Source organism: Cheilinus undulatus, linkage group 18, assembly GCF_018320785.1.
Source record: "Cheilinus undulatus linkage group 18, ASM1832078v1, whole genome shotgun sequence".
NCBI lineage: Eukaryota > Metazoa > Chordata > Actinopteri > Labriformes > Labridae > Cheilinus > Cheilinus undulatus.
In genome coordinates this window covers 31,163,678-31,307,856 of record NC_054882.1, presented here as the reverse complement: position 1 = coordinate 31,307,856, position 144,179 = coordinate 31,163,678, and the positions used below count along the sequence as shown (strand labels likewise).

The window sequence follows — 144,179 nt, the reverse complement described above, 5'->3', positions numbered from 1 at the left end:
TTTACCCCTCTTTAGCTTTGTAAAGCGTAATCTGTCCAACTAGTAAGCAGTGAATGACACTTTTTCCTGAACATCTATTTGAACTGCTCTCCTGTTCTTTCAAGGGCCAAAATGAGCACATCTGTTCAGTTAAATAGGATAATTTTTTGTTAGATTGATAAAGATGCTTTGTATTTTTAAGTGTTAAGTTGATCCCTTTCTGTGACTTTTTAAAAAAGTTATCAGTGTATGACACATTGAAAGAAGACTTTAGTGAAAAAGAGAAACCAAACAATTGCAATTATTCCAAAATTTTAATTTAGCAAAATAGACATCTTGTACTGTTGGAACCATCATCCAGTTTCTTACATTTCATCACCACAGACATCAGATAAATAACTGTATTAGCTACTTGTAAAATCCATAAGAGATTTAGAATACCTGTGTACATTGCAGAAACAATTCAGATAAGACAGATGATAAAATATTAGCAGCATTTTCAGAAATATATACAATATGTACATGTTCTAGCACCAGCCATTACTATAAAATTTCATTTAAGGACCTCATGTGAGTTTCTTTGTTCATCGTGTTGATCCACACTGTTTATAGAGTCCTTCTCATTTGGTCCTCGACAGGCTATGTAGTGTGGAGCTAGTCGTAGGCAAAGGCTGGCAGAGTGTGCAGGGGCAAGGCATGCCTGGGAAGTGGCCGTAGGAGCTGGCCAGATGATGGTGGTCCTTAAGAAGTCCCTGGACTGGAGAATGAAAACCCAAGAAGCTGGCAGGTGGAGGTGAGTGCGTGGCTGGTGCTGCAGCAGAAGTTGAGAGATTCTGGATAGCTGAAGGGGTGCTGCTCACCAGAGAGTGCAGAGACTGGGCCAGAGGATGAAGAGGGAAATGTGGAGTAGAGGCAGCAGGGCTAATAGCAGGGAGGGCAGCAGAGCGGCTCTGGATGGCAGCACTGCCTCCGTAAACATCACCCACAAGCTTTTTCATCTCCTCCAAAGAGCTGGAGAGCATGAGGATGTAGTTGCGCGCTAACAGCAGGGTGGAGATTTTTGAAAGCTTGCGTACTGATGGTCCATGAGCGTAGGGCATCACCTCCCTCAGGCCATCCATTGCCTGGTTAAGATCATGCATTCTCTTCCTCTCCCGACTGTTGACTTTCAGTCTCAGGTCTTGAACCTCGTCCTTGCTGAGCTCAGACCTGGTCCTGGTCTTTTCACGTCCACTGCTGCTCATTCTGCCTTTGCTGCCCTCACTTTCTGCTATATTTTCTCTGCAGTAAGTCTGGAACAATCTGTTGGAGAAGAGGCCTCCGGGAGAGTCGTCCACCACCAGGTCAGGGGATGAGGAGCGGCTGCAGGTGGAGCCTGCGTCAGAATCCATTTTGTCAGAAAAGTGGAGCTTTGGAAATAAAAAAATCAACAGATGCTTCTTATGATTCTGCTCTCTAATTCCCTGAGTTTTTTCCTGTCTCCGACCAGTCTGTCCGCATGTATCAGTCTGTCTTAACTGTCACCTTCTGGGCCCACTGGGGTGTTTTTATACCACTGGCGCAACAAAGGAACAATACAGATGCATAATGAGACACTTGGAGCCCGAGCCAATTGCAGAAGGGACACACTCCAACCCCCCCAACACTCCTTTTTGCAGCCCCCACCTCACCTTCTCACACCCACGTTTAACACCCCTAACCCTGATGAACCCCTATACATTAACTAAAAGAGGGATAGACCCATGCTGGGACAAGACAGACCGTCAGGAGTTAACAAGGACTGTGGTAAAATTAAACATACCTACTCTCATGAATGTTTTAACACATAATTAGATCAAAAGTAAGGCTGCTTGATTTAATAACAGTCATTTTCTTACAGTTTGCAATAATGTAAATACAGTTAATCATCCTGATTTACGGCCAGTGCAATGAAATGCAAAGAGATCCCCTATTTTGAATAATTAATACAGGAAGTTCAAAATAAGAGGAAACATGGGAGCAGGAACTTGAATGGGGTGACTTTGACACATGTATATCTCACAACCCATGATTTTTTGCCTAAATGTCTTATTTTCAAACCATATCAACTACATAAAGAGGCAGTAAGTACGCTTTCCATATAAGGTTCTTGAATACCTAAAGAAAAGATTATTTGTGGACTTGTTATAATTATCAGGAGTTAAAACAAAAGGGTTGGGCTATATTAGACTTGGCTACCAAAATAGTCTGTGAAATCACGTCTCTATCACTGGAAGTGGGACTTTCAGACAGAGAGGAGGTAGTTCAATAGATGCCAAAAAGTAAGGACAGCATTGGCTTCCCATAATTCAATAGTAAAGCTCAAAGCATTTTCTCTTTATGTCAAGTCAAGTCAAACTATTTCTATAGCACATTTCATACACAAGGTAACACAATGTGCTTCACAATCACAGGCAGATTAAAAACAAAATCAAAGGTACAGAAGAGAAATGAAGGCAGAAAGTCAATTGAGTATGACACACCATCACACATTAGCCACACAGATTAAAGCATGCACACACACACCCACATCTTTATGTGACCTATTTAATACTCGTTTAATTTTTGGCAAAGTTAAAAATAACTTGAGACCTTCTTTTTACAGTTAATGCTCAAGACTGGTATTTGACAATGTATGATCTTTCTATTTAGCTTAGTGTAGCTAAGCTAGCTACGTAGTATGGATGTAATGGTATTGCCACATGAAGCATCCACCATTTATGTGCTCTAAGATCAATTTAGCGAGTGGAGCGCAAAGGATGATGGGTACGCAAGGCCTGATGGTAACTGTTGTTCCCACTTCCCTTCAATCTGCTCCTTAAAAAAAAAAAAAAACAAACACAAGACCTATCATTGGAAACCATTACATGATCACTCTCACAGTGATCACACAAAATCAACAGTACAATTACATCTCTAATTTTTAGTTAATGTGACTACGTATGCCAGTGTGGCTTATTAAGCTTAAGCTTTAGCAACATGGGCTTTAGCAACATGGGCTTTAGCAACGTGAGCTTTAGCAACGCAAGCTTTAGCAACATGAGCTTTAGCAACGCAAGCTTTAGCAGCATGAGCTTTAGCGACATGACCCTTAGCAATGTGAGCTTTAGCAACATGAGCTTTAGCAACGCAAGCTTTAGCAGCATGAGCTTTAGCGACATGACCCTTAGCAATGTGAGCTTTAGCAACATGAGCTTTAGCAACGTGAGCTTTAGCAGCATGAGCTTTAGCAACGTGAGCTTTAGCAACGTGAGCTTTAGCAACATGGGCTTTAGCAACATGGGCTTTAGCAACGTGAGCTTTAGCAACGTGGGCTTTAGCAACGTGAGCTTTAGCAACGTGAGCTTTAGCAACGTGAGCTTTAGCAACATAGGCTTTAGCAACATGGGCTTTAGCAACGTGAGCTTTAGCAACGCAAGCTTTAGCAACATGAGCTTTAGCAACGCAAGCTTTAGCAGCATGAGCTTTAGCGACATGACCCTTAGCAACGTGAGCTTTAGCAACATGAGCCTTAGCAACATGAGCTTTAGCAACATGGGCTTTAGCATAATGAGCTTTAGCAACATGGGCTTTAGAAATGTGAGCTTTAGCAACGTGAGCTTTAGCAACATAAGCTTTAGCAGCATGAGTTTTAGCAACATGAGCCTTAGCAGTGTGAGCTTTAGCAACATGGGCCTTAGCTACATGAGCTTTAACAACATGAGCTTTAGCAGCATGAGCTTTAGCAGCATGAGCTTAAGGAGCATGAGCTTTAGCAATTTGAGCTTTAGCAACGTGAGCTTTAGCAGCGTGAGCTTAAGAAAATGTGCCTAATCCTCATAGATACACAGCTAAAGTTAAGGTTGTTACATTTGCTATGTAGGAAATGTAGCTATGTAGCCACGTGAGCTTTAGCAAATGTAGCATAAGCTAACATTACAAATGTAGCTCTATTAGCTTCAGCTATATTAGCTTTGCTACCTACATTAAATGTACTTACGTAGCTAATGTAGCCTTGTTACCTTCAAGCCTGAAATAGACCCTGTCTCTTACAAACTGGAAAGTGGGCAGTGGAACTGCTCTGATTTACCAGAGAGGGAGCGAGTTGCTCCGCAGTATGTTTTGCAGGCAGATTGCAGTGCAGCTGTTGTATGTAGAAATTAGAAGTTAGCCCCATTAGCTCTGTAGATTGTTTTTATGTAGGACAAGCTTTATTCCCTGACAGCAGACTGTTTACTCCGCTTTACGAAACGTAAACTTGTAATTCTGTTTTGCCAGTCTGGTTTTAGACTTTTAACTTTTGGTACCCTAAACCTTACCCTAACCTTAACTGGAAGTATAATTCGATTTTATTCTGAAAGTTTTAGTGTGTATTTCTCTTCTGACAGAGGTGGCCGGCAAGGGGGATGTATCTGAGAGCTCTAGTCTGGCACCAGACTGCCTTGAATAAATCTGATTAACTTTTGGAGGATGGATTGGTGCAGAAACTTTTCACTTTGAGATAAAAATTGTTGTATTTAGTTCAGAACACGAACACTTAACGACTTCTATCTACCACATATTGTGATGTTAGTAACATTTATAGCCTGAGTAAATACACATTTGACTTCATATGTGTTTATTTTTTCCATTGTCAACATTTGTGTATGCTGCCCCAGAAATTTTTAATTTATTTAGCTATTATTTTTATTTATTCTTTCTTTTTTTTTTTACAATAATAATTCACAATACATATAAGGCCACCTCTTTGACCTTGATTTACACCATATCAATGAAAAAAAGTGGCAAAAGTAAAAAAACAAACAAACAAAAAAATATTAATAATAAAATTATGGGATGTCTACAAATAATGCTTCAGGTTTAAATTTTGAATTTCCAGGTATTTCAGCAAGTGCCCTATAAAGGATAAAACCTATTTTTGTTGGACTCCATAACATTTTAAATCCTTAAAAATATTCAACTGACCAAATTTTAGTAGTGTTGTTCTGTTACATGATTTAAATCAAAAAGTATTTTGATAATACTTTAGTGGATTGGATTTTTCCTCATTAAGCACTGTTTGCCTTAAAGCGCAAGTTTAGAAAAATGAATTCCTCTCTCATCAGGAGCAGTTAATATTCTCCATTTTGTTCTTGCATTGTTATTACATTGTCCCCATTATTTTTAAATTGCATTAATTCTTTTATTTCGATTAACTTAATTTAAGCCGACATTGCATCTTCCTGTATTCACTTTGAAAGCAAAAAAGAAAGCCTCTCAAACATATAGAGAACTACAGAAAAATAGGATTGGGAATCAAGAGGGGCCTTTGGACCCCCCACTGAAGCCCCATTGTGGGGACCCTATAGGGTGCTCTGGCTCAGCAAACATTCAGTGATATTATAATGGTGAAACCTTGAGAGCCAGGATCTGTCATTTATTTTGAGCATATGGATTTTCCCAATCGTTAGGCTCAGAGCCAACAGGATTGCTCGGCTCTTCTTTGCTAATTAGGTTTGAGTCTAATTAACTATGCTGGACACAAGTAGCTGTGTTAAATCATTTTCCTTTCATTCAGACATTTTAACGTCAGACTTTTCTATGTTCTTTGCAGTCACTAGATAGATAACAATCACTGATATTTTTAACTTTTCTTATAATTACAAATAGACCATACTCAATGATGACAAAAGAGGTTGCAACTACACAAACAGCTGATTTAGATTTGCTGTTCCTTGGCCAGGATAATATATTAAGACTGAAAAAATACTTGCTTTTTTTTGGACACAAATAATTTGAATCATCAACTAGATCAGGGTACAGCAACTAAAATCAGTGTAAAAGTGAAGGCACATTCACCAGCACGTATTTGGTGAATTGTTGGGGTTCTACACAAAGAAAACAAGTGCCATCAGTCCGTCTCCTCTTCCATTATTACATCTGAATGAACCAAACATATTCAATTCTCATTCTTATTTATATTCATGTGTTTACAAAGGCAACAGGCCACACAGAGAGGCATATTTGAGCTTTGTATTTTAAATGAAAGTGTAGCCACCTTCCAAGCTCCCACATAATCCTTCAGTTTTTAACCTTGCAACAGAGTGTTTGTCTCCCTTCTGTTGGAGCCACCATTCAGGACCCTTCATCCAATTCAAGAGCTCAAGACCCCCTTTCTGTTGTTCCACAGGGTGAACTAAAGAAAGAAAACCAAAGAAAACCAAAGAAAGTGCTCAGATGACCAGAAAATGAAGGCATTATCACAGGCATATGCTTGTAGTAGCAGAGGATCAAGCTAGATTAGACGTCTATAATAGCTCAAGGACTCACTAAGCTGAAGAGCAAACCAGTGCTGTGTACTATAAGGCTTCCTTCTCTCTATTCTGGTCATTGTTGGACAGGATCAGGGCCCAGATCATCTCAGTATTGACTGAATGTCAAAGCTCTGTTGTTTGATGTGGGATTGATTTGATTTTCTTCAACTATAAATCTAAATGTCCAAGAAGAAGATATAAAAATGTTTCACAACTGTCTGAATGGGCCAGCAAGTCTTTTTGAGAGTGGGGTGTATTGCCCTTTTTTATCTGTCGCCCTCGCAAACTGCTTGGTGATTTATTCATTTACACCGCCTGAAACAATTGCATTATCTACACCACAACAAAAAAACACAAAGGTGCTATGAAAATCCCCTGGATGTTTATGAGTCACTAAAGAGTCCAATAACTTTCCCCTTCATTTTTAAGCAGCCGCTGAGGGTCTCATGCTGTGGAGAGCTGCAGGGCAGAGAGAGTCGGGAGGGGGATCAAGGGCCGAGGGAGAGATGCTGATTATGTTGGGATAAAAGAAGTACAGGCCTTCTCCTCTAGAGCTGAATGGGGCCTGGTCAGCAGGCTGTCTCATACACTGGCCTGCTCCATGCTGACAAAACTTCATAAATTACCCCACAATTATGCCCTGGAGACGCCGAGGTAAGAAAGAAAGGCAAAAGGGCTGGCGAGAGTGAATGGAGACAGAGCAGAACTGGTTGCTGTGCAGACTGTCATCTAATGGAGAAGAGCCTGGGTCCAGATGTTGACTTTAAGTCGTCAGAACCAAAGTGATAGCAGCCTGCAGAGTACCAGAACTTCTATATGAAGAAAACTGGTTTCTTAAAGTCAGACTCATTAGTGTTTATAATGTTTACACATATTGGCAGACTTTTTGGCTTGAATCTACTTCTTTACACTGTATTCTACCGTGCCGCCCCTTTATCACATTTACAACTGTTTCGTATCATTTTGTTTTTTTAGTAAATGCACACTATGACTCATACATGTTAGGTTAAATAGCAGAAAGTAATCTAGTATTCATGCAATCAACTTAAAAGGCATTGTTGCATTGTGGAATTTTTCAGGGAGTCTGTAGTTGAAAAATTAAAAAAATAAAGAACTCAAATACTGAAGTCGTACAGAAGGACAGGTTTCAAATTTACAGTCCAAAAATCTGGTTATAAAAGGAGCATTCGTAAATCGTTAGGCCCATGCTGTAAAACCAGAAAAATGCAACTTCAGACACAAGTATTAAGAAAATCAAACAGCTTTTTTTTAAATAAAACCATGCCTCCATGCAGTGTCTATAAAAAGTATTCACCCCTTGATGTTTTACACTAGTACTGATTTTATATATCAGTCATAGTCAATTTAATTTGGCTTCACTGATTTTTTTTCTCTCTTTTTTTAAAGCCTCTTTACTCTCAAAGTGAAAACAGATTAACAAAAATATGTAATGTAAAAAAAGTGACTGCAAAAATATTAACCCCCTTCAAAGTGACCAACCTAATTCAACAGATGTCCAGCCAACTGGTGCTAGTAGTCTCACAGTTACTGAAATGGGAATCACTTGAGTGCAGTGAATGTGTCTCGAGTCATTGTAGTATAAAGACACCTGTGTCTGCAAGGTCCAGTCACTGGCTAATCAATATTTTTGGCTGCCATTACGCACAAGTATAAGTCAGGGGATGAATACAAAAGCATTTCCAAGGCACTGGACATCCCCCAAAGTTCAATTAAATTCTTTATGAAGAAATGGAAGGAACATAGCACATGTGTAAATCTGCCAAGATCAGGCCACCCTCACAAACTGAGCAACCATGCAAGAGGAGACCAGTGAGCGAGGCAACCAAGACTCTTGACTGTTCACAAGCCTAAGCAGCTGAGATTGGAGGGACTCTGCATACAACAACTGTTGGCTGGGTTCTTCACCAGTCAAAGTTTTATTGAAGAGTGGCAAAAGAAAGCCACTGTTGCAGAAAACTCATATAAAATCTCAACTAGAGTTTGGCAAAAGGCATGTGGGGGACTGGTCTGAAATGGTGCTTTTGGGACACCAGACAAGACACACATCCCCACTTTGAGGCATAGTGGTAGCAGCTTCATGTTGTGGGGATGCTTCTCAGAAGCCAGCCCTAAAAGGTTTGTAGACGTAGAGGGTAAAATAAATGCGGCAAAATGTTGGAAAATCCTGGAGGACAATCTTACTCTTTCTGCAAGAGAACTATGGCTTTGGAGAATCTTTATTTTCTAGCAAGACAACCACATGAATCATACAGTGAAAACTACAAAGAAATGGTTTAAAGACAACAAGGTGAATGCTCTGGAGTGGCTGAGTCAAAGCCAAGACCTCAACTGAACAGAGAATTTGTGGCTGGACTTTAGAAGAACTGTTCACACCTGATCCCCGTGCAACCTGACAGGGTTTGAGCAGTTTTGCAAAGAAGAATCAAGTATAATTGTAGTGCTCAGATGTGCAAGCCTGATTGAGACCTATCCACACAGACTCAAGCTGTGATTACAGCCAAAGATGATCAACTAAATACTGACTTGAAGGGGGTGAATATTTATGCTGTCACCTATCTTACATTTCATATTTTTTATCGAATTGGCATTCCTTGTAGAAATCTATTTTTAATTTGAAGTTAAAGAAGGTTTCTTTGTTAAAAAATGTTTCTCAAGAGTCAAATTATATTGACCATGACTGATTTATAAAATCAATTAAAGGGTATAACATTTAAGGGGGTGTATACTTTTTAAAGGCACTGTACGCAGAGTTATGGTTTCATGGATCTGTGTCTATCCCCACCTAAACTAAACAGATATTAAGGAAATTTACTCACAAACATAACAGCACTAACATTCATCACACAGTGCTCACAAGGCTTTTTAGAAAGATAGAAAATTTCAGAATACAATTATGTGAGATTTTCATCTATTAAAAACCATTAAGTACAATAAGAGTAAAATACCAGCACAAATATCAATCATAGGTCCAAACATTGCTGCTCTAAAGCTGAAACTGTACCAAATGAAGAGCTGCTAGGGAGTCGGCTGTTCTTGCCGAATGATATGAATCACTAAAGAGAGCCTGATTTCCTATCAATAATACACCAACACGCTTATCTCTTCAGCAATGTACTAGTCACACTTTGGAACAGTTGGCTGCCCACTGGTGCGTGGGGGTGGCTTTGTGTCGGTTTTCTGCACATTTCTGCCCCCCTCGTCCCCTTGTTATCCTGTCTGGTGGGACAGGGAACCTGCTTAGCCAATAATCCCCCTCCTTGAAGCCCAGGCATGACTCCTGCCTTTCATCGGGACCATTGTTTCACTCTGTTACCTCTGCATGTGCTCCTTCTCCACGGCAACACGTGCACCCCTCCCTCTCCCCTGTCCCATCTGCGTATAGGCCTGCCATGTGTTTATTCAAAAGAGTGCCAGTGGCCACACTTCTATATGTGGATAGTACATGATGTTGTCCTTTTGTGTAGGGTGAAGTCCTTTTCTGCTTACTGCTGACCCCAGGGTCAATGGGCACAATTACTTGAATGTCTGTGGCCAGTAGTTATCCTTATTGGACCATGACTGATGAGCTGATCAATGGTCTGAGCGTGTGTGCCGCCGACATGTGTTTGGTTTCTATACAGCTTTTGCAGCCTCATTGAACCAGATGTGTCTGTTTTTTAAATGATGGCCCTTTGAAGACACCAGACTAGTTAGTGACACACAATTGAGCTTTGGGTTTAAGCTTTATGTGGTAAAATGAACATTTGCATTTAAGTCAGAGGGCATCTAAATCACAATAAGTGAGGAAATTTGTGTTTGGTAGATTACTTCTTTGCTGTAACAATTTTTCTTCTTAAACTGTTGGAAAACCTGTTTATTTCCTTTATAAATGCTGCCACATTTGTGCATGCATTTGTTGGATGATAAGCATGAAAAAATGGCCAAATAATCTCTGCCAATGCCAAACAGCTTATTCTGCTGTTGCCTGATTGGCACCCGATTGTCAGCGACAAGTCCAGATTTTACCTCGAGAGTTTGGGAGCGTAGAGGATGGAATGACCTGCCAGCACTCTTCCCCCTAAGCCTTTGTGAGATCAGCTTGGATGTGTTGTTGGTGCCAGAGTGACTGGCACCACTACATTGGCTGATTTTTGACAAATGCTGGTTGAAGAATGGGATGCCATTTCACAGTAGTGTGTGACCAGGCTGGTGACCAGCATGAGGAGGTGCCAAGCTGTTGGGCTGAGTATGGTTCTTCCATATGCTACTGAGGCTCCAGTTTGTTAAACAGATAAATTAATAGTAAACAATCCACCAAACAAGAGTGAATGACAGAATAAACTGTTTGACATTGAGAAGATTTGGCAAGTTTTATATATCATAACTTATTTTTTATATCATAATTTGTTCTAGAGAAATACGAGTACCCTGGACCAGGGTTTTTTGCCCAAGGCACACCGAAGAGAAAGCCAAAATCTCAAGGCGCACCATAGCAATAACCATATCAAACAGCCTGTTTAAAACACATCACAGTAACTTCAGGTGTTGTACATAGTTGTAGTAAAATGCTAAGGTTGGACAAATTCTAACAGCTCGCTCAGACTATCTCACCCACACCATTTGAGAACCACTGCCATAAGCCCTTCAGAGTACTTAATGTTCAAGTTCATTATCAATTAAGAGACAATCAGGGAATTAGAAAACCCTGATACATGTTGCAGCTGTTGTTAGTGGTGATTCTGCCTTTTAAATATTTTAAGTTGCATATTTAATATCAATTCTTAAGCACTTATTTAGTAATGTTTTGAGTTTACCATGCAAATGCACTAATTAGTCCAAAGAACTTTCCAGAAATCAACAAGGTCATTTTCTGTTTATAGGTTCATTGTGGTGTTATGTTTCTTAAAAAAATTTACAGGTAAATTTTAAAGGTTGGGGATATAAGTGAAAGCTAAAACTCAACTCTCAGCGTCACATCATACGACAAGCGTCAAGTGCCGCCCCTAGCAAAAAGCAGCAGCAGCATGTCACCAGTCACCTGGGTCGGTGCTTGATACCAGAAGGGCTCACCTGCTCATCTCACCAGTGAGTGGAAAAAACCAACAAGAGCAGTGGCGTATCACTGATGACCAGGGCCTCCCACTTATTCTACACCTTGAATTAAAAATGGTGCTAAATTTCTTCTTCTGTGCTCTCAAACAGAGCCAAAAGCATTGCATCAAGGTGCATACCTGGATGCCACTGCTATGCCAGGTGCCTAGTAGTAGAGCACCTGGACTTTTTACATAGTGAATAGTGAGGGGAATTGTGTGGACAGGTGTTGTAAGGCACAGGTATGTTTTGTGCTTAACAGTCAGATTTAGATTGCGTCGCTCACTTCTGGTGGTAATTGTGGTAACAAATGGAATATTAAAAAATGCCTTAAGTTATCTGGTCTCTTCTGTGGTACTGAAGATGCAAAACTCCAAGATGGCGGTTTCCATAAAGGGGGCCTTCCTCACGTATAAATGAAAGGTCAATAAAAAAAAACAGTTTTATACATTTAGGTGATTATACACTAATTTAGTCAGGCCTATTTTACACATTATGTCTCATTTTTACAATTTTGTTGCTACTAGGCGAAATATTACAGACTGAGCCTTTAAGGATCAGAAAGTAAGGAAGAACTAACTCGAAAGCACTAATAGCACTAAAACAAAAGCTCTTGTAAAAGTACAACTCTAGTGACTGTTTGACAGTATATTTGGAGGGCAGTGAGCAGAAGGGGCCGGGGCCCAGCCTGGCCTTTAAAAGATTAATCCTGGACACACAAAGGTACAGGGGCTATTAGGCTGGGCAGGGGCGTGTGTAGGCCGCTCACTAGTTAAACATTGGCCATGCTGGATATCCCGTCATTGTCTAGTTAGGAGCTCTGTCAGGGCCCATGTTAGCAGTGCAGACACATATCTTGGCAACCAAAGTGAGCTGATACAAAGGCTGTCGGTGCCCAAAAGGCCCACAGAGAGATGTATGGATCCAGGGTGGGGTACTCGCCACTTGGGGGCCCTGGTTGTAAAATCCAAAGCAGGACATTTTTGAAAGCCACCCCCCCCCCCCCCCATCCTTTTTGTCAATGTTTCTGTGCTCTGACAATGATAAACGCGACACACAGTCTTCCAGAAGAACAAACAGATGCTGCCTCATTTCCCCAATGTGGGCGAGGGCAAGCATGAAGGAGGTGCCATCCCATTAGAGGCTGTGATCAATGCTGCTGAGGGTGAGGAAAAAGAAGGGAGGAGGCTTTTGACCAGTACAGAAGGCAGCTAACCAGGGACCCCCAACCAAGCAAGGACAGCTCTGCTGTTTTGTTTGGTCAAAAAAAAGTGTCATAAAATTCTCTCCTTAATTGGTGGTCCATAAAATTAGCATGTCCAAGCTGATTAGATTTCCTCTCTCCTCAGTTACTATTGTGTCTCTCAGTGACCCCATCTCTGCCATTCACTTTCAGTCCTTTCACAATTTTATTGGGCATCAGAGGGAGAGAAAACTCATGTAAGTTTGTGCCCTTTGCCCTCCACTTCTCCTCCCATTCTAGTTAACCAATTCTTTCTTTGAAGCAGCCGTCGTCTGCTCTGCCACAGATAAGTAAACTCATGATAATACACTGAATGTTATGTTAAACTGGCAGGAAGAGATGCCTGCCGTGTCAATTCCTAGAACAGAATTCATGAAAACTTGTTTATTTATGGTGCAGCACACATGGCTATTTGTCTTAAACCCCGGACAAAACCTCTACCATCTAAAAAACTATTTTAATATCTAAGAGGATGGGAAAGACAGATTTAAAAGGTTGTGTTCAACACACTAAGAGGAGCTATTCTGCCTTGCCAAAACTAGACTGCAAAAAACTTTCATTAGTTAAATGGACTCTAACAAAGATCTAGTCTCCAGAGTATAATCTGCGTGACAAGCAGCAGGGGGGACACATGAGTGTGGGGGCGAGGGGAGGCAGCCATTGATATTCGCATATGATGGGGAAAGTGTCAGTTAAAGAGTGGGAACCTATCCAAACATTGTCATGCAAAGGGCACAGGAGGGTTAAACCAGGTTCTACTCAGCCCCCTGACCCACACTCTCTTTGATACTGCAGCTTTCAGGACATGGGCCTCTGAGGGGATGTCGGTCTGCCCCAGTCTGGGATCAGAGCACCGCCACAGAGCTGGAGGACATGCCTTTGTCCTTAAAGAAAATGTACGTGGCTTTGGGTGGTGCTAGAGGACACATACAGAGAGCATGGGGAGAGAGGGAACAGATCTAAACAAACAGACCGCGTATGTAAAGATGTGTAGATCCTTTTTTTACTAGACCAAAAGAAAGATCAAAAACTAAAAAGCCAAAACAAAAAAACCTACCTGTTATTAAGAAAAACAGAAAACCCATTTTTGATAACGGAACGGATAATCTTGCATGTCATGCTCCAAAAATGAAAGAATGTTTATAATGTTTCAGTTCTCATCAGTGAGCCACATGCTCTATGTGAACAAAAATATTTGGCCGCATGACCTTTACACCAACAAAGACTGTAATGACACTGTAGTTTAACACATATGCTTTAATATGCAGTTGGTCCCACTTTTGCAGCTATACCAGGCCCCACTCTTCTTTGAAGGCTTTCCACAACACTTTGGAGGGTTTCTGTCGGAATTTGTTCCCGGTCATTCTGTAGAGCATTTATGAGGTCAGGCACTGATGTTGGATGGGAAGACCTGGCTCGCAAACTCTGTTTCAGTTCATCCCAAAGGTGCTCACTGGGGTTGAGGTCAGGGCTCTGTGTCAAGTTCCTCCACATTGAACTCATTGAACCTTGTCTTTATTGTCCTTGTTTTGTGCACTGGGGTGCAGTCATGTTCCACCAAACTTCACAGTTGGCACGATGCAGTCAGGCAGGTAGCATTTTCCTGACATCTGCCAAACCAAGACTTGCCCATCTGACTGCCAAACAGAGAATCGTGACTCATCACTCCACAGAACGTCTCCACTGCTCCACAGCCCAATGTCAGTGTGCTTTACACCACTCTATCCAATGCTTGGCATTAGACTTGGTGATTTGAGGCTCGAATGTAGCTGCTAGGCCATGGAAATCCAATCCATGAGCTCCTACCACACGTTTTTATACTTAAATTAATAACAGTGGAAGTTCAGAACTCTTCAGCTATGGAATCAGGGGAGTGTTGGTGACTTTTATGCACTGTACACTCTACAGTGAGGCTGCCTGGGTATCTATTTCTGCCATGTGATTAATGCTCATTATTTACCTAATTTAGAGTATGATCTGCTGTTATTGATCTTGCTGTCATGGGATATCCCTTTTTTGAGTCTGTATTGGTGTTTTTGTTGTTACTGAGTAATCTTACTAGTTTTTTATGTGTATTTTATTGGTAAAAGCCATTTTGTGATACTATAATAATGTGTTTTTACACATTGTTTGCTGTTGTGATTTTTTTTTAAATGTGCCTTTTTCTGAGCCTTTGTCTGGTGATGTGTCACATGGCATCTTATTCCAGCCTTACACCAGAGGACTTTGCAAAACTCTTGAAAGACACAAAAAGACTGACATCTGAGACCCTCTCACATCTAAAGACAATCTGTCAGCAAGCTGTGGAGTTTTTAGTCTCAGACTAAGATTTTACAAAGACTGTGGGTCACTAACTACAAGACTAGAATACCATTCCTTATAAGATTATTTCCCATCATGCATCTGTTGGAAATTCACAATCATTTTTGAGCAGGGAACAAGATGTAGAAGGAGATAGAGATCACATCTGAGTTAACATCTCTTATAATCCAATGTTTTTAAATCATTTACATAGAGTAGAAACAAAAGGAAACTTTAACACCAAAGCAACTTTGCATGTCACTGCAACAACCAAGGAACTATCCTGGAAACACTCCAGAATAAGAGTACCGTATAAAAATGCGAGACGTCTCTGTCTCACCACAGAAACCGATCAGGCTTTTACTCTGAAAGTCCCAGTGGCGGTTTACTATACCTGTCATGACAGTCTGGAATGAATTGACAGACAAGGCACACAAACTCACAGGTGCAGAGATCTGACTGCAGTTCTGAGCAGAACAATTTTCAATCTCTTGAGTAATGAGTGGACATTCAACTGCTCTAGATTGTTTGCGCTCATGTTCATATTTTGAAGAATGAGTCAATGTGCTTACGCACAACACTGGCTCCCACAGATGACAGTTACATCACTGAGAAGCACAAATAGCATATGACCAGACTTAAGACTTAAGGCGATATGAAACACGTTTCATATTGTCGTAATGCCAAGACTGAAGAAAGACTGCCTTAAAACGGCTAAAATCAAGTCTTATGACCACCTTACACCTAACGACTGAGACAACGGGATTCGAGCTGCAACTTCAGCAAGACTCCCATGATTTTACTCCAATTTTCGAAATTTGTCTGCGACTTTAAAATTGGAGGGAAATTCGTTAAGTGTAAAGCCACCTTTACTTGTAACATGTATGTGGGTGTTGATGTACAGTGCCGTGAAAAAGTATTTGCCCCCTTTCTGATTCCTGATGTTTTTGCGTATTTATCACACTTAAATGTTTCAGATCATCAAACCATTTTTTATATTTCACAAAGACAACCCACGTAAATACAAAATAGAGTGTCTAAATGATTATTTAATTTTTAAGGGGGGAAAACAATCCAAACCTATCTGGCCCTATGTGAAAAAGTAATTGCCCCCCTTGTTAAAACATGAGTTAACTGTGATTAACCACAGTTCTTGGAAAGCTGAGTTCATTTTCGCTGGCCACACCCAGGCCTGATAACCGCCAGATTTGTTGAATCAAAAAATCACTTAAATAGAAGCTGTCAGACAAAGTGAAGTAGGTACAAGATCTCAAAAAGAAACACATCATGCCATGATCCAAAAGAAATTCAAGAATAAATGAGAAACAAAGGCAAAGTGACTGAAACCTATCAGTCTGGAAAAAGGTTACAAAGCCATTTCCAAGGCTTTGGGACTCCAGTGAGCCAACGTCAGAGCCATTATCCACAAATGGAGAAAACTGGGAACAATGGTGGACCTTCCCAGGTGTGGTCAGCCAACCAAAATAACTCTAAGAGTGCAATGACAACTCATCCAGGAGGTCACAAAAGAACCCAGAATGACATCCAAAGACCTGCAAGCCCCACTGGCCTCAGTTAAGGTCAGTGTTCATGACTCAACCATAAGAAAGACACCGGGCAAAAATGGCATCCATGGGAGAGATCCAAGGCCAAAAACACTGCTGACCAAAAAGAACACAAAGGCTCGCCTCACATTTGCCAAGAAACATCTTTATGATCCCCAAGATCTTTGGAGAAATATTCTGTGGACTGAATGTGTGTGAACCATTACATCCGGCGTAAAAACAACACAGCATTTGATAAAAAGAACATCCTACCAACAGTCAAACATGGTAGTGTCAGTGTGATGGTCTGGGGCTGCTTTGCTGCTTCAGGACCTTGACCACTTGCTGTGATTGATGGAACAATGAATTCTACTGTCTACCAGAAAATCCTGAAAGCCAACGTCTGGCCATCAATTTGTGCCCTCAAGCTCAAGCGCTCTTGGGTTATGCAGCAGGACAACGACCCAAAACATACCAGCAAGTCCACCTCTGAATGGCTTAAAAAAAAAAAAAAAAAAATGAAGGTTTTAGAGAGGCCAAGTCAAAGTCTGGACTTAAATCCACATCAGATACTATGGTGTGACCTTAGACAACACAGTTCATGCTCAAAAATCCTCCAATATGGCTGATTTAAGACAATTATGTGGAGAAGAATGGGCAAAATTCCTCCACAGCGATGTGAAAGACACATCACCAGCGATTACTTTTTCACACAGGGCAAGATAGGTTTAAAAATTAAATAATCATTCAGAAACTGCATTTTTATTTACTTTGGTTGTCTTTGTGAAATATAAAAAATGGTTTGACGATCCAAAACATTTAAGTGTGATTAATATGCAAAAAAATCAGGAATCAGAAAGGGGGTAAATACTTTTTCACAGCATTGTATGCATGTGTATTTTAATGTATGTTTGCATTTATCTACAGGTATGCGTGTATATATGGATATAAAGGTCATTGTACAAGGTATAATTGAGCATTTTTGTCTATTCTGGGATGCCGTAACAGTTTTGTTTGGAGGGTTGAACCTGCACTGCTTAGAATGTCTTTGTTCACAAAGAGTGCATCCATTGTGGCAGGTACCTTGCCAAAATAAAACTGCTTAGAAAGACATTTTTGGGTGCAAACTTATCAGTTTTCTAAATCAAAATGTGTCTGCGTCAGATTTAGAAGTCGCTGCAGCCGCCACTATCTCACTCCTCTTCTTTGGTTTGGGCAGCATCAATGGCATACTGCTGCCACACTTCTTCACCAGGTTCTCCCTCGCCACTCATAGCATCCACCATTTTTGTGCTTAGATAAAGCCACTGAGGGGAGCTTTTTCAGGTAATGTGTCACATAAAGTCTGACTTGTATTTAAACACCTGTTCTTTATGTCCTGAAGAAGACTCGTGGTGAGTTGAAATGCGTAGACATCCCGGTTTTTAAAAAAAGGAATTTTATAACATATAAGTGCCTTGGATTTTCAGTTTTTACTGCCATTTTCCCATGGACAATATTTGCAAATAATCTGGCTAGTCACTCCTTTTTTAAAATGTTTTTGCTGTTTATTGTTCATAAACTGTTGGACTGTTTGACCACATAGCCTCTCCCAAAGTGAATAGCCTCACACTATTGTTGATCGACTTGAACGACTGAGCCTCCCAAGTGCTTCTTTTATACTCAGTGATACTACTACCATCTGTTACCTGTTAGATGTGGAACGTTTCAGGTGTTTTCCAAAAATCCCACAACTTTCCCAGCCTTCTCTTGCCCTTGTCCCAATGTTTTTGGAACCTGTTGGAAGCAGAAGTAAATGAAGTACAAGACACTCAAGTAGACATATGGTTGTTTCAGTAAAAATGTACATAAGTAGAAGTAATAGGTATTAGTCTATAAATCCACTCAAGCAAAGTTCATTTAAAGTTTACTCAAAGTACTAAGAAGCTACTTTTGATACCAAAAGAGCTTGTACGGTGAAATTTGATCTTTTCTTAATGTGCAAAGCTGAAGTTCTGAATCAAGACTCTTGTTTCTGAGAATGTACTCATTTAAAACTGACATCATATTTATCCAGAGGCTCCCACTTACTTACCCCTACAGTGACTATGTTCTTTTCATATCTAATTGCATCAGTGAGTTTTCAAGTAGAGTCCTGGATCTCAGCCAACACGTGCCTCCTCAATCATTTATGAGAGTTAATGCAGAGAGTGAGGACAAGCATCAAAATCTCACTCCCCTGAGATCTGAGGGCATAAGGAAATTACAAATCAGCAGCTATAAAGCTTGCTGCCAGCAGGGGAGAGCTCAGGACTTATCTAGCACATGACTTGCAAAGCCGATTTGTTTATGCATGTTACAGAAATGCTAATTAACCCTGGAAAACTGAACTTCCTGTCTGTGCAGAAGCAAAAACAGGCTTTTCAGCGCTAATCTCTTTCATCATCAAGAAATTCTGGTGGAACAGCCCCACTTTAATAAGGCTTACATTGTCCTTGATGAAGTTTGACTTTTATTTCAAATGCATTTGTTAATTTTATTTATCGAACAGCAAATAAAGGATCACTAAAGTCCTTAAAAGACATGAAATCATCTTTTCAAGCTGAGCTAATCCCCACACCACCTTTAAATAGCACATCCCCATGGAAAATTGTCTTTTCTTCCTTCTGAAAGTAGATTATGGCATCCTACTCGTATTTAGCTGATAAATTTCATATTATCGCCTCGTTTTTTTCTCTAAACCCATCTCTGGAAAGCTTCTCAGCGCTGTGGTAAGGAGACAGCTGTGATATCCTGGGGAGGAGGAAGTCTCCTTTGCTGTTCTTCTCCTCCCTGTCTCCTCCTCTCTATCTCTAAAAAAGCAATTCAATTCTGCTGCTGGCTTATCCAGTGGGAAAAAAATGAAGGGGGAAAGAGGAATCTAACTAGGATGGGATTATCACAACATCTATCATGGTTGTTAAATGTTAAAAAAAAGTAATTTTGACTTTGTTAATTGCTGACATTATGTGCAGTCAAGCCTTTAAATGCCTGTGAAATCACCTCAGACAAGCACCAAAACATTACCAAAGGAACCTAAGGTTTAGAAGAGGATGACTTTCTTCAGGTGCATTATCTGTCACTTTTATCTGTCTGACCTTAACCAGCATCTGTCTGGGACAGCACCACAGCATGACAGAAAAGGTAGGCTACTGATTAATGATACATTGTGGTTGACGAATATTCGTCTGTGTACTATCTCCATCAGCACTCTTTGCCCCAGCTGAGCAATGTCGCAGTGACTTTGCAGAGCCTTCCCTACTTCAGGACTGTTTTATGGTGCATTTGCAGGTGGACAAACATTATGGCCTACTTTTTGTGGCTTGAGGGGAGGTGGAGATAGCTGATAAAAGCGTCTAGGAACAGGTATAAAGATGAGTGCTTGAGAGGTTTTTGTCCCTGTTAGTGTAAATGAAGTTTGTGGTCTGTATTTGCTTTTGTCCATGCCCTGAAGATAACATATTCAGTTTTCAAGGCTACTGAATCCCAAATAAATAAATAGATACATAGAAGGACCTTTCTGGTTTAAAAGTCTGAGAGTGGCCTTTTTAGTGAACGTATTTGTTAGTGTTGTAGTACCAAGACCACATATTTAATGTCTTGGTCTTGTCTCAGACTCAGACTGGCCAGACTCAGGATTTTCCATCAACACCGGTCGAGACCAGAACTGATCTGCTATTCTTTGACTTCATTAATGTGATAGCTACATCTGCAAAAATTCAGACATCAGTCCACCTTATTTCTAGTCAGAAATACCTCTGAACACTTACTTTAGGCCTCATTCACCTGACAACTCTAGATAAACATCTCATTTTCAGATATTAAAATAATTCTGGACTTGTCTGTGGATTTTAAATACAAACAAGGATTTATTTTTTTTACAAGAAGTTTGTTGAACAAATTTGTCAAGATTTGAGATTTTTGCATTTTGTGCTTTGAAAGAGTTGCAGGCACCTTGTTTTTATCTGTCAAATTTATTAAAAAGAAAACTAAAATTAAAGAGAATGCTCTCTAAATGTTTAACCTTGTCAAGGTTTTTTAAAAATTGATTTTTATGGTCTTGGTCTTGTCTCGGTCTCAACCCACAAAAGTCTTGGTCTCAGTGCACTGTGGTCTCTGGCAAGTCTTGGTCTCAGATAGTGTGGGCTTGAGTACAACACTAGTATTCATTTTACACTGCTTTTCTCCCTTGTTATGTGAAATTCATCCATGAAAAAAGGTGTGATTCACTGTTTTAAAAAAATTTAGACCCTTTTTTAGACTGCTGAAGCACCTCAGCACCGTTAAAAAACTAACAAGGGCATTGCCCAGCTAGATTTTGAACATTTGATAGAACTCCAAAACGCTCTCGTGGACAAGTCGTGACCTGTACGTTCACCACGCTATAAAATAATCATGGAACATTACGAGACAGAGATGTTTTAAAACTAAATGCAAAGCCGGAACTACACTCCAGACATGGATGCTGCACTGTGCCACTCCACCCAGTGTTTTACTCAAGAAATAGTTCCAAGTGTTTGCTTCATGTGTCGTAATGTTACATAACTGTACGTTATTATTTCATAGAGTGGTGAATGTGCAGGTCACAACTTGTCCACGAGAGAATTTTGGAGTTGCTGGATTGTGTATTTGATGAGTTTGATGAGGGAAAGCCAGAATACTGTCTGCTTACATTGAGTTGGCACAGCAGGTCCAAACTCAGCAGCGCCGATCTAGAAACAGCTTGCACCGACAACTAAAGGTAATGAACCTATTACTAAGACTATAGGAATTATGGCAATGGGGGAATTTGCCAAAATGTTGAAGTATCCCTTTAAATCAAATTGCTTGCACATGTCAGATTTAAAAGTTGCTGGAGCCTCCAATCTCCCTCTTCTTCAGGTTAAGTAAGCTAGATGCATCGATGGAATATTGCTACCACACTTCGTCACTTGGTTCTCTGTCAACTGTTGTGGCATCAACCATTTTTAAAGGCCCCCAGTGGAGTGCAAAGGATGATGGGTACACAAGGGCTGATGGTAATGGTACTTCCCACTTCCCTTTGCTTTGCTGCACGTTTGGACCCATCACTTGTCCACAAAAGTATTGAGATGCTTCTGTCACCTAGATACAAAATTAACAGTACCATTACATCTCTAGTATACACATAACAAGCATGAATAACATTTATACATTTTTATGATTTATGGCTTCAGATGATGAACTTCTGATCTCTCTCCTTAAATACCAATAAGCTTTCATGGAAACATGGTCATCATCCATTTCATTTAAGAGGCCAGGATAAACATCTCAAGGCATAAAGGGAGGCAGAGTCTGTTCTTCTCTCATTTTTGATCAGAAATAGTGTAGAGAGGGAAGAACGGGTGAGCTGGAGGCTAAGGAGTTGATTTGTCAATTGGAGCACTGAATGGACGCCTCATCGATTTAAGAATTGAGATCATTACAGAATGCATTGCTGTGTGGTAATGCAATAGGCAAAGTCATTACGGCTTTACTGGCAGAGGCTGAATGATTCAGACCCTGCCTTGTTAATGATTTCCATCCATCCTTTTCAAATGGCTGAGAATTTGTCTTACATGACTTTGAAACAAACGGTAAAGTGCACATGCATGCACACAACAGAAAACATTCACATGACGTGGATTTTTGTTGGGGTATCTTTGTGCATCTGAAAAGTGATTTATAGCCCTTAATGATAATGGATATAAGGGGTTGTTACAGCTGTCTAAAAGCAGCTGTGAACCTTTTAAATAAAATCTATGAAGCTGTCCTGACTCAGGATTAATGTCAACAGTATTGTTGTGATCTCCAGGTGGTTAAAAAATGGTAACAAAAAACACAACATGCACCCATTTTTACAGTCCCTCCACAAATGAATTACCTGCTGTCCAGCAGCTCAAGTATTTTCTAGAAAAAGATGGAGAGAGCGGAGTGGAGGGCAATAAAAAATTAAGTATTTGCTCCATGGCTATTCATGGATTTCATCCCATTCATTAATTATGCCCCAGAGTAGTCCTCAAGAGGAAGAGTGGCATAATAGCTTCTTCATGTTCAGCAAAAGGATCCATACCATTTAGAATAAAAGTGTTGACTGGCCATGGTCCACAAGTAATAAAGGCCCAGATATTACAGTAATAGTTTATTTGTGAAGGGGGCTAGTATGAGAATAGCAAGTGTATTAGTCACAGCAGATGCAGGTCAGCGTGGCCTCTTAAATGTGAGACCCGTAGCAGAACTTGCAAGAAAGCTAGGCTATGTGGCTATGTAGATGATGCTGTTTGCTCCATATGCGCAAGAAAAATTAAGAAGACTCAAAAAGATGTTGCTATTTTGAAGATGCTTTCCTTTTCTACATGCAAGCCACTTTGTTTTGCCCTGATTTGCTCCACCCCACAGGTGGCTGAAATCTAGCTTAATGATGCTGAACTGCTAGTGTTTTCTCAAAAGACATGTAACTGGTATACCATGGTACTGTTAGCATTTGCAGTGGTAATTAAAGTTGAAGCAAAAAGGTGGCCAGGAAAACGTAAGGATGTCTTAGAGAGTCTATGAATGTTGAACTACACAACTAATACAGTAAAAACAGAATTATAAATCAGCTGACAAAATGTCTTTAGACAGTGACCAACTTGATATGATAATGAAGAAGCCCCCAGTAAAGATGATCTGGATCATTTGGCTCGGCTCACCAAGAAGAGTGGGCTCTTAAACGGCTCTTCATTTGATACTACGTTGGCGACACTTGACCTGCCAGATTTAGGAATGCCATGACATACATATGATCGATATTTTTGCTGGTATTCTACTTCAATTACTCAAAATTTAAAATATCATGTAATTATTTTTGGAAATATGCTCTCTGGCTTGGCTGTATGCCACACCTGATATAAAACATAAATGTAGCACCATCAAGCATAAGTCCTTAGGCCCCGTCCACACAGGGACAAATTCAGGAGTATATGCAAAGGTTTTTTTGTCGTATCAGTATTTCATCCACACAGAAAAGATGTTTTCGGAGGATGTAAACGCTACTTTTTGAAACTGGGTCTCAGAATGAACAAATTTGTAAATGCTTACCGTTTTATGTCAGTGTGAACAGCCAACCGCATCTTTCTTGAAACAATTATGTCACAACCTTGTAAGCAGATGGATACACCTGTTTCCTTGTTTTTCACTGGCGAATCCATCTTGCAAAGCTCCCATCTGAACCGTTTGGGCCCAGTTAGAAAGTGACAGGACCAATCAGCAAAGTTGTGACGTAAACAAGCAGCAGCAAGAGCTGGTGCAGTTATGGTGGAAGACATTAGCGTGGATGCTGCTAAAGCGCCAGTTTTATCAGAACTTGACGACATTTCTTCGTTAAAAGAAGAACAAAACAGCAGTGAGTTGTTTTCTTTTCAAAAATGACAAAAGTCCAGTACTTACATATCTGTAGTCGCCACGTTTCACGTTATTCCTCAGTAGCTCACACGCGCAGCTTGACAGCGGCTACGTCGATTGTTTTGTTGCTCTGATTGGCCCGTAGAGATGTGACAGACAGAACGTTCATCCAATCACACTCCGAGTTTTTTTCAAAGCCTCTGCCTTTTCTCAAACATTTCTTATTGAAATTTTTCCAGATGGATGTGTGAAACAATCCAACTGGTGTGTCAGGTTAATTATGTCATACATAGCATAGCCCACTTAAGCCGCATGCGCGGGTCAAACCAAAACATCAATTGTGTATTATCTTACAGCGCCACTTACAGGCTTAGCATATATACTACAGGGGGAACAATGGGTGGTAAATGGAGAACAGTGGATAATAAAATAGGAGAAAAGGGACGAAAGTGGATGGAAATTGGGTCAAAAAAGGCACAACAGGCTAAAATATCAGTGTGAATGGTGAATAGTAGTAAAAAGTTGCAAAAATTGGTCAAAAAAGGCAAAAGAGGGGTATAAATGGGTGGTAATAATAGTTGAAAGTGGTTAAAAAAATGCTAAAATGGGAAAAAAAATGGGTCAAGAGAGGCGAAGAGGGGCCAAAAATGGGTGGAAAAAGGTTCAAAGTAGATTAAAAGGCAAAAAGGGATGGAAAAATGGATCGAATAAGGCAAAACATGGGCAAAAATATCAGACAAAATGATGAATAATGGATGTTTGATCTGCATTTATAACTGTTACATTTCATGTCTGTAACTCTGTTCATTGTGCTGCCACCTTTCTTGGCCAGGACTTTCTTGTAAGTGAGATTATTGATGTCAGTGACGTTTTCCTGGTAAAATAAAATTAATTAAAAATACATAAATAAAAATTTACAAAAAGGGGCAATAATGGATGGAATAATGGTGAAAAGTGGCAGCAAATTTTTGCCTTTCTTGACCCATTTTTGAGTCTTTTAAAGATGGGCAAATGGGTGGTAAAGAATTGTGGAAAGTGGCTAAAAAGTGGCTACGACTGGATAAAGTACAGAAAATGTGATGAAAAGAGGTTAAAGTCTGGTGCAATAAGTAATTAAAAGAAATTGATGTAACTATCAGGACACTAGCACCAATGTTACTGATTTAACACATATGCATTGCTATATCAACGAGCATCAATTTAGTTTTTGTTTCTGTTTAAATCCAAATAAAAATACCCTAAATAAAAATGTTTTTCCTTACAGACTCTTTTATGAGCGTTATATCAATATTACATTATTGCCTGATACATCTGTTAAATCTAGCATTTTCAGTATATTTTTCCTTAACCAAAAACAAGGCTCTTATTTACCAAATATCATGTTTTAGCCAATTGAATTTCATAAACATACAAGCACCTCTATTTGACTGCAGTGGCATTAAATACATAGACTCCTCTGGACTGCTTTTTAACAAAGCATGGCAGACATAGGCCAGAAATCATTAAAATGGGTAACCTGGTTGTTAAATTTTCATTAGACTTTGCTGGATAAATGCATCACAGCTATAAGGTTTCTGCAGTTCTTGTCATTCATAGTCTCAGCACATCCGGATTGGAAAACAAATGTCCTCTGCTTGGATTCATTCCCCTGATGTGGGAAGTCCATCAATAAGGAGCCACCCACGAGGTCTCCATCTGGCCCAGTGGCCTTTTGACGTGGCTATTCCATCAGTGACAAATGCCTCACGTTATCAGCCTCTGCTCGACTGGAGAATCAGGCTGAGGAGTGTACAAGCTTTTCCAATGAACTAAACTTTTGCAAAAAAAAAAAAAAGATCATAGTTATAGGTGCAGTTTGATATTAATGATTCTTTCATGTTTTTTGAGTCTTACACATCTCTATAAATGCCTGTGTCTGAGTCAGACACAGCAACAGGATTAAATTTTGGATGGGCCCAAAGGATTTTAGGTACGTTAAAGTGCGTTAGGCATTTCCCCTTCTTATAAACTACTATCTACTAACCTTGCAAAGCAGATTGATCCATTTCCGTGTTCCTCACTGGCGAATCCATCTTGCAAAGCTCCCATCTGAACTGTTTGGGCCCGGTTAGAAAGTGACAGGACCACCAGTGTCGAGGGGCAGTACTTTCGGGCACAACGGAGTCGTGACGTATGCAAGCGGCAACAAGAGGCCGGTGCGATAGTGGTGGAAGACATTAGCGTGGATGCTGCTAACGTGCCAGTTTTATCAGAACTTGATGACATTTCTTCATTAAAAGAAGAACAAAGAACAGCAGTGAGTTGTTTTCTTTCCAAAAACGACTAAAGTCGTGTACTGACATGTCTATAGTCGCCATGGGTCATGTTATGCAGCTCGTTATGGAGTTTACTCCTTCGGTAGGGGCGCAGGTTCAGCTCATTAGGCTACGTCATGTGTTTTGTTGTTCTGATTGGCCCGTAAAGATGTGAAAGACAGAACGTTCATCCAATCACACTCCGAGTTGTTTTTTTTAATCAAAGGCTCTGCCCTTTCCCAAATGCTGTCTGTGAGAGATTTCCCAGATTGATGTGTGAAACACATCCATCTGGCGTGCCAGGTTAACACAATTACATTGTGTACAAATAATAGGTAGAACTCCTGGAACTCCTGTAAAAAAACAACTCTTCACAATAACACCAAACTAGAGGACCGGGGAAGCATGTGGGCGTTTTTTCAATAGTTGTTTAAAGGATTTGTACCAAAAACACAAGCCTGTCAACGGCTTCTAGCTTGAGTGATGCTGGTGACATGTGACAAGATTCCCACTGGTACTAAATACCCTTCTGATGGGGAACTACTGGCAGGCACGCACATAGTTTTTCTCCAAATTCTTTAGGTTCGGAAATATTTTTTCCCTCCATGACTGCAGGGGATCAAATTCACTGTCAGCACCAACAGACTGCAAGTACACAGAGAAAACTGTTCTCATCAGCTCTCTGAATGATGATATGGTGTGAGGACATTTTGATTCTTTATGAAGAAACTTCTGAGGGTTTTCTTTTATGGTTGCTCTAGCTCTGATACTACTGCTGCTTCATGAGGCTGTAGAGCTGATCCTACTGTGCCATGTTTGGACAGCATCACCCCAGGCTCCATCTCCGCTGTGGCTCTGTGTTTGATTTCCTCCACCTCTTCTTCAGAGATGCACATTGTCTTGAACCTGGGTTCCAGTAACGATGCCACGTCTAGCAGTGCATCTGTTGCAGGATCAGCAAATTTCTCCCTAAGGTAATACAGGATGGAGATTTTGAAGTACTGGCTCAGTGTAGTGTCACCCTCCTGGACTTCTAAGATGCTGGAGTGGAACAGGTGAAGCACAGCCTTGACATGTGACACTGTGACATAGTCTTCACCCTGATAGAGCATTAATAAACTCAACAAGGGGTTTAAGAGCCTTGTGCACTGGCTCAGGGACTTCCAGGTCTTGCTAGGTTAGAACAAGATGTCATTTTTTAATTGTCTAAGGCCAGGACCTGAGAAATGGCTCGCTCCCGCTCCAGCACCCATTCAGTCATCTTCTGGCATCCAGGTCTCTCTTCCTCATACAGCTGAATAAGAAGCGGCACATAAACCTTATCACATATTCAAATTCAAATCAAAGAAATGGTTTGCAACTGCCTTTCCCTTAGTTAATAAAAATATCCATGCAATCAGGAGGCTTAAAGTATTTAAACACAACTAGTCAAAACTGAAAACACTTGTTTCTAATGACACTGGAAACAACATAAGCCAGTTCAGAGAGCAAAGTGCTGATATCAAAGAAAGATGAAAATCCGAGAGTGTGAGAGATCGACAAGGTAGGATGACACTCTGGGAACCCAGATGAAAAAATCACACTGCAACGCAATATGTAAACCATGACTGAGATCTAAATGTCTGGAGAACTGCACGACCGTCTGGCTGCGGACTGCAGCACTCAGAAGTGCCCTCTAGGAGACCACTACTGTGAGACATTGTCTATGTCTATATCTGAGTACTCTAACAGATTACTTTGTAATGCATTACCCCCAACACATCTCATGTCTCAGTCTAAAAATGGCTTGACAGCTTCTTAGTACATTGTCATTTTTAAAAAGAAATTACAATATGCTGAAATTATAAAAAAATATCAGTGCCAGTCCTGTACAGCATGGTCCACTGTCCCCTATGTGTAACATTCAATTTTATATTAAATTAAAATGATCATATTTCCTGTTTTGCTTGGCCTATTGACATCAAACAAAAACTGAAAGAAAGCTTAAAGATCATGCTTTCCATACAAAGTGATTGCAATGCAAAATATGGTTTTGTTTTCATGCTGTCATGTGACAAAAGTAGCACATCATGACATCACGCCTTTTCTGATCATGGACCCCTAAGAGCTATATATCCCAACCCTGTGTGAGCTAGAACTGAAGATCCTGACAACATAAATTGTGGTAGACCCCATGGCTAGATACCTTTTCATTACAAAACTATTATCTATCAATCCTATCAGCATTCATTAGCTCCTATTCTTACAGAAGAAAATAAATAAGTGGATATATTATGCCTTTCTTATCTATTTCTCGCTATTGTAAAATACACTGAATTATATCTCTATTTAGTTAGTTTTCTAATTTTTTTCACTGAAATCTAAGTCAACATATTTCCATTTTGAACAGCTCATACTACTACATGTAGTAGTACTACAGTTTGATTGTGACCAACTCATGTTCAATGAAGGATGAACAACAGGGTGTTAAGGAGTGTAGGTGTGTAAGTGACCTATTACATCAGAGGCTGGACTGAGGGGGCGGCTGAGGCAGAGCGCCTTTCGATTGGAGGCCAGAGTTCTACTCACACTTTAAAGTGAGCATTGGTGCTTTTGCCACTGCAGCTCCCCAGTGGGCTGGTTTTCCTGAATACTCAAATGTTCCTCTAGTAGAACAGAGAAAGACAACACATTTATGACTGCGTTTGCAACAGAAACAAGGAAAAGTGGAGAGAGTTTTTAGAAACAAGGACAGGTAGATGGCGAATCCATAACTGTGAGAGAGTCATCCTCCTGAGCACATCTGTATTAAACACATGGTTTTTCCAAGAGGCTGGCGTAGTATACAGAGACATCTGCACCGAGTCTGGGCTGGGCATCAAGATGGAAAACACCCTCAAAGGTGGTCCAGAATACCAGCATATCTCCTGTACACTGAAAAAAAAGATTCTAGTCTTTAGTAATAGTTAAGCTTTATTTGGGGGTAAAGTTTAAGTAAATTAAATCAAATCACATGTTATTTAATCATTACAGCTAAACAATAAGTAAATATGCTTCAGCTGAAAAGGGGTGGGGCACAGGTGTGATAGCACAGGTAATGTCACGACTTGGCTGATGCATTTCAATGCAGTGAAACAACTCCAGTAGTGGGTAGAGTATACAGTTACAGTACTCAAGTAAAAGTGCTGTTACTTAACAATAATAATTACTCAAGTAAAAGTAAAAGTACTCATAAAATAAGTACTTGAGTAAGAGTAAATGAGTAACTTATTAAAAGACTACTCAAGTAGTGAGTAACTTCATTTTGTGCAAATTATTTAAACAAATGGCATTATGACATATTATTCAGGGGTAGTAATGTAAACTGCACATTGTCATAAGTAAAGTAGCATAACTTGCTAAAAGTAAAAGAAATAAAAAACTTCATACATTAAGCAGCAGTCAAATTATGTTTGTTAATCACAATTGGGATGAAAAATTCAATGTAATGAGAAAAACAGACTCTTTATCTCATAATAGTCATCTTATTTCTACATGATGATTTTAATCTCACATACATGAATTTGTACCTTGCAGTTCTTACTTGTTAACCACAAAATATTTATTTTATCATGTGTTAATGATTTTTGGCTCATATTTATGAAATTAATCTTATGAACTGGCCTCATTTCTGACTTTTTGCCCTTTTTAATTAAATTTTTACTTTTTAGCTCCAATTTATGGATTGATGATGATTGATGATTGATGATTATCACTCAGCAAATTTGGCAGGTCAAACTGAAACTTATTAAAACCAAAGACAACTTTGGCCCACTAGCCCCATGTTGTAACCATGTTAGGTATAACCACTGATATAAGAGATACACCACACACACATGATAATAGTATCACCCACGACATAATGTTAAACACTGGCGTGTAAAATCACATTTGTGGCAGAGCTGCATGGTGATTGGACACGTGACACCAATTATCACTGACACAATTGTGTCTTTGCAGTCTGCAAGTCAAAACAGATTTTAACTTTTACGTTTAGCTAACTAGCAGCACACTCGTTAGTTTGTTTAGCTTTCTTACCATAATATGCTTTCTTAGATTGACGTGCTTTTTTTGAATCTTGAGATTTCCACCGTTTTAGGTAGACACAGTAGGCAGCGCATTATGTGGCTGTTGTTCCTCGTTGTTTGAAAGGCAAAGAGTCTTGATGTTGGGCCAGGGATCAACATGCTCCTCTGAAGGAGACGCAGGTATTACATCTTCAGCTATTATCTCCAACTGTTAATAGTTAAGGGAGAAGGGTCACTTCTCTGTTTTACTCTGTGGTGCTGAGGATTTTACCTCACGCTGCTGTGACAGTTTAGCTGAGTGTAAAAAAATATTTAATGAAAATAAATTATAGATAAGTCTAAGTAGCAACCAGTGTACTGCCCAATGTAATGGAGTAGAAGTATAGTTTTTTAATCACAAATGTAACGGAGTAGGGGTAAAAAGTACTCTGCTCAGTAACTACTCTCAGAAGTAGGATTTTTCAAAAAAACTACTCAAGTACATGCAACGGAGTAAATGTAACACGTTACTACCCACCTCTGAATAACTCTTATATTTAGTTTTTAAGTCAGTGTTCACATTTGATTGGAAAGGACAATAAAGTTTCAGTAACCATGTACAAGTCTTGCTTGAGATTATTATGAGACAAAAATAAGCAGAAATACATTTTTTTACACCGAGATCGCCATGCAAAGCCCAGGTAGTAAGGTGCCAGTCGGCAGCAGGTCCATAATGTCAAATACATTTATTTTATTTTACTATTGTTTTCTCAACCTTTATTTAACCAGGAGAAAAATTAATTGTGATTAAAAATCCCTTTTTCAGGAGTGTCTTGGCCAAGATAGTCAGCAGCACAGTCAAATAAGGCAGTTACAGATGACAGTTATCATAAGTCACATAGTGGTGTTGTGGTTAGTGCTGTTGCCACTCAACAAGAAGGTTCCCATTCAGGGAATTTAAACCTTTATTAATGTGTATTTAAATTAACAAATAAAGTTTATGTGAAAGATCAACTTTAGTTTACAGTTAGTAACTAAATTTACACTTAGCCGTCATGCTCAAGTTTGCATAATTCTAATTCAATGAAATATGACCCAGGTTACTTAATTATTTCACGCTCTTTCAACAAGATTTTAAGCATTACTTTAATACAGTATTTTACCTTGAAGTAATGTAATAAAAATACATGGAAAATTTACATGTAATTTAATCACTTAAAGTCCTTGGTAAAATTATTTTTTTCAGTGTAATCATCAAAGCTTGACCTAGATGAAATTAAGAAAGTAGCTATCTTTCTACTATGGCAAGAAAAGTAGGTGAATCATTTGAAAGTGACAAGTAGACACACACAATGTGCTTAACCTAATAACTCAAAAGCAATTAAAATATTTAAAGCCTTGATTGAACAGAGCTAATAAACATTCATAATGCTGCTGGAAAAAGTCTGCGAACCCTGGATTTAACTACTGATTGAACCTCCTTTGGCAGCAATAAGCTCAACCAAGAGTTTCCAGTTGCTGCTTTTCTTGCTGTCACAGAGAAACAGTGCCTGTAGTACTCCTTTAAATTTTGGACAGAGTACTACAGGGGGAGACCTCAAACTGAGTCAAAAACTTCACTCATGGTGCAAAAGTGTCCAATACCCAAAGGCATTCTGAGAGAACTCTGCAGATTAAGGGTTGACTGTCAAATAATTTGATTAAAATGACAAAAATACTTAGCTCCAGTACCTAGACCTTACCTGATAGTTTAAAAAACATCAACAGAGATGCACAAAGTTGAAATCACAGAAACGTTGTTTTGTCCTCACTTCTGTTTACGGCACAGGCAAACTTGGCTAAAAGCACATGCTCAGAAGGCCCCGACTGTTACATTTCTTCTTCTTTTTCTGTTTGTTTGAGTGTTGCTTTCACCTGGTTACCACCACCTACTGGACAGTGGTGGGAATCAGGAAATTGGCAGCCTGGGCTTTAGATTGTTTGCTTTAAGTTTTTGAAACAACAGTTAAACAGTTTCCTTCACTTCACAATTGAACATTGCTAGATAAAACCTTGTAATACGTGCATAACTTGATTATCAGGTAGAGTTAATTTGATTTATGTGAGTCTGAATAGCTGTCAGGGTTTACAGTGTAGATCAGGAAGGTAATTCTTCCAGATTTCTGTTTTCGAACCTGAAAGATATACTCTGCTTTTATTGTCCATGAAAGTGTTTCTGTGCCACTGACTAAACCTAGACTCACTGCCCAGCTAGGCTATAGGCCATATATGAACGCCCAATACATGCTGACCAGTGCATGCATTTCTCCTGTTTTTATCTCTGCATAATGACCAAGATAAAAAAAAAAAAAAAACTAGTGCATGATCTGCACTTGCTCTCTTCTGCACGAGTTTGTGTTGCAAGTATGTTGTGTATGCTGTGCATGGAGATCACTGAGTTATTTGCTAATGTGTCTCTATTGTAATGCAATGATTGTGGTTCAGAGAGATCAGAATTTAAACTGAATTCTGATTGAGAATCAGAATCCAGTTCCAGTCAGGTCAGTTGATCAGCCTTGCCTACTAATAACATGTACATGTGCAGCCCAAAAAAGAACATAGGCCAGAGAGTCAACTCTCAATCAACAACCCAATCCTGATGAATAAATTACTTGTCTTTAACTTCTCAGCTCTCTCTTTTTTCACAATTTTTTTCATAGGATTGTACATCAATTTGAATATTAACTGACTAATGAAAAAGCCTCCCAAGCTCACTGCTTAACTTTAATAGAGAAGGTTGTCCAGTCAGCATTGACACATGAACAAATCACTTTTTTTTTTTTTGGTTGTTGCCGAAGGATGTGAGTGATTACACAAACAAAATGAATCATTTTTCCGACCAAGCTTAAACATTACCACACATGTGCACACTGCTAAATTAAAGCTTCTTCCATTGGAGCTTCACAGAAACACAGATGAGCTAGGATGTCCACAAAGACATACAATATATTGCAGATTTTCTGCCTGATCTGCATTTTAGATGACTACAGTATCAGCAGGGCCAATTTCCAGGGGCAAATTACTCGCTTGGGTTGAGTCTTTTATGTGTTTGCTGAGTGTTGAATTTAAAGACCATTAACTTTCCATTGGCCCAGGAATTTAAAAGATTCCCTAAACCCCTGGTATGGAAAGTGTGTTGACAGTTCATTGGCTGTTGGTGCAACCTGAGCTTAGAATAAATGATGTGAATTTGCTTTAGCTTTGTGTGCCTCTGTTTTATGCCAAACATTGTCTTGGACAATAAGAAAAGAAATATTTCAATAGAGAATTTTAGCATCCTTGTTGTACTGGAGAAATTATGTATGATGGTGGTTTTACAGCTGTTTGGTTACACAACCAAGAAATCTTCAAGTTCACATGGTGCATGGAATCCAGCTAATCACGCAGAGTGAATTCAGCTTTATTGGAATCTTGAATCTTTTGCCCCTTTACAAACACTTTCAAGTTAATATATGTTTATCTTTGTACACAGCACAGAGAGAGTTAATTATACACTGAATGGAGTCAAATCCCGAAAAATAGACTTTCAGTTGAAGAGAACTGCAGTTGAACATGAATGTAAAAATTCAGTTAAATCGGTGTCATTGCAGCATCTTTTACTCTGAACTTTCGCTCTGAATTCTAAACTTGGATGTGACACACCCTGCTCTACAGATGTGTTCAAACACGGCATCTTTATTTTTGCAATATCTCAGATTTTTTAAGAAATTAGTTTCATAAATATTCACACCTTATAGTGTTAATATGATACTTTAAAAGTTGAAAATGATCCACTAAAAGAGTACATTTCCAGCACTGCTCAGAACTGTTGAGCTCCACTGCAGAAACTCCACTTTTGATATTTCAGTGTGACACATTTCAGACTTGATTTTAAGTCTTAAAGTCTAATTTCAACAACATAAACTCCAGTGAAATATCCATCAGTGTTGGTGTCATTCGACAGTGTTGATCCATCAGCATTAGTCCAAATCTGTAGAGAGTGAACTGATTTAAGCTCCGCCCACTGCCATTTCAAATCTTGGGGATATTTGGGTTGTGTTTTCCCATCAAGCTCTTCGACAGAGTGTTTAGACTTGTTTTAGATACTGTAGATGTTGCCTGCTCTACAGTGATCACTGCTGGGAGTATTTTGTACCATGGGTGAAGTTATCCACTTTGTTAGTGGGTTCCTGCCAATGGAAAAGATTTATAGCAGAAAGTGATAAGCTGCCAAGGCATAGCCTGGCTGACAGTTTAGCACTTTATGTCTTTTGTGCCACAGGATACTCCTCTGTGCGCTGAGTATACAATATGAGGTGGCAATTCCAGCGAAGTATGAAAAATGCTAGTGTAATGCAGTAGTTCTCAAATGGTGTAGCGAGAATTAGTGCAACCATATATTATTATCAAGATGGTACAACCACTGAAATTCCGATATGTTTTAAAGATGCTATTTTGCATGGATATGGATGTGGCGTGCCTTGGGGTTTTGGCTTGATCTTAGGTGTGCCTTAGACAAAGAAAGGTTTAAAAAACACTGGTCTGACGTATCAAAAATTGATGACGTATACATTTCAAATTTATACCCAGAAAAACAAAAAGTATTAAAAAATAAACACTATAAGTGAGTTAAAATATTAAGACTAAGTGTTCATTTAACTCAGAACAGAAAATTGTATAAACTTGGGGAATGTGTTAGATTTAACACTGTGGGAGTTAACGCTAATGATTTTGCGGTGCAAAGTAACACCGGTTAGTGTGAAGAGTACTTTTTAAACTCCAGAAAGAGTAAAGAAGGACACTTATTAGTGTTGAGGTATTAACTCTCCAAAAAGAGCAGGACAGACTGGTTTGTAGTTTTTGATTTGTTTTTTTAAATTCAACTTTCTTCATGAACAAAGTCTGGCAGTTACTTTTATGGAATAACCACATTGCAAACATTACAGACCGCAATATTTCAGAAATAAAATAGAACAAAAGGTCAGAGGTCTAATCAGGGATAAAATTATGTGTAGACTTATTTTAGAAGTAGTTACACTAATGGTAGTCTCATAAGCTTTAGCTAAAGCTAACATGGATGAGCTGGCTACGTAATTAACCTTACTCCATAAGCTAATGTAGCTAAGTTAGCAACGTGAGCATTAAAGCTAACATGGCTGCTGGCTATGTAATTAATGTTTCTACATAAGCCAGTGTAGCTAAGTTAGCTTTGGCCAACATAGCTAAAGCTAACTTAGCTAACTTAGTAGATATGTAGCTTAAATAGTCGCTTTTTGACTTTGCTTTTAGCTTCACAAGTTTTTGCTACGTTAGCTAAGTTGCTCCATTATCAGTGTAACTTAAGCAGCTAACCGAGCTTTGTCAGCTATGCTTGCTGTGTTTGAATGTTTTCATGGAGGATGACCTTTTTTTTCCCTGTAAGCTCCTGTATGTTTACTCGGCTTTATTTAACCTTTTGTGAACAGGTTTTGCAAATCAGGTTTTCAACTTGTAATTTTAGTATCTCCCCATAACCTAACCCTAAACCGATGGTACTCAACCTGGGGGTTGGCACCCCCTTGGGGGTCGCAAAACACTGAGAGGGGTCACCAGATGCCTTAAAAAACCCCAGAATATTTTCAGTGATTTTACATTGTATATTTTACCCATTTTCTAAGCATATATGCATGAAATTAGTATAATTTATAATAAAAACATGGCTATTTGGTGAGACTAGTTCTGATATCAAAGTAATGTTCAAGTAATCCTTAATACGTCATTTGGCACACAACTGATCTTGAATGTACACGGCTGTGTTCTTCTATGTCTCAACCACCTCCAGGTACAGCGGCCCTGTCTCTGGCACCTTTGATTTTGGGCTCATGGGCTGAAAAGTTTTAGAGCCCCTGCCCTGAACAGAGGTTTATGCCAATTTCAAAAGTTTTAGCATGTATTTCCATTCTGACATGTACGGGGTCTCAGATGAACAGTCTGTGAGAGATGTAGTCTGCATAATCTTACAAAGCAGACCAATCAGGAGTAAGAGGCAGTACTTCCGGGCGCAGTGAAGTCACGGCGTAAGCAAGCAATGACAAGAGGCCGGTGCAACTATGGTGGAGGATATTAGCGTGGATCCTGCCATAGCGTCAGTTTTGTCAGAACTTGACAACATTTCTTGGTTAAAAGAAAAACAAAGAACAGCAGTGAGTTGTTTTCTTTTCAAAAATGAAAAAAGTTGTGTACTGACATGTCTACAGTCGCCATGGTTCACGTTATGCAGTTCTCTATGGAGTTTACTCCTCGGCAGTGGCACACACCCACGGCGTCACGTGTTTTGTTGCTCTGATTGGCCCGTTAAGATGTGACAGACAGAACATTCATCCAGTCACTCTCTGAGTTTTTTGTCAAAGGCTCTGCCCTTTCCCAAACGCAGTCTATGGGAGGTTTTCCAGATGGATGTGTGAAACAAATCCTCTAAAAAAGAGAGAAATCTGCACACTTTGGTGTGGACCCATATACACACTGTAAAAGGCTCAGTATCTACTCTGACAGTGTTGATTTGACTTGGCAACACAGATTTTGTTGTGTACACTATAACATCATAACATATTTGTGAATCATTTTATCTACAGTAAATTATGCATTCAAAATGTTTACCTTTATATGAAAATTTATGTGATGTCACATAAATATGCTTCCCAAGGAAGGTATTTGCACCAATTTGTGCAGAAATACAGTGCTGCTTTCTTAAAATGCCCCAATTTACCTAATGCCCACATATAGCTGAATTTACTTTACTTTTGTCCACATTATCATCGTTTTCATCGAGTAACTTTAACGACTATTGTTTTTTGAGCATGGGAGGGGGGTGGGCAGTGGTTAAGTCATGAAGCACGTGTTTGAAGCTATGTTTTTGCGTGGGCAGGTGTATGCATATCTAATCGAGGAGTGGGCAGCGACAATTCAGAGTACTGGCTCACCAAATGTGCAGGAGAAGCAGGGGGTGAGGGAGAGACAGCAGTGACACTCCATCTAAGAGGAGGACTTTTGGTGACTATATGCATTTGATAAGCTGAGCTTGTATTCCTCGTTGTTGTGCTTATGGAGGCCTGGAGAAATCTGTAGGATATCACGGTTAGGTGGGTTTGATGGCTGACCTCTGCGCTTGTTAAATAAGACAGAGATAAGAGGAGCAGGCCTGAGGACAGAAAATTCTTTACTGACTTAATGTATCGTTTAAGTAAGGTAATTCTGGATGTTTTGCAACCTCCCTCACTCACTGTAGAGTCATCGGGAGTCAGTGCTGTGGGCAGGGACCGTTTGAGCTCTAATGCAGAAAGCCAGCACGTTTCCATTCGTCTGCAGTAGCCGAGCGGTTCTGAAAACCACATCCAGCTTCACCAGGAGCAGCAGCAGCAAGTCGAGGAGGGTTGTTTTCTTTTCACCCTTTTTTATGGTGGTGTTTGGGGGGGACACAGATCGACCACTCAAAAAGACGATACATGGATCGCCGGTGACTTGGGAATGATGAAGGGTCTGGAATGAGCAGATGTGTTGATGCGCTGTCCAAGGTGCTGAAGAGCCACAGACGCTGTTGTTTCTTTTCCAGGCGAGACGAGACACATGAACAGACGTGAATGCCGAGCAGCACAACACGGCACTACAGTTCGACTCTTTACACATAACCCCCATCAAGAGTAAATGGGACCGCACGTCGACCGAGCGTTAGAAAGATGGAGAGATTTTTCCTGCTCGTCATCAGCTGTCTCTGCGTCTGTCGAGTCACAGCGGGTAAGTTTATGTTTATGTAGTCCGCATATGGAGGGAGGTTTCCGTGCAGCACCTTGCAGCTTCATGTATCACCAAATTAAGGGAACAATGGACTGTATGCAGCGGTATGTGTGAAACGCCGCTGTAGCCCATTACATTGAACTGCATCGTGAAGGCTACATGAAACGGTGTTGTGTTGTGAGACGTTGCGTATAGTCTGTTGTGCCTGTTTGCCAGGCTGACTGTGTTTGCATGCTACTAGACACATTTCTGTGCAGGAACAATTTATGTGAATCATCCAAGTGTGGCTAATCTAGACATGATCAAAGATAGTGTTACAATCATAATTCATTGATGAAGATAACATGGAGCTATGGCATATTATGTTATTGTCTGTTTCCCACAGCAAAGCAATGTGTGTGAGCGCGCGCACGCTAGCGGGCAAAGAAATGTAAAATAAGCCAATAAGCTAGCCACGTCTAAACTGGTACAAAAACTGGCCACTGGGAACATGTTTGGATACAGAGGAGCTGCTCTCTATTGATCAACACAATCACCACTGAAGTGTGCTATGCTAGAGTACACGAGAGTTTTGATGGCTCTCATGCCCTGTGTGCATCTGCAAACACACAATAATACTCTTGCTCTTCACCATGCTGTTTATTCGCAAGCAGATATATTTGTTTTGTTGACACTGATCACAATGCTGTGCTCTGGGTATGTACAGAAATCTCCACCAAAGATTTAAGCATTTATTAACAACCCAAATTCCAAAAAAGTTGGGGCGCTGTAAAATGTAAATAAAAACAGAATGCAATGATTTGCAAAGCTCATAAACCTATATTTTATTAACAATCAATGTAAAAACTTCTCAGATGTTGAAAATGAGACATTTCATGAAAAATATCCTCTCATTTTGAAATTGATGGCTGCAGCACATCTCAAAAAGTAAGAACAGGGCCATGTTTACCATTGTGTAGCATTCTCTCTTCTTTTAACAATAGTCTGTAGACATCTGGGAAGTGAGGAGACGAGTTCATTGAGTTTTGGGGGAGGAATGTTGTCCCATTCTTGTCTAGATTAGCTGCTAAACAAACCATTCCAGGCAGGCCAATTCAGCACCAGGACTCTTCTACTATGAAGCCATTCTGTTGTGATGGATGCGGTATATGGTTTAGCATTGTCATGCAAGTCCTTCCCTGAAAGAAACATTGTTTTTATGGGAGCATATGTTGCTCTAAAACCTCTATATACTTTTTAGCATTAGAGGTGTCTTCCCAGATTTATAAGCCACCCATGGCATTAATGCAGCCCCATCAGAGATGCAGGCTTATGAACTGTGCGCTGATAACAACATGGTTGGTCCTTCTACTCTTTTGCCCATTCAAGCCAATTGTATCATATTTGATACACAGTTTTGTGAGACCTCTGTCTAATCAACATTATCAACACAATCTTCTGTATACAAATGAGAAAATAATTTCAATTGATTTCATTTGGGAGAAATTTCTAATACACTAAATGTGTTATAAAAAGCAGTGAAATGTTATAGCAATTTCTCTTTTTTGATTCAGTAGAAGGTCAAATCAACATCTGACTTCCCAAAAAATTAGATTATTCTTGCTGTTTTTGAGGTTTCAAGCTTTAAAGGGTTGATCTGCGGGCCTTTGCGGCAGTGGATTTCAAAAAGAATTTAAAATTTTGATTCATCTGACCACAGAACAGTTTTCCATTATGCCTCATTTGATTATGAGCTTTGGCCCAGAGAAGGCGTTTCTTTTGTTGTGTTCACACTATGGCTTCTTCTCTACATTTCACAGCTTTAACTTGCGTTTGTGGATGGTATAGTGAACTATGTCGAAAGATAATAACTTTTTTCTTGAGCTAATGCAGGGATTTCCAGTACAGAATGATGCCTGTTTTAAATGCAGTGCCACCTGAGGGCCCGAAGATCAAGAGCAGTATTGACCTTCGGCCTTTCCCCTTGTGCAGAGATTTTTCGATTCTCTGAATCTTCTGATGTTATTATGGACTGCAGAGGAAGCGATGTTCAAGTTTTTCATGATTTATTTTGAAGAACATTTTTCTGACATCGTTTTAAAATGTTTAGTGTTGTACGGATAGTGCCATTGCAATGCTTATATTCCATTAGTTCAATTATTTCAACCATTAATGCAACTTATCCTGTCTTATTCAAATATCAAAGTCCCTCCCTTTTTGTTTCCTAGTTAAAGATTAGACACCTGTACCAGAAGAAACCTGCAAAATCAATCTAGAGGCAGAGAGATTGACTGTCAGGAGTCAGTTGGTGCGTTTCACAGCCCTATAATTTTTTTTTTTATTTCTGTGACATCTTTATTGTGTCTGTGTTTATTTTGACTCATAAACTGTCGGTTGATCCAGGAACAGGAGAGGCAGCATTTCCATTTAATATGTAAATCGAATCTTTAACACATTCACCTTAATGAGGCCATAAATCCTTACAGGCAATTTTCCCAAGTCCCTAACAGTTCTGAGATGAAAAGAGGGGTGAGGGAAATCAATGAATCAATCAAGAAATTGAGCAATGATGCAAGCATTGCAAAGTCTGCAGGCTGTCCCCTTTGTTTGAGAAGGTCTTATAATTATGGGTGAGCTAGAGGGTAATTTTCATTCTGTAAACTAAACATACTTAGACAATTTTGGTCTCCTGCCATGTGATAAATCCTCCAAGATCAGTAAATTATATGTCAGGTGCTAAGCCATCAAGCATCTATGGAGTAGAATTAAAGTGCTGCACAGTTTGCCAGGCTTTTTTAATCTCCTTATTTCTTACACCAAAATATGCTGGTTTATACACTGAAAACTATATTAATTTTCTGAAGTTATTATTTTCAGGATGGTGTTTTCTGGTCTGACACCAGAACTAAGATGTAGTTTTCTTTACACTATACATAAGTAAAGAATGAAAGTGTCTGGTTTGAGTCCTTTAAGTGTGTCCTATAAGATCTGCTGGGTATCTGGGGCAGGAGCAGTGAATCATTTTGTTTCCTCAGAACTGGCTGTGTAACAGGGCAAGAGAAGGACGTGTGTAAGAATTCGGAAGGACCCAGGATTTTGTTTATTAGATAAAATATTATCTAGGGCTCCAGCTGAATGTGTGCAGCCATTTGTTTTTATTAGGTGGTTGTTGTTTTCTAACCTTTCAAACATATTCACTTAAGTGTTGCAGTTATTATGGTTATGGTTATTTAATCAAATAAGAAGTGCAGTATGAGTTTTCATTTTCCAAAAGGTTAGGGTTTTTTCTTTCCATACTATACAACCCAAATTCTACTGTAGCTGAAGTGCTGTCCAAAGTGTTCATAAAACAGAATGCAATGATTATGTTTTTATTCTGAGATCTTAGGGCCCACAGGCAACACTGCATTAAAAACAGAAGGTTGTTGCCAGGCTGTTGTGATGGATGCAGTATGTGGCTTTGCATTGTCTTGCTTAAATATGCAAGGCCTTCCCTGAAAGAGGCATTGTGTGGTTTGGAGCATATGTTGCCCTGAAACCTCTCTAACCTTTGAGCATTAAAGGTGCATTTCCAGATGTGTAAGCTGCCCACACCACAGGCACCTGTGCAACCCCATACCATCAGAGCTGGAGACTTTTGAACTGTGTGCTGATAACAAGCTGGATGGTCTGTCTCCTCTTTAGTCTGCAGGACATGCAATCTTAGTTTTCTTAGGAATTTCAACTTCTGATTCATCTGACCACAGAACAGTTTTCCATTTTGCTGCAGTGCATTTTAAATAAGCTTTGGCCCAGAGAAGGCGGCATCATTTCTGGATCGTGTCCAAATATGGGGTTGTAAATTTGCTTATATTGAATGCACACAAGTTGGAATGTTTTGGGTTTGCAAGTGCAAGCTTTCCTGCAGTTAACAATCTTTCTTCTTCCACCGTGTAGCATTTTTATGCTACATGTCCAGTTACAATAGCACCTGTAGCTGTGAGCATTAACATTCTTCTGCTACTCTTTTCATCAACACTACATCAGCCACTCTGTGTTTAAATGACCAGATTTTGAGATCTCCCATGTTGCTAAGAAAGACATGGATTAATGAGAAATATGTTCTTGTGATTGACAGCGAGGGCTCATTTGCCTTAAAGCTGTCACATCTGGTGGCCACAGCATCAGAAACAATTGACAGAAGCTGGAATCACCAAGAAACTACTTTGTTTGCTTTATCTTTTATGGTTTTAAAGCAAAAAAGTTTTGGATTTTTTGCTTCAACAATTATCTTTAAGTAGGTTAAGATTTGTGAAGAGATGCCATATTGTCAACTTTTTAAGGGAAGCAGGAATGAAGACACCAGGACTGCGGGGGGAAAGACAGCAATGCCAAAAGATTGATGAGGCAGCAGCAGTTTTCTGACACAGGCGGTCGTCTGTACAGTGTCATGTCTGTCAACCCAGTTGTTCAGAGGAGGTCTGAGTTCCCATCTATCTGCTTGTGCACGTATCCACTCATTTAAATACAGGGACAGACCAAGAATACATATATCTTTAAAAGTTGAACCCCCACTGACAGCACACTGACTTCTAGTTCCAGAGAAAAGTGGCAACTTTTAAATTGCTGCCAAAATTAAACAGATCGGACAAGATACAGATGTGCTTCTCCATCATTTGGGCTTCCCAGAATGCACTGGAGCCATTAGGATTTAATCACAGTGTCAGAGTGGCTCTGCATTTGCAGTAGTGTTACCATCCTTGTTATTGTTTATCACTACATTTCAACATTTCCAGATGGCATTAGCATCAGTAAGTAGGGATGCTCTCTGGAGGACTGTGGAGCCCCATGGGATCCCACAGGTGCGTGTTCAGCTTATGTCTGCCCTGAAGCCTGGCTCCATTTCTGACTTCTTCCCAGTTGACTCTGGGGACAGGCATGGATGTGTCTTATCCCATAAGCTCTTTAGAACTAGTACAGACTGGATAACGGGGTGAGTACCAGGTGCAATGAGATGTGGTGTGTCACTTGGTGATGTTCAGATCACCAATCTGGGACTCTGCATGTCCTAGGTCAACACAAAGACACAGGCATTCAGGGATGCCTTGGATGCTGCCATCAAATCTGTGTCTGTCTGAGAGAAGTTACAGAGCAGTTCACCTATCTAAGAAAGTAATTTAGTTATCGGCTAACAGCAAGGCTGAGATCAACTGCAGACTTGGCCTTGACAGGGCAATGGGTTTGGCAAGGTGGTGTGGTGCTCATGCTATCTGAGCATGCAAATGAAAGTCAGAGTCTTTCAGTCCTTGGTCCTCCTGGTTCTACTATACTCTTGTGAGGCCTGGACACCAAGGCTACATTCACCGTGCAGCCCTTAATGCTCAGTTCTGATCTTTCCTCAGATCTGATTTTGCTGATTTGAAAAGAGCAGATTCAGTGTGACTTAAGCTGTTCACACTGCCAGAAAGAAATCAGATGAGTCACATCAACTGAGCAAAAGAAAAAAAAAAAAGATTTTTGTGTGAATCTAGCCTAACTGTTTGCCAGCTAGACTCCTTTGTGACATCTTCTCTTCAGCACATTTGTGGGTACCATTGGCATGACCATGTGTCTAAAGCCGATGTGCTCATGAGAGTACGGATGGAAGGGTCATCTGATGGATGTAGGAGTGGCAGCTGCTTTATGAGCTGGATGTGGCGTGCTTTTCCAAGCCTTAACCAGCTCACTGCATATTGGGTGTCCAGGACCTTTTGGGTTGGACCAGGCCTTTGGGGGCAGAGTTGTGTGCATTATGGAGGGGTCAGCTGAGAGGATACCTGGAGAGATGGGACGTGGAACTGAAGCAGGCCCAAGTTTTACGTGGCGAAGTGGGGAATCGGCACATGCTCCCACACCTTATCTGACCTGCCATTTCAATTATTTCAACAATTAATTAATTTAGGGCTGAAACGATTCCTCAAATTATCCAAGTGATTCGAATAAAAAAAAATCCCCAAGGCAAATTATCTGCCCCGAGGCCTTGCTTAAATCAGTCACGTATCCATTTAGGCCTATGCTGTAAGCCTGGACATCGTGCCTTGTGTCGCACGGCATGCTGTGTTTGACATGGACAGCTATTTGTGTGGCACAATGCACTTGTTTTCCCTGTTACTATAACGTAACCTGCATGATTTGAGGCGTGAAAATCACGAAGGAAGAGAAGTTGATGCATTGATGTTGACAGGCACTCGTCCATCTACTGCCTGTGGCTTCATGGCAGATATGGTGCTATTCCTGTGCCGGTGAACCTACGCAGATCCCCGAGTTTACGCGCTGCCTGCATGACTCTCTGGTTTGAGACAGCACTTAGTTTGTGTCTACAGACTTCAGGGAATTTCATAAACTTATCTGATTGACCCGACGGTTTCACAGAAGACAATCAGGCTTCACGATTCAGGTCCAAATAATTTTATAAGACTTATATTGATAATGAACTTACACCAATAAAATAGAAACACACTACTGCCACAGACAGTGACAGAGACTAAATAGGTTAAAGTTCATCATCATACAGTCAGGATTCAACAGGTCATGGAAGCAGCATTATCCCTTTAAATGTGTTCTCCATGTCAGTGGACGTCTTAAAAGGTCATATTTTTATGGGGAATGAACACACAAAAATGTGCAAAAATTAAAAGTGAACACCCTTTGAAAAATAGACCATATTCCTGTAATCTAAAGGTTCACCTTTCAGCCATCATCAGACCACTGTGTGAATGATGGAACTTTATTCTTGCTATAATGTGAAATATTACAATTATGCATAAAGTAGAGGATGTTAAAATGATTAACTGTCCCTTTACTTTAATGAAAAAAATGGAAAATAAATATAAACTATTATAGAAGAAATAAAGTGTTGGCACCAAACATTAACTGAAGAGGATCCCTAAAACCCCAAATATGGCATAATCAAATGCAATTATTTGACTTCCTTTCCTCGTAACTTTAAGAAATGTAAATTGTCATCAGAACTTAGTTACACTTTGTTAAATATGTTTTTAGAGAACCTGTTAAAACCTATTTTTAATAAAGAAGTAGTTCATTCAAAGAAGCCAGCTTCATTTCTCATTTGTCTAGTACTACTTCTCTTGAAAAAGCAAAAGTGACTGATTTAAAAAATGCAATATTTCTTATTAGAGTACTCGATTAATCGTAGAAGAATCGATAGAGTACTCGATTACAAAATGAATCTGTTGCTGCAGCCCAAAATTAAGTGTGAAACCAGCTGTGCATTTGCTGCAGAAAGCTCCCTAGAAATGCTTTCTGATAGATAGAGGAGATATGTTCAAAGGTAGATGAATAACAGCAGAATTATCTCTGTAGTAAAATGATTGTGTAATTGCAGTACACAAAAATTGGCACAGTCCATGAAAACTAGTCTTTTCCACTGTGACAATTCTTTAACAGTTTCATTGAAAAAATAAACTTGTAACAGGTGGTTAAATTAAGTGATAACATAATTTTTTAGTCATAATAAAACAGTTATGATCCAAGCACTGAGCAAAAATAACTAAAATAAGCTATAAAAACTTTTACTCTTAAAAGAAAAAGCATGTATAGCACTTTACTGAATATATAGCTCTAACTGTATTTATATTTGCGTACTGTTGTGATGTAAACCAACATAATATGTTGTCTATAATCAGAAAAGTAAGGACTATAAATGCTGAGTTGAAACAAAGCAACCAGCCCTGTCAGCCCCGCAGTGGAAGGCAAATCTCTGCACCAAGGGGAGCCACAGGAAGCCGGAACCGGGACGAGAACCTGAGCCAAAGAGCGTGTGTCAAAGTCAGATTCAGGGCCAGAGAGTCGGAGGTTGTGTGCACACTGCAAGACTTAATGCTCAATTCAGATTTTTTTTCTTGCTCAGATCCGAGTTATTTGTCTGTTTATGTTACTTTATAAATAAGGCCAACTTTCAAGTGTTATTGGTCATGGAACTGATGATCTGTGACCCAGTATAGAAGGAAAAAGTGCCATTTTTAAGGCCCTTTCAGGGTTGACTCTGTTTCTTCAGGAATAGTACTTCCTGCCATGGTGGCTTATGCTAAACACATAACCAGCTTTTATAGGAAGAGAACAACTTGTCTGAAATTCTGTTCACTGACTAATCAGATCTTTTGCTCTCAGAGCTCTGTGAGCTGATGGTGAGAGGGTGGGGGTGAATGAGTGGCAGCTATTAGCTATTATTTCTCATTTTAAATAGATGATCATGAAATACGTTATTAATTCTTTTGTACATTTTGTACATGTAGGATACAAAATAACAGCTTTAGTTATCTTTTAATAAATATTATAAACCCAAAATGTGTCATTCTGAGCTCTTCAGAACGACACATTTTGTATCACAAATGTTTGCAAATGAAGACTGCATGGCTAGGTGCTTGATTTTATACGCCTGTGGCACCAGGTCTGATTGGGACCCCTGATTTCAATAATAAACTAGTCTTTGTTTAAATACATTTGTCCATATAGTGAATCTGTTTTGAACTAAGTGACATAATAAGCAGCAATCTGGGCATTCAAAGTCATTTTTTTCCTGTCAGTTCTTCCTGCAGTCCTCCGTTTGTCATTGTTGCCTAAATGGGATTTAGAAAGATCCATTTTTATTTGAAATCTGGTGGTGAAATAGTCATTAAAATCCAATCTGAGTCACACTGTTGCAAAAAATATGAGGCAGAGCACACCAGTCCAAGTACAGTCCTTTCAACGGATGAGCCCCCACCAGGACATCACCTGCAACATCGGCTAAATTTATGAATACCTCCTCATCTGACAGAATGTAAAAATACTTTTTGGCATTACTGGTCAGGGAAATGTGTAGTAGGGGTGTGGTGGGGGTGGTGGTGGTGGTGGTGGGGGGTCCAGATGGTGTTTTACATTTGAGCAGTCTGCAGCACAGGTGGCCCCCTCAGGAGGTTCATGCACCACTTTTACCAAACAACAATAGTTTCCACTTCCAAAAGTTTCCACTGTTGCTCCAAAGTTTTGTGTGACATAAATAAGTTATAAAGCACCTGGACATTCTATTTTTGGTTTGTGCATCTCTCAGCACCTTCTTATGAATAACATCCCAATATCTCAGCCTCATCTTTGAGGGAATATCATGCAGTTTCTTTCTACATTTTGAGCTGGCAGTTGATTTATGGTCATCCTCCCTAGATCCTCCTACTGACCACTGAAAGGTCCTGTGACAGTCCCGACAAAGAAACAGACACAGGCTTTACACTGTGGGAAACAGCACACAAACAGAGGGTTATTCTAGAAATGCTTATGTAATTTCAAGCATGTATTAATTTTCAGCTGGAAGACATCAAACATTAACTTTGAAAAGCAGATGAACTGGCCCAACTCCATGTCTGTCATCAGGTGAATCCATCTTGCAAAGCTTTAATCTGAAATGATTGAGTCAGGTCTGAGAACAGACCACACCAATCAACGTCATTTGAGAAGAACGAGGCGGTAGCTAAAGGCAGGGTTTAGATGCACCTGAAGCAGGTAGTAATATCTGCTGCCAGTATAGATGCAGCAGAGGCTATACTATAAAGTCGACTGTTAAAGTTAGGATTCTCCTGCATTGCTCCTTATGATGCTCAACAGCCACAGCGTTTAATTTGCAAACATGTACGAGCTAATTTGAGCATAAGGCTGTGTAAGCCCTGGGGTCAACTGAGCACTAAGCACTTAGTCTAGGGACCAAAACCAGGGGGATTTTTTTGACAGGGAGTAAAAGGAATTTTAGTCACTGAAGGAAACTAAAACATTTACCAGGCAAGGCTGAAGATGGATGATGAGCTGCATTTATGTAATCCTTCATCAACTACATAGATGCAAACTCATAGCTCCCTCCAAATTAGAGCATAGAGCATAATAATCAGGCTGCCCTGGCTATAAATTCATTACTAAAACTAAATAACTGATCACCAAGGTAAGATGGATGTTTAGAGACATATGCAAACCAAAATATCAAAAATATAAAATGTGAAAGATAAAAATGTTTAAAGATCAGACATAAATGTTTGAAAATATAGTTGTCATATTTTAAATCTTATTTTTTTAGTGGGTTCAGGGGGGGGGGTCCATGGAATTATTTTTTTTCTCCTAGGGGAGGCTCACTCTCCCACACTTGCTCTAGAAAACCTAACAGTTACACTATACAACTGCTGATGGAGCAATTTGCTGGGATGTAGCTATAATAAAGCGTCATTTTAACCAGATCTGGACGCCACTTTTTTAGGAGCAAAGCACATGGAAAGACTTTCCTGATGGAAAATTTTGCACCTCTCCCGAGCCACGACCGGCCTCAGCATGAGTTTTATCCACCAACGAGCCATTTTTCAAGGACAAGCTCATGGTACTGATGCAAGCTGCATGCCTACCACCTAATTTAGGGCCTGTGTCTATAGCCAGCTTTTTTGGTTTAGTTTTATTTTTTTTTTCATATATTATCCATTCTAAACCAGTGTAGTCCATTGTTCTGAGCTCTCTGGGCAGTAAAACGGCACTTCTCGCACTCTCAATTGGAAACCGTTCAACTTTTGGAACAGAGCTGCGCTTGTCAGTGCCACTTCTCCCTCACTTGACAATCAAAATCAAGAAGGGGCGGGGCTTCTGATAATAGTGGAAGAGAAGCCAATCTGAGCCGTCTTTTTTTTACTATGGTAGTTTTCCTGTCTGCAGCTGCTGCCTGTGTCAGGACAAGATTCCTTTGTTTTCGTGTTTCCTTGTAATATTTCTTTTAGATAAGGAAATATGAACTGCAACAAGTCACAGATCCTACAGAGGAAAGCAGGATTTACTTTCTGTAACAGCAACAAGGAAGGCTGGTGAGAGGTGCTCTGACAATGAGGTAAAAAAGCCAGCTATGTATGGACACAGGCCCGTAGTTTTTTTGCTCTGATTGCTAGACAGAGCATTCGTTGATTTTTTTGTCCTTCCTAAATGCTTGAGGTTTCACAAATGAAGGTGAAATGTATTGCTTTTAATGGATAAATGAAACAGTCCATCTGGCATGGCAGGTTACTCAACCCTCAGTCAGGATCCTGTAGTCAGCATGGGTGCTTCTAGGAGGAACACATAGAGGAGGGGAATGTTTGAAACTAACGTGTTTGAAAGGGAAAAACAGCCGAGGAAAAAGGAATGAAAGGTCCAAGAAGTGAGTGTAGCGTGGGGAAGTCAGAGGAAGAGTATTATTTGCCTTTGTCCCCTTCACCTCTCTGTGACAACAACTCTCCTGGGTAGTTATAGGCATTACTTTACAAGCTGTAGTAGAGTCCTCCGTGATCCCTGAGGGACCTCCACACGGAGTGGCGTGACAGAGAGAGTAAGGCTACAGAAAGTTTGGGGTGAAAAATGGAGGACAGGGTGAAGATATTTATCAGTTGCTATTATCATATTCACAGCCTTATATCAAAACCATTAGTTCTTCAAGAATGATCGGTCCCAGTTACACTGTTTACCTCCCTGGCATTTGCATTTGTGTGTGTGGGTGTGGGTGTGGGTGGGTGGGGGTTGAGAGTGGCTTTCATTAGCAGTGAGCTTGTCAAAAAATCAGCATCACAGCACTCAGTCTTCCTTTTTTTAAATTAGCTTGCATTCTTTCTGCACACAATGCTGCATTGATTTTCATAGCCTGGTTTTTGACATTTAATTAGAGCAAAATGTGTGTGCGTGAGAGAGAGAGAGGGAGAGAGAGAGACTTTGTGTTGCAATTCCAAACTCACGTTCTCAGCATTCTTGTGGCCGGCAGGTTTGGAAATACATTTTCTATGAGTAAGTAACTAACTTCACCACAAAGGAGCAAACACACCCTTAGGTGTGATTACTTGACAGCTCTCGACTCTACACTGAGGTAAAATGGAGCATAAAGAAAGCACAAGCTCTCTTCTACTTTCAGTACTGCAGAAGCACACACACGGCTCACTCTGTGGCATCCAAATTAAATTTCAAATCTATATACCAACAATAAATTCAGCTCCATATATTAGCTTCATATTGGCCAACGATTAATTGATCTCAGCCTAAGTGTAAGTGCCACGTGGCTAATCAATAGTAAATGTAGACTAGGGAGTCAAAGCTAGGCTATCCCCCTTTCACCCACCATCTGCTCCCTGCACCTACAGCAGCACTGGAGACACAGGCAGAGATAAAAAGGAAAGGAGAGCTAACAGAAGGACAGAGAGTAGACGATGAGGAGGTTCTGCATCTAGTGCCCATAGTCCTGAAGGCAGACGGTGAAGTTGAACATATAAAAAAGGAAAAAAACAAAACAAAACATGAGGTTTATTTCCATAAACAAAAGAAGAGATGGTTCAGATCCATAAGATTTGGTGCCAGAAAGGGTATTTTGGGAGCTCATTTTAATGTTTGATACTAACTTGAAAGCTGTTTTATGGAAAAAGGGGAAATTGGCAGGCAAAAAGAACTCTACTGAAAATTATGTGCTGTCAGGAAAACGCACCACTGATAAAAATATACAGCCAGCAAAATACCTACACTGTAAACCAAACTAAAATATCTGTTCAAACTGATTATGTCAAACTTTTTTAGTAGTGGAAATACATTTTGAGTAGACTCAAGTTAAAACATAAAATTTACACTACAACCCCAGATTACAGAACTTGAAACATTAGAGGTGATTTATTACATAAACATGTTACATAACTGATTGACCCGTATTTGTTTAGTAGAACCCATTTTAAGGTAAATCTACTGGCTTTTAATCCAACACTTATGTTGGGTTAAATCAGAGGTTCCCATAATTTTTCTGCCAGGCCCCCCTTTGGCAGATGAAAATATTTTCCAGCCCCTACTCACCATACCAATCAGCACCTGAAGATATGTTAAGGTACAAAAACATAATGTGACAGTTTCTGGTATAAAAAAAAAAAAGAAAAAAAATTTAAATTTACCACAACATTTATCTTCAAATTTTTGTAGAAATAACACCATCATGAAAAGAATTTAAAAGACCTGACTATCTGAAGATAAGCAATCCCCTGAAAATATATATTTTTTAAACGATTTATGCTTAAAGTCCTGCAATAATTTCAGTGACTACTGTCAGCTTGTTCTGTGCTACAGATCTTCTCGTGATCTGGGTGCAGTGTCTAGCTTTGGCCTGTATTATGTCTTGGTTTAGGCAACAGCTGAAAAAATTATCTCACACTGGTATGATTTTTATTTTTATTTATTTAACCTTTATTTATTTAACCAGGTAAAGATCCACTGAGATCGAGATCTCTTTTACATGGGTGACCTGGCCAAGATGTCAGTACACGTCATAATAAATATTAAAGAGACAGATAATAAAGAATATGTTAAAACAGACAATAACTAAGAATTAGAGCTAGATAACATTTTTAAAATGCAGGAATAGGAGTCACAATAAATACTTAAAAACACAGGCACTGTTCCAGGGTCTTGCGTTGTCTGTCATTTAAGATTGAACAAAAGTTTTCCAGAGAAAATAGCTCTGACAGTTTCAGATCAGACAGTATTCCATGCAGAGGGGGCAGCAAAAATGAACGCTCTTTTCCCTTGTTCAGTCCTTGCAAATGGAAGGAGTGTGGCTAGGGCTCTCCTGCTTTTGCAGTGGATACTCCTTTTCCAGTCCAATCCAAAATGCAGACAGTGTCTGGACTTAAACTGCAACCGCACTGTTGAATCCCAGGTAACATCAAGAACTTTTGAAAGAAATCTTGGAGATAAAAGTTTATGGCTCAACACTTGTTTATAATAAGACAACTGAGGTGGGTTATTTTTGACCTGCAATGACTAAAAGTTTGATTATTTGCTGCCATTGAAAGCACATTCATGATTTAAAAAAATATGTCTAACTGTAATGTAATTGTCTCTAATCACCAAATGTTCCTTTAAACATAACTACAGTAAAAAAAATGTTTCAAAACTCAAAAACAAGGAGTGATCTCATGTGAATACGGTAAAATGGTCATAAATTTAAGAAAAAAAGTGTAAAACTTTTGTTGACAGTATGAAATGTTATTTCAAGTAAACCTAACATTTAGAATCAGTTAAATTTTTGTTTGTATGTTAAAAACGACTACACTTTGTATTAAATTAATGTCATATCATACGGAGAAATTAATCTAATAAAAAAGGTGCTCAGGTCACTCATAGTACAAAAGTGCTGAACACCAAAAAACAACAAAAATCCATCGGAAGCATGAACAAAGGAATCCCAGCAGTGATCTCCGTACAACAGGCAACATCTAAACTCACCTGAACATATTTAAACACATATAAACACATGTAACATGTTGCCCAAGGGCATTATGGGAAAATCCTACTTACATATCCCCAGATTTGAAATCCACTAATCTGATCTACCACCACTGCCATGTCCTCAGTCAACAGTTCAGCTGTTCCTGATTGTTTGAAAAAAACAAAAACGCTTTATCACTAATTTGGAAATGTGGATGAACTTAGGGAAGATGGATTACAGAACTTGAATTATTCTCATTCAGGAAAATGACACATTACCTGAGATGTGTTATATTTTAAGTAAGAAGCATCTTCCTGTTTGTCCTCTTCTTAATGATCCTCCTAGCGTGTAGAGTGAGGGTATTCCTCCGCAAGGAGAGGGCCACGTGCCAAGATCTCATCTGGCGCATGCCGGGGCAAACTGTAGGTCAGCACAAAACCCTGATGGCTCTGTCTTGGCCATTAACTATGAATGAGAGGAAGCTGGCATCCATGCTACCTTTTGGTCGTATGCTTGGTAGGACACAGGACAAGTGTGGCTAAACAGCTCTGCAACTCCATGACATGTTGGTAGGGCAAAGACATGTCATTACCTCACCACAGTTTGAGATATCACCATCTTATAATACTTATTACCCTGTGGCCTCAGGTTTTCAGCTGTAACTGTACTAGTTATTTCATTCCCCCTAATATTTCTTTAAATGCCTGAAGCTAATACACTAACTACTGCTTGTTATTTCTTTCAAAGGAAGAGACGGTTATTCATATTAATCATGAAGTTATAGCTATAGAGTTCAGCCAGTAAATATAAATTAAGGGATTTAAAGAAAGGGGCAAAGGTAACAAACACACAAAAGGACTTTTATCACCTGTAAAGGCCAGCTTGAAGTAGAGGATGAATGTTGCCTACAGGCAGTTTTCATGTTTGTTCACAATCCTACAGACTAACCCATCAGCATCCCAGGGAGCAGCACCAGCCTCGGGGCCCCAGTCTGTGAAATGTGTTTCTCAGAGGATAAGGATGCAGGGCTGCCATAAAATGGGTGCCATGACATCACTAATATTTCCCCAAAGGGAAAAACTGAAGCTGGAAAAGCATCCCAACTCCACACTCTCTCAGTCTACGGCCCACTCAGGTGTCACTCCATATTAGACTGTGTAGACTTTATAGTGATGTGGACCAGAGAGAGGACATGCTTGGACATGAGAACTCAGCTTAAGTATGGGAAAATGGTTTGGCACCCTTATTATAAGGAAAAACTGTCATATACTCCATTTTCCTTGTTAACAGTTTGACTTATCGTTAAAGAATGTGTCTCTTTAAATGTCTTCAGTAAACAGAAGGCAAGAAGACTGAGACAAAGAGCCCAGGATCTCTTTCCTTACATAATAAATGTCAGCATTTAGGATCAATCCTACAGGGAGAAGCATTCATCATTCAGCATACATAGTGAGTCATTCATAATGACTATTTTTTCATAGAAATGTGTTCATCTTCTTTACTGGTTGTTTTTGCAGTATAGCCTTGCTGTATGCTCTCTACCAGAGGAGTCCATAATAATAAAAGTGTATTTCTTCAACTCAGGCAGTTAGAGGGTCACAGCTCATCTTGTCCTGTGAAACCCTACATTGATGCATCCCTGCCTTCACAACATGAACACCTGGTATTACGGTGTGATCTGTATCCAGAGACATTATAGATAATGACATCTTATCATCACAGGCCTTTTCATTTACACCTGTGTTCCAGTGCCTCACCTTGACATACATTTTAATTCGCTGTCATGATGTTTAAGACAAAGCTGTGTGTCAGAAAGGAGTTCATCTAACTAAGGATTTACTTACAGTAGTCATTTCTGGTCTGATTTTGCCCATAGTCAACTAATTGTTAAATGTCTTCATTTCAGCTTCACTGATCTAGATCTCATTTGTAACAAGAGAGATAAACCATGTAATTAAACCATTTGTCTTCTAGACTTGGACCTTGGGTTGGGTGGTAATCATTATTTAATAAAGTTAAATCTTTTCAGTTTGACTTCAGAGAAAACCAAAGCGCAGTAAGCGGGGCCTGTTAGTATATACGAGTGTGTCCTATCCACTCCTGGACTCTCATTTGATGAATTATCCTGACATTATTATCAGGATTTCTGTCATCATTTGACAGCATGTCCACACACATACAGTGATGCTGCTGCCAGAAACAGACACACATTCCTGTGGTATTTGCTGAACATGTTTGCTCATTACGCAGCACCGTCGCCATGACGGTCATTAAAGCAATACGATATTACTATATTACCACCCATTCCGACTTGGAGCAGCGATTTATTCCATGATAGGATTTGATCCATCTTTTTTCACTCATTATGTCTGCATTATGGTCACCTTGTTTAGATATTATACATAACCATTGAGGATACTGAAGACTCATTGTTAAAAATCAAAACAAAAACAGAGTATATTTATAAAAAATGATCATTCTATCTATATTGTATACAGAAAAAGCTCAATAATTATATTTCAATCAGGAGAGACTTATGCGAGTTTAACAATGATTTATTTTACAAGTTTGGAAATGTTTGAAATTGTGACATGTCTTTGGTATGTAGACTCCATTGTGATGTCTTTATAAACTTGAAGGGGTAGTGAAGCGGACAGCAGGATAGGATACCCTCAATGGGGTCTAGACACTGGTGGTGGTGATGGAAGGATAAGATCAGAGCAGATTTTGGAGGAGCTGGACCCAGACACTGATGAGATAACTGGAAGTAGCGTTGATGGGATTCAGAATGCATGGAGGAGTTTGACCTGGACGATGAAATGTAATGGAGGTGGCTGGGGTGGAGGAGGGTTGCAGTGAGGACAGTAGAGGACAGGTGTGGGAAAAGGGGGGACAAGTGAGTGAGAAGTTACTAATGAATAAAAGGGTGAATGGAAATGAAACTGTGGGAAATTGTGCCCATTCATACTGTAGAGCATTTATGAGGTCTGGCTTGCATTGTTCAAATTATCTTGGTATGCTGAAGCATTAAGATTGCCCTTCACTGGAGAAAAGAGGCCTAGCTCAAACCCTAAAAACAGCCTTATACCATCCTCCCTCCTCCACCAGACTTCACAGTTGGCACAATGCAATCAGGCAGGTAATATTGGCATCCACCAAACCCAGCCTCACCCATGTTACTGCCAAACAGAGAAGCATGATTTTTCATGCTTCCACTGCTCCACAGTCCACTGTCGGTGTGCTTTACACCACCCAATCCGACGCTTGGCACTGGACTTGGGGATGTGAGGCTTGCAGCTGCTCGGCCATGGGAACCATTCAATGTAGCTCCTGCTGCTCAGTTTATGTGCTTACATTAACACCAGTGGAAGTTCAGAACTCTTCAGCTATGGATTCAGCAGAGTATCAGCAACTCTTACATACCATGCGCCTTAGCAACTTTGTGGTTGAGTTGCTGTTGTTCCTAAATGCTTCCACTTTCTGACAACATTACTTAGTTAACTGTGGAATATCCAGCAGGGATGAAATTAATGAGGTCAGTCCTAGTTTCAACATTTATGGTATTTCCTAGGCCAAGGTAAGAATCATTATTGTTTGTGTGTCAGAAATCAAGATCAAAATGTGGTCTTTAAAGGCAATCTTACCTTTATCAAACCATAGCTGCATCCAGTCCCCATCCTTACATTCACAAAAGCTCAGAGTCCTAGAGGACAGGTCAGGACAGTATGATGGTCGCCTGCTCAGAGAAAATGCTGGATGACTGGTCCTGTGACAGAGTGATGAGCAGCACATTCATTATAATCTGAAAAGCTTAACGGACCAGGACTGTTCACTGTGTGTGTGTTGTCTGTTTTTAGACACCAGCTTGGCTTTGTCTCCTTGTCTGTATTGACACACACTTTCCTGAAGAGCTCTCTAATGAATAGGGATATTAAGGAGCTGTCACCCTTCACACTCCACAGCATGGGATAGACAACTAGCCGTCACTCTGATCATCATTGGGCTAACACACATACGCATGCACACAGGGGACATCCGTCAAAGCTCAAAGTCACCCCTATCTCTCAGTGTAAGGCAGACTGTGTGCCACTGGGATAAGGGAGTTTATGAAGACATCTGTCTGGTGTTTCATTAGGGCCCACTCTCATGTCATATAGATATTAAAGGTCTGCAGTCAAGGCCAAGGTCCTCTCTGTTGTCCCAGCACTGTGCACAGCCAGACAAAAAAAGACAAAGGGTGACCAGAAGCTAGAGTGAACTCTCAAAGACATGGGTTAACTTCTAGAACAAGGGTGAGAAAAATAAATGAGTGTCCTATTTTTAAACCTCACCCCTCAGTTTGTTGCCTCTCCGGCAATTTTCATGTTATATATGAAACTTAATACAAGGACATCAACTGACTAAATATAGGTTAAATATTTTTAAAAGCCCAGTAACGCTATCCTGAAATGCCAGAAAGCCTGTTTCATACAGTGCCCATTAAAAGTTTTCAACCTCTTGGATGTTTAACACTTTCATTAATTTTATAAATCAGTCATGGTCAATAAAATTTGGCTTTTTTTTTGGTCAAATAAGTGGAATAAGTATTCAACCCTTTTAAAGTGACAGACCTTAATCAACAGAGATCCAGCCAACTGCCACTAGTCTCACAATTAGTGAAATGGGGATCACCTGAGTGCAGTCAATGTGTCCCAGGTGATTGTAGAATAAAGACATCTGTGTCTGAAAGGTCCAGTCACTGGTTAATCAGTGTTCCTGGCTACCATTACACCATGAGGACAAAAGAACACCCTAATCTACTCAGAGAAAAGATTATTGAAAATTATAGGTCAGGGGATGGATTAAAAAGGAATTGGCACATGTGTAAATCTACCTAGATCAGGCCGTCTTCACAAACTGAGTGATGGTGCAATAAGAGACTAGTAAAAGAGGCCAATAAGACTCCTGTGACTACTCTGAAGGAGTTACAAGCTTCAGCAGCTGAGATGGAAAAGACTCTGCATACGACTGTTGCCGGGGTTCTTCACCAGTCAAAGCTTTATGGGAGAGTGGCAAAGAGGAAGCCACTGTTAAAGAAAACTCATATTTAATTTCGGCTAGATTTCAACAAAAGGCATGTGGGAGACTCCGTGGTCAAGTGGAAGAAAGGTCTTTGGTCAGATGAGACAAAAATGGTGCTTTTTGGCCAATCAGACAGGACGCTATGTTTGGCGACATCAAACACTGCTCATCCCCACAAACACACCATCCTGACTATGAAGCATGTTGGTGGCAGCATCATGGTGTGGAGATGCTTCTTGGCAGCCAGCAGTGGAAGGCTAGGGGTGATTTATTTTCTAGCCAGACAATGACCCGAAGCTTTTTTTTTTTTTTTGGTCTAAAAAGTCAGATTATATTGATCACAATTGATTTGAAAAAATCAATCAAAGGGTAAAACATCCAAGGTGAGGAATACTTTTTATAGGCTCTGTATATCCATTGCACAGAAATGTAATCAGTCAATGCATCGACTTTGCAAGGTAACAGCAATCCATTACCATAAGAAATTAATAAGTGGTCAATATTTTTGAATCGTAGCGCAGAGAGTACAAAGAGTTGCTGTCTCCCACTTTTTCCTGCCACTTGCCCTTTGCTATTTCACTCTAGCTTTGTGACTCAGTCTGGCCCAAGTGTCATCCACTTCCCTTCCCCCATACCACTGACCATCAACCGGCAGCCCAGGGCCATATCAGGCACCCCAAAGCTTCCTGTCTGGCCACCAGAAGATCATTGAATTCAGAAAAGGAGGAAAAGAAGACGTTGTGGTTTTAAGAGTATCCTTTGACTTTAACTGTCTGCAGCTGTTAAATCCACCCCCAAAAAAAACAATTAATATTGAAATAGTTTTAGAATCAATTATCATTTGATCTGTTTTTACAGAAATTCACTTGTAAGCCATTATTAATTATTATTATTGATAAATATCTAAAAATAAAAAAGGGTTACTGTTTGTTGGAGGGTTGCAAATATGGCCAGATAAAGTGGTGAAAAGGGGTTAAAGAGTGGCAAAAATGGGTTATAAGTGGCAAAAAGGGGTTCTGGAGCGGCACGAAGGGGCAAAAATTGGCAGGAATAGTGGTGAAAAGAGGTTAAAATGTGGCAAAAATTGGTAAAAGAGGAAAAAAGAGGCAAAAAAGTATCAAAAACTGGTTAGAAGTGGCAAAAATTGTGCAAAAAGTAATGTAAAGGGGTAAAAAAAATGGCAAAAGCAGAAGAAAAGTGGCAAAATTGATACAAGACTGACACAAAGGGGATAAAAGATGTACGAAAAGTGGTTTTAAAGGGGTTACAGAGGAAAAAAGGGGGAAGTCAACTATCTAAAATGGGTTAAAGTGTCAAAATATAGCAAAAAAAGCCTGGTAAAGTAGGAGGAAGGTGTTAAAGAGTCGCACGCAGGGGCAATAACTGGCAGGAAAGTTGCAAAAGGGGGTTAAAGATTTGCAAAAACTGTGTTAAAGAGGCAAAAAGGGGCAAAAATTATCAAAAAGGGGTTAAAAGTGTCTTTAAGACTGGTGCTAAAACACAGTTATGGTGGGCCAATTCTCTGGGATTTTCATGGGCTCAGCCAATTCTGGGGACCGGCCTGTCTCCTTGTGGCCTGCTGCATTATAGATAACAGGGATAGATCTCACTGTTAATGCCTAAAAATATCCTGCATTTTGAAAGAAAATACAAATACTAATACAGTATGTTGATCAGACCAAAATATTGATTCAATTTTTGTTCACTTGAAAGTCTGGCTCCCAGAGTTTCTGTCAAGACTAAATTTGGCCCTTTTGCAAATGCACTTGATGACCCCTGCTCTATACTATCTTCCTCCTCAGTGCCAGGGTTACTTATATCCTGCAAACTGTGGTTTTCTACCTGCCCCTGGACTTTTGCCGTCTGACTTGCCTGGCTTCTTAGGAAGAACTGATCAATGCAGCAACCCTGCACTCTTTTAAACCACATCTTTAATTGCCCCTGATGCGTTCTAAGGCCTTTTATTGATGTTACTTTCTGCCAGCCACAAAGACAGACCTGGAGCTTTGTCTCCTCTCTCACTCTACTCATTTCCCCCACCAACTCGTTCACTTTACACCTAGATCTACCTCTAAACGGGTAGGTAGATCTGTTTTGCTGTCCTCCACTGAATTGCTCATCATAGCCGTGTCCGTTCCATTGTCAGTTACTTCTGTGAGTCATCTTCCACCCCTGCTCTCACTGACTCTGGTGGTATCTTCTCTAAGCTTGTAGTCACTTGCTTTGCTTGTGGCAGAACTGTAAACAGTTAACATTGTTGATACATGTAGCTAACCCACGCAAGCACCTGTAGGGTCTGTTCCCAGCTGTCGGCTGTCTTTCCAAGCAGCCACATGGTGTTTCCCTAGTTGTCAGCTTCCCTGTAAACAGCAGTCACTAGCTAAGGTAGTTACAGTTAAGAAGAAAACAAAAGATACTTGTGTCCTAAAGAAAGGATAAGCACTCAGCAAAGAAGTCCCAAAACCTAGATGCTTACTATTTGACTCCACAAGTCAACAGTCCAGGCTGATGGGCAGGAAAAAGTCAGCACTTTGCTAGGGTTTCAAGTAGAAACCCCCCTTTTCCGGCGTTTCGCTCAGTAAGTCCCACAACACCTCCAGAGGCTTGAATGGTGATCTCCAGCATCTCAGAGCCTCCCTCCTCCATGTTAGCTCAGGTGTCCATCCTGTCATCTTCTATTAGTCAGGCTATTTATCAAAATGTCAGGCAGACAAAAAAATAAAACAGTGCTCGGTTTGGTCATGGTTTCCTGTTTCTGAATGTACAGTGTGTTCGTGTTTCTGAAGCAGACCATTATACTGCAATTACCAGTTATGATTTGTACCCGCTGAAGGACGGGTGAGCAGTAACCCATTTAAGAAGTCACTGACTGCATTAGGAGGTTTGAATTCGATTTATGCCCCATTAAGATAGAAGAGTGCCATTGCTGAGAGTGACCACTGCAGCTCATCTTTAATCTTCCGTTTCAGTCCAACTTCGTGTAAAATCAATCAGGAGTGCTCCGTGCGAAAAGACATCCTTATACTGACATAAAACACATTTTGCATCTATAGCATGCCCTAAAAGAATAGATCATGATTCTGTACACTTAAAATGTTCAATGCAACTATTTAAAATCAAAAATATACTTGATCTTACCATGTCATATGCTTCAGAAGATTAAAGATGCTTCTCTTTCTCTTTTGTTTGCAGATAGCTTGTCACCTCCTGTCAATGTGACCATCAAAGCAGTGAAGGCAAACTCTGCTGTGGTGACATGGGACATCCCCGAAGGAGACCCCGTTATTGGCTTTGCCATCACACAGCAGGTGAGCAGATGGATGCATTCGTAAATTTACCATTTTGGTTGTCAGAGAAGCAACAAACAAATGTCACATTACTGGAGCTACATTACTCACACACATACAAAGCATTGATTTGTGATTACACGTGCACGCAGAGATCACACCCACACAGGTGACTATTTAACAAAAGAAGTATGCGTGGCTGTGAGTCATGTACACAGCTGGACTGGCGTACGCCTGTTTGTTCGTGTGCTGATTTGGTTTATTTCAGCTCAACTCAGGCATTACACAAGTGCATGTATACATTTTCAGCCAGTCCAGCTACATGTACAACTTACAGCTGGCATACGTTCATATGTGTGCTTCCTCTGTTAAATAGTCACACGTGTGTGTATGCTGTATGCATGTGGTGTCACAAATCCTGCTTTATAAATGCCCTCCCATACACACACCCATACATTGTTGTACTTCATTCACAGGAAGCTACATTTGTAGGATGACTGAGTAGGAGCAAGGTCAAAATGTGTGACTCTCTAACAATTGTACAGTGTTCATGCAGTGGGAAAGAAATGCTGTAAACTTCGACTGTCTGAAGGTTTAAATAACATATGGCATTATATTCCATACCAGGTCAAGTGCCTGCTTTATACTGATATGATGAACACTTCATCTGAACCTTTCCCTCATGCTCTTCTTTTCTGGTAGCACATTTTAAACTGTGCTGGACAAAATCTGCACACTTTATTGCCTGCAAATAAGACTGGTAATATAATAACAGTACATACTTTATTTTTCTTTTCTGTCTTAAAAAAGTAAGAATTTTATACATTCATGCTCTGGTTATACAGTGTTTAACAAATTTATCAGACCGCCCTAACCCTAACCAAAGTAAGGTTTATGCCACAGCTGACCTAAATTAACAGCATTGGTAACTACTGAAATAATTTTTTATGTTTCTGCAATGGTTAATACACCAATATGTAGAAGCTCTTTAACCCAAATGATACTTTTAATGCTAAAATATAATTATTATTGTTATCCATGAATTTTCAAATTGACTGATTTACAAAAAAAAAAATGAAAAAATAGTAAAGCACGTTAATATTTCTTGATTAATATGTCAAAATATAGTTATTTACTTGCATTCCTGAACAGAAAAATGAGTTTTAGTGGTTGAATGTTATGCTTGATTCATTTCTGACTTCTCAGAGAAGCCCAGTGAGCCGGCTCAAATTTGGGTGAATTCAGTTTGAAATTCCTCATTCCTGTTCAAAATGGTAAAACGTGGAGAGCTCACTGAAAATGAAAGAGTCCGAATTAAAGCACTTCATGATGCTGGATGGTCTTTGAGACAAATATGACAGGTGGTCTAATAAATTTGTTAAGCACTGTATATCAAGAAAATATCTAAAAATATTCAATGAAAGTCAATCTAGTTGATTTTTTTAACCTGTCTCTGCCCAAATAAACCATTCCCAGTTGGTCTTACTCCAGTGTGTCACAGCAGAAGGATTCCCAAGAAGTAGCTCAATATGACCCACTGGATCACTCGAGGAATTTTCTTTTACCTCGTTGTTACTCTTTGGTAAATTTTCTGTCCTTTTACACCAGGGGTGTCAAATTCAGTCACAGCAAGGAAGGACTGTGAAGATAGATCATACCTGAGAGCCTAACAGGGTCAACATTTAACCATAAACTATCAACCTCATTTTTACCAGTGATGAATTAAGGGAAAAATTTTAGCACTGATGAAAGATGATTCTGAGATTAAAAAAAAATAAAATAAAATGAGTTTAAAGGCAAAATACCTGGGATAAAAAGTCAAACTTATTACAGTAGTTTCAAAAGGTCAAAACAAAACATTAAAGGTAAAAAAAAATTTTTTTAAAAGGTGAATATATGTGATAGAAAGTAGAAATCATAAGTTCAATGGTCAAAATATGAGTTTAAATTTGAAATCATGAGTTTTAAAGACCAAAATATGAGATAAGATTGGAAATCATGAGTTTCAATGGTCAAAATATGAGTGCAAATTTGAAATCATAAGTTTTAAAGATCAAAATACAAGTTTAAATTTGCAATCATGAGTGTTTAAAGTCAAAATATGAGTTTAAATTCAAAATCACAAGTGTTAAAAATCAAAATATGAGTTTAAATTTGATATCAAGAGCTTTTAAGGTCAAAATATGAATTTAAATTTGTAATTATGAGTTTTAATGGTCAAAATATGACTTTAATTTTTGAAATTATGAATTTTTGAAGGTCAAAATATGAGTTTAAATTTGAAATTATTAGTTTTAAAGATCAAAATATGAGATTTAATTTTTAATCAGAAGTTTTGAAGAAAAAAATATGAGATTCAAAGTCAAAGTTTGGATTTGAAAAGGTCAAAACTGGAGATCACAATATAAGAAAAAAAAGAGATAAAAAGACAAAATTAATAATTGAAAACATCAAAAATTCAAATAAAAGTCAAAATCAAACTTAGAAGTCATAATTGAGTTTCAAAATTCAAAATATGAAATGAAAACAAATTAATTTTTTTCCCTCATTCCAATTTTTTTGTATAATTATTTTTATTCCTTAATTTTTCAAATTTTTACTGCTTATCAATTTTTATGGGGCCATACACCGGTCTAACTGCAGCATGGGCCAGATTTGGCCCCTGGGCCTTGAGTTTGACACCCCTGTCCTACACAGTTAGTTTTTTCATTAACAACCACCTATTTCAGCATACACTATTGTTTTTAATGATCCTTCCTTCTATACTGTACTTGTAGACATTCCTGAAGTATGTTAAACGTGTACTTTCCCCCACTTAAAGTTGAATGTTTAGGGGCGCACAGATAGCCTGGCGGTCTGAGGCACTATCCATGTACGCAGGCGGTCTGAGTTCAAATCTGGACCATGGCCCTTTGCCGCATGTCTCTCCCCACTCTCTCTTCCGTTTCCAACTCTATCCACTATCCTTCTCTATAGAATAAAGACACAAAAAGCCCAAAAATAAATCTTAAAAAAAGTTGACTGTTTACTTTTCACCAGCATCTATCTAACTTTAATTCGTTTTTTTTTAGGTGATCTGTCTGTTTGCATATTTTTGCAAACTGATTTTGGTACACTCAGAGAAACCACGGTCAAAAACGTGGAAACATATGAACCAATAAAGCAGATTATGATTCTGTCCTAAGAATATAAATTATGACTGTCCTCTTTAATGCTAACTCCAACAGAAAAAAGATGTGCGCATGCTGCGATTCATCCAGGAAGTCAACACCACCACACGTTCCTGTGCATTATGGGACTTGGAGGAAGAGACGGATTATATTGTGCATGTCCAGTCCATTAGTATGTCTGGAACAAGTCCACTGAGTGAACCCCTGCGCTTCCGAACACCAAAGGAGGCAGAGACGCAGGCCTCCAAAGGTAAAGGTAAAGGCTTTGCAAAGACAAAAACACTACATGAACACTTGCTCACTAACTCATTATGTATAGACTTAAAAAGAAAAACTGCATATATCCTTTAAAGTTTCACAGTGGATCTCGCCCTTCTAATGTCTTGACTGATTTTATAGACCAATAAAAATCAACAGACACACAAAGCGTGACTCGAAGCTTGATTGTGTATTGATGTGCCCTGTGGGCCTCTGTTCTCATGCAACCAACACAACAGTATAGTAAACCAAAAGGAGAAAAGGCATTGATCAGCTCATAGAAGGAAGGCAGGCAGAGCTGTTGTAAGAGTTGGCAAATCAATGTGCTTTGGGCTCCTTCCTTCTGAGTCTGAGATTCTGTTTTTGTGTCAAACAGGCAGGAGGAAATGGGTAGAATAACAATAATAATACTGAAACTAGTGTGTATTTTTACCACTCCAATTAGCCAGAGTCTCTCATGTTTATGACAGGAAGAAATTGAAGAGTTAACAAACTCACATTCCTGGTTATCAAGGTTTAAGTGGCACCTTTTATTTGCACAATGGCAAAGTCAGTACAGAATTTTCAATTTTTTACAGATTTATTAAAAACAAAAAAATGAGACTCTTTGCAAAACCACTTGAAATTTTAGCTCAGGCTACTCCTGTTTCTCTTGATTATGCTGAGATGTTTCTACACCTAGATTGAAGTCCACCTGTGTTAAATTAAATTTATTGGATTTGCATTTCACATGGAATTTGCAAAAAAAGCTCCACGGCAAAGCCAAGTGGGCTTTCATGTGTTTTGCACTGAGAGAAAGCTTCCATCTAGCCACTCTGCCATAAAGCTCACATCAGTGGAGGGCTGCAGTGATGGTTGTCCCTCTGGTTCTTGGTCCTTTCTCATACTGAGGCCCTTCTACTACGATTGCTCAGTTTGCCTGGGCAACCAGCTAGTGTTATAGTCAGGACCATATTATCTGAAACCAAAGACCAGAGTGTACCGAGACCAAGACTATTTGGGGTTGAGATTGAGACAAGACCAAGACCATGAAAATCAGTTTTAAAAAATCATCCCACAGTTAAACTATGAAAATGCTCTCTCTCTTTAATTTCAGTTTGTGTTTAAATAAATTTGACAGCAAAAACAGGGTTTCACAACTTTTTTTTTTAAAGCATCACAAACCAAAGTCTCAAATCTTAGCAGATCTGTCCAACTAACTTGCCCAAAATAAATCCTTGTAAGTCCAGAAATGTTTTAAATAAATGAAAATTTAATGTCTATCTAGATTTGTCAGGTAAATGAGGCCCAAAATAAATGTTAAGATCTGAGTCTTTGCAAATGTCTGACACATTGGCCACTTAAATAGATTTCCAATCAGATGTAACAATCGGCGACCTTACGGCAGCTGTTTTAAATAAAAATACAACATTAATCAATCAGGGACAACTGATTCAACTGAAAATGACATTGTATGCCCAGCCTGAAAAAAATGTAGCAACAAAAAATCTGAGCTCACCACCACGAGTAAGCAAACAGAGGCATGATTGCTAAAGACCTTGACTATGAAAACCCAGTGTCAAGCCTGTCCTAGCCTGAGACAAGATCCAGTTTAAATGCTCCTGATTCTGAGACAATGCCAAGACATTTGAAATGTGGTCTCAAAACTAGTCACAAGACCAAGACTATTCTCGAGTACTGCAACACTACAACCAGCTCTCAGAGGAGTTCTGATTGTGCCAAACTTCCTCCACTTGAGAATTATGTGCTCTTGGGAATTTTCAGTGTAACAGAATTTTTGTGGCCTTCTCCTGCTCTGTGCCGTGCAGTAATCATGTCTCTGAAATCTGCAGGATGTTTCTTTGACCTCATGGTTTGGTTTTTTCTCTGATATGCATTGTCAGCTGTGAGGTCTTCTATAGAGATGTGTTCTTTTCCAAATCATGTCCAATCGATTTAATTTACCACAGGTAGACACCAACCTAGGTGTAGAAACATCTCAGCATGATCAAGAGAAATGGGAGGAGCCTGAGCTAAATTATAAGTGTTTTTGCAAAGGGTGTGAATACTTATGTCATTATGATATTTTAGTTATTTTCATAGAGTTGTAAACATTTCTAAAATTCTGTTTTCAAGTTGTCATTATGGAGTTTTGAGTGCAGATGATGATGAGAATAAAAATGTTTTTGTTAACTGTAGAAACAGGATCCAACATAAAATTTTTAAAAATAAAGGGGGTCTGAATACTTTCTGAATCCACTGTATTTTCCCAAATGACAAATTAGATTTTTGTAATTAATATTCCTTTGGTTGTCATATACAGCGGTGGTTCTCAACTGGTCCTGCACCAGGACCCACCATTGAGGAAAACTGCAACCCTTATTTTTTAAAATCTCCAACCAATGAAAAATGTTGCAGATGGACCCCTAATGGAACAAAACACACTTTGACAAAGAGACATCATTACAGACCAACCTCCAACATCTGTTTGTACTCCATTTTCCAGAGACAGCTTGGAAATTTGGTATTTTCTTAAGGAATTTCCTGGTTATAATGGGAAAACCACCATTGTTATCTACAGAAAAGGAAATAAACATGTAGAAATCTTGAGACAAATACTGAAGCATCTGATAGATAGCATGAATAAAGAATAGATGGATGGATAATAGTTTATTTATTTATGAAAGGCTTTTACTGTTTTTTCCTAGAAAGTAACAGCACAGAGACAGCACAGATGACCACAAATCATTTTTATAGTTTCACTATTTCACTTTAATTTACAAGGAAGATCTAAGTAGACAGAGCATCGGCATAAATCAGCATGAACTGAGGTGATAACATTTGACCAAAGATAAATCTAAACTCCGCAGCAGGACAAGCAAATGTTTTTACTCCAGATAATTGCACAAAGAGGACAGAGTGTGCAACTTTAAGTCTTTTAGTACAGCTGGAAAGAAGGAAACGAGGGATGACTATCTTCCCTAAAGCGCTCAGCCCTTCTGTTCTGTCATATCCTGCTGATCTTGGTTTAAAGAGCAAAGGATGGATCAAACATGCTTTTTTTTTTGCTGGTTGGCTTCTTCTGTGCAGGCTTTAGTATATCTAAGGAGGCTGGAAAGATTTAAAAACATACACACACAATCCATTAAAACAGGCAAACATAATCATCAATCAATCAGTCAGTCAATCAATTGACTTAAAAAAAAACACAATCCAGCAGTACTGTAAGTATGTAAGTACCCATGGCTACGGTGGCCCTGAGAGCTCACAGCACTGCAACTTAAGAAAACACATGCAAAAAGACAAAACACAAGCAAATTAAGAAAACATCTTCATCAATTTGACAACACATGCGCAGCATTTAGAAAACACGCTGCAAAGACCAACACAACACATTAGAAAAACACGCTGCAAATAGACCACAACACATTAGAAAAACACGCTGCAAATACACCGCAACACAACGGAAGTGTTTCCAGAGGACACTTAAAAGTGATGCACACGTTCGGACACGCTTATTGATGCTGTTGACCATAGATATGGATACGTAGATGACGCGTCCACAGCTATTAAACGTAGCCGCTCTGCATCTGCCGGTCCGCCATCTTGGAACTGGCGGGATTAGTGAACGCTCATTATAAACCAGCCCACTTCGCCTGTAATCCGCCCTACCTTGCTTAATCCTGAACCAATCTACATGAAATTTGTTTCGTTATAAAGATGAAAGCTTGAACATCATACTGATTACTTACTGGAGTTAAATCGAGGTACTTATTGTGGGTCTGATCAACTTTAAATTAAAAATCCTATTACGTCTATGAGGTGTACAGGGAACATGTGTAATTGAATATTTAGAATCTATAATTAGATAGTTTTTGTTTCCCCAAATAGATTTATATAGATAATTTCTCTCCCTCTCATCTTGCAACTGGTCTTTAATCTAGGCTACATGCAGGCATACACTGGGAGTTGTCACGCCCTTTCTCACCTGATGATTTTTGAGTTTGCAGTGCATATTAGCCATGTGAGGACACAACGGCCGATCTCGGCTTAATTACTCATGCAGGGGATGGATTTCTGACTTAAACACCCACAGAGCTAGCAGATTCCAGTAAAATTTTCTGAGCGGATCATCAGATGGGAGGCAGAGAGAGAGAGAGAGAGCTACATGAGGAAAACTAAAGTTTCAACAGGTAAAAGTCCCGACGAGTCACGTGATTTCTAATTTCTCATGATTTTCTTTTTTATGGTACAACAAAAAGTGGCAAAACAAAGAAGGAAAGAGCAAAGTTAAAGCTGAATGTTCCTGGCTTCTTTGATCATCTTTATGTTGTCTAAAAAGCCTAAATCAAACTGATACTCACACTGTCTGTACAGCGCGGTGCACACTGACTCTCTCTCTCTGCGGTGCATATAATAATGCTTATCGTTAAAACGAGAGAATTTTCCTGCATTTAAGTCAAATACCAGTCTTCTGATGACTGATTTATTGGTTTGTGGGACAGCAGAAAATGAAGGCAAATATATTTTTGGAGTGGGCGATAAGAACTGCGTGCTTTACTAACGCCAAAAATTTTGTATCACCTAGTTGTATATTTTAAGTATTGTATTTAATGACATTAAAATAACACTGAGTAAAAAAATAAATACTTAAAGCCAGGAGGTGCTTTCTGCCAGCAACATTAAAATGACCAGTCTGGCTTTTAACATTCAGATGACGGTCAGTACTACACCTAGTGAAAGATTCCACATTTCCTTCCAAAACAGCGGGTGCATTGTATTTTAAATAAGGTAACAACTTTTAATAAACAACCCGGTCGGAAGTCCTGTACATATTTAAAGCCAGACCACCACCATCAGAGGGAGAAACCCATCGTATCTGTGGGCATCAGCACAGGAATTTGGCTTTTTCAATGCCGTCTGCCCATATAACTCTGTTGCACTCTCACTCTTTTGCCCTTGCCAAGATGGCGGCCCCAAAGACGTACCATCAGATAGCGAACGCATCATCTACATCTTGACATCTATGTTGTTGATGTGGATTTTGAGTTACAGTGGTGTTGGAAAATTAGATAAAAAGTGTTTTTGATTAATTTTAACATTGTGGTTGCATGATTCAGATATTAGCCTATTGCAGTGATCTGCTGTTAAACTATCGTTAGCCTTTTGCTTTTAATTAGCCTGCCAATTCTCATAACCTGATGAAATAATACACACGGTTAATTCACTGTAAAACCATATACTGTATATAGTGTGAAACCATGTCAGCAAAACCCACCAGTAGTTTAACTTACTTGTCCCCTATTAAGGGTTCTGATAGTAACTATAGCCAGCTAACAGCGTGTTTCACACTATATACAGTCTATGGTTTCACAGTGAATTAACCGTGTGTATTATTTCATCAGGTTATGAGAATTGGCAGGCTAATTAAAAGCAAAAGGCTAACGATAGTTTAACAGCAGATCACTGCAATAGGCTAATATCTGAATCATGCAACCACAATGTTAAAATTAATCAAAAACACTTACTTTTTATCTCATTTTCCAGCACCACTGTGACTCAAAATCCGCGTCAACAACATCAACAAGCGTGTCCGAACGTGTGCATCACTTTTAAGTGTCCTCTGGAAACACTTCCGTTGTGTTGCGGTGTATTTGCAGCGCGTTTTTCGAATGTGTTGTGTTGGTCTTTGCAGCGTGTTTTCTAAATGCTGCGCATGTGTTGTCAGATTGATGAAGATGTTTTCTTAATTTGCTTGTGTTTTGTCTTTTTGCATGTGTTTTCTTAAGTTGCAGTGCTGTGAGCTCTCAGGGCCACCGTACATGGCTGTCTTTATGAGCTTACAGAAACTGGACAATAATGATAGTTATTCGTATTATTATTAAAAAAGAAAAACAGAACCAATAGTCTCTCTCTCTTAGATGTTTATTCTGGAGATAAAGGTACTGAATGTAGAGCGTGCATCATAGATCAGAGGTGTTAAAGCTAACCAGTTAGTCCCAGTTAGGCCAGCTGGCAACTGTGTCGGACACCTTGGGCTTTGTACTGTAATTAGTTAATACTGGACAACAGAGGCCAGTCGATTAGCTGAACTGCTTGTTGCTAAAAGCTACCGGAGCATGGAGGTCCTGCTACCAGGACCCACCACACAAAACCTGCTGCATCTAATAACAGGATGGGTGTCCTCTGTACACCCAAATGAACTTTAAATCAAACCACTGACTTTCACAACACCCTGCAGTCAAGTTGTAGTAAAGTTACTTTGTGTTTTGTCTTTGACAGAAAACTGCAGACATTTACAATTTCCCAACTTAAATCCACTCAGCAACATTTAGAAAGTAACATTGACAAGGAAAAATATTTAACAGGCTTTAAAAATATCCTAATGAAAGATATGCAAAAAAACAGCTGAAGACTTTCTGCTTTACGTAATAAAAGTGAATAGATATATTTAAATAAAATGAAAAAGGAATAGCAAATATGATGAGTATCCCTGTTGCTAGGGGTGTACATTTTATACTCTTTAGCAGCATCTAGAACATCTATCTACCTTACTTCCAATTTCCACATACAGCAATCACGCCGTGATCCAGCCAGCAAGTCGTACTGCGGAGCAAATTGCTCCCTCTCTAGTCTATCAGAGCAGCTCCACAGCCTGTGCTCCAGTCCTGCAGCACCGCGTCCCTGAAGCGCCACTCCGCTCCACTTTGTTCGAGATATGCTGCAGGTCTATTTTTAGCATTGAGCGCTGCCAAACTGCGCCAATTCCCGTCAGTCAGAAAGCTTCAAACTGGTGTCACAAGAGTAGAATATCCAGTTCTTTTAAAATACAACACAATGCATGGAGTTTCCATCATAAATCAAAACTATATCAACGTTACGTCTCATCCTGCAGTGAGAGCAAAGGGTCGCTGGGAGGTCAGTATGTCACAGAGCTATAACGGCACCACTGATGAAGAGAAGTTAACTTTTGAAGATATTTAGCCAAAGAATTTTACATAAAACCACAGATCCCTTAAGCAAACATTAACCTTTTAACTTCCTGATGTACTCACCCAATGGTGGGAGCAATAACATCATGGACTTATACTGGAAAGGTTGATAAATTAACCCCAAAAGATAAAATAGCCCGCTGTTGACATGCTATTCCTGCGTGAACTCGCAGTTCTCCCGTGAGCCCAGTGCTCTAGACACACTTCTAGTGGGTGAGGTCGCTCGATTTCGGTCAGAGCAAACTTGCGGCGTCTCGTTGCGCAGCGCAGTTGTCCTATGTGGAAATTGCAGATTACCCCTGATGAAATACTTTGTTGCTTCACCAGTGTGTTTTGGGTCATTATGCTGCTGCTTCAAAAGGATTTACAAGTCAGTTTGGTTGCGTCTTTCTTTATACTGGCAGATAAAATGTTTCTGAAGACTTCTGAGTTCATTTTTCTGCTGACATCATGTGCTACATCATCAATATAGATTAATGAGCCCATCCCAGAAGAAGCCATGACATTACCTCCACTGTGTTTCACATATGAGCTTGTATGTTTGGGATCATGAGCAGATCCTTTCTCTCTCCAAACTTTAGTCTTTCCACCACCCTGGTAAAGGTTCATCTTTGTCATCTTTTAAATAGAAAAAAAGATTTTGAGAAATACAGACTGTCTCAAAATGAACAGCACACTTTTTATATTTGGATTTGTCTTTTCCTTTTATTTGAGAACTGAATTCGACTACTTGGTGAAAATAAACTCAAACCCTTTTTCCTTGGCTGCTTCAGATGAAGTGACGATGGAGGAAGTAGGCCAGTCCACACAGCTGAGGGCGGGGGAGCTCATCATCATCGTGGTGGTACTTGTCATGTGGGCAGGTGAGTCCAGATAAAGCACAACACAAATTGTTTAATCTTATACAAGACAGAAGAAAACCACCCATAGCAGGTGCATATATGTGTGTTTTGAGGGTATTCAGTGCTGGTTGACATGAAGCCATGTTACCTCTCCTCCCAGGTGTGATTGCCCTCTTTTGTCGCCAGTATGATATTATCAAAGACAACGAGCCCAACAACAACAAGGACAAAGCCAAAAACTCCTCAGAGTGCAGCACTCCTGAACATCCAACAGGGGGGCTGTTGCGTAGTAAGGTATAATCCACCCCACTTCATTCCCGGGTGCCTCGCCAACAGCAGCGCTGGGCAGGTGAATGGTCCTGGCCACTACTTGACTTTTTTTCCACTGATGCTGTAAAAATCAGTTCCAAATTCTCATCTCAAATTATTCTGAGTTAAGCTGAAGTCTCCTTAATTCTGCTTCAACATGCATGACTTTACATCCAATAGCAAAACACAAGTCATGGCTTCCTATTCTTTTTGGATCAATCGCAAAGCCCATATCATCAATATGTTCAAACCAGTGGAGAGAACAGCCCAAGCCCACCATGTTTCTTTGTTCTATTTTCATCCATATCCAAATGAGCATCCTCATGCATGTAGAAGAAGCCATTAGTCAGACAGTCTCCTCATGCCTGTTATCTTCCTCTCTTCCCTTGCAGATCCCCAAGAACAAAAACAACAGGATGCCATCTGTGAACATCATTGAGGTGTGACTTCAGGACATCTTCTCTTTACCCATAATACTTTGTGTTCTCACAAACAGGTTGGCCTCTTTAAAACCCATCTGTTTGTCAGGATGAGGCTGGGACTCTGGGATTCTGAGCTGAGCTTACTTTCCTTTGGCCTGGTGCGGAGGTGAAGCTGCAGTACTCGGGGTGTTCAGACACAGCCTAGTCGGTGCTGGTCTGAGAGAGCTCAGTGGATGGTTTATAGCTGCAAAATGCTCAATAACCAGTGTAGCAGCACGGGGCAGTAGATATCAGGGCCAAAAGGCTTTGGTGGTGGAAGAAGTAATGATGAAACAATCCTAAGGACCAAAGCTCATGGGGACCTGTCCCTTCTTTATTCCTGTTTCCTTTCAGTGAGTTATCAACATCCCCAAACTGGACATTTACCTCTGATGGCTTGTACTTAATTTCCACCCTTGACACTGTAGTTCCATCACCACATCACATTCCTCTTCACTTTCTTTACACACATCACTGTTTTACTCATCTCACAAGGTGCATCTGTACAAGCAGACTTTGTCTTGTCCTGTGGGAACATTTTTTTGTGCCAAGTCTGTTTTTCCATCTTAAGGTGTCCAGACTCCACCTGGCTAATTCAGGAGCCAATCTTAAGAGGTGCTGCAATGATGCAAGAGCATCTTTAGAGGGATCACTCACAATCTTGCCAACAAGTGAAGCTAATTCCTCTCATTTTGAAAGGCATCTCTGTTTTAAAAACATTAAAGTCACTCGCTGGCCAGTTTTGGCATCATCTTGCTCACATTTGCCTTCGTCTTCATATTTTTGTTATATATTTTTAAAATGTAACATTCCACATTCAGGATTGTGTCTTTTTCTCTCAAGGCGACACATTTCAAAGTACTGTGGAAGGTAAAAGAAGTGCCATAATGGAGTACATTCATCTATTTAATGAACTTTTCAGGGATGGATAGCTATGGGAGTCACTGAAGAGACACTGATAAGATCCCTTATATCAGCAATAACAGCCTCTGAGAAGCACGAAAGAAAGGACTCGAACTCTGTGTAGCCTCTTTGTGAAAAACTCCACCTCTCAGCATGCAATGTTCTGACAGATGAACAAACTGCATATCAAGTGTGAGGGAAATCTAAGCCTCATTTGCAGGGAATCTTTCCTGTGAACTTTCAGAGAAAAGGCTTTCAGCGCTGTTGTCTGTTTCTAATGGAGAGCACTGGGATTCAAAAGAGATTGTGCCCAACTTTCAACCCCGACACATCTTTACAGCATCCTGAACAGAAGGGCTTCTATCAAGACTTATTCAGAAATTAAACTATGTTTTGAAAGTCCTTGTTGAACGTAAAGGTAAAGCATAAACTGTCCCACATGGTACTTTACACAGCGTATTGTAGACGAAGAAGCAAATGGTGTATTTGAGGGCTTATTCAAACTCTATAGTGCTGCCTTAAAAGTAATCTTTATGACTTAATGGATAAGATGGCAGGCCCTATATCTCAAATTTGTCATATTTATTAGCTTTCAAGTAATATTTATATGTGTGAAGTTCAAAAACATTTTACAGACTGATGCCATGTTGACCAAGCTAAAGTGAAAACAAGAAAGAAGTGGTTGGGAATTGATGTGTAAATACATTTTATATTTCATTCTTGGTGGATGGTGTCAGTTTGGTACCTTTGTGAATGACGAGACTCATCTGGAAAATGTCTAGACTCCTTATGTAAAAGGGTCACTGCTACTGGTACAATGTGGGTGTTTTTTTTTTGTGTGTGTTAATACACTTAGTCCTGTCATCGAGCTTGTTCATAGCACTCCTCTACTGTTATGTATTTCTATTACATTATGTCATTGTGCTCTTTATGTGCCAAGAGAAGACTTTTTTGATGAGGACACTGATGAAAAGTTCTGGATAGCTTGATCGATCATAAAAGGCCATTCAGTCCCTCAATCAGAATTGACAGACTGAGAACTCATCAGCTAGTCTTGTTGGGCACAGACACCCTCTCAGTCTGTTGAATGGACAGATAAATGCATGTGTGGTGGCAAAGAGAGGCAGCAAAAGTGGTTATGAGAATTTAAACCTCAGTTAAAAGGAGTGGATAGATTGCAGGCCACTTCCTTCCATGTTCCCCTTCTTCTATACAGCCACTCCTTGAAATTTTAAACCTACAATATAGAAGATCAAGAATGCATCCTTTTAACAACCACTCATTTATACTGAAGCCAAGAGCAAGTTGCAAGTAGAACGGAGAAAAAGAAAGTCAGGAGCCCCTTCTGAATTATCAAAACAGGAGTTATGTTGTTACCAGGAGAGCTTTGAAATGTTCTCCAGTGTTCTCCAGAGTATTGGTACTTCACCAAAGAATTTTGTGGTTGAAGGTAGACTCACATTTTATCAGCGATGCAAGCTAGCTCTTCAGTTAACCCATACAGTTAAACACAATGATTAAGGTCCTAGATGATTTCTCTGAACTTGGGCTAAGGCTAGCCACACACTGGATGGTTTTCAAATCTGAAATGATTCTAAAAACAAGGGACCACAGACACAAAGACAACTTCAAACAGCTTTTCATCCCATAATCCTCTGTGTGCACACACTAGACCATTGGTTCCCAACTTGTCCAGCCTCAAGACCCACCAGTCTGTCTTACGGCAGATCGTGACCCAAACTTCCAAAAACATTTCAACAATGCATGTTTACTTAACTAAATATGTTGTACTTTGAAGCATGATTGGACCAAGACACTTGAGATGAAAAAGAAAAGGGACAAAACTGACAAATTTTATACACTTTCCCTAACATTACGTGTCAATTTTTGCCAATTTTCCAGAGAAACTAAGAAATTACCTTATTATCATGGGAAAAGTGCCATTTATTGCAAGAAAAGGAGATAAATTAGTTGAAATATTGATGAAACATTTAAAAATACCGAATTTCACAGCAAAACAGGTAAAATAAAAGGTGTCGATGCGTGTCCAATAAGGACTTCAGGACTTTTGGCTCAATTTTTTTTCAGACACCTACAGGTACACCTAAAAAAATTAGAATATCATGAAAAAGTTCAATATTTTTTGTCACTCATTTCAGAAAGTGAAACCCATATATTATATAGACTCATTACACAGAGAGTGAAATATTTCAAGCCTTTATTTCTTGAAATGTTGATGATTATGGCTTAAAGATAATGAAAACCCAAAATTCAGTTTCTCAGAAAATTAGAACATTACATAAGATCAATAAAAAAAGGATATTTTAAACAGAAATGTCAGGCTTCTGAAAATTGTGTTCATTTCTACGCACTCAGTACTTGGTTGGGCCTCCTTTTGCATGAATTACTGCATCAATGTGGCGTGGCATGGAGGCGATCAGCCTCTGGCACTGCTCAGGTGTAATGGAAGCCCAGGTTGCTTTGATAGCGGCCTTCAGGTCATCTGCATTGTTGGGTCTGGTGTCTCTCATCTTCCTCTTGACAAAAACCCCATAGATTATCTATGGGGTTCAGGTCAGGCCAGTTTCCTGACCAATCAAGCACAGTGACACCATGGTCATTGAACCAGCTTTTGGTACCTTTGACAGTGTGGGCAGGGGCCAAGTCCTGCTGAAAAATGAAATCAGCATCTCCATAAAGCTTGTAAGCAGAAGGAAGCATGAACTTTTTCATGATATTCTAATTTTTTGAGATTTACCTGCAGTAGGGAGGCACTGGGCCCTGTCTGCTCTGAGGCTGTCAAAATTAGATGTGCATATATTCTAATAAAATCATGATTAGAAACAACATACAATGGCATATTAGGGCCATCCTACACGAAAAAAAAATGAGGAGGATCTGTTGAAAAAGTTGACATTTCTTTAGACAAAAAAACTTACTGATTTTAGGTTACAGAGTGACAGATTTACATAAGACCAAACAAAGAATTACGGTTTTAAAAGTTGTAAATTTATGACAAGAAAACTCTAAATTTTACAGTTTAAAAAGTTGAATATTTGGACATTATAAACTAAAAAACTGCAAGTTTCTAGAGTCTTAAATTTATCACATTGTAAAGCTGTAAATTAATGAGAAACCTAACTGAAAACATTGGTCAGATAAGCCTAGTTCACATGCCTCCTCTAAGTCTAGCTGGGATTGATAATGTGTTAATTCTGGACTAAAATCACAGGCATTTGCCTCATTGCTCAGTCCCAGTAAGAATAATTTGATCAGGCTCTCACCTGCAGGACGTGTACAAGGAAAATCGCTCTATTTAGCATAGCGTTCATCTCAATTAGCTATTTTTGACTTTATAGTTCCAAAATTCATAGTTTTGGTCCACATAAACTTATGCCTTTAGGATTAAAAAATGTACATTTTTTCCCCTGTAAAACAAATTTTTAAATTTGAAAATCCACTCAGACCACAGAACTGCTGACCTGCCAGTGACCTCATGCGATCATGTGACTTCAGAAGGAAAAAAACAAATGTAGATTTCCATTGATACCCTTGGCATGTCCCTCCATAATAAGCTTTCCTAGTATGTTATGTTGTGTTCACACCCGACGCAAGTGATTACCTATTTACACGAATTCCCTCTAATTACTTGCCGAATTCAAGCGATGTCCACCCACCAAGGAAAACTTGCATCTTTTCCTTGTCTTTACATGTAATTAACTTGCAGGTTTACTTGCATCTGGTGTGAATACAACATTACAGTTTCAGCAAAAGACATAAAATAAAGAATCAAGATGAATCATAGCTGGAATGAAAGTGCAATTGTTATTATGTTTGTGTGCTGTGAAAGTACCTAACACCCAGCTGGTGATGCTACTCAATCTGCTCGCTCTTACTGGTTTTTGTGGGCTTTACGTTGGAGGTATCACAACCTAGAATTATAAATATCACACATCTGATATTTACGATTTGTGGTCTGGGATGCGATGACACGATATGGAGCAGTAAAATAATGGTGTTGACACCACACAGTTGAAGATAATTCAAACACTTGTGATGAGCCTTCACTCAGGATATACCTTTATGATCATCGGGGAGGCAAATCTGGCCTTGAAACAGACTAAAAATCCTCTAGTGTGTGGCCAGCCCAAGTTGTAATTTTTTAGGAGTGGATTACTCATACTATGTTCCCTGTAGCTACAAGTTATTTTCTTTTGTAGAATTGATTTACCTTTCTTTTCTCCAGTTGCTAAAAAACAGAACTTCAGCCAGAAGCATAAAAGGTCTATTATTCAAACAGTGATAATACAACTTCCAATGATGGGACTGTCCCCAGTGTTTCTGTAAATATGTTTTACTCCTCAACTGATTTTAATGCAGGGCTATTGTGAATATCCACTTCAGCTGGGGGACAGTAGGACATTTAGAGAATAGAATAGATTGCACGCTTGCATTTGCAAGTATGTAGCTTCAAATAAAAGCTTTTAAGACTTAAATAAGATAGAACCAAGGTCAGCTGGTCACTGCTGTTTCCTTCCATGTTGTCCAGCAACTTAGATTAGCCCACAAATGACCAATTTATTCATGCAACTTTAGGTACTAAAGGAACTTTATTCCTAATGTGTAACTATTTTTTGGGGGGGCCCTGCATATGGGCAGCATGTTGAGATGAGTTCTCCTAATCAGAGATGATGATCTAGCAGACACGGCTTTTCTTAAAAGCGGATTTGAACCTGCAAAAGTACACAAAGGTGCCACCATCGAAATGAACAGGTGATCAAATCGGGGTATTCTATGTTGCACTTGTAAACCAAGGTGAAATATTCTCAACTGTAAACGGAACTAAATATTCCCAGTGCTCGGTCACTCCAAGGATATCCAACCTTTATTGGGGTTTCTGGTTCAGGATGTTAAAGAGAAACCTGTATAAGAAGACAAATGACACTAATTACATGCAACTTATGGTGATGACTGTATGAACTAAACATTCCACTTGAACCCTGCGAAGGCAAACCCCTCTTTCATAACCAATTTAAGATTTATTTCAGTGCAAGACAGATTTTTTTCTCACACTACTGTATGTGTAAACACAATGTCTAAAAAATACTGTACGTTTGCAGCAGCAATGGACCATATTGTAATGAGTAAACTGAGAAGTTAAGAGGAAAAAAACAGCACATTGTGTTGGCCCTACTCTGTATGAGAACGAATCAAATCAGTGGTATAATAAAGAAGATGGCCTTCATTGTGGGTTTTCTAAATACAGAATAGAAATGAGATAAACAAGCATGGTTTAGAAAATCAACTGCTTTATTAGTGCTCTCATGTTTATATTCCTTGTATGAAGTGTACTGCAGCCATTGCTTTATGAGGGCTAGCATGGTTTATCTATTATGCACAAGGTTACACAACTTCAATAATGAAGGATATGGTGTATGCTTACTTGTGTATGCGTAAATAAAATAACATATTTTCCACAAAACTGAGTGTTTTATTTTAACTGCAAGGAATAAAGTTTAAAAACATGAGATTTTTGAAACTTTTCTGGACAAAAACAACCAAAAGAATCCGGGCCAACTGGCTCTCTGTAAGTGAATAATGCATGCGCTTCTCAAACTAACAGGATTCAGCTGTCAGTTTGTGTCCATTTAACTATTGCAAGGGAAAAATGGAAAAAGAAAGATCCTTAAGAGTCTCAAGACGTGGTTCCAGGCAACAACATTTATTGCCAAGTCAACAATATATTTGCCTGAATCTGTAATGAATCTCCAAAATCAATGAGACTTGAGAAAAACTAAAATAGCTTTAAGTCCCATGCTGAACTTTGGTCAATACAAGAGTAATCACTGACCCAAGAAATGGAATTTAGTCTTTAGTTATTGATAGTGCATGCTGGATAACTAAAAGAACAGAAGCATCCCCTCTGCTGCCATCCTGGGCTCAACACTGGATGGGTAAAACACTTAAAATGTAAAATGAAGTGCTGTGGTTGCTCAGCTTCACACGTGCCTCACAGACTGCACAGCATGTGACATGAAGCCTCCCTGACACCCACACTACTACCCTCTGGATAGCTGGGCAGGCCTACCCACTATCTGTAATGACAGGATCACTTTAAGAGTGTGCATTATTCAATGGCTGAGATCCAAGCTGGTCATGTTTCATGTACTTTAGGCTCCATGGTCACTTCTGTGAGATTCTACTTGTGCATAGCTCTTAAAGGAAGCTTTGTAGAAGCTGGCAAAGATGCATCTTGTGCACGTCAGTGGAAAAACACAACACAATAAATTAAATTTACAATAAAAAACTTTCAAACACAGTAAAAAGGCAAGGTGCCTGAACACTTAAGTGCACCATTTACAAAACATCACACACTTAAAACATGAAATACTTTGAACATTTTAACATGCAATAAGATTGTCCAAAGCTCCTAGTTCAAGCTATAGCACTTCTCTCAAAGGTTTTGGGGACCTTGGCAAAGCGCTTGTGTGTTCTTCTGCTGTTCATTTCCATCCATTCTCTGAGGGAAACTTTTGGCATCGCATTTCCAAAACGTTTCTTGTAGTTTCTGAAAGTAAGCATAGGTTTGGATCCACATGTTAGGATCTTCAAAAACAGAAAGGTGTTACTATGACCTTTCTCTTTTTAATTACAGTTATTAGTCTGCCATTGTATAAATACCAGTTGCACACTACTTGGACTGTATACTTATGAAACAGACAAATGCATGCAGAAAATAAAACCTCCTGAATTTAATTTTCAAATTTGACCTTCAGATGTAACTAGTGATGCAAAATATCGGCTTGACAATAGCCTAAAATTCATTATTGGCATGGGTAGATATTAGGGGTGCGCCTCTCTTCTTCTCAAGATGATCCGATTTGAATCTCAATTCACAATCTACGATTCGATTTACTGATGGTTCATTCAAATACAGAATGATCTGGTCCGATCCGGTTTGATTCAATTGAATCCTGCACAAACTTATTATGGAGTCAAAGTAACTTTTTTTGCTCTAACAAAAATGAGAAAAAGGGGAACTAGATCATTTCCAAATAGTCTAAGTGTCTTTGAGCTTATTTAGAAAAGCAACTAAATGCCAGTGCAAACATTAGAACATTTTCATTACACTTATGCCAAGGTGTCTCACTTTGATAGTTGTTCAACGACCCCGGTGATCTTGGTCAGACAAAACTGTTTGGACCAAACAACCACAAAAAAAAAAAAATAATTCAAACACCTTGGTAAATGCAATGCAGATGCATGTGCATCTTGACTATTCTCCCAATTCAATTATGATTATCAGGCCATTAATCTGATTTAATAAAGAACTTAGAATCTGGTCTGAAAATGTAACAGCATTTTATGTTATTAAAATAATTTTCAGATCAACTCAAAACTAACAACTTTAGGGTGGAAATATTAGATTGTGTCAGGATTCTGGTAAATCAGTTACACTGGGCTCTTAGATGATTTATTTTCTGTCACTATACGGTACATTAATTTTACAGGTGTGTTTTGTCTCGTAATGTGTGACATTACTGGGCTTAACAATCGCAACAGTGCTGAAACATGCGAGACACGCTGGTTTTAAACTGTTGGTAGGGACAACCAACATAACACACATATCTGAGTCCATCCTTTCTAAATTAAAATGTCTGTTTTCACTTGTTTTCTAATTCACCCAGCCTTGCTCTGTAACTTATTGATTTTAGACTTAATTAATAGTAGTGTTGTACTTAAAACCACACTGTCCGAGATCAAGACTTGCCTGAGACCAGAGTGAACCAAGACCAAGACAAAACCAAGACGTTTTGGGGTTGAGACAGAGTCAAAACCGGGACAAGAGCAAGGCCATAAAAATCTATTTTAAAAAACATGGTGGGGTTGAACAGTCTCTCTTTAATTTTAGTTTTCTTTTTAATAAATTAAACAGAGAAAAACAAGGTGTCTGCAACTCTTTCAAAGCACAACACAAAAAAAATCTCAAATCTTAACAAATTTGTTCAACTAACTTATTGTAAAACACGGAGGAAATTATTTTCAACACACTATTAATTAACATGTGAACATGGGATATGATAATCTTAACAAATGTTCATCTCTGATATTTCCTCAATTATTCATGCATGAAACTATGGTTATGTATTGACAATTTGTGGATGCTCAACTAAAGTGTTACAATGACATCCATGCAATCATGACTGTCATACACAATCCTTTTGCATGTTGAACATGCTTTTTAAGACCCGTGCAGTACTCAGTTTTGGACAAATTCACTCACCAACACAATTAGATGATAGCCAGATATTGCGAGAGGTGTGTCCCCAACATCCCTTCACAAATGCTTTTGTCTGTTTAAAAATAAACTCAACTAAAAGTGACTTTCAGTTTTTTTCCTTATGGTCCTTTTCTGGCTGTTTTGGCTACATCTATTCTGTTGCACTGGAGCTGTTATGAATCAATGGTGCCTCCATACCAGCATGACACTGAAACTTCTGTTGGTAATAAACTCGCCAAATGCTGCCCTTAGAAAACAGTGTTCTTTGTGAATCAGACATTTGAGTCCAGGGATGGCTGCTTTGCAACTTTATGTGCAGAAAAACACTGAATAACAAATTTTTGGCTATTTCTAAGGCCCTTCTGGAAACTGGTAAAAGGAGAAGAAAAAGTATCAAATCCTTTACCTTCGTGTGAGATCAGAAGGGTGCTGCCACTGTCCTCCATAAGTGCTTGACCTCTGGTCAGCCACATGAGTCATCAAGTTCTGCAGCTCGTTCACTACGGCTTGAAATACAATTAGGAATATTTAAATCCAGATTTCAAAAAGGCTTTTGTTGTTTAGCTTATGGTCAAACATCTCCAATATTTCTTAAAGGGAAAAACATTAAGACTAAGAATTAAAGATAGATCATCTTAAGGGAATATGCACAAGACTATATAAAAACAGAAGTTACAAAACATTTGCACAGTTAAAAATGCAATTATTTGGACATCGGCAACATTTTTATCACTGTACTTCCACCACAATGGATTTGGAATAAATCAGTTGGGATCTGCCTGAAGTTTGAACTTTCAGATTTAATAGAAGGGGTTTCACAAACATATGGCTGTTCCCTCTTTACTTTTAGACAAATGAAGCAGAAGTCTGGAGATCATTACAAGAATACAGGAGAGGCATTTGGTAGCTGCTTGACTTGAGCTATCAATATGAAGTCCAAGTGTGTCAATGCTAGTGATGAAGGCCAAAATTGCTCTGAAAATAAAAGCTCTAACAAATAAATAAATCTATAAGATAGAGTCTAAATCAATAATTTGGTACATTCTTTGAAAGAAGGAACGCACAGGCAGACTCAGCATCATCAAAAGCCTTAATGACCAGGGAGGACAATTCAAGTGGAAGACTGCAGAATCCTTTCCTTATTGAAGAACCCCCCCTTAACAATGTCTAGACAAGTCAAGTACACTCTGGAGGTGGTTGGTGTTTCTAAAATCAAGAGACACCTTCATGAATGTAAATAGAGGCCTTACACCAAAGTGCAAACCACTGGTAAAATTCAAAAACAGGAAGACCACAACAGACTTTACTAGAAAATGTATTTTTAAAAATCCTCCACCGTTATGTAATCTGGTTCTTAACAGACAATACTTGTGTCGGAATGATGGGAATCGAAAAGTATAGAGACATCCCTGAGACATGGTGGAGACAATGTTATGGCATGGGCACTGGTGTTCACTGCTGAAAGAAGTAGCAAGATGAATTTTGAAGAGTAAAGACCTACTCTCTGCTCACAGTCAGCTGCTAAACTGTAAGAACATCACTTTAAAGTGCAAATAGATGACGAAAACTCACTGTGAAAGCAACCCAAGAGTTTGTGAAGGCACAGAAGTTTATAATGGCCAGTTCAGTCAACTTATTTCAACCCAATAAAACACTTTTAAGTTACTGAAGACAAAACATAAGCCAGAAAAAACCACAAACAAGCAACTGAAGGCAGCTGTAGTAAATGCCTTGCAAAGCATCTACTTGGAAGAAACTCTGAATGTGGTGATGCCCATTGGCTCCAGACATCAGAGTCACTTGCCTGCAAAGGATTTTCATCCAGGTATTAAAAACTGCCCTGATATTTATAATTATGTTAGTCTGTCCAAATGACTAATGGGCTTCTGATAATGGAGGTCAAATGAGTCAAATAACTGTAAATCCTGAATAGGTAACGCCACATTTCTGTGAGACCCATTGAATTAAAGCTCAGAGTCCAACCTTTAGTCACACATTGATTGTTCTAATTCAAATCCATTACAGTCCTACATGGAAACAATAATAAAAAAAAGGCGCCGCTGTCCAAATACTTACAATCCTGTAAGTATTCTTTATAAAGAGACACTGCAGTATAAAATGAGAACCACATTATGAGAAAAATTATGGCACTCCCAATGGACATCATGTAGTCCTATACTGACTGTGATGCATTTGAGCATTAACCCATCAGGACCCAGCGTAACATGGGTGTCACATGACCTTTAAATGTTAATTCATGAAGTTCCTGAGTGAAACACAAAACATTCTGATGTGACTGGCCCATAAGGGGGGATATAGGGAAGAACTGTCTTGGGCCTAGCCAAACTGGGGGCAATTTAGCTCAGCAAAATCATGATTCATTCTAAAGTTAAGCTGTAAAAATAATATTTTATAAATTCAAATATATATATACAGTTCATATATAGTCAAGTATATAAATGGGCTAAATATGGCAAAAAGCAAAAAGCAAAAATGACCAGATATTGGAAACAGGGCAACACATTGCCAAAATTGAGTTAAAAGTGGAAAAAAAATTGATTGGATGTGGGAAAAAAGTGGCGTGATGAATGGAAACAGCAGTGAAAAGGGTTCAAAAGAGACAAAAATGGGATTAAAGTGGCAAAATTTTGCTATGGAATTGCTGTGAAATGGGTGAAAAATGTTGAAGAGGGGTTACAGTTGCAAAAATGGGTAAAAATTGACCAAAAAAGGTTGAAGAGGCAAAAATGGGTAACAAAATGGCAAGAATGGGTTAAAATAGCCAGATAAATTGATAAAAACAGGTTAAAAAGTGACAAAAATGATTTAAAAGTGGGAAAATTTAGCTAAAATTAGCATACAGTCACAGAACTTCTATTTCAGATAAGCAAAAAATGGGTTACAGAATTATAGAAAGGGTTTAAAATGGGTGGAAGATGTTGAAAAGCGGTTAAAAAGTGGCAAAAATGGGTATCAAGTGGGAAGAAGTTGCAAAAATGGCTAGATGAAGTATGAAAATTGGGTTGAAAGTGGCAAAAATTAGTTAAAGAAGAAAATATGGTCTAAACATGGAAAAAGTGGCATAAATGAGCAGTAACAGTGCTAAGAAGGGGTCAAAAAGCCAGAATTCTTTGAATCTGGCACACATCATAAATAAACTGTGAAACGGGAGGGCCCATTCACTTAGTTTTTGTGTTGGAAAAAACTGAAAAGGAATTTTGTAGTTAAAACTAATTGATTTTGACCTATGCTGTATAAATACAAATGAAAACATACAGTTAGTGTTATGCCCCCCATCCTTTTTTTTCTATTAGGACAACTGGGTGCGTGTCCTTATGGGTTAAGTTAAAATAAAAATGTCATGTAGGGCTTTTCTCACAGTCCTTTGTTGTGTTTACTTTAAACTCAACGTCATACCTGGCCTGTCATGCGGCTTCTCATTCATGTGTCTGGTGACAGCATGGACATATAGACGTTTCTCATGTTCTATGTCCTCCCTTTTGCCCATCACCGGCCTGAAAAGCACAATATGCTTAATACTATTCAAGACATGTCATCTTCAGTAATTTATGAGTAAAGAAAAAAACGTGCAAAGTAAACACAGGCTGGGAGATACTGAAAACAGACAAAAAAAACCCCAAAAAACAACAAAAAAAAGAGTATTAGCTGTCTTTATAAACAGTGAGTCATGGCTAAAACTCCCACCTTGTGTTTCCACTGGCCATACTACTCCCCCTTGAGGTGGCGGAGGCTAATACAGTAACTATACCTGTAGTGACTGTCCCTTTGGCTTTGCTTTTCAAAGTCGTGCTCAGGCCAGGGTGCTGCTTTGCTCCAGCAGGTGAACTGACCTGCAGCAACCACAGCGGATTTTATCTTGAAAAAAGCACAGAGGTCAGAGGGTGAAATGCAAATTGCCTGCTATATATTGTATGACCATGTTGAATGTAACACGAGGCAAATCTGTTTACCTTCACAGGAGGTAGGATAGTTTCCTCAAAGCTGCTCAGTGTGGGGTCCTCTACACCGAGTGCAGCATGACACTGAGGGGTTGGCTCAGCATCTCCCTGCAACTTCTCTGACACCTGCTCAACATTATCATCCAAATTCTCCGAGACTTGCTGGCAAAGAGATGACTCAAATCTGGGGGGACCTATATTCCATACTTCAACATCACCTTCCAAAGCCTCTCCAGGAGAGCTCAAAGGCTCCAACTGTGGCCCAGTAACAATGGGACACAAATCACTGCCTATGAAGGAAATGCCCTGTCCAGATAGTGTGAATTCTTTGTGACAACTTTGCTGCTCTGGGGAACTTCGAGGCTGGCTGTCATCCTCTAGTTTCTGCCTCAATTTAGGACTAAAGGTTTCTGAGGGCAGCTGCGCATATGCTGACTGAGAGAGGTTCTTCCCCAATTCAAGGTCCTTAATGTAGGACACAGAGGAATAACCCTTGTCCTTCTCCACATCTTTAACATTCAGAATCTTGTTTTTATTCTCATCTCCCTTCACTTGCCAATCTACGATTTCAGTGTTTTTCTCATGTGTCACATGGGAATTTACAACTGGCTCTTTTTCAAATGAGTTTCCACTTTGTATTAGATCGCTCTCAACATTGTCAGAAAATGCTTTAGCACTAGAAGAACCACAGGGATTAAGGCACAAGATATCATCGACATCATAGTCGAAGTCAGCTGCAGGATTTAAGAGCACTTCCTCATACTTTTCTGTTGAGCAAAATACTTTTTTGTTTGGAGTCTCATATCCAGAGTCAGAGCCAGAATCATATTTCCTTTTTTTGTGACAATTATTCTCTACTTTAATTTTGAAATTAATGAATGGACTGTGCCAACTAAATGCGGAGCTTGTTTGGTTGTCCTTGTCCATGTCTGCACAAAAACAGAAAAGGAAAACAGTTAGGGGACTGATGGCGAACAATATATTTTTCAAAAGTAACCACTGATTATGGCTTTCACAAGCAACTGCTTTTTCAGACCAACACAAAAGCACAGAGCCTAATTAATAAACAAGATGAAGGGAAACAAGTCAAGTTTAACCGACCTCATCTAAATGCAAAATATTGCCAAATTTTATTTTTATGTCCTTTTCAATTATAACTGATTTTTATAGTGAAGAATAAAGTACATATCAATCCTGTTAGTTTCTGGCTTGTTCTTGTTCATGTGCACCTGCGCCACACATTCTAAACAATATTTAAATAATGAATCACAGCAATGTTTTTTACGAAGCTGATTTTACCACAATGCTCCTTTTGAAGAAACTCAGGGTATGGTATCTTCACTTCATGAAGGTATAAAGTGCTATTGGACCTGGCTGAAATATTGTGTTAATAAAGATTTATAAGTTTGCAGTATATGTCCCACATGATAAACCCAGCAAAAATATTTTTTTACCTAGTTAATTTAAAACATCCTGTGGAACAATATTCATGGTTATTTTGCGAGAGGAAATGGCTAGCTTGTTAGCTATCACATCTTCAAATAAGGCTTCTGATGCTAGTAAAGTTAATCATAATGCACACCATGACAGCTGTGCAACACAATGATCTTGTTGATCAGCACTATGAATCTCGGTTTTCTTTATGCATTTTTTATTTAAATGCAATGCATTTAGGGTATTATGCATCTTAATTAAATTGATTTATTAAAATCATTACTTCATCAAATATCAATAAACCCTTAAAACAGTTTCTGCCATCTAACAACTATAGTACCATGTAATGAGATTATTTTACTCTTATTCACCTCAGTTTGACATAGGTCTTGGTCATACCATTCCCATAAAATTATAATATTTTGATGAATTCTCCAGTGTTATATTAAGTTCTTTCATTTAAATCTTTGCTTTTACTGCGACAAACTAACTCCTGTTAGTCACTGTGCTGCTCCAGAGCAGTGCGTGTTCTTGCACAGAAACTAACCACTCTTGACATTGAGAACCTACGTAGAGCCGCATATGTGCATGTGCAGATGTACAGGAGTGAGACCAATGTAAAAATGCCATGGGAATAAAAGCATAGACATAATATACGTACACACCGCATTGGCCAGTGGGCTGTACGTCAACGCCACTACCATTTTGCCATAGGCATTCCTGGGCAAGATGCCTCACTCCTGTGCTGCGTGGGGCTGCACTCATGCACAGAAGAGACAAGATTGCGTGGAATAACATTTTATGGGTAAGTTAAACAGTTTTTTCTCATATTTGGCTAGAATAACAGACATTCAGAGCCAATTTCCCTAACGTTTTTGTTAAGTGGATTAATACCCGTGGTTAAGCTAGCTTTTTAACAACATTTTGCCAGTTATTTTGCTTCCAGAAGAGAAGGATGACTCGATCACTGTCAGTAAAATAAAATTTGATGTAAAATGTATCATAGATAGGAAGAAAGTATCCAAATAAACAATGTAACTGTACAGATACAAATTATAATTATAATTTTATATACACTGTATAATAACTTAACCATGGCATGTTAATGTGAATATAATAATTTACTAGAAATTTCTATGAGCATGTATGAGTCATTTAAGCTCTAAAAAATAAGAAACACAGACCTACCTCCCGTTGCAATATATTAATACTTGAATTATCTACATTTTTTGGCTCTCTGCTAGTCATTTTGAATCATTTAAATAAGAAAATAATATTTCTAATATTTTAATAATATTTTTTAATCAGAAAATCCTTCATCCCTCATATACTTGCATTTGTTTATGGAACGGCCTTGCCCCTGGCAATATGGCGGACAAGGTGACGTATCACGGCAGCGGGCAAACAGTCAATGAGGCGTCTACGTTTATTATGTCTATGAATAAAAGGATATGTCCTTTGCCTAACCGTACAACTAAAACATGAGAAACTGTATTAATCACATTTCATTTCCTTTCACAATAATATGGTTAGTATAGTATAACATGGTTTCTATTTAGGTAAACCTGCTGAATTTTCAGTAAAGAGAGCACAAATGTGTTTTTAATCACAGCTTTAAAATGTATCATAATGACAATTGGAAATCTAAACTTCAAAATAAAAAATACTCATCTCTACTTAGCATAAAGTTTCTTCAAAGGTAAGTTTAATGCAGAAAATAATGCCAAAATGACCAAACACGGTCATGAGAGCAAAAGTTAAACTAACTTTAACATTAGCTTTCTAACAAATTTTGTATTTTTACCATAAAATTGAAGAAAACCGTCGTCTCACATTGTGGCCGACCAATACGGTTGTAAAAACTAACCCAACATGACTGATCTGTTAGCTCATGTAGCTAACGCCAGAATTTTTATTACTGCTCAGCGGTGGAAAACCCGCCGTTTTACTCTTTTTTGAGTTGGCACTTTGCAAATGTTTTGGTGTTATCTGGACAATGTCAACAGTTTCCAACGTTCAGCCAGGAAATTTAGTCCACTTCCATGGCAGTTCTGGACAGCAGAGACTCGGCGGGCACTTTCGCTAGCAGGCCGCAAGGCGTTGTCCTGAGTTTAGCTTAAGCGACTTCACATAGACCATTCCTGGGCTTAATATAAATAAATAATTAAGTATAAACCCTCCACGGTGTATTGTGATGCGATTAAGCCTGCCAACTTCATTCTGTATCCATGCGCGTTTAAAATGTGACAGAATTAAAACTCCTTACCTCCAGCAGCCACACAACTGGCACCAACGGTTGATGAACAAACCCGCACACGGAAGTTAAACGTGGTGAGGTCACTGCCACGCGGTACTGCAAACCTTTATCACCTCATCTTACATTTTCATAAAATAAATAGAAATAAAAAACACTGTTTGGGAAATTGAAAAATATTTCTTATCCAATATTAACGAAATTTAACAAGGTGAGGAAAACACCAAATTGTTTTTTTTTTTTTTTTTTAATTGGACCTTTATTAAAACTCCTTGGGCTCAAAAATATCTTTTTAGAGCGCATCTGGGCCTAAACAAGCGGGATCACAAAGTTATTAAAATGCCCAGTGTTAAAAATGCTTCATTAATCTTCAAATGAAAAGCAACATCCAAAAAAAAAAAATAATAATAATTATCAAAATATTCATGATGGCAAAAAAAAAAAAAAAAACTAAATTATTTCTATTTTGTTTCCTGATTTTTTTGTTGGCTTTTTACCCTAATTTGACCGATAAATATAAATCAGGGTTGAAGCCTGCCTATATCTACATGTTTACTCAAAGTGAGACAAAACCAAGGAACATGTTTAAACTCTAAAATTAAACTCAATAAGAAATTGTAGCTAAGTAATGCAAGATCTGTTATGATCTAAATGTCTGTACCTGCAAGATGTGGAAGGTCTAATTGTGATTTCAATTCTGTTCAATCACCAGTTGAATTGAATTTCATTCTCAAAAAATGTCCATTTGGGGTGCCGGTTTTGCTCAGTTGTAGGGAAATTAATATTTTTGCAAACTTAGAATATATCAACATGGTTTTACACATTTGCCTTGCACTGACAAAGATCAGTTAACATTAAGAATTAACAACAAAAAAGTAGCAGAAAAGCATCCATTCCTCCCAATAAGTGCACACCTCTGAGGTCACACTAGCACTGGCTGCCTCCTCTTTCCTGTAGTTCATACTCAGGCCTTGATTGGTGGAAAAAAAAAAAGCCACCTTGACCACCAGCACCAAAGGCAAGAGTAGAACATGGCTGCTTCATCAGTGGCGTGTGAATGTGTATGAATGGGATTATAATACTGATGGCCATTTTTTTCATCAGTGTGTAAACGTGGAGTTAATCGGTGTGAACAGGTAAATGGGACCTGATGTGAAAAAAATTGCTTTGAGTAGTCAGACGACTAAAAAATACATTGCAGTATGTAAGCTCAGGTTCATTTTCTATTTGAAATTTTTTCAATAATATTTGAGTTATATGATACATGCTGTTTTTAATTTACTGGATAAAAACATAGCTTGAAACAATAAAGAAACTGCATGACATCAATATTTATGCCCAAGGAGGTTTCTTAGGTGTTGGAGAGATTAGATTAAGAAACATTCTAGTCAATCAAAAGCAAGTTATCCCAAAAAACTTTCTATCTAAAAATGTTCCCAGAATATTTTAAGATAGAAAGCATGAGATCCAAATTTACCTCAGCTATATTTTCTTTATGAATATTTGTTTCCTTCATAACACTAATATGCGTGTAGTGTGACGCAGGTTCTGTACATCAGACAAGTATATGGCAAAACGTTGAAATATAAGTTAAATCTTCTGGATGTTATTTTTTAACCATTGGTCCTAGTTCTTAAAATATTAACACATAATAAAGTATTGATACTGTAAAAGGATTCCATTAATTTTTTTTTTTTTTTTTTACTGTAATTGATCTCAAGTTGCCCAGTAGGGGGCCTCGGCCCATACTTTGGGAAGCACTAATGTGGGTTTTATAGGTAGTGTAAATAGTGTAAAGAGCGCTGATAGATTTATAAATATATTACCTTATGGAGTTATCTTAAAAAGAATACATATTTAATCGCAAATTTACCATGAAGCCAGTTAAGAGATACTAGAGCGGTATATGTTTAATTAGTATTCATTTGAAGTGTTGTGAAAACTTTAGCAGCTTTCATTTCCATGCTATTGACCGATAAATCCTGCTTTGGAGTGCCATTAGAGGTCTGTCTGGGAATATCTGCTGTCCTCTAGTGGACAATCTATGAACTCCATGTAATTGGTTGTATTGATTGGGTCATCAGGAATATAAAATCTCACTGTAAAGTAAAAATCTTAAAAAAAAAAAAAAAAAGGATCAAAATAGGAATCATGTGATTGCAAAGTCTTTCTTAGGTGTTAGAACTCATCTCCCCACTGCTTTTAGAAACATATTGTAACTTTAAAATCAGAATTAACCAGAGTGCAGATGATTAAAAAACTGAAAACAATGTTTAAACTTGCTGTATACATGTATACTTTGGGTGATGGCTTGATTTTTTCCCCCAATCTTTCTGGATGTTAAATTACCAGTCATTGACAGGGGTTTGTGCTCCAAGAACCCAATCCTCCTTAACGTTGGATCCATCGTTCAGGTCCACAGGAAACACATGGAGTGCAGAGAGGGTTGGCTAAACATCGAATGGATAGAAGCCCAATAACCTCGATTGCCTTTATTAGACACCTCTAATGTGCACAACCGGGTCTGCTGGGATTTAGTAGCCTGAGGTTATTTATCTGATGACTTTGGCTTGAAGAAAGGGTAAGAAGGAGTGCCAGCTTAGGAGTCAGTAGAGCAGCAAACCCATGTGCAGAAACAGTCCCAGCCCTGATGCTTATATCCCCTACTCTCTCCTCATATTTCCTGTCTACCTCAAGTTTTCCTGTCTCATAAAGGTTAAAACTCATAATATTTTAAAAAAGAAAGAAGGAAGATTTAGTAGCAGTCTGTAAGGTGTAACAAATATCTTTAATCATGTTTTGTATGTGATGGAGAAAACAAAAGTAGAAGAAAACTCAGATCTACACAGAAAAATCTGGAAGAACTTAAATCTGACAAAAGGATGTGTGGAGTGGACCGCCAGTAGAGCTGATAAAAGGGTTATTAAGGAGAGGATTGCTGCTAGGCCTAACTGGCAAGTAGAAATTAAAAATAAACTAATAGAAACAAAACAAAGACGGAGAGCTTTGAGGAATATTGAGCATCCTATCAAACAGCAGGCAAGATGATACCTCTTCCTAAAATACACCTGCAAAAGAGATTTTTGACAAAGTTTCCAATCATGCAAATTTAAAAGTGTTAGCCCCTCGTCATATTATTCCACCTTTTAGAATATAGTGTTTTCTGATGTACAATATTTTCACAGTTTTGATGGATTGAACGCTCTAAACTATGAGCAATTCTTGTCGAGACAAAATGATAAATTGAGTCCACATCCACACACTGACAGCAGAGGGAGCCATTGAGAGAGACTGATAACAGCTGATCCCATTCATATGCATCCACAGACATTTACACGCCTCTGACAGCAGGAGAAAACTGGGGTTAAGTGTCTTGCCAGTGCACACATGGACATGTGACTGTAGCAGCCTTCCTCCGGTTATGAGACAACAGACTCTACTATGCAGCAGGGTCAGTGTATTTTATTGTAGTTGACCTTCCTGTTTGAAAACAGCTTGAAAAATTGGGACAAACTTTTATTTCATTTTTTTGTATGTTTGACAAAAAATAAAAAAACAAACAAAACAAAAAAACAGTGCAGTTTCCCCTTTTTATATTTCAGTCACAAAAATTTAAAAATGGGAAAACACATTTCAATAATTTATATTATTTTGTACACACAATAACAAATAAACTTTCCCACCAAACAATACAATCATGAATAGAAAACTTGACTCCTACATGAATAAATACGTCAAGCACTCCAGGCTTATTTTTTCATATTAATTTATTTTTCTCCATTATTAATGTAGTTGAATAAAACATTAATTCTTTTACCACTGTAGAGCAAATAGGCCTAGTATTATACAAAACACAATACATGGCTATGTAGGCCTAAATTTTGATATGAGGGCTTTTATTTTGAAATATTCACCTTTCTTATTGGGTCACATGATTTCCTTTTTCTCAGGTATTTCCTTGAAACAAGAAAACAAAATATCAGAACAGAAAAAAAACAATAGGACCCATTTTTTAAAATTTGTTTTCCCATTTTCTATTTTTGTGACTGAAACAAGAAAACAGGAAATGGCTTTTAATCTGTTTTTCCAAAGATTTTCAGAGACGAAAAAATAAGAAAACTGCTAATTTTTTCCATTTTCTTAAAAAAAAAAAAAAAAAAAGAATAACAAGAGTATCCATGGATTTTTGAGGCTGGTTTCAACCAGAACAGGGAACTGCCAGAAAATACACCAACTGCCCAGCTGCCGTAAATGTGGAGCAGTTCTTTAACAAATGACACAAACACATTTTGGCTTTAACTGCAATTTATGTAAATTAATGAATTAAATTAAATTCATATATGAACAGATGCCAAAAATAACACTGGGAACCATCCACGGAAAACCTAGTTAACTAAAAGTTAATGTTACAATATTAACAAACTCACAATTGTAAAGTGCCCTAAACATACTCATCCCCTTGGACTTCAAGAGCACTGTATAGTAGCCTGAATAATTTGTCTGATGCTTACTGAAATTAAGTTCCCTTACATGAAATATGTGCTTTTTAAAGGATGAATGCTGGGTGCAAAAATAGATTTTGTGTCGTAAAAAAACAAGATTGTCATTATATTATTATCCATTTTCTCACACAAACACTCTGACTTACAAACAAATTATTTATAAAGCTTTTGTAGCCAACAAAAGGCTAAGTTCTTGACAGATATTAACTTGATTTTTTTGCCAAATGCTTGAACTGGTTTCTTGGAAGCCGTTCACTGTGTTACAGTAATCCATCTCCATCTCTTTAATTCAAATATCTGCATATAAGCATCATTGTAGACCTTAACCTTAAAGACTCATATGCGCCAAAAATCCACTCAACCCACACTCCTCAGTTTGTACATTTATACCATACACTCACTGACTCACACACCATGCCATTCCCACAGACAAATTATAAACGGGTACAAATTACAAATAGGTAAACTGAAAAAACAAAGGAAGTAATACGCTGACTGTAACAAACATTAAATGACTGCATTTTCAGGGATACGTTGGTTTGTATTGCTTTGGCTTGTTCTGTGAGCACCCTGCTCGTATTGTCCTTCTCTGGTCGTGTCGATGCAGAAGCATCAAAAACTTACTTGTCTGCCTCACTGAGAGGACTTGGCAGCACTTGGAGAGGGATGGAGACACACTGATGTCACAATTTCGGTTTTGTCACTTCAGTTTCCACCAATGTTTTACCACTATTTCTCCTCAGTTTCCCTGGTTTTCCTTCATAGCAGAGGCTTCACATCAGAACCCCAAAGAGTCTTTTTGTGCAGCGAAGTCTGCTTCGTCTTGGTCCCATTTGCCTGGGGACAGGCACTCTTCAGTGTTGAAATCCTGAGGGTTTACCCCAATGTCCAGGACCTGGGGGTTAGTGCGAGACTCAGCGAGTCTGTGGGATCAGAAGAACAGAGATTTTAATAGCAAATGTTTCTCTGAAACCTGGATGGACATCTACTTTTTCAGAACTCATTACTTTTAAAACACTTCAGCAATGGCAGATAGAGTGATCACACAATGTTTGGACGAAGATATGAGTAACACACTTGGTGGCAGGGCTGGGCGATATGGATCAAATATGAAATCGATATTTTTTCAACTTATTGGCAATATGTGATATATATTTTGATATATCTATTCTGTAAGAAAATAATTAAAACAGTTAGCTTTTAGTTGAATCCATATAAACCAGGTGCTGGTACATAGGCTGATACATATGACAATATAGGAATGGGAAGGGAGAAAGTTTCTCTTGGACTTACTGTCCAAGAGAAAAAAAAAAAAAAAAAGAAATGCCTGACTGCAGTGACACATCACAGCCTGTCTGTGTCTCTTTCTCTCCATTATGAGCTATTAAGTCTCGTTCCTTCGGTTGTGTTTACACATGCTGTTTGGCAAAGCATGACATGATGACAGAACAGCCTGCCACTGGTTGTCATGGCCTGTCACAAAGCATTGTGGGAAAATGATATGGTGGCTAAAGCTAGCAGCAGAACAATTAAAAAAGGGACTATACAACCGAAAAATAGATATTCAATGTCAGAGTTACTGGTGTGGATTTAATCTTTAAAGACCCTGGAAAGTCACCTTTTTTACAGGCTTGCAAGAAAAGCTTCTGTAAGAGCTACTAAGGTGTGGATTGTGTCAAACGAAGGGCTTCCAGAGGTTAAGTAAGTGGCTATGATTTATGGTTCAAAAGTTACTTAACTTTAAATAACTTGTGCCTTGTCTCCTGCTTGTCTCCCATCTGTCTCTGCATCCATGGTGTTGTGCTTGCTTCATGCAGTTATTATTGTTGTAAATTAGCAGGGGGAGTGGTTCAGTTTGCATGTAAGAAAGTGTTATTTTACCTATATCCATAATGTCTTAAAATATATGTAGTTTCAAAATATATCGATATATTTGAAAACTGGATATATCGCCCAGCCCTACGTGGTAGCATTCATATTTGTTATGTAAAAGGAAAACAGAGCTACACGTAGCTGGAGAAAATCATTCCCTTCCTGGCCTAGCCTCAACAACCTGAATGAGGCAATAATAAAAGACACACTAGATGCCACTCAAACTCACACAATACTGAGTTACATGTGTAAAACACGCTTCTCAGTCACCTGTGACATCTCTCAACCAGTGTGGTTATGAGTCTATGACACACAACATTTGTGATGAAGACATTAAAACAATGGCAGACAACACTGGACATTCACTGTGGCAGTGAACCTCGTCTTATGATGCTCTGGGATGGATCAAGCTGTGGAATGATAGGAAGGAGTTTTCCCGCTTGTTGTAACTGCAAGTAAGTGATTATGGTCTATGAGCTAAAAGGAAATGTGAGACTACATGAGCTTTATGAGTCTGGCTGAACACTGATACTATGTTGACAGATTTGAATAGTTTGTTTACTAAAGACAATGAAGTGGAAGTCACTAGATCGATTGATGACATCGTTACCTGAGTAAGATTCAAAGCTATCCAGACTGCGGCTGGGGGTGCAAAGGAAACATCACAAGTCAAGCAACAATTTCACTGGAAAATATTTTTAACAGCCTGATGACAACAAGAAAATTTATAAATGTGGCCATTGATTTACTTTATGTACACACTTTTGCGCTCAAGTTGACCAATGTTCCTGTAAAAACATCAGGGTTCACCACACTGTGATAGAGAAACCCATTCTTCATTCATATGAACATTTTACACTGGCCTCTAACTTCAATCAGCAAGCACTGTTCAGGCCAGGGGTGTTAAACTCAAGGCCCCGGGGTCAAATCTGGCCCGTAGTACAGCTACACCCGGCCTGCAAGATCATACCATATTCTAATTAAACTGGCCCACCAATATGAGGTCTGCAGATTTCCTTCAAAATAAAAATGTAAACTTAACCTTGGTGATTTAAAATATTTTTGTATGTCATAGAAATCTGAAAAAGAGTAGAAATGATTACATAAAAAGTCAGGAATGTGGGAAAATAAATTAATTTGTGTTTTTATTTCGTATTCTCAATTAAATGTATGATTTTGACTTTTAATGTCATATTTTGACATTTTAAACTCAGATTTTGACCGTTCAGAACCCCAATTTTAATTGTATCTCATATTTTGACCTTTTCATCTCCTGCCTTTGACTAATAATCCTGTAAACTAACACTAAAACTCATGATATTGAATTTCATTGCATATTTTGACCTTTAAAACTCATTATTATAACCTTCTTTCACATGTATTTGCCTTTTTAAAAATCTCAAATGCCTTTAAACTTATAATTTTGACATTTTTTTTAAATTTTAAAGTCATTTATCATCAGTGCTAAGTTTTCTTCCCCCATAATTCATTACTAGTGAATATGAGGTTGAAAGTTTATGGTTAAATGTTGACCCTGTCAGTATCTCAGATTAGACCAGACCCTGGACCCTGCTGTGATTGAGTTTGACACCTTCGGCTTTTACATCTACAGTTTAAGTGATGAAGACACCTTCACCAGCAGATGGCAGCACAGTCTCTCAAATGGCAATACAAATGGCCTACACATAGATTTATCTATAGTAAATAACAGAAAGCAGGTAAAAGGAAAATTTCTCAGCTTAAAATTTTAGAATAGAATTGCTTTAAGAGACGTTTATTCTTATTTCTTATGTGCACAGCCTGCTGCCTGATGAAGGATTTCTATTGGGGGGGGGGCTGTGGTGCCTGTGATACGGACTCACGGGTCATTTTGATCAAATGTCTGCATCTACTGTACTTTTAAAAAAATAGGATAGGCTAAACAGCATCTTTAATTTCCTCATGTACAGAACTGCAAATTGTCTTAAAGTGTCTCTTTGTCTGTAGTTTGCCAGTGTAACAGTGCCCCAGAAGATAAATAAATAAATAAAACATTTCTCTAAGGCCCCTGATTTTTTCTTAAATTAGAAATTCACATGTATATGTACTTCTGCCAACACTGGGAGCAACCTAATTAATGATGTTGGGGGACTTTATCAGCATAAGAATGTAATTATAGAGAGCACAGACTAATAATCAACCAATAACCATGCTAAAAATGCTCCTGTGACTCATGATTACAGGGACAATGCAGCCCTTTCTCCCTACCCATAATTGACAGCGAGAGAAGAACAAATCCTAATTAGAAAAATAAATGAAAAGTCAAAGGAAATAACTGCATTAAAAATGCTGACTGTGTCTTTAGCATGGTCAAAAAACAAACAGCTGTATAGAGGCACACTATGCAACCTAACAGCAGACCACCACGACTAACTGGCTGCTGATGCTCGCTAAATTCAAAAATTTATCACAAGGGACCCTATCTTTATTCTGATTAGTATGAGCTAAAGCTTTTCAGTCCCATCAGCCTGCACCCTGGATATAATGAGTTTTTCATTTTTCCACCCTGAGCTTTCTTGACTATTTTAGCATTATAACACTGATAATTAGTTACAAAAAGATTGTTGTGTAACTAGAAGACGTGTTACTCTCCACAGGACCACACTGGTAATCACATGCTGTTTGAACTCACAAACAGTGTGTGGTCCTGAAAGGGTTTTACACAGAGCCTATAAAAACACAGCACGATTCAGGATGGGTGTTGGCCGAGTTGGCCTGTAAACTGAAGCGGTCTCCTGCTGTGGGGAGCACACCAGGGCAAGTAAAGCAAGAGAAAAAAACAGAGCATGTAAAGATAGCAGCGCAGACCACAGGTGGTTATTTCCGGAACAGAGGGTTAAGGCGCTTTGCAGAAAGTTTAAAGAAAAACCCAAATCTACCCCAGTTCTCACCTTGAGAAAGCTTCGTCCAGACCATCCTCCAACTCCTGCAGCACAAAACATAAAAATGTAGGTCAAAGGTTTAAAACGGTACTTAATCATGAGGATCATGCATACCGTCTAGCCTTGCTTCTTTTGTAATGCTACCAGCAGTCTTGCGCTTGTGGTCCCACCGTTCCACAACATCTTGTTTGAATAACCAGTTCTATTAAATGGACTATTGTCTACCTTTGTGTTACAACTGTGAAACTGCAGAATTCACTGTTGTTGATAATGTACACTACATGACTAGGCACTTTGAAAGCAAAATGTCATACAGAAAACACTGATTTAAAAGAAATCTTATCAGGCTTTTAAAGCTGAAACTTACTGGCCAGCCTTTTGTCTTACCCATACAATATTGTTGTTCTCTGTTGAGTGATTATGCACCAAAAAGGGATCAGATTCAGTCTGTTTTGTTCCTGAGTTGGACAGTACCGCATTTGCTCCCTCTGCCAAATCCAGAAGTTCTCCTGTTGCTACCTCTGTAACACAACACAAACATATGTTTTACAAAACTATATGTAATATGTGAAATTGCATAAAACCTTACAAACACATCCCCCGGATTTGATTCCTACGCTTGAGTCGACAGTGAAGAAAAAAAAATACATTTGCTGATCACTTTAACCTCAATAAGTCTCAAATGTATCTTACAATTTCCCCCCATCTTTGGACACTATATTAAAGATTATTGTGGATACTATTTAACCTTGACTCACAAACTTGACCACAGTAGCACAACTGATCTGAAAGAAATTGGCTTTTAAAGCCTTTTGTGCCAACAATGTGAGTCAAAACTGTCCACTCTTTGGCTACAGTATACTCTTTAAACTAAACCTTTTTTTCAGTTGGAAACTTTAGATATTAGTTGCTTTAAGTTCATCAAATGTGAGGATATTTGTCATTGATCAATGCAAATTGAATATCTTGATTATAAAATCTTTATCAGACTTAAACAAGATGAACATGTTCTCTTTGTCTAGGAAATTATGAGAAAAAAAATTCATTTAGGAACACTCTTGTCATACATTTTACCATTTCACTGCAAAACAGATGTACAGTTTTACTTGGCAGACTAGGCTCTGTTCAGAAGATGCTCCATGGGTTAATCAAGCAGCATGCTTTGACTTTCCAGAAAGCGCATGGCTGGAAACCAACATATGGATAGACATTAATGACAATGTGCACTGAATATATTAAGATTAGTTCAAATGCAATTAATGCATAGTAGCATAAATCTGAATATGAGGGTGCAACAAGCTTTATGGAGGAGGCTGAGGTGGAGGAGGTTACACTTTACCAGCGGCAGCGTGGTGCATCAGCATCAATGCAAGCAGAGATTAGTGGGAAGTAAATCATATCAATACACCACTGTGTAGAGGGATAGAGCTGTGATTGGCTGAGGGAGTTGGGAGGTGATAATTAGGATCACCTGGCTGTCAGCTGTTCCTGACTGGGCATGTGAACTGACGCTATGCTTCATCTATGTTCGATATTACATGACTGGTAGAGAAAAATGAGTAGGTTTATTGATAAAAACAATAATCCTTAAGCAGCAGCCCCACATATGAGCCTATGAAAAAGAGGAGATTGATGAAAATGATCAGTCTTAAGGAGCAAGAATCCACAGAAAATCTGACTGTAACACAAGAAGAGTCTGTATCTATATTTTGCTGCCACTGTAATGGGTCTGGTGCCAGGAGAGAGCTGAAGGTATCATGTCTCATGAATAAGGCTGACTCCTCAGACAACACCACTGACACAGAGTCCTTCTGACTCAGTGACATTTCCTTTGAATAGAAAGACTGAACGGCACTTAAATGAAACCTTATAACAGCAATAAAGTAATGATCTCCCTAATCATTTCTTTAGGGTTGGTTCAAAACAGAGGGCAGCAGAAGAAAATGCACAGTGTGTTACTATGCTATCTAAATATGCCAGTATGCCTACCACAAATCCATTGGAAGCCAAATCCATTGGAAGCCAATTCAAACAAATGGACAGTGGGATAATATTAGTCCAAAGGTGCACACCAAGTCTCTCTGTTCACAAATGTGCATGTTAAATATTTTCACCAAGGGCCATTCTTTAAAACCTGTGTCAACTAAGCCCAAATAAAGTGCAGGAACAGATTTAGAGAAATCCCAGTGTGGCTTAGGGCCTCATGGCTGGGGGGAAAGGGATTCTAAGTCTGAAGCTGCTGTTTTGAGATATTTTTTAGAGAGATACGACTGCCTCCATGTGTCACACTGAAATCTCCAGTAGATTCAAGTTTTAGATTCAGGAGGATTCAGTTAAAAGACTTATTGTGAGAGAGAATTGTGAAGAATAAGTGTACAGCCATTGTGCTACTGGCAACAGGGCGCTCCTCAACTACTAACACTTTAGCTGTCAATCATACAATGAACTAATACTGCCTTTAAGTTCTCTGGCTCGGGTCATATTATGAAAAGAGAAATGGTTACGCCTGCACACTTACTCCAAGCCACATTGTTTTGGTCACACTTAGATCTTCGTAAGGTCTGATCAAACCAAAGAAAATCTACAGGTGCATCTCAAAACAAAGGGAAATATTTCAAGATTTTTTTTGTTATAATCTTGATGATTGTGGCTTACAGTTCACCAAATTAAAAGTCCACTATCTCAAAATATTAGAATATTACAAAACACAAATTTAAGAAAGGATTTATGATACAGAGATTTTGATCTTCTGGAAATAATGTTAATTCATCATTCAGTTGTTGGTCTGGGCTCCTTTAACATGAATTACTGCATCAATGTGACTGATCGGCATGAAGCCAATCAGTCTGTGGCACTGCTGGGGTGTTATGACGCCCAGGTTGCTCTGATAGCAGCCTTCAGCTCGTCTGTAACATTGAGTCTGATGTCTCTTAGCTTCCTCTTGACAACACTTCAGAGATTCTGTATGAAGTCAGGTCAGGTCAGATTTTTACAGGGAAAAAACACATAATCATCAAGATTACACTTTTGAGGCAGAGAGTAAGTGTGCAGGCTTTACCATGTCTTTTTACTGATTCTTAAACAATAGTCTGGCGCCTGAATATTGTGCATGTAACTCCCTTCCCTGTATCACAATTCATATCATGAAAATGTTTTGAAGGCTTGTCAAGGCTTTCAAGTCCTGGAATCTTATTGAACAAAGATGATGAACTGAACAGAAAAGGTATGCCTCTTTCATGTTTTTACATGGGCTGTACTTGTGCGTCTTCATACAGACAGCATAGGACAGGTTGTCTATGATAAGCTCTCTGACATCATGAAGTGACATAAGGGCAGGTGAACAGAGATTTAATTTCTATTGATCTACAACAAAACATAGAGGCTTGATGTTTTTCAGTCACAGCGAGCCTCATCATTGCTATTGTAACACATGTAGACTTAATAATGCTGCTTGTTTTTTAATGTAGAGATTCTACAATCAATAATAATGAAGAGCAGGGGTTTCCAACCCAGAGGTCCTGGCCAAACATCTCAGGGGGGCTGCAAGGCTTTGTCTGCTCTGAGGTTGTAAAATAAGTATAAACCATAAAACTAACACTCATTAAAAACTCATGCAAAGATCTTTTGGTAAAAATAACATTTAAACCTAATTTCTTTGGGTTCTAGCAACAAAAACATTAAAATTTATGTTGGCTTTTAATAGCAATGTTTTTCTTTTTTTTGGGGGGGGGGGGGGTTTCTAAGTGTGTTGTTTGGGCACTCAGCTGTTCTCAGATACAAGTGCGTGTGTGTGTGTGTGTGTGTGTGGGGGGGGGGGGGTTGGGGGCTGGGGGCTCAGAGGAAAAAACGCTGGGTATCACTGATGTGGAGTTTAGTGTGGGGTTGGATGGCGTGCAGCCTCTTTATAAACCACTGACAAGAAGCTGGACACTCTTCAGTCCCCTGGGGGTAAAATAGCTTTGCTACAGTGTTACAGAGGCAAAGGAGGAAGACAGAGAGAGAGTAAGAGAGAGAGCGAAAGGTGATGATGGGTGACATGACTCACCTCCTCCTTTCACGCTACCCAAGCTGGCAGAACTGTCCGACTGAGAGTTACTGGCACCTTCTCCCTCTGAACCAGACTTCACCCGCTTCTCTTTCTCTATATGGAGAAAAACACAGTGTAGAAAAAGACAGAAGAGAGAAAAGTAGGGCTGTCAATAATAGTTTTAAAATAGTTTTGGGGGTATTTTTAAAATAATCAGAACATTTACTTCAACTTCTTCTAACCAGAGAATATCTCAGGGTTAAACATTGAAAATCTGGGGAGATGTGTGGACACAGTTTCCCATTATGCCCTTGGGCAGTTTTTGGATGTGTTTTATATGTGTTCTGATGTTGCTTGTTGTAGAGTGATCGCTGCTGGGATTTTTTGCTCATGTTCTCGTGGATTAATGCTTTTGTTGTTAGACACGTTTGCACCATACATTAAGTGAGTTCCCACCTATGACTTAAGAATGCATAGTCTATAGTTAACATATTTAGCAATGACCCTAACTTTTATTTTTGATTTTCATATTACATTTTTGGGAAGTTAATACAATTTCGAGAGACAGTGCCTTCTATCCTCCTGCAAATGTAATCAATCCAGCAAAATGTCCCAGTTGTTTAGTTTGCAGTAGGCAACTGCTGTTGCAGTTGTGAGAAACTTAAGTGTGTGGGATTATTACATTAAAAACACAGGCTTGTATTATATTTGTGGCCAGTTATAACATTTGCAGTTGTTACACGGTACATTTTCTTCCTTATGTTAAAGTGCAACTTTGAGGACACTGGTTTCTCAGAGTCAATGGTAGGTCAATCTTCAGATTTTGACACATTGCAGCTCAAGATGAAAGTAATTTAAAGCAAATTCCTTTTTCCACAAAAAAGTTGTTTTTATTTCATCATCATCCTTGTTCTTAAAAAGAAACCCTCCCATTTCCCATGAGTCCATGTAGCTTAGTGATAGCAGTGTTTTTCCCAAAGCTCCTGTTATCCCCCACGGCCTTTCCAGCACGCTTCCAGTCTGACTCAAGTATTAAACGACTTTTTGAGCATGGAGGAAACTAACTGATATGCAATTTCAAAGCTGCTGCAGTGTTTACTGTGCATATTCTATGAACAGTGATCAGAGCTGTAATATACAGAGGAATGTAGGTCAGGAATGTGTGGGGGGCTCTAGAGAACCACTGTGGGTGGTTGAGAAGAGTTTGGAAGAAACAGAAACATTAAACCAGATAGACAGACTGTTGATAGCCCCTGTTCCTGCCCTGAACCTCGGGTGTTTTTACTCAGATGAAATGTTTATTTCTTCTTTTAAGTTCACTTTCTCCTTCTGTAGCAGGAGATACCACTACTTCTTTTGGAAAATATTTCTTTCCTGCTCCATGACCCCATCTGACTACAGTGACACTGTATGAAACTAGAAGAAAACAGTTCTGTAAATTACTATGCCCACCCTGAAAATGAACAAAGGGGGAGATAAAGAGTTACAGAGCAGGAAAGAGCAAAGCAAGGTAGCAGATTTAATATTCAATTCCAAAATAAAAAAAGACCAAATTCAGAGCTATGACCCAATGAACTGTAGCCTTGATCTTGGAAAAACAAATTCAGCCCGCAAATAGAAACACAGCCACATTAAAACATTCTTTAACACCACATTAGAGCAGTACAAAGTTGTGGTTAATGACAGAGGCAGATAGAATTTTTGTACAGTGCCAATGTGTCCCTCCAAAGGGCTGAATAAATAAGCTTGCCTCCACAAAAGACAGGATCGATGGCACTGACACTGAATCTATCAGGGGGTTGAGCTCCCACTGACACACAAGCACAATCCTTTGCCTTCTTCTTCACACATCCCCCATCTACAACCCACTACCCTGCCTTTCATGCTCTGTTGCCCCCTAGCCTAACCCCCACCCCCTACTTTTCTCTCTCATCTTCCCTGCCTGTCTCCCTCTTTATAAAACACAAAGGTGAGTTCTGGGTTGGGGGGATGGAGACAGGGGCAAGTAGGGATCAAGGTGCCAGGTGCTAAACAAGAAAGACAGCAACAATGGGTAATCACAGAATTCAAAGAATGCTTACATGTGCACGCATACATGTAAAGATGCTAGGATTTCAGAGTAGGGGAGGCTGATTTTAAAGACAGACTAATATCATGTAGCAAGAACTTGTCATTTTGACAGGAGTCAAGCATGCAGTAAATTATACCCATGTTCTGCTGAGCTGTACAGAGGAGTCTGTGATCATCTGTTCTTTGTCCATAGTCTTTTTAAATTAAAAGAGTGGGAAAAATTAATACCACCTTTTGTGTGGCAAAAATGAAAAATATGTGAGATTTCTCATTATAGCAGACCAGGACTGAATTTTCTAATTTAATGCATGTAAAGTTAAATGATACAGGACAAATGAGTTCATGGTTATTAAGGTCCAACATGGATGATATGTGGCACATTTAAAGCCTCTGATCTACAAATAAACTGTAATCTGATATTAAATAAAATATTTTTGCAGGTGTGCTGAGCTGATTCTGATTTTAAAATAGCATAACACTTTTGTCGGGGAAGACCTGTCAAATTAGGGTTAGCTTTTTACATTTATATTTAGGCAACTTGGTACCCTGAGGTCTAAAGACTTTAAGTAGTGTTTCGAGACAGTGCAAGGCTTATTTACTCACAGTGATTTTTTTATAATGAGAAGCGGATATTGGCATCCTCCTCCAGGAAACTTTGAGCATCCAACATTTAACTTCCTGCTACTTGGCAAATATTTAAGAAACAATTTGTGGTGGAAATTCAAACAAAAATCCAAGGTCATAGATTGGTAATGGAACACTAGCATTTCCTTTATAAAGCTTAAATTCTAATGAGCTTGAGGTTTTTCACATGTTTATTTTGAAGAGTAGTTTAATCTAAAATGTAAAACTGATAAGAGAAGCCCATTGACTGCTTTAACACAAAAAATCTATCTAACACTAATCTTACATTAATCCAAACATTCAAAAATATGAACTAAAGATTCACCAAAATAAGGGGGTTATCTTGTTAATGTTGAAGAAAATGACTTGTGATAAATGTTTTTTTAATAGATTCACTTTCAAGTTTGAAAATTTAAGAAACTCTGGCTGTAGTATGCTTACTCCTCCCGTCTCTCTTCCTGCATCAGTGATTGGTTTTACAGCTTTTCAGATGCCATTGAAAAGATGCCATTCAATTATTGATTAAATAAAAGCTAATCGATTGACTAAACAACAGAAATATTGAAACATCACATTTTTCTTTGAAATGCAGTGGTTTTCAAAATTTTTTTTTGCCCAAAGCACACCTAAGATCAAGCCAAGATTTCAAGGCACATCAAAACCATTTATATACAAAACAGCCTTTTATATCTTACAGTAAATCAAGTGTTAACATTAGCTCAGGCAGGCCATGAAGTCAAGCACTGCCATATAACTGAGATCAGCTGATCTCACACGAGCCATCATCAGCTGACTGCTGGCTAATTCATTCTGAGCACGCTGATGGCAAACAGCACTAATGCTGCCATGTTTAAACTGCTTTTGTGTGGCTATGCTTTGCTTCTTTCTCTGCAAACCTCCTTTTACAACCCTCCTCCACCCCAGCACCTCCTTTATTCTGCCTCTGACTTTAGTCAGTTTTTCAGTGTCATAACTGCCAATAAAGAGAAACTGTAACTAAATCATGTGTGTTTCTTAACAAAGCAGTCCTGACTGAACTTAAGTTATGTATAGTGGCAGTAATTGCTTATGGTTGTACATATTCCCACGGCACACCAAGACTTGGCTCAAAGCACAGCAGTGCGCCTTGCCACACCATTTAAGACTTACTGTTGAAATGTAACAAGCCATGGAGCTAAATATCAATTTACTGGATATTGAGGCACACTGGTTGACAGAGAGAGGGGCCGAGATGCAGACATGAGGGAAGGATTATGAACAGAGAACCTGAAATCCTTACTGTACCGCCATCATACTTCTGCTACTGTTTTTCTGTTGTTTTCTGGGGCGGCCTTTAATAATAATGAGTCTTATCTGCACTGCTGAAGACATTTCTTCTTCCTTTCTTGGATCATTTTGCTATTAAGGGCTCATTTATGCTCTACTTCTGAAAAGCACACAGACGGGCCTTTCTGTCCATACTCAGTGTTCTTGTTAGTCTGTTTTTCGTTTGTTCTCTCAAAGCTTAAGGGTACTGATCAACAGTTGCAATACCGCACTCAATCGTTGGGCAGTGTCAAGCAATGTGGCCAACAGTTCAATCCAAAGTAGCAAACACAACGAAGAAGAAACATTTGAAAGAACATCATCAAGTTTTCTGAGGGAATAATGACATTAACAATGAGTGAGTTGTTATAAAACACAAACATATCAATGACGTTAGCTAACCTGGGCACAAAGAAAGAGCTACAAGAGCACAACTGAGCAGAAAACAGATGGTTCTTATCTGGGATGTATGGAGCAGCATCAAAGTAGCTCAGTGAGAGACGATGACCTCGAGTGGATTCCTTTTTCAATGTCCACTCCAACATAGAGGCACGTCAGTATGAGGGTATTGACAGTTGTGCAAAACACACGGATCTATTTTCATACGTGAGTAGAGCATAAATGAGCCTTGACATAGTAGGTTCCTCTCCGACTCCTGTTCACACTAAAATGATGGGGCTGACACAAGCAGACAGTCTATTAGGGCTTTTTACATTACATTGAGTAGCCTGGCTCTGCTTGGTTCGACTCAGTAAAACAGTCCAGCGCGGCAGGGGATTTGCTTTTCAAACACAAATGAGCCATCCGTTTGAGATCGCGTCTAGAGCTGATGATGTGGACTTGGGTTGGGTTGATGAAGTTCAAAAGCTGTGCCTCAGAAAGCAATGTTTTGCCCCACCAGAAGCAGAAGATAAAACACGTACTGCTTCTACTTCAATGTTTCTTCTTCTATTGGTAATACGGCAGGTACTACAAAGTTTGATGCAGCGGTTGCTACTTAAAACACGTCAGTGAGGTGTCCCTGAATGATGACGAACCACTTTGGCGTCACTGCAGTGCGAATCAAGGCGGGGCAGGCACTGTTGGGACCTGCTCCAGAGCAGAAACATTCCAGGCACAATGTGGCCCAGCATGGCCAAACTAGTGATGGAAAAGTAAATCAGCACAGCTTGGTTTGGATCAGCACCACCAAAAGTTAAAAAAGTAAAATAAAAAAAAAATTTAAAAAAGACATCTTAAGCAATGTGTCATCTAAAACTTAAAACATCGCACTGGTTACATACGCTTTTTTTCCCTCACTTTTTATGGCCTTAAATTTCAAACGTCCAATTAAAATTTTTTCAAGTCTCTTCAAGTATCTACACTAACCCTGTAACAAATTTGATAAGAAAGAAATATAAATACTTAATGAGGAACAGTTTAAAAGTATTTATGCAGTAAGGAAAAAGTCTGTCAAAGGGACATCCCAAACTTCCTCACATCTGAGTCCTATTACCACAGCAAAGAAACAAGAGAAGATCAACTCTAGTTAGCCCACCTCTGCCCCCGGCTGAGCTAAATTTCTTTCCAGACCTCCCTGAGTCAGTCCCTAAATGTGTCTTTCAACATGACTGAATGGCCTATAATAAAGAGGCATCCCTAAACTCAAACAGGTTTCAGCTCTCTTGGTGGGTCTTTAACCACAGCAGCTTCAATCAGTTGTGGATTCCTCTGTGTGTGTGAGTGTATGTGTGTGTATAGGACGAGGGTGACTGGCAAGAATATTTCACATGAACCCTCTAGAGGGTGTCAAGGCCAAGACTAGGAAGACATAAGATAATTTATGTTTCCAAGTTGTGTGGGAATTCAAAGAATGAGGCACTAAATCAATATGTGCCCAATCAGAAGGAAGATAAAGGACGTATACAGTGATTGGAGATTTAAAAAACACTGGGGCAAAAGGCGAAAGAAGGCAGTAACATTTTCACTCATTTTTCACACTTATATGGTTGTCAGGGGCAACCACGCGTACCTTCCTTGGCAGCCTGCCAGAATTCAAATGCCACTCTGAAAGCCTGAGCCACTGTGAGGGTTACAGCCTGGGCCTGTAGGGAACCAAAGAGAGGAAATAGTAAGTCAGAGGGAAAACATGAAAGGTGGAAGGGAAAAAAATACTCATTGCCATCTCATCCAATGGAGAGAAACTGAAAACAGGAAGTGACCACCAACAAAAGAGTATGGACACAGACACTTGTACGGGAGGAAGAGGAGAGCAAGCTCCATGACATATTGTTTATGTTACTGGAAGGATACGTGGCCGTTTGGCCAGAACTAAATTAGTGAGGGGAAGGAAGAGGAGGGAGTGGCTCACTAGTTTTGCAAACCTCCAGGGATGGAGGGAATGTAAGAGAGGGACGAAAGCCTCCCCACCCTTTAAGTTTCTCTCCTCATCTTTCTCCTTACCAAATACTTGAATATGCATGCTTACATGTTAAAGTGGCAGCGCAGTTATCTCAGAACTTTTTAAATAACTGTATCAGCATAAAAATACTTTCCATAGATTGCCAGGAGCAACAGCTGCATCAATTATATTAATGCAGAACTCTGCACCAGCTACAGAATGTACCCGCATTTATTTTTGTGTCCAGTTGTTGTAAAAGTGATGTAAGGTATATTGAGATTCATGTACAGCTTGCAAAGACTGAAAACAGAGATATTAGTGGGTAACTGTGTGCAGAAACATTAATGGTAATAGCATCTTGTTCATATTGTTGATGAATTAATGCGAATGTTGACAAGGATGTTTATGAATATTTCCTATCTCAACCAATAAAGATTTGGTATCAAACCTTTTGTGTTTACTTACAGATGGTGAGTATGTGCAACTTTGTTTTTCACATTGGTAACTTACTGGACTATTTAGGTTAAATAGTCTAATTTCACACTTATTGCACAGTACATTATCTTACCATTTTTCTCTTTGTGCAGAGGAAGGCATGGCACTCCAGGGTCTCATTGTGCTGGCTCTGGACAATGTAGGCAAACACTTTGTCATGCATCTTGTCTGCTGTACAATATGATATTCTAAAAACAAACAAACAAAAAAACATGAACACAGATGCAGGGACCTTAATAAAAACTCTAATTTTATACAGCCTTCTCAGATCAAGTGGGGCCATCGTGTAACTTCATCTGCTCTAAGCCTTTAAGCTAGTCCTGCAATCTGATTTAAACTGTTAAATCTAGTATTTCTCCCTGCTGTTCCAGAAAAACAAAATCCCTGGTATTCTTAATACCCACAACATTACAGTCCTAACTCTGCAAGTGATCAAAAACACACCCCTGCTGCCTGCAGGTGCCATGATGAATAGACACATTAAAGCTGATCATGTGACTGTGCCAGTCTGTGTTATTTTGTTAAAGGAACTGTGTTTCTCTCTGCTATTCAAATTAGTAACAACATTGCTGTCTTACTGTGCCTTCAATTAAAAATAATATTTCAGACGGCTTTCAGACATGGTCTGCCACCTCTGAGATACATTTTACAAGTGATATACACCAAAGGTGAATTGTTTTGTACTGCTGTGGTGTAGAAGGTCAACTACTTTAGGTATTTTTCTGTTGTAAGAGAAAGGAGTCAGGCTTTAGGGCTGATTGTTCCAAAAATCAAGCATTTAGGGTTAGTTCAGGCAGGCCACTGATAAGCTGATCTCACACAAGCCCTCATCAGTTGAGAGCCAGCTGATTTGCTCTAAGCACTCTATTGGCTAATCGCTCCGATGCTGCCTTATTTAAACTGCTCTTGCCTGGCTACGCTTTGCTGCTCTCTCTGCAAGCTGCTCATGCAGCCCTCCTCGACCCCAGCTCCTTCTTTATTCTGATTCTGACATCATAAATTCTGTTGTCATTGATGCCTGCTCTGCTCTGGGTTTTGCTGCTTCTCTCCTTGTCTAACATGTTCCTTATCAGCATAGGAAGAGCAGGGACATGGGCTGTTCATGCTAAATGCCTTCTACATGGGCTCATGGAAGGGCAAGGGGATCCCACAACAACCACAAAACTTAACACGAATAAGAGCAATAAGTGCTAATTAATAACTGCTAAGGAATAAATATTTATAGACGCAAAACATGCGTGTTTCTTGATGAAGTAGTCATGACTAAAATAGCTATTTTCCTAATTATTTGATCACAGTGTTACTACCTTAATACCTAAATGGTGGGTACACAGGCTAGTTGAGGAAGGAGATCCTAAAAACTTTATAAAAGGCTGAACTTATCATCTTGCATCACTTCTTTTTAGGGATGCACCGAAAATTCGGCCACTGAAAATTTTCGGCCGAAAATGGCCCAAAAGTGCATTTTCGGTTTTCGGCCGAAAGACTTTTATCGCCGAAACAACAAGGCAGAAACACGACGTTGTGATGACGCAAGCAAAAACCGCGGCTAGCACGCGCTTGGTGCAGTGGTTCTCAAATAGGGGTACGTATACATGAAGGCACTCTAGGGGGTACGCGAGATTTTAAAATACATGCCGGCTATTTAAGACAAATAGCGCCTTTCATTGCATGTCAGGAGCGACACTTTTTTGCGAGTATATTACGTACATTCTGAAATCACATTCGTGCTGTGAACGTCTGCGGTGTGTTTTCTCTGTCCTCTAATAAACAGTGATATTTTTTGAAGCGGAAGATAAAAGGAGGTTTGTACCTCTCTGTCCTTCACTCTGTGCGTAACGCGGCACTTTTACGCACAGCCAGGCTGTCAGTGCCGTTTTGTTTCATGGTTTCATTCACTGTGCCAGCCAAGTTTGTAAGAGGAGGGACTGACTTTTCATTCATTCTATGTCAAATATGATCAATAAGAGTTATAACATTGCACAGCTGAGGCTCGCGGTGAGAGGAGTTAACTCTCTCCACAGCGCACAGACTGGCTCACCTGTTTTTGTTCAAGACTGTCCAGAGGAGTCATGTAGCTGGTTGATTCAGAGCATTTATAAGTCGTTTGTCTGAGGTCAGAGGAGACTGTGTTGGTAAATATTTCACTAAAGTCCCGTTAGTTTAGAAACAGCTCCAGCTGTGTGAGTTTTGCTCCAACGAGCGCACATAGTGGTGGTGGTGCCGATTAATAAGGTAGACAGAGGAACAAAAACGTCCTCCTCTCCAACACCACCTGAAGTTTGATATCTCCTCATATCTGTCCGTATCAGTGCTTGTTTTTTTGCCTCTTTTTTAGCCTGGTAGAGAGGGAGACAGGCAACAGGCAGCCCGACATGTCCACATGAGCGCAAATGCGCTACTTAAATAGCCGCAGCAACGTCGCGCTGCGTAATGTTGTTGCAGGTGTGGAAGCTTGCTTTGACTCGCTACAGGTTCTAAATGTAAACATTTTGTGTAAATAATTTGCATGAAAAAATTGCATATAGGGTGTAAGCACCTTAAGTTTATAAACTTAGGTTAATATTTTGTATGTTATTAAATTTAATCACCCTAAAACCCCCTGAGTCTCCCCCATGGCAGGATGGTTTGACCCACACTGGCACATACCTGTCAATCACTGTATTCACAATCACTCCATTCATAAAAAGGTTTATGATTTATTTTTTGTTAAGAAATGCTGATCTATAACTAAGTTCCTGATTTCAGTTTGAGAAAAGCGAAGTCTTTTTTAATAATTTGTTTATTATTTACAGGTTTTTAGTTCTTTCTAACTCTATGTTTTTATTTCCAAATTGTTCCAGAGAGACCACTGCAGCCGAGCAGAGTTTTGCACACTTCTGGGTTTAAAGCCTTTCAGTCACTGTTTTCAACAGCTATATTAATTTGAATTCCCACATTTAGAGATAAAACTATGTGCCATGATTTTAGTCATGCATTTTTAACATTTAAAATGTATGAAAAAAATATCTAAAATTTGTAATTTGAAAGTGTTTATCAGTTACAAAGTTTGATAAATCAGACGGCTGTCGCAGCACTCTTTAATGTTTTTCTTTTTGGCCAAAAAGCTTTGCGCTGTTTAGGGGGTACTTGGCTGAAAAAAGGTTGAGAACCACTGATTTAATGTATACATGAGTGGCGTCAAGTTAAACATTTTATTTTGTGTTTTATTTTATTTTATATTGTGTATTGTTGGAATGAAGTGCTTAATAAATATTTACATAATTTTGTAATTGATTTATTCTTTGAAGCATTAATATTAATTTTTGCAATTGCAGTTGATTTTAGTGAGGTTAGTACACAGTCATAGCCACAAATGCAATGGTACTAATAATTGGCATAATAATGTCTTTCGGTGTTTCGGTTTTCGGCCTTGGTTTCCTCATTTTCGGTTTTTGGTTTCGGCCAAGAATTTTCATTTCAGTGCATCCCTACTTCTTTTCCTAAAAAAGTTTATAATTGCACTTGAACCCCACTGTGAAATAGTTGGTTAACTAATGCTATAGCACTTTAAGTGCAAAATAAATTTTAAAAAAGCAAGGGAGGAAGATTTTGTAGAGGTTTAAAAGTCATGGCTGCAAACTGCACGTGATATCAAAAATGTACGGATAGATGTCTTTGGAATTAGGGCACCTGGGAGATATGGTGTCTTGGTAAATACACTGGTCATCAATCTTAATATCAGATATCCAGGGAGGGAGAGACCCAATGGAGTGTGAAATGCAACCAGCTGCTTTATGTCCTCAATTCATCCTGAGGTCACAGCTGGACTCACCACACACAGACAGCCCTTTAACTATAGAATAAACCTCGTACTCTTCAAATGAAAGAATGCATTATCATTGCAGCTTTTCAGTTAATATGCACATGCAAGGTATTTTTGCAAAAAAAGAAAAAGAGTTTTTCATACTGCAGGGTGGTGAAGAGGAACTGCAAAAGGACATAGTATTGGGCAAAGATACCGACTAAGGTAAAGTGCAGGTGCATGCCAGTTTTCTAAAAGCAACAGCAATTTTGCCCCATTAATAGTTGGTGAACATTAAGTCAGCTGCAGGACAAAACACCGACAGGGAGGACAACTCTGAACTGTCCAATGGACAATTTTCTCCTTCTTCCACTATTCCAAGTAAACAACCTTGCTTGAATATTACAGTTCTTAATCAATAGCAGGTACAGTTAAGTTTGTCAGCTCATGAGGACTAGCACTGAGCGCTTCGATACATTTGATTTTTAATGCTGAGAAAATACAGAATTGCGGAATTAGCCTTTAAAAACAGAATCTACAGTGTTTAACAAATTTATTAGACCACCCTAACCCTAACCAAAGTAAGGTTTATGCCACAGCTGCTCTAAATTAACAGCATTGGTAACTACCAAAATCATTTTTTATGTTTCTGCAATGGTTAATACACCAATATGTAGACGCTTTTTAACCCAAATGATATTTTTAATGCTAAAATAGAACTATTATTGTTATCCATGAATTTTCAAATTTACTGATTTACAAAAAAACTGAAAAAATAGTAAAGCACATTATTATTTCTTGATTAATATGTCAAATTATAGTTATTTACTTGCATTCCTGAACAGAAAAATGAGTTTTAGTGGTTGAATGTTATGCTTGATTAATTTCTGACTTCTCAGAGAAGCCCAGTGAATTCAGTTTGAAATCCCTCATTCCTGTTCAAAATGGTAAAACGTGGAGATCTCACTGAAAATGAAAGAGCCCGTATGAAAGCACTTCATGATGCTGGATGGTCTTTGAGACAAATATGACAGGTGGTCTAATAAATTTGTTAAGCACTGGACATTTAAACGTGGAATATCCAAATTGATTTAAGTTGACTGAAATGTTGATTCTTGTAAGAAAGAGGCTCTTATGTCTGGGGAAAATCTGCACAGCTCGTGCATCCCTTCGCTCATCTGTCCACCTCCCAAACAATACAAGCATGCTGAGTTTGTGCGAGGCATGCAGCTGACTTAACTTGTAGGCTTACTCGAGGTGTCAGACTTGAGCTTTGAGACTCCTACCCAATCCTTTTATTTCATATTTTTAGTGAATTGTGGTTTTATGGAGAGGTGTGGGCTATACAATGTGACATACAAGTATCAGTTAGCATAATTCCCCATTCTCATCAGCTTCACTTCCGCCTCTGTTTTTGTCTTGCTCAACTACTCACTAATTATGCAAACTCTGTCCAAACTATGGCTTACAGGCCAACTGCGGCCTGTCAAGAAATTCATTAGATTTAAGGTAAACTCTAGTGATGTACTGATGCTTTTGTGGAGCATCGGTATTGGCTGATGGTGACAAAAGCGATGACAGACAGTGGTCCAACAAGGTTTTTTGCAGATTTTTACAGATCAGCCGAGTTTGCAGCATGCATGCAGGATGTGAGGCATGAGGATGTGGCTGAAATTAGCCAAAAAAAGTGGGACACTACTGGGAAAAATATCTTTTTTATAATATCACTGTATTTCTAAGTGTGATACAGGATTAAATATGACTGTTTTTTAAAAAATCTAGTTTATGTTGAGGTTGAATTGTTAAAATTAAGTACCAAATTATTTCAGCTTAAAGAGAATATGCTACAGTTGTTAAAAAAATAGTACTGTGAAACAAGTTTTAATAAAAAGTTACATTGTGGATTTCTATGTATGAATTCATCACCTCTAAGTTAATAATGGAGAGAATTACTGGTCAACAACAAAAACAACATCAGTCCTTGGCCTAAATGAGGAAGTTAACAATCACAAAAATCAAACAACAGTTAATGAAAAAAACAGTGGTATTAGCATCAGCACCAGCCAAAATGTTATTTTAAACATCATACTGCATCGGCCCTCATTGTCAAATTTTGTGTATCACCAGTTATTTCTCAATTCATGGACATTTTATTCATCAACATAAATAGCACGTGTTCTCTGAATGCAAATTAAGTTTAAGGAAAAAAATCAAATTCTCTTAAAATGAAACAGAAAACTAAATTCTAGGGGAAAATAAAACACATTTCCCAGGGCCCTAGGTTAGCCATTTGTTATAAAGATCGTGGATGTTTCTGTTTTCTGTGGAGGATGCTTACCAGCTGTTGTAAGATGCAGATTACAGGCAGGCAACAAGGTAGACAACTCGGGCTTACGGTCAGGTTTAAGGGAAAACTTCAGCTTAGAAACGTTAGGTCAATGTGTCATCAGTTTTCACTGTAGTAAAACACTGGCGTTAAAGCTTACTCAACTGAAACCATTACCATTAATCTGGACGATGTGTTGAATGTTTGTCCACTGAGATTTTAAACTAGTTCAATCCCTATTTGATATGTAGACAAATAAATGCAGACTCGCAGTAAAGATTCAAGCTTGATTTATAATCTCAAGGTCAAATAAGGTTAAGCAGCTTTGAGACTGCTGGCTGCAGCGGTGGTAGTTTTTCCCTGGGGTAGAGACAAACCACTGGCTGACTGTGTTTGTGCAATGTACAGAAAAAAGTGCTTAAAAACACATTAATGCATATAAAAACACTTCAGACTGCGCAGGTATATCACAGTCCCTTAAAAACACATCCATCCAGGGAGAGAGAAGACAAACAAGAGAGCATTTCATAACTGGGGCAACCCATGTCATTCAGGGACACAGGTTATGCTGGAATTATAAACAACCCAAAGAGGGGGAGTTACCTGTAAATAGAGATGTTTTCTATCAGCTGGTTGGAGGCACTGTCATAAAGAATGATTCCTCTGGGTGAAACTGTTAATGTGACTTTCTGGAGTTTTTTTCCACTGGCTTTAGCCTGAAAGGAAGAGATGTATGAGTGAGACACAGAAATAATTAAGGATGGTATAACACACAAAATAAAACAGGTAAATGAACAGAATCAAAGATTTTAAAGCAAACATGAAAAGACACATATTTTCAGACATTTACTATGAAATTTCAGACGCACAGGCGCCTCCCATTTCACTTCTTCATCTTTGACATGTTTCAACACTTCAGGTAGGAGCCACCTGAAAAGGCACATACCTTTCTCAGCATGTTTAAACAAACAAAAAAAGATTTGAGGCTCAAGGAGCTACTGCCAGGTTTTACGTCACTGTGCTTTCACCGACTTAAAAATTGTGGCAGGGTTGCAATGTAAGAATATATCATTGGTGAATGACAAATTTAATTTTGTTAAAGAAAAGAAAAGCACCAAATGACTGTCATGAGCAACAATATCTATGATCTGATAAAACCAAGATCAATCTGAGTGTATCCAAAAGTAACTCCTGGAGGAAAGCAGACACAGCTCACCTCCTATTTGACAGCATCATGCTGTGAGTGTTTTTTAGCAGATAGGAAAGAGTGATCAAACAGTTCTTAGGGAAAACTGATGAATAACTCTCAATATTACATCTTTAATAAATCAGGGATTTTGACCTGATAGATGCAAATACTATCTGCAGAAATGACTCACTAGATCTTAGCTCAAGGGTTGCAGAGTTTGTCGCATCATACTAGAGAAGACTTGCCATTTCCACAAAAGTTACTTCAATCTTTTCAGCACTCTTACATCATTTTCAGCAGGGGCATCTAATTCAACTACCTCACTTGGTTCATCCAGAGTCTTCATGGAGACTGAGCTGCAAAATCCAGTAACAAGCTTTTTCTGCTTGATAAAGCCAACAGAGCAATACACTTAGTCAAAATGTCCAAAATAATTGCATCCCCCTCTAAATGTCAGCCTGGGTCTTGAGGAGAGAGTAGGCAGCAAACCAATCAACTATCAGAACAGTAGTATCTGTGAGGTCATATACATCAGAAAACTACTCAATGACTTTGAGTTTCAAGTGACAAAATGCGGTAGTATGAAAAGGTATCATTTGTACCAGAGAGAAACTCACTTTCTGGAAATTATTTTTTAATATGGTGGCGTTGGTAATAGAAGTGAGGTGCCTTGTGCTTCACAGAAATGCCAGTTATGTGTTTTTTTGTGCATTCACTGTCAGAGAGTGGGCGTGCATTGTCTCTTACTGTGGCCACTATCCTCTTGACAGCAGCTGCAGACAGTTCCTCTCCTTTGGGCTGCTCAACCATCGTCACTCCCAGATACTTAAGCTGGAACACCATGCCCTCCAGGAGGGTCTCCCTCGTGTCCGTCCAGTTTTCAGGAAGCTCTGCAGAAGAGACATGCAACAGTTATATTCCCACTCATCAGCAATCCTCCTTTTTACACTGCAGGGCAGGCTTAAAAATACTCAGTCAGACATGGCGCTACAGCACAGCAACCTCTGTTTACTCTGCACAAGTCATGATACAGCAACTATTCTGTACAATCCCTTAAAACATATATTAAGCCCTTACTTCTACTAGTAATTGTTCAGAGTTTCATTTTCTTCTTCCATGTGGAACTTCAGTATAAAGGAAAAATATCCCCAAGCTCAAGGCAGAAAAATACATTTTTAATGTTATTTTTTCAGAAGTCAGTTTGAGTCTTCTGTTAAGGAGGCTGGTTACAGGATAGGTTGAGCTTATGGAGTCGCTCACATTAAGCACAACTGCCAAGCACCATGTCCAAGCATGATTGTTCCCCCTTTCCAGTTCCCTGTTGGCCTCCAATCACACTTCACTAGAACAAACTAGGCCTAGGCACAGTTATAACTTGTGCAAACATCGTCACATTGGCTTTGTCTAAAAGAACAGTCTAGGAGTTGGCAAAATGGGGAAATAATAAGAGAATATAACTGCAAAGTATGGATTCTGACTAATTTTGCAGCAACGTTGGTCAGGTATGGCCATCCCACACTGCACCACTATTCAAAATAATTACTATGAGATGGTGAGTGATTCTTTTCACCCTGTATATGCTTCCTCTGGGACCAGGCAGAATTAGGCACTATGAGTTTTCATTGCTATGTGGATGATACTCTACTGTATATATCAAATATAAGCTAGATGACAGCAATCAGTTCTGGATATCAGAACTTTTCAGCTACTTAACTCCAACAAGACTGAAGTGATTGTGCTTGGCTCCTTAGATAGACTTCTTCTAATGGTTATGACCGCCCTAGATGGCATCAGCCTGGTGTCCAACACCAATGTTACAAAGCTGGGAGTTCTATTTGATCAATGTATGTATGTAATTCAAGGACAGCCTCTTTTTCAGCTCTGTAACATTGCAAAAAAACAGGCGTATCTGGACTTGGAACAATGCAGAGAAACTAGTCCACTCATTTGTTGGATTGGATTGCTGTAAATTTCTTAATGAGACTGTTAGTAAGGCACTTAAGACCCTTCAGCTGGTCCAAAATGCTGTAGCTCATGTACTGACCAGAACTGAAAAAAGGATATCACATTACTCCTGTACTAGCTAACTGTACTGGTTCCCTATAAAATCCCAGCATTCAATTAATTCTTCAGTTCAAGAATTCATTTTTTTTATCAAAGCTCTTCCAGGTCAGACACCATCTCATTTTAAAGCACTCTCATTGTGCCATATTACCCCCTCCACATTGTGCTCCTGCCTGCTTATGGTGGTACCCTCTCTTGATGTGCGGTACTGTCCATTACTTTTAGGCATGTTTGGGCCGTTTATTTTCCTGGGTGCCTTGAAGGTTCTTCTGGATCATTGGTGTGGATGGCCTGCTGCTGTGGACCCCCAACTCCAACAACTACAACTATTAATACCAAACTTTCATCTATTATCATTATACTGCTTTCCTTTTGTAGGAATTCTGTTTGGCAATTCATACCCTTCATATTATAAAGGAATTATTTAGAAATTTAGTATCTGGTCCTGGGACCACGGAAATGGTCCTTCCGCTTAAAAAGAAAAGAACCACCTCTATAAACCTTTCAAATATTCCAGCAAGTTGGGGCGGAAGTTATCAAGATACTTCCTTACGTTCAGCCATTTGGTCCAACAATAAACATGCCGACTTCTCCTTGAAGCTCATAAATGGTTTATGGACTTGCCGTTATGAGGTGATTGTGAAGGACGGTAAAGCAATCTATCTGGTTCCTCAAAAAGTCCAGAACAAACATAATCCACAACATCATGTCTTCAAAATTCTTATTAGGGCTGAATGATTAATCGGATTTTGATTGTCATTGTAAAATAAAAATGCATAAACTCATTGCAAAGGCCCCAGAGAAGCAATGAATTGAAAAAAAAAAAAATCACATAAGCCATGTACACTGTCAGCATGCATCGTTAGACCGACCAGATGGAGCACACAGGACACATGGAGTAATCAGATAAATCTCTAGGAAACATAACTCCCAAGTAACTGGGTACAACTTGATAGTGGCAGGGAAGTTGGCCAGAAGGAGAAGAAAGGGGAGACGAGCAAAGGAATGTTTAATACAAAGACTTTGTGGGGAAGAGAGCAAAACTTCTACCATTTGGCAGACTCATGAGACTACACAGTAAAAACAGAGGTACTGTGTAAAAGTTGTCAGCATATAAATAATATTACCATTGCTACTAAAAATGTCAATTTCTCATAGTTTTCAAGTGTGGCTAAAAAATATCTGAATGCATGAGAGAAGTAGCAGAGGTTATGACTTATTTATCAAATAGGGAAGCAATTCTCAAAATTAGGTTATGAGCTGTTAAAGTCATCTGATTCACTTTCACACTCCCAAAGAAGAGAGATGAAGAGCTCTACATGCTTCATGATGTGGTTAGGACTAAGTTAAGGCATTAGAACCAGGTCAATTCACCAGGTAGAGTCAGTGCCAAGGCTCACAACTCTACCTGTCACTGTGCTGCCAGGATGCATAAACACTGCCTCCTTATCCAAGTTAAGAGGGGATTCAGGGGGTTGTTCACTGGTAGGACTGGATACAGTAAGAGTTGTAGACAAGGATGCATGATATTGGACTTTACCCGATATTTACAAACTGACTGTATTTGATGCTAAAATAGGCAAACAGAGGCCAAAAGACTTGAAAAGGCCAAATGTCCATAATTTCTAAAGATAATTAGGAGCCCTGAAATTCAAGAAATTAAAAACATCATGTTCAACATTAAAAAAATGTACTGTTCAGTGAAATGCAGGTCTTTGTTATTTTTGTTAAGAGATTGTTTCTTTAATAAATACAGAAATCTTTCATTATATCATATTGCTATGAAACAAGTGATATACACCCCTAGTTAATATCCACAGTGGAGAAACCTCCTAACACCACCGCCAGGATGAAAGTCTACAGAAGTACAGACAGTTTTGTGTATTTACAATGTGTTTGGGTTGATAATGCTTCTTTTTGGGGAATGAAGGCAAGAAATTCATCATCAAAACTCATCAAAACTGGTCTAATAAATTTATTAAGCACTGTACATGTGAACATCCAAGAAATCATGCCTGGCCCTCAACTTTCTGTCCTTGAAAAATTTTGGCCCCCCGGAAAAACTAACTGGGGAACCCTGTAGTAAGTATTTATCACACCAGGAAGCAGCTATGTACCACAGAATTCAGATCATCTGCAAAATTTCCAGGGATGAGCCCAGCCACAGAAGTAATTTTAAAGTAGTTTTACTTTGTAAGCACTATTACTTAGCCTAAAAGGTCGTATTATACATCTTACAAAACAGAACCCACTTAGTAACAGCTAATTCATTTATATATTTCTTCTCCAGTCAACCCAAGCCAATCATGTGGGGCTATGGGGAATGGTTTATAACAGTCTAAATGTAGCTATGACCAAACCCATACTTAAGTAATGGGAGGGTCTGACAGAGAACACCGACTCCAAGGTCAAGGTCCTTGAGCTTCTAAGTGTGGGTTGTAGATCAGGCCGTCCTCTCTTACTGATCCTATTCTTGCATTAGTGTCTGGTTAAGTAGCAGCTTGACTGTAATATAATCTGAGGCGAAAAATCATTAGCTGCTGTCCCAGACCTCAATCAAATTACCAAGTGGACAATAAATATCCATTATGTGGTGCAGCCATTTAGGACATTTGCCAACCATTTAACATAGTTGGCAATAAGGCTTAACCTTAGTTAGCAAGGCATTTTGTAACATTTAGTGTTGCTAGTCTGAAAATAATTCAATTTTACTGATGCTTTTCCACAGCCATTCATGATGGCTTTCATGTTTCACTGAATTTCAGACACTATGTTCTTTGATACTGCTCCGAGTGATTTGAGACTCAATAAAAGAATCACGCAAATAAAATCAGAGCCACAGCTGAATCCTGAGGCTGGTTTAAAAGAGATATACTCATATTCTAATGATGCAACTAAAAATACATGTTGCTCACTGTATCAGGAACAGAAGTATGGATCAATAATCTGAAAGGGAAAAGTCCAAAAAAAGCTCTTTGCAACCTCCAAGATTTTAAAAAGCAGGCACAGTGGCACTTAAAAAAACCTCACAAACATGAGCTATTTTTAGAACTGTGCATATAGCCACAGTGCTGCTTTGTTTGGAACAATAATCCATTTTCATGTTGGTCACATCTACATTAAACAACCAACCCTCCATCCAGCACTACCCCCAGTACCATCCCCCTTCACAGCCGCTCTGCAGCTGCAGCGATGATTGGAGCCAACTTCAAAGGATTCTGGGCTTTGCCGTAGCTCTGGCTGGTCAGTGAGCACTGAACGATACTGCCTGTAAATGAGCCAGGATGTGGTATTAAGAGGGCAGGTAGAGGATTAGGCTGCCAGCATCACTGAAGGTAAGATGTGTAATGGTTGTTTAGCCAATCGTCTCTGGAAAATAAATTGGGTTATGAACCTTTTTGGCGGTTCTGTCTTCACCTCATAAAAATATAAGGGCTGGGCTCATGTACCTGGATCATCTAAAGATCTTGCCCAGCTCACCACTTCACGTATGGAAACATCTATTTTCTACACTGCTTATCCGGTTTGGAGCTGTGAGGACTGCAGCCTATCCCAGCTGGGAGGAAGCTGGTGTACCTGGAGAGAACCTATGCATTCACAAGAACAGAGCCAGGATGCTGTGCAGTAACAGCAACAGCCACTGTGCAGCTCTGTTTGGAAACAATCGTGTAAATTTCAGCTACTCTACTACAGAGATGCTTCAGATGCATCAGAGATGACACTGATGAAAAAAGCTCAGCAAACAGAAATTGAAAGGAAAGATCAGTTGATGAGCTTTCAGGTGGGCCGTGTGATACTTCGTTAAAGTGTCACAAAAAAGAGCATGCACTGAACTCTCCTATCGTGTGGTTGGCTTATCAAAGCCCATACGCACAGGTGTACAGAGATGCCTAGCCATTATGCAGTTATTTGAGAAATAATTCCCATCAAGTTGGCCTTATTGCATTTAGCATCTAATGGTGAGGTTCGCAACAGCATGGCGTTGATAGAGAAAATATTAGTCTGCTGTCTTTCAAAGCTGATGGAAGTGTGCTGCGTTTTTTCATGACGCACACACTTTCCAGAGATCAGGAAACAATCCCACCTCTGTATGACTTTGAAATAAATGATATGTAAATAAGGTCAGAAAATACTTCTTTGACATTGCTTTTACTAAGCCATAACAGGAGCTGAATCAGTCTGAGACTCCCAGCTGCATTTTATCAATGCTTGGCACAGTTACACATGACAAGGATGAAGTTGTTTTCTTAGGGTTTCCTTTATTCAGATAGGAAACTTAATCAGGCTGGTGCTTACGTGAACATACTGTCTAAATATTGCCTTTAATTAAACACATGGTCTGTTACTCTAAATATTTAACATGGATTGTAAGAATCAGTGCAGGATGTGGGCGGGATTTGAGACGGCTGTTGCAGGTGTGGGCGGGAGTGGATGGCACACGCTGCGGTAGTGGCCGGTAATGATCAGAAATCAAGTGGGAGCAAGATTAAAAAGAGTCCTGCGCAGGGCTCTACTTATTAATTATTGTTAACAAACTACAATGCATCCTACATAAAGTCACTGTTTCTTAATCACTTTAGGAATACCTTCTGTATTATAATTTCTTCTAAAATATTTCTGTACATATGAGGAAAAATATTAATTGACACACACATATACATATTTGCTTCAAGCTGGCTGTGATTACAGCCAGCTTGAAGCAAATTCTACCAGTCAGATGGAAACCTGTTCCAGCGAACACAAGGAACACAAATATTACATGCTGCTTCTACCTTGTCTGTAGTTCACCTCACATGAACTATAAAACCAAAAAAAAAATTATCTTTTCATCCCAACTTGACAGGCATAACAAAAAAAAAAAACAAAAAGGTAAAATAATAAAGGATGCATACAGATCTTGATTCTGCACGTTTTTTTTATGTTTCTTACTCATTCCAAGTTTCTTAAATCTGTTATTTTTACCATTTAAAGGACAATAAATTAGACTTGAAAATCCCACAAACTAAAAGAACGTGCCTCCAGCGGATCACACTACTTAATTGCAGTATCTCTGTTTTACTAGACTGTAGTACAGAATGAACAGGGACAGCAGCATCAACAGTTACCACATTATATATGGTGTACTAGTAATACAGGTTATCAGAGTCGTGGAGTTCAATGAACCTTTAAGCAGAAATCCAGACAGAGAGTCTGTTTGTTGTTGGAGCGTCCTGGGTGTCAAGTTAGGTTGAGTTCATCAGGCTTCTCTGATGTTTGCACACTACTGCTGTTGAAGAAAACGTGGTACAAAGATGTAGCCTTTTCTTTTGGATACAATCTCTAGAGTTCTTAAATAATCCATTACGAGGGTCTTCGAAGCGACAAGGGATCTGGAAAGACGAGACAGCACAAAGGTCTTGTAAGTTAGAGGATTTGAGGACTGAAGGCCTCTGCATACCAAGGATGATGTGAATAAACGGCACAGAAACTTGAATAATTCGGAGGTGAATTTTGGGGTGCCTTTCTGTGAACATCAGGAGCGACAGGATTTTCCTCATAAATTATTTAGATCTAGAAAACATTCGCACTGTGAAAGTCTGCAGTGCGTTTAACACTATCTTCTGGTAAACTGAGATACATTTCAACAGAAGTCTGCCTCTCCTTCCTCCGGTTCATGTGTAAAGGCAGCAGTATGCACAGCCAGGAGGTCAGTGCCCTTTTTTTTCACCATCATTCACTGTGCTGCTCCCTCTTTACAGCTAAGTTGGCTGGGAGGATGGGCCGTCTTTTCATTCTATAACTTAAATAACAGAAACAACATTAAGGGCAAGGGGGAGCTGGCTTATCTGTTTGTGTTATGGACTGGGCAGAGGAGTTATTTCAGTGAGCTGATTGGCCCAGAGCAGAGATCAGTCATATTTCTGAGGTCAGAGGAGAGTTGGTTGTTAACTGTGTTATTGGAGTAAAGTCTTATTAGTCTGGAAAAAGCTCCAGCTGTGCACATAGCACATTCACGTTCACATGGACATGTCAGGCTGCCTGCTGCCTGTCCCAATCTGGACTACACAACATCAGATTAAAGACATAAACATCTTTGCACTGGCTACAGGAAAATATTTCAACGAAAAGGGGACAAACATCATGGAGTGGAGAGGAGGATGTATTTGCGCCTCTGTCTGCCTCATAACTTTTCTACCGTAGGCATCGGCCAGCAATTTGATTGGTCAGATTTGTGCTCATCAGGAGCAAAACTTGGAAAAAAAAAATCAACCACCATTCTAAAAACTATGAACACAATTTCAGTGCTGGTGTGAAATCCTGTTTTTAACCCGCTACGTGCTCACATAAAAAATAAATGCAAATAATGTGCGGGATTTTGTGCATGTGTGTGAAAAAAATGGTGCAATTTGGACAGGTGGCATTAAGAGAGGATCAGAAACATTTTAGTCTAAGGATACCCTGATTGGAAAGCAACCAATATCAATCAATATCTAGGTGAAACAAAATATGTGATTAAAGTATCCAATTGCACAGTTAATAGTTCGGTGTCTGGAGCTGAACTGAACTGCCAGTGTTAAAATCCCTTTAAGCTGTGTTTTGAGTCCCTTCAGGAAAAAATATATATACATCTACTGATCAGGAGTAACATTGTGACCACCTGCCTAATATTGTGTTGGTCCCCCTTTTGCCCCCAAAACAGCCATGACCCATCAAGGCATGGACTCCACTGGACCCCTGAGGGTGTGCTGTGGTATTTGGCACCAAGATGTTAGCCACAGATCCTTTAAGCTACTAGGTGGGGCTTCCATGGATCGGAATTGTTTGTCCAGCACATCCCAAAGATGCTCAGTTGGATCAAGATCTGGGCAAGTCAACACCTCAAACTTATTGTTGTGCTCCTAAAACCATTCCTGAACCATTTTTGCTTTGTGTCATGGCGTATTATCCTGCTGAAAGAGGCCACAGCCATCAGAGAATCCTGAAAGAGAAACATGGTCTGCAACAATGCTTTGGTAGGTGGTATGTGTCAAAGTAACATCCACATTAATGGCAGGAACCAAGGTTTCCCAGCAGAACATTGCCCAAAGCATCACACTGCAACTGCCGGTTTGCCTTCTTTCCATCTTGGTGCCTTAAGTTCCCGGGTAAGCAGGTCTGACACTCCCAGCCATCCACTTGATGTGTAAGGAAATGGGATTTATTAGTATTAGTATATTAGTTAGTCCTGTTCATGTCTACCTTACCTGCCAAGGACAGATGTCTGTCAAAAGCGACCTATATTAGCTGGTACCAATTTTAAATCCATGCATCCCTACAAAATAACAAAAAAATGGCTTTCTGCTCAAACACTTTAGCCCCCCCATACTACTCCACAGATGCAGCAGGCTCCACAAGTCAAGCCTGCTGCATCAACATTTTCCCCTTTGTTGAGATTTGAAAGGAGTTTGTAAGCACTAAGAGCTCTTTGAATGGTGCTGCATTGGCCTCAGTGAATAAGTGGAAATAGTGAATCTCAGCATGTCTCGCTGAACCCTCTGAATCCTAAAGTTTTAAGAACTCGCATGACCTGTTTACATAGTACACAGTTAAGCTGAGCTAGAGTTATAGCTCATTTAATGCAATTAATTCCACTACGGTCCTTGTCTCACCCAATAAACGCTGTGGGTGAATAGATGTATTGTCAGAAGTAAGTACCTCTCAGTTAGTTACTATTGGACATTTTTTCTTGCTTAGAGGTTGGCAAATAGCAAAGTGGCTGTGTGTCAAGCAGTGAAAACATAAGCCAGTTTCAAGATGAGTACATTTTATGCGTGCTGCAGGCTTCTAATTTGGTACCAAGATGATGCATGCTATCCCTGTGAAACTGCAACTTCTGCAATGCAATCATGCTGTTTGACTTCTGGGTCAAAGCTGGGCAGAGAAACAATGGAGCATGTGCATAATGCTTAGGCCGATTTTGGCCAGGCGTATAAATATTAGAGTATTGAGCCCCAATCACATTACCCAGACGTGTCAGTCCAACTTCAAGAAATTCAATTTGGCTCAATTTTAGTCAAGTTAACTTTAGGTGCATTTTTAAAGTCCAGTTTTAGTTGGATTGGCACATTATATAAACTCATTCCCACCTGCATTCATTCTCTTAAAAAAAGAGAGCAAATAACTAAATCCCCACTGGAGTCCTTGTAGGTCAAAAACTCCAGAGGTAAAACAAGTACATAAACCTGACAAACGACTGGCTGACCTTCATATCGTCCCCTCAGAGACTCCGTTTTAAACCATGGGAAAAGTAATACCATCTGGTATCAGGGGTTACCAAGAAAGTTGAATTCCATCAAACAGCAGAACACCAAAACCTTTTAGCACATACAAGCAGTAAATTAGTCAGACACTCCATGCTTTTGCCGATTTCATCACAATAATGGCCCATTTGGCATCAATTCCAAGGAAACCACAATGCCTTTGGGTCGCCTCTGGGTAAAAGAACAGGTCAACTGATGCGAAGGACCAACTCTATCTACTGGGGCAACTGTGGTTTTGCAGGAAGTTGGTTGATCCCCAGCTCCTACATCATTTTAAAGTGTACATGGGCAAGACACTTGGTCAATCTTCATCAGCGTGTGTGAAGTGATGGATGAGGCAAGTGTGACCTGTGGTGTAAAAACACTTTGAGACACATATAAAGCAGGGGTGTCAAACTCAATTTTGGGTCGGGGGTGGGATTTGCTCCAATGAGACGTTCTGCGGGCTGGGCTATTTAAAAAAAAATATATATATATACACACAGACACACACACACAAGGGTATATTAACTACTTTAGACAGCTTCTTGCAAGTAATCTAAACAAATTAGGCATAAATATGCTGTCCTTCATATGGCAATTTTGTTCAGATTTTTAACTTTTTAAGACCCACTGATGCTAAATCTACAAGACTGGAATATCTATTATTAATACACGTTCAGCATGACTGTTTATGGCTTTAAAACGGCAACCTGTTCACAAAATCTGATCTGATCCTTATTTCACCTGGCCTGGGATCAGTTGACAGAGTCCAGAGAGGAGATAAGAGACAGAAAAGAGGGTGGAGATGAGAGAGAGGAGAGGAGGATGCTGCAGAGATTTATTCCAGACTGCTGCGCTATTACTGCTCAAATTGCTACAAAGCCTCACCTGCTGAGTGAAAACGACTTTTAAGCACGTCTGAGTCCCAACAGCAGTTCTTCTGCACGTCTGTTCTCTCTTTATCCCCCCGACATCCGTGCACGCCTCATGAACGGGGCCATCTCCGTGCGTAAATTTAATGCCTTTTAGCGCTGCACCAAGACTAACCATGCAGACCTCTCATGTCATACGAGAGCTTGTGTCCAGATTAGGATTAAATGTTCAGTTATAAAGAATCTGTTTTTTTGTTATGAGAGGATTTTTTTTACCATTTGACGAGACCTGGAGTTAAATATGCTACAGGATTTATAAAGGATATCCCGTTTAAACGTAAGTGACCAGACCATAATTAGACTTCTTGTTGACATAAAATTAAATCGTATGTAAGCAAATTTAGTTGATATTAGTTCGGCATCACATATTTTTATAACGAGGGATTAAATCAGGCTGGAGATCAAGCTGTGTCACTCACCAGACCAGATACAATGTCTGCGTTTGTGGCTGATGGACAGTTACGCAGGGAGAATATTTGCTCTCCTTAGAGCAGCTTCAATCTCCCACAGGCATAGAAGTTTGGTTTTACGATGCAAAAATCTCTGACATTCATTAAGGCCCCGGGAAGGAAACAGGAAATTTGAGGTGCAGACTGGACTCTATGAGAGAGCGAGGTGCAGCTGTGCACAGTGGTTACGTTCTTCATCTTAATCGATAAATAAATGAATAAATAAAAAAAATACTAAAATCCTTCTCCCTCAGTCTCAAAAATCATGCAGTCTGTATCAGCCTCTCTTTTGGACAGCATGTTCGCTGAGCTGAGATGAAGCAGATGCGCTGCTGTGTGCTCTGCCGTGTCGTGTTTCATGTTCCTCTCAGCTCCACAGAGCGTACCATATTTACTCATTTCTTGCATCGCATTATGATAATTCATTTCTATATAATAGTTAGATCATGAAAAATGAGTGAAAATTTGTATTTCAAACACCTAGGTTAGTAAATATTGAAAATTAACATTTTTTTAAAATATGTCCATCTTTTCCCCTAAATGTCTCGCGGGCCGTATGGCACCTGCTGGCAGGCCAGAAGTTTGAAACCCCTTGTCGAAAGCCTATAATTCACAAAGATTTTTTAAATGGGACACAATTTTTTCAACATGAGAAACCCCACACACCCCACAGGCACAGCTTTTATGGTTTTGTTCACATAGTGTGTGGTGTAGAACGAGAGGATCAACACTGCACACCGCACACTAACAGATTCTGTTCACAGACTACCTGGTCTCATCTCTCAAGTTTTTTCCCTCAATAGCTCCCCTGATAAATGACTTGATTCAGTGTACAGTGGAGCTATGCAGGGAAATATTCAAATTAAAAGCATTCTGTTCAAATAAAGAGATTTTCTCCAAAGAAAGGCTAAACTGGGCTTTTACTTTGAAAAGCAAAAACTAAAGTATTGTCAAGTCTTTCATGTGATTTATTGTACCAATGGAAACAGAGAGCCTCACTAGTAGAAGAAGTTTAGTGAACTTTATTCAACAGACACATATTTACTAGTGGCCTTCATCAGGGTCATCAAGAAACAGATTGCAAACATAGACTACCTTGGCTTGTTAACATGCAAACCAAATTAAAATCAAGCCATGACACGGCCAAGATGTGCGTTTCAAGCGCACAGCCTGAAACGGTCTTATGCAGAGAAAACATAATGCTTTAGGATTTAAGTAGACAAACAGTATTTAGATGGATCAATCATAATTGAGAGTCTACATGTTGAATATGAGATTAGCATGCATTTTTTATACAATTGACAGTAAAGTCAAATCAAAAACAAGTGGAGTGTCTTAGGTCGACTCAGACCTTGAATAACTTCAGATTGTAGTAATACAACCTCCTTCTCCTCCAGTGATGAAGCCTATGCAGAAAAGACCTGCTCCAGCATTATTAGATCCCAATCAGGACACTTGAAGCTAATTTAGAAACTGCAGAGTCAGATGAAGAAAGATGCCTGGAGGGATACAGAGATGCTACAAAAGCATGTTGGAAGAGAAACCGTGGACAACTTCTATCTACAGTATACAACTAAAATTCTACATTTCTATTGCAGACTAAATCCTCTGTGTTTCTGTCTCATGTAACCATTTCATATATCAATAATTACGGTGCATGACAAAGATGGGAGTCATCCATTACAGGAAAAGGCTGAGATTGTAAAGAGTAAGTCAAAGGGAAAATGTGTGTAATACATGGGGCCATTGTTATCGTCTGTCTCTGCCTGGTACAAAGGCTGATCCAGTACTGTTGTTTGCTCTCTTGAATTCAGCTTCTGTGCGTGTTCAGAGAATGTATATTATATCATTAGACACCCAGGTCAATGAGCTCTTTGTATGAAATACACAAAACACAAACAGAATTGAATGCAAATAACCTCCAGGCTACAGGGAAAATTTAACACAAGGGAAAGAGGATGAACATTTAGTACGGATTGTTTAACAGCAACCCATGGATTCTTCAGCAGACTTAGGCTGTCTGTTGATATTCTGTTGTTAAACTGATCACTTCAAAAAATATCATACCATAAAGTGCCTATTGTCATTTAATTCAATGACTATCCAACACATTTCCATTTGGATGAGGAAAGGATTTGTGGGGGATAAGAGTCTTAAAGTCATGGTTTAACTCGTAACATTAAGACATGTGTCTTTCTGTACTGACCAAATCCACTCAAGAGAGGAAAGTGAGGGTAAGGAGATTGTGAAGGAATGAGTAGTCATACCACTCAGGGATTACAGCTGATGACCAGCTGAGGCCAGAACGTACTTTCAGAAAGTAGCAAGGTTATGAAACAGATCTCTAAAAGCACCCGGTGCACAGCAGCACTCAACAGGAGGAGGAAGTTTCAATTTTAAGTCAAATGATTATAACAAACGAATGCTATTTTAAAGCACATACATGGTGCTGCTGGGCATGTCCCAAAGCCAGTGAACAGACACTACTACCTTAAATGTAATCTGGCATGAAAATTTAGGAGCAGCTATAGCAGCAGCAGTTCAAATGTACTAGCAACATAAAAGTGCAAAGACTTTCCCCTTGAAGAAAAAATAAAACTCTGGCTGTGCTGGGAGTAGCATGAAATTATAGTGCTGGCTTCAGCTGCTACAGGATAATCATCTTCTTCACCTGCTCAGATCAGCCCTGAAAAGTTCCTGTAAACTTTGTATAATGTCTCATTGGTAAAAATAAAAAAGCCAGAGCTGAAATTGGCAGCATTAAAGTTGATTTGCAGACCTAATGAGCTGAAGGAAGGTTATATGTGCAATGCAGAGAGATATCGGGACAAGATTCAGCATCCAGTAGCAATCCCATATCTCCACAGTCTAGGACTGTACTCTCCTCCAAGATGACGTCCCCACAGAGCGGGGTTTATCACAGACTACCTTGGGAGTGGAGAGGATGGAATGGCCTGCTAGCAGTCCTGATCCTCAACCCCACTGAAAACTTGTGGGATCAGCTAGGGCGTGCTGTTTGTGCCAGAGTGACCAATACAACCACATTGGCTGATGTGTGACAAATGCTGGTTGAAGAATGGGATGCCACCCCACAGCAGTGTGTGACCAGGCTGGTGACCAGAATGAAGAGCTGCCAGGCTGTTGTGGCTGTCTGGTTCTTCCACACGCTACTGAGGCTCCTGTTTGTTAAATGTAAACATTTTTTGATTGCCAAAATGGCACATTTTTTCAGACTTCAATAATCCAAACCATCACACAAAAGTCAATGGACGAATAAGCCATTTGGCATTGGCGGAGAAGATCTGGAATTTTTTTTACACACGCAACCTACATACTCAGCTCTGCTGCTCATCCCATAAAAGCATGTTCTTTACAAATGTGGCGCCATTTAAAAGGGGCATAAGCAGGCGTTGTTGCCTAGAAGCACTGTTACAGCAAGGAAATAATTCACCAAAGACAATTTTCCTTACTTTTTGTACAAGGTTTATAAACATGCCAAATGCTGGTATGTGTTTACTGTTAAGCGAACTTTTCTAATAGGTTCTTTGCAGATGATGTCAAGCAGCAGTGGGGCAAGAAGTGATTTCTGCATAGAACAATGCTACCAAAAAGGCTGTCTGAGCTGCTTACAACTATGCCAAGCATTCATTGTACAAAATTAAAAATATTCATGATTCTTAAGATACTTTTGTGTCTGGAAAGTAGTGAAACATTCAGGTTAAAAAAGGGCTAAAAAAAGCTCACAGAGAAACGACAGCAGGACGGAATTTTAAAGGCCAGGATGAGCGGAGTCACGCAAAGCTTATGTATGGTCTGATTTAGTTCAGTACAGTTTAAACTCTGATCTTGCCCGTATCTTCTCAGCTGATGTCCATCCTGTCTTGTTAATGGGACAGGAAATCTGTCTCTTTTAAGAGATCCCGATTATTTGGTTCAGCTCAGTAGAGCTGATAATTTGGCTTCCAAATGGGTTTTTATTTGGTACCAGTTTGGCTTTTTAAATGTGGATTAAATTACGGCAAAGAATGGAGGAAAGAGACTGGCACTCAAACAGGAGCTAGCAACCACAGCTCACACAGAAGCTGTTTCATCAGACAGGCTTGTTTGTGAACAGCACATCATTACTTTGCCGCTTACCCCACAAGGTTTATTTGGTTGAGAGGACATCAATGCTTCAATTAAAAGTATGTTAATACAAAATTAGGATTTTTTTTTAATATGTTAAAGGAGCTTAGCTAGCTTCTCAGTTTAGTACAAGACTCTTTAACACTCTTGTCTCCCTTCACCTGGCTAGACGACGCTAGACACTAGAGGGTCTACACGACTGTGTAATTTGTGATATAGATCGCCTCCACGTCAGGTAAATCAGTAAAATTGTGCAAGAAATAAAACACTCTTTAGTTAAGTGTGGGGATCATGCTCAATGCATGTAGAAATTTTCTGATGATCCTAATAGCTGTCCCTGATTGCCCCCAATCATGCATTATGGATCACGTGATTGCAAACAACCTATGTGGAGATTTGGGGGAAAAAACTACATTCACACATGTTTGGATGTCCAGTAGTTATTTTTTGTTTTTGTGTTTTTTTATGCCATGGTATCAAAACAGGTATCAATATCATTAGTATTAGGGCTGGGCAGTTATGGCAAAACTCAAATTTAGGATTAATTGAATTATCTAGCTCTACTGATGTACAATTATCCCACCCCCATTCTTGACTGTTTGTGCTGTAAATATTAGTATAATTTTAAAACAAGTAACTGAAAGGAACATGCACAGATTAACACTTAATGGTTATTTAAATCAAAACACACATCAGTTGAAATGATTTTTTTAAAGTCACATTTTCCTAGAAAAGTAGAAAATAAACAACTGGTATTTCTTGATTAAAAAAAAAAAAAAAATATATATATATATATATATATATATATATATATGTATATATATATATGTACTATTGTATAAAAAGTAGAAAATAACCTTGCTGCTCATGCTGCGCAGTCGGCTCTGGGTTTGAGTTTTAGCGGACTGGATGGGAGAGTGTCATGTGACTAATCCTTCTCCTTTTGGCAAAACACCCTGTGACACCTGGCTGCCTATCACATGACTACACCGCCAGTAGTGTGTTTTAAGGGGATTGTGCATTGGTAGAGAGAGTTACAAGGAAAATTTGAAATAATTGACAGAGGAGGTTTTTGTGGGTTTGAGGCTCCAAATGTGGGTTTTGATTGTTTTTTGATCAATTGCACAGCCCTAACTAGTATCGTAATTGAAATTCTATAATCTGGTATCATGACAACTCAAATATGCATCTACATGAAAAAATAGACACAAACCCTTGTTTGCACTGCTTGGTTCACTGATTCGTTTGGTAAAAATGTGCTGCTGAAATATTGGCGTTCCAAGCTTCACCTCCACAACAAATCGCATTATATACATCTCAGAAAGAAAAACTATAATTCTTCTGTTTTCTCCAATATCATTCAGCCCTCAAAGGAATTCTCTTTTAACGATACGAATCCTCCTTGCATTTCCAGGGGCTTCAGATACACTAGGCAAAGGTTGTTTCAAGTGTCATCAGATAACAACTCAAAAGTCCCATCTTTGTGTCGATCTGGGCCTTGAAGTAAACAGAAAAGCACTCTGTTTTGAAACAAGTATCAGTTTCAGGGCACTTGCAACCCAAAAAAACAACTCCTGCCAGAATTAAATGCCAAAGTGGACTAAGGATAAGGACAGGTTATGTCATTAACTACTTGAGTTTCATTCTTGTTCACGGACCAAACACCAAGAAGACTGCCATAGACCTTTACTGTCTGGCTGACAGAGAAACTGTTATTACAAGCGCCTAAATAATGCCTTTCTCATGCTCTGGGAGCCTCAGTGCTCTGTTCATGCTTGCAGTTGTATCTAGTTTCACAAACGCCCTTGCTCAGGAGAGATTAGAGGACCTGTAATTGTAAGGGAAACTAAATTCTAGCTGCTCTCCAGTGGAGTTAGCCATCTGAATGAAGTTAACTGAAGGCATTCTGCCTTCGGTAAGTGTCAGATGGTGTTCTTTTAGTCACCAGGATGTCCTACTGACAATAAGGCAAAGAACTGTGAACCATGAACTACCACACTGACCATATGTCTGAACATATGGCTGAAGGAGATTACATCATTTCTTCTCACCAGGAAGGGGAACTTGTTTACCAGTGTGCTTCCTGTGGCATTGACTCTTTTAAAAGTAGTCCGTTAGGTGACAAAACATGGCTTAGCACAAATTGGTGTTAAAATGCTGTTTATGACTTAAATGTTCTATCTTGTATGATGTGAAGAACATTGTATATTTTAAAAGTCAAATGCAATACGGCTGAAAAACAGCTGATGTTTGATAAACTCATGCTGGAATTGCCAGTAAACAGTTGTAACAATGTCAGGTATCCATTTGCCCACTGCATTAGAAATAGTTCTCTTTGAGAAACAAAGGCCTAGCAGGATTGTGCAGTCCTGTCAACGAAAGCATCCACATGCGGCTAAAAACACAGGGGCAACCAACAGATACTGAGGATCTAACACGACTATAAATCACTGATGACTTAACAAGTCCATAAAAGAATCCTGCAGTGAGCAATCTCTATTAGAGGCAGTCCCCTTTGGCTGACTTTGTGACATCGTGTTTACTGGCCAGAGCAGGCACAGGAGTGCAGGGGGGACTAGGCATTGCAGAGTCCACAATTTCTGAGATATGGTTTAGAATTACATTGTTAATCATGACTAACTTTATCTTCTAAACAATTATTGGTACTTCAACTTCTCCCACTTTATGGACAAAGAAAATGCTGATTACTCAACAGGTACATTGAACCTTTTTTTCCAGTCTAAGGTTTAAGGAAAATTTAGTTGTTGCAGCAACTCAAAGTTGTGCAAAATCTGAATATAAATGCAGGAAATAGATTACATTTTAGATAGTTTCACAGTTCACACCCTTTCCCCATTTGCCGCCTGCATACTGACATCTAGATAGCTGCTCCAATGTTGACAGTCACACGGAAGACGGCTCCTTGACTGGTGAAGTGGGAGGGAACTCTGATCAATGCAGAAAAGGATTTTCTGCCACCCACACTTTGCAGCCTCGTAATGCAAAAAAAGGCCCTCTTGACCTCAAAGAGTGATGACGTTACGGACCACGTTCCCTACCTAAAACTGGGAACAAGTTAGATGTAACAGGAGGTTAGCTAAGAGAAATTATTTGCCAGCTCAGCAAACACAACTGTTTTAAATCAAACAGGAAATAACAACAGACACAAGAACCAATGAAAACATGCTAATGTTAGCCCCTAATGTACACATTAACATGTCAGCCATACTTATTAGAAAACAACACTGGAACCTGTTAAAATCCAACACTGACAGTGTGAAGGAATGCAATCCTAATGCCAAAGATGTGAATAAGCTACATGGGCAGGGCTGAGTTTGTTCACATGGGAGGAAAGATCATCTTGAGGCATGTGCCTCAAACTACAGACATGAAAAGCAGAATATAGACAAACAAAATCTCAACCTTAAGACTGTTATTATAATACGTATTTTCTAATGCCTTAGATTGAATTGCAACAGTATCCATCTATAATTCCCCAGCATTAAAAGCAGGGTCAAACCAGGGAGCAGAAGCTTACTGGCACAACAAGATGGAACAAGTTGCCTTTCTATTCATAACTCTTAGTCCTCTGGTACCTAAGAAACACAGTTAAGCTTATAATTATGTAGAAAACAGAGGATCCAGTGAAAAAGGAGTGAAGGAAAAATACTATGGATAAAATGTTGACAGCTTATTTTCTATGACAGAGTAAGCAGCAGAAAGAGGGATGGAGGTGACATCTCCCACTAGCTGAATGTGTAGCCATGGCAAAGCCAGCCAGAGGTTTCAGATGTAAGAACTGATTGGCCTTTAGGCATCTGATACTATTGCAAGGTCAGATTAGAAATGAAGTGCTCTGAAATAAAAAGGGGGCTGCCTAAGAGCAAGGAGCATTCCTCCCATGTGGGAAGAAATACATACACTGCCACTTTATTAGGTACGCCTTGCTAGTACCAGGATGGACCCCCTTTAGCCTTCAGAACTGCCTTAATTCTTCATGGCACAGTTTCAACAAAGTGTTGGGAACATTCCTGAGATATTTTGGTCCATGTTGACATGATAACATCCCACAGTTGTAGATCTGTCAGCTGCACATCCATGATGCAAACCTCCTGTTTCACCATATCCCAAAAGCGATCTATTGGATTGTGATCTGGTGATTGTGGACTCATTATCATGCAAGAAACCAGTTTGACAGACATGGTGCACTATCCTGCTGGAAGTATTCATCAGAAGATGGGTACACTGTGGTCGTAAAGGGATGGACATGGTAAGCATTAATAGTCGGGTAGGCTGTGGTGTTTAAACAGTGCTGAACTGGTACTATAAGGGTCCCAAAGTGTGCCAAGATAATACCCCCCACATCATTACACCTTCGCCACCAACCTGAACTGTTGATACAAGGCAGGTTGGATCCATGCTTTCATGTTGTTTATGCCGATTTCAGACACTACCATCTGTATCTCCCAGCTGAAATTAAGACAATCTTCTATTGTCCAATTTTAGTAAGCCAGTGCGAATTTTAGCCTCAGTTTCCTGGTCTTAGCTGACATGAGTGGCACCCGGAGCGGTCTTCTGCTGCTGTAGCCCATCTGCTTTAAAGTTGTGTGTTCAGAGATCTGCATACCTTGGTTGTAATGAGTGGTTATTTGAGTTACTGTTGCCTGTTTATCATCTTGAACAAGTCTGCCTTTCCTCCTCTGACATCAAGAGGGCATTTTCGTCCATGGAACTTCTGCTCACCGGATATTTTCGCCTTTCTCAGGCCATTCTCTGTAAACCCTGGAGATGGTGAAAATCCCAGTAGATCACCAGTTTGTGAAATACTCAGACCAGTCTGTCTAGCACTAACAACCGTTCAAAGTCACTTAAATCCTCTTTCTTTCCCATTCTGATGCTCGGTCCGAACTACAGCTGTTTGTCTTGACCACATCTATACCTAAATGCATTGAGTTGCTGCCATATGATTGGCTGATTAGCTATTTGTCTTAACATACAATATAACAGGTGTAACTGATAAAGTAACCAGTGAGTAATATACCTATACCTTAAAAAGGGTAAAGGCATCCATATAAAAGGCATGATGCTTTGTGACTAAGGAAGAAAGGACATACAAAGAGGCAAACCAAAGCAAGATATCATAAGAGAAACCCCATGTGAAACCTTAGAGGGGATCTTGCAATCATTAGTTAGACCACTTATTTGACAGGTTGAGCTAGTTCCTCACATCATTTTTTGGCTCTTCAACCACTCCTTATACAGTCTTTTTTGTTTCACAGTGTATCGCCTAGCAACTGTGTGTTGCTAGGATTGTACAGCCTTGCCTTGAACACGAACATTCATCTCTTCGTGCCTTTTCACACCCGGTTACCTCCCTACTCTCTCCCCGTCTCTCAGCAGCCCAGTTCACGGCTTTTAAGCTCTCAGCTTAACACTTGTTGTGGATTTCCAAATCGTGACAGCCAGGAGAGTGACGTGGCAAACAACCATGGGATTTCACACAACTCTCTGAAGTTTTGATGTGACATGCGGTCGCTTTTGGCTAAGGTGCAGCTCATCTGAGTCCTCCAGAATGCGGAGAACCAGTTTGAGCTCCTCTTTGCCCAAAAGTCTCAACAGGAGTTTCTGAACAAGCTACGGGGAGCTGCTTTCCATTCGAGCCAAGTTTCGAGGCAAAACAAAAACGTTCAGACATTAAATAAGCGCTCTAATGTTTACAAACCCCGTTGTCAACGGTGGGTCTCTAAAACGCTCACAGCACTGATAACGACTACGTTGCCAACAACTGTACGTGACGTCAACAGTCATCAACGAGTTGTAAAGTAACGCTAAGTAACAATAACACCGCTTGTAATGTTAGCACCTTGACGATGCTAGCTTATCTTAGCCAAGTTAGCCTTCTAGCAGGAATAGCGTCAGCTAACGCCTTCACGGCAAAGCATTAAAATAACTGAATACTCACTTCTGTGTCTGCCCGCACCCCAGGATTGTTTGGCGATACTGGGGCTTCGTATAATTGCCCTTCCAGCGGATTTCAAAGCGTCCATGTCGTATTTCAAAAGTGGGGCGAAAAGCCCGACAAGCGTCTCCGCGTTTCAGTCGAAACACTTCCCCCTGTTTAAAACAACCCTCTCTTGTCTAAACTTTCTTTCAGCTGTTTTTTTCTCTCCACCCTTCGGTTAGCTTTCAATCGATGTAGGATTAACATGTTCGTCCCCCTGGGCGGCGTTGAGTATGTAAATTAGCCGGATAATATCCGTGACGCCCGTTGGTTGAGTCGAGTAAGGTTGTAGCAGCAGCGTTCACAATCCGGGCGGGCGGTGTTGTTGATGCTGCTGCCACTGTGAAAACACAGAGCAGATTCATTCACTGTCTGTGTCCTCTGTGGCAATTTTTCATTGTCGCATGTCATGCTTTTACAGACTTCTCATTTTTTGTTCAGCCGGGTGTTTTTTCTTACTTGGGTACTTTATTAAACGTGTGCTCAAAGGAAAAAAATTCAATTCCTTGACCTACAATTCAGTTCAGACGGATGGAGCACTAAAAAGAGGCTTAATATTGCGCATAAAAAGTAATATGGCCACTACAGCCTACTTAAAATGTTTTCATTGATGATCATTGAAAGGCCTGGATATTTCTCTGATGACAACAGTATAAATGGCAACCTGCACTGGTGGTCTCAAAGAGTCCTTTCAATGACTGTTTTTAACTGATAGTTATAACCTATGATCAAGTTAATGTTCCCTGACAGTAGCTAATTGACCCCTCCTTATTAGATCAGTTAGTAAGCCTGGGGCTGGATGTGAAACCTTAACCTCTGACACCTGAGCTTTGGTTTGGAATGCATTTTTAGTTTCTCTCACTTAATTGGGTTAAGAAGGACCTGTTAGATCAAAATTTCTGCCTTGTCTTTGAACACTGATTAGTTTTAACAAAAGACGATGCCTGCCAATCTCTTGAAGTTCCCGTTCCTGCATAAAATGCAGAACTGAATAGTTTTTTCTGCATCTGTTTTGGCTGTGTAGCAGTAAGTAATGGTGTCAGTCATGAAAAGCTGGAATCAATTTTCTTCTTATTTTGACATTTCCACCAAAAGTTCAACATTTTTGGAAACTTTCCTTTCCAAAGTACACACAAATTTCCTCAAATGTCAAAGAAATTACCTATTTTTTAATTAAAGTATTTACTTTTTATTCATTAAAATTTCCCTGAAAAGCCATGTTGATTCCTGTAAAATTTAACATAAATTCCCCAAAATTCAAAGCAAATTCCTGCTAACATTTCTTATCAATTTATCAAAAATAACCATAAAATGACAGAAAATTTCCAAACAAACTTCCCACACATCCAAAGAAATTTCTCAAATTCCCATTAATATGCCCCCAAAAAATTCAAAGCAACTTTCCCCTAAGACTTCAGATGAAAGTATACCAATATATCCCCCATAATGCTTGAAAAGATTGAAGCAAATTCCCCAAAATATCCAAACAAATTTCCTAAAATTTTATTGCAAATTCTCCCATCATTTCAAGTAAATTACCTAAACTTTACTGGACATTCCAGATGATTATCTCAAAATTTCTAAGAGCAGAAAAGATAACTATGTGGTAGGGAAGCCAAAATTTAATATCCTCAAATAAACAGTACATGCAGTGTCTTAGAAGGTGAAGAAAACCTAGTGGAAATCAGTCAGGAGAATATGAGTCAAGCAAAACGTATACTCATGTTTTTGGTGAATTTAGAAAACTTCACCAAGGTTGTGAGACTAAATTATTCACTCTGTAGTGAAGGTTGCCTGCATTCGAAACATGTTTGACTTTTAAAGCAAGACTAAAAGTATAGGAGATGTATTTCATAGGGGGGGAAAAATCAGTGAGTTTCTGTCAGGGAAAAGCAGAGACGTTCAAATCCACTTATTTGTCCAACATTCAACAGACGTCCTTCTTTAACGCTGTAAAAAAACAATTATGAGAGCCCAACGTGAAATAGTTTAACAAGTTTCATACTTCATGTTGCCATTTAGTAGACATAACATGCTCGTAGCTAAAAATGTGGAGTTGGCAGAGGCCAGCTGAAATCTAAATTTCAGTTGGCTCAACTAAAGTAATTGTGCTGGTTATTTAAGTTGATGGTTCAACTTAAATCTAAATGTTCACCTGCTACATACCTGACTTAGTTTAAGAAACTCAGTATAAATTGTTGCATCCAGGGGCTGAGCCAGATGTGTTAAATATCCAAGGCTAATCCCAAACACAGGTTCAGGAGGTTTTTTTTTTTTTTTTTGCTTAATTTTTGCACTATTTTAATGCGATTTGAAAAAAATTTTTAGAATTAAAATACTTGTTAGTGATGTTAGTGAAGTGCATTTCGAACATGTAAAAAGCATAACAATGAAAAATGGTCATGGCCTTTTAAAAGTTGATATTTTATAATATATTAACATTTTTCTAAAAATGTCTGATATTTCTTTTTTAAGTTACTTTGCATACGTGGGGTAGGAATTAGGCGAAGAGCATAAAATTAACATATGGGGTTATTTATTTATTCACAAAAATGCTGAAGTTTGTATAGTAAGAACAACGTTAAAAAAATACCTTTATACTGTGAGTGCATAATCATAAAAATGGTAAAAAATAAAAAAGATCAGATATCTTTATTATGTTTGCTGTAAGAATCAAAGTTCCATGTTGTAATCAACAAGGTCCACTCGTTATCACTTATTTCTTTATGTATTTATCTATGACAGTATACATAAACAACATACATTTAACCAACCTGAAAGATTGGAAGCTTTTAAAATATTTGGGGCTCAAGCCCAATAAGCCACCCCCTCGCACCGCCTGTGGTTGCATCGACTCCTTAAGATAGCCAAAGTGCACCCAATCTTTCATTATTTGTTCACTCAACATCAATCAAGTTTTTCTTTTTTAACAGTGAACCTGAGGGCAACTATGAAGAAAGAATTCAAACAATTGGAACAAAATAAGTACTCCATGTCTGAGCATAAACCTGGCAACTACATTTTAAGTGATCATCTCAGAGCAACATCTAATTTTAAGATTTGTTTCTTCATGTACTTTGCTCAGTCCAGAAGGCAAAAACACAAACAGGGAGTGGGATGTTTTTTTTTCCACCATGATGAATTGCTCCAGAACTGATTAGCTGAGCAGGTCACGAAAAACAAGAGAAATACCTCCTGGAATATCTCATTATCTACTCCATTGTAAAATTCAACAACAAAATCTGGTCATGCTGTAGTATTTTTTTGCCTGATGGCACTGTGAATACAGCCGTGCCAAATGCAGATGGATTGAAAAGATTTGTTGTAATCTGTAAATTCCTTATGACTCCGCCAAATGATATGTTGCCAAATTGGAACAAGAGCAGAAATAAAATACTGTTGGTTGAATGTAAAACAAATATAGGCTTAACCTCAGAACAGTTTATTCTGCTGCATTTTTGGAAAAGCCTGTGACAGAAGGCTGAGCAGAGAGCTTCTTCTCTCATTATAAGCATCTCCATTTGCACTTGATAAATTATCCAATAAATACAAATATGAGATAGCAAACAACCGCTCATTTTGATGATCCATTGTAGAGTACATTTTCCAGCACAGCGTTGGAAAAGAGGGATATGTAATTGTGCTTTCATCAGTTTTACATCACAGACTGCCAGTCCCCCACAGCATTATTCTACCGGTGTTCAATCTCTATTTCATTTATCTACCAGTACAATGCTGTGCTTTGTTGAACTACCATTGGCAACTATCCTTAGCCTGAGATTAGGGATAAGAACAAGCTACTTGGAATTTCCTTCTGTTGGAGCTAAATTGGATTTTCTGGTTTGACTAAAAAAGTAAATGAATATTTAAACAGTGTGTGTATGTGTGTGTGTGTGTGTGTGTGTGTGTGTGTGTGTGTGGGGGGGGGGGGGGGGGTTGACAAGGTCACAGACTGGTTGGACAGAAACCAGAAACTGCTTTGAAACCCAGACTATATAGATTGATACTGCCCCCTAGTGCCAAGCCTATGATCTTACCTCTAGTATAATGTACTTGACTATTTATAAGACTTAAAAATGTGACTATTTCTCTTTATTTATTTGCTCTAAATTCAAATCACATTAGAATAATGCTATGCTTGAATTCTTATAAAAGAGAAAAGTTTTTTCTAACAGCTAACTCAGCAAACAGCCTAAATCAACTTTTGAGAACAAAAGATGCAACGTTTTTGGCCTGAAATTGTGTTATATGCAACTCTTGAATTTTAGTACTGTGGTACTCAAACATTGTATAGTATTTTAACAAAGTGGCAAATAAATGAAAGATCCATAAAAAAGTAGCACTTCTTCATGTACAGGTGCATCTAGAAAAATAGAATATCATGAAAAAATTCCCTTTAATTCAATTCAATTTAATTCAATGTGAAACTTCCATATATTCTAGACTCATCTAAAAAAAACAGAAATATTTCAGACTTTTTTGAGTTTCAATCTTGATGATTATGGCTCACAGCTAACAAAGAAACACAGTCTCAAAATATTAGAATATCACGAAACACCAGTCCAAAAAGATAAATGAATGAACTGGAAAAGCACTCGGAGAGCACAGACCTCCGCCATTAGCCCTATCTCCCAATATTAAAGAATCCTTAAAAAAAAAAATTCCTGGATCCAGACGGTGATCTGGATCACTCCCAAAATCTAATCAGTTCTTCCTTGTGCCATTTCTGACATTTCCTGAAAATTTCATTAAAATCCATCCAGAATCTTTCGAGTTACATTGCTAACAAACTAACTAACTAACTAACTAACAAACTAACTAACCCTGCTGATCACATAACCTCCTTGGCGGAGGTGATAAAATGATTTCTAAATGTGTGATGAAGCCCAGCTTGCTTGGACAGCAGCCTTTAGCTCGTCTGTATTGTTGAGTCTGGTGTCTCTCATCTTACAATACTCCAGAGCTTCTCTAAGGGGTTCAGATAAGACCAGTTGGCTGGCCAATAAATCACTGTACTACCGTGGTCGGCCAAACAGTTTCTGGTAGTTTTGGCCTCACTGTGGGCAGGTGCCAAATCCTGCTGGAAAAGGAAATCAGTATCTCCATAAAGCATCTCAGCAGATTTAAAACGGCCTCTGAGAACAGTCTGCCCTTTCCTCAGTGGCCCTCTGTGGCTTTCCCTTCTTGTGGAGTCACTGATTGTCTTCTGGACATTAGTCAAGTCAGCAGTCTGTGGTTGTGTGTACTGAACCAGAGTGAGAGAATGAAGGCTCAGGGAACTTTTGCAAATTGGCCTTTTAGCAATATTCTAATATTAAGATATCGTGGATTTTTGATTGTCATGAGCAGTAAGCTGACACTTTTTAAAAGAATTATTGAAATGTTTCACTTTGTATGAGATGATTCCAGAATATATAACAATTTAACATTCTAGGTAAATCACTGGAAAAAAGAGCTTTTACATGATATTCTAATTTTTCAGACTAGT

The 144,179-nt window shown here is 39.1% G+C and overlaps 4 protein-coding genes across 6 annotated transcripts; 1 reads left to right on the top strand and 3 right to left on the bottom strand.

Annotated features, from left to right (window-relative positions):
* Positions 1 to 599: 599 nt before the first annotated feature.
* olig4 (oligodendrocyte transcription factor 4) lies at positions 600 to 1,370 on the bottom strand. Its single transcript, XM_041812818.1, has one exon. The coding sequence runs from the start codon at positions 1,368 to 1,370 to the stop codon at positions 600 to 602; it is 771 nt and encodes a 256-aa protein (XP_041668752.1).
* A 36,286-nt stretch (positions 1,371 to 37,656) lies between these two features.
* fndc5a (fibronectin type III domain containing 5a) lies at positions 37,657 to 75,441 on the top strand. Of its 3 annotated transcripts, none has more exons than XM_041813010.1 (6): positions 37,657 to 37,953; positions 60,428 to 60,543; positions 63,750 to 63,942; positions 71,695 to 71,784; positions 71,924 to 72,057; positions 72,465 to 75,441. In XM_041813010.1, exons 1-6 carry the CDS (start codon positions 37,896 to 37,898, stop codon positions 72,516 to 72,518), a joined length of 645 nt encoding a protein of 214 aa, XP_041668944.1. In that variant the 5' UTR covers positions 37,657 to 37,895; the 3' UTR covers positions 72,519 to 75,441. The 3 variants fall into 3 exon arrangements, with proteins under 3 accessions (XP_041668944.1, XP_041668943.1, XP_041668945.1); XM_041813009.1 differs by having other exon boundaries at positions 63,750 to 63,948; XM_041813011.1 differs by having other exon boundaries at positions 63,750 to 63,948; positions 71,924 to 72,112.
* A 3,696-nt stretch (positions 75,442 to 79,137) lies between these two features.
* LOC121526796 (S100P-binding protein-like) lies at positions 79,138 to 89,564 on the bottom strand. Its single transcript, XM_041813550.1, has 6 exons — positions 89,377 to 89,564; positions 85,689 to 86,605; positions 85,487 to 85,593; positions 85,135 to 85,232; positions 82,124 to 82,223; positions 79,138 to 80,004 (listed from the first exon to the last, which is right to left on the bottom strand). Exons 2-6 carry the CDS (start codon positions 86,601 to 86,603, stop codon positions 79,872 to 79,874), a joined length of 1,353 nt encoding a protein of 450 aa, XP_041669484.1. The 5' UTR covers positions 86,604 to 86,605; positions 89,377 to 89,564; the 3' UTR covers positions 79,138 to 79,871.
* Positions 89,565 to 93,469: 3,905 nt separating this feature from the next.
* On the bottom strand, positions 93,470 to 138,966 carry ldlrap1b (low density lipoprotein receptor adaptor protein 1b). The gene is made up of 9 exons (XM_041812934.1): positions 138,653 to 138,966; positions 117,607 to 117,749; positions 116,274 to 116,386; positions 109,634 to 109,748; positions 108,697 to 108,769; positions 102,705 to 102,800; positions 99,047 to 99,180; positions 98,669 to 98,703; positions 93,470 to 94,789 (listed from the first exon to the last, which is right to left on the bottom strand). The coding sequence occupies exons 1-9, from the start codon at positions 138,735 to 138,737 to the stop codon at positions 94,645 to 94,647; spliced, it is 939 nt and encodes a 312-aa protein (XP_041668868.1). The 5' UTR covers positions 138,738 to 138,966; the 3' UTR covers positions 93,470 to 94,644.
* Between the last annotated feature and the right edge of the window lie 5,213 nt (positions 138,967 to 144,179).

Excerpts from the sequence above, each read along its gene's own strand:
- olig4 (XM_041812818.1), bottom strand. The coding sequence starts at position 1,370 with ATGGATTCTGACGCAGGCTCCACCTGCAGCCGCTCCTCATCCCCTGAC.
- fndc5a (XM_041813009.1), top strand. The coding sequence starts at position 37,896 with ATGGAGAGATTTTTCCTGCTCGTCATCAGCTGTCTCTGCGTCTGTCGA. Across the intron at positions 60,544-63,749 it reads GCTTTGCCATCACACAGCAG|AAAAAAGATGTGCGCATGCT; the intron begins GTGAGCAGATGG and ends TAACTCCAACAG. Across the intron at positions 71,785-71,923 it reads GGTACTTGTCATGTGGGCAG|GTGTGATTGCCCTCTTTTGT; the intron begins GTGAGTCCAGAT and ends CTCTCCTCCCAG.
- LOC121526796 (XM_041813550.1), bottom strand. The coding sequence starts at position 86,603 with ATGGACAAGGACAACCAAACAAGCTCCGCATTTAGTTGGCACAGTCCA. Across the intron at positions 82,224-85,134 it reads GAAGCCGCATGACAGGCCAG|CCGTAGTGAACGAGCTGCAG; the intron begins GTATGACGTTGA and ends TTGTATTTCAAG. Across the intron at positions 80,005-82,123 it reads CCTTCTGATCTCACACGAAG|AAACTACAAGAAACGTTTTG; the intron begins GTAAAGGATTTG and ends GCTTACTTTCAG.
- ldlrap1b (XM_041812934.1), bottom strand. The coding sequence starts at position 138,737 with ATGGACGCTTTGAAATCCGCTGGAAGGGCAATTATACGAAGCCCCAGT. Across the intron at positions 99,181-102,704 it reads GGGTAGCGTGAAAGGAGGAG|AGGTAGCAACAGGAGAACTT; the intron begins GTGAGTCATGTC and ends GTTGTGTTACAG. Across the intron at positions 94,790-98,668 it reads CTGGACGAAGCTTTCTCAAG|ACTCGCTGAGTCTCGCACTA; the intron begins GTGAGAACTGGG and ends CTGATCCCACAG.